At 38.7% G+C, this 131,561-nt stretch overlaps 1 protein-coding gene across 2 annotated transcripts; it reads right to left on the bottom strand.

The window, feature by feature from the left end:
* Positions 1–25,182: 25,182 nt before the first annotated feature.
* On the bottom strand, positions 25,183–127,190 carry SLC24A2 (solute carrier family 24 member 2; the record flags this gene model as incomplete). Of its 2 annotated transcripts, XM_079548437.1 has the most annotated exons (10): positions 25,183–25,432; positions 27,509–27,675; positions 28,088–28,177; positions 34,844–34,972; positions 46,897–46,985; positions 49,092–49,187; positions 54,210–54,260; positions 70,225–70,333; positions 71,400–71,438; positions 126,255–127,190. In XM_079548437.1, 10 exons carry the CDS (start codon positions 127,188–127,190, stop codon positions 25,183–25,185), a joined length of 1,956 nt encoding a protein of 651 aa, XP_079404563.1. The 2 variants fall into 2 exon arrangements, with proteins under 2 accessions (XP_079404563.1, XP_079404564.1); XM_079548438.1 differs by lacking the exon at positions 54,210–54,260.
* Between the last annotated feature and the right edge of the window lie 4,371 nt (positions 127,191–131,561).

The following is a 131,561-nucleotide window of genomic DNA, read 5'->3' as shown; positions in this document are numbered from 1 at the left end:
ACCACTTGCTTGTAGATTTGTTGGGCAGAAACATGGTTTTGGGCACATATTTTTGTATGAAACTTCTTTGTAACTGTACACACAGCAATGTTTGTTACTCGTTGAAAGCCAGCTACTTTTTCCATTTTTTCTTCTCTCCTTGATTCTGAAATGCTCAGTTTTAACCAATTCTCAGGTATTAACCTTGTGATTAGATCCTTATACTGATAGACTTACTGGCTGGAACCCAGCTAAGGTTGCTGTTTTCAGATAAAGCCCTACCTTGAGTTAGATTTCTTCAATATTGCTTACTAAATTATAATAATAAGATATTTTCAATATTGCTTGGGGAATTAGTGATTGCAAATATATGTACTGTTCAGAATGACTGGAGACTTACTGCTTAATATTTTGTTTGAAAGAAAACTGTGACGTGAGGGCTCTAACCATCCTGCAGACAGCTGCTGTCTTCTGCCCTAGAGTCTGACTGCTTATAAAGAAATGATTTTATAATTTAAAAAATGTAGGGCAATCAGCTATTGCAGAGGTGAATAAATGCAGGTATAGTTCAGAATAATCTCAACTTTATTTATTAACTAACCTCTAACCCTCATACTTTTCATAAGAGATGCTGTGAACAAATATTACTATCCATTGTACGAAACTACACTGTAGATTGGGGGTGTTCCAGGTATGAGGGCACTCCAGCATTTTCAGATGTAGTTATTGCACTTTACCTTAAATTATTATTAACTTCTATTCCAACAAAAGCCACATTTATTTCAAAAATGAAAAGAAATGCATATTTTGCATATTCACAGCTTTACAGATTATACTTTGAACTAAGGCTCCAGTTTAGGATAACATCAGTACAGAAAGAAGTATGTAATTGGCACACCAAGTGGTTTGTACACTGCACGTATCAAAAAGATGACTAGAAGTGTGCACAAATAGGCCTGTTATCCTGGAGTATGACATGATGGTTTTAAAATCTTGGAATGCTTCCTTCCTTTGCTGGCAGGAAGTTATTGGGTTTCTAGACTTCTCTTTCAATTAGCATTTTAGTTTAGCTAGTGGAACACAATAGTGTGTTGAACATAATGTGGATTCTTTATAGATAGCTGTTGGTATGTGAGGTGCATCATTCTCTGAGTTAAACTGTAAGAATATTTAAGAAAGGATGTTTAGATCTGTCATGGCGAACACTTGCCAAGTTCACAATCATTCAGTAAATAGTGTGTAAGGAATTGCTCTGTTTTGCATCTCATTTGAAGTCTGTATACTGAGTATTTGTGGAAAGCATGTAACACTTGGAACATTAAATTGCCTTCAGAATAAATACTGTTTGCCTTTTCATGCTTCATGTTTGTGGAGAGAAGTACAGCTGCCAGTATAATGCTTTGAAGAAGAACAGTCTGTGATGAGGTTAATTTATCTCAGAAAGGTGAGAGCAGTTTTGAATCTTAGAGGAAGAGAGACACTGCATTAAGTACAAAACCTCCTGCTGTTTTTGTTTTTTGTTTTTTTTTACAATTAAGTAGAACAAATACTTGATTCACTTGCAAGCATGTGAATAATGCAGACATGTAGCAAGAAACACCTGAAAACAAGTGGCCTCTATTTCCACAAATCCAGAAAACTGGTTCTGAGTGAGTATGTCTGGGAGAACGAAGAGCATGTCTTCTATATTCATTATCTTAGATTGTGTTTCCACCTTAGGGAAATAATTGCTATAAATAGCTTTCTACCTACACCGCTCCTTGTTTGGTTTTATGACTGTTTCTCTCACTCCACAGAAAATAATAGAATCTTAGAGCGGCTTAGGTTGGAAGAGACCTTAAAGATTGTCTAGTTACAATCCCCCTCCCTTACTTGAAACATTTCTGGATTCCCATAAGCCAGTGTTGGACTTGAAACCATTAAGTAAGTAGAAAATATATCTATAATTCAAGATACTGTTTATTCAGAGTTAGTATTTCTAGTTGGCAAGATGTCACAAACAGATGGATTGTTCTGTCACTCAGCATGCTTTGTCTGAAGATTACTGACTTTGTTTCCTCTGGAAAGAAGGGGAACGTGATTGTAATTGTAATACTGCATTTCTCTGATAAATTCAGAGATCCTTGCTCATTTTAACCAAATATGACAGAAACAAGAGCCTTAGAGATAATTTCCTACACACTGTAAAAAATTCTCGAGTTGCCATGCCTAAGAGACAAGCTGCCACATGAAACTTTTTATTAAAAACCAGAAACCTACTGAGGGAGGAAACTAAAGAGATGCTCAAGTTCTTGATGGGCTCTAATTAATTGCAGCTCATACCAGCCACAGCATCTGAAACCAGTTGCACATGGACCAATGCTGTAGGAAGAAATTGTGTAGGCTAGTGTTCCAGGGATGACAGAATTACTACTTCATAACATGTGGAAACTTGCTGTTTTCTCCAAACTTAAAATGCATCATTGAGCATCTTCAGCACCTTTCCCAAAAAGGAGCAGTTGAAAGTCTCAGATCACCATGCACCCTTTTGGCTGTCAATTAAACACAGTGCCACCTGAGAAAGATGGAAATCTGGATGAGTTGACTTCTGTGCCAGCAGACTCAGGAATGATAAAAAAAAGTGTTTGCAAACTCCCAGCATATAGCAAAGAGCTAAGTAGAAGTTTGTCAGGAGCAAATTGTGTCTTCATAATTTAGTTTTCTTCAGCAAGGGGAATATCTGCAGTCCTTGTGGCTATGGAAGAGATGGTATTGTGTTAGGTTTCTGAGACTGATGAGATTTCTTGCACTGCTTGACAGGACATTATTATAAAAGTGCTAGAAAACCTGAGTTTAATAAAAATTCTATGAATGAGTGTGAAATTGCTTGGATCGCTGCTTCTGGGCTGTTCTCAGTGGTCTATTACCAAACTAGAAAAAGGTGTCAAGTGGAGTTCAGCAGGATCTCCTAGGTCAACTTTCATTTAGTTGTTCAGTACTATGCCCAGGGAAGGTATCAATAAAGTAAAGTCGGGGAAGGTCCACATATATCTTGAAAAACAGATCTAAAGTCCAAAGGCAGCTTGCTGTATCGTAGAAAATAGAACAAAATTGAGTGACAGCAAAGTATTATATAGCATCTATTTTTGTTTATATACAGGTGCTGGACAAAAAAAATTTGTTGCAAACGTATCCCTAGATGAGGGTTTTAACTAATTTCCCTGAGAGAGAAATATCAGCTGTAAATAAGAGCATCTGTGCTCTCCATAGAGACTGGACTCTGTAATTTGTCAGTGCCTCTGCTCATTTCCCGTAAGCACAGCCATTGCTAGAGACCTCAGTATGCCTGAACTCTCTTTTGCAGGAGAATTCTCCTTTATAGTCCATATAAATCATGATGGAAATCAGTTAGCAATAATGCTAATTGAGCTGACCACGGAGGGATAAAGGTGGAACCCAGAGGAAACTCTGTTGCTGTGTATCCCATAGAGCACATATTTAATCACCTTCCTCACCCAAGTTCTGTCTGGCCCACTTTCTGAATACTGCTTCTGTTGTCTCCAGCGTCCAGCAAGTTGCTTAGAAAGGCACGGTCCTGATGGGAATTGTTAGTTTAAGTAAAGCAAAGACCTACAGAGAGGGAACCCAGACTTTGTTTTTCTCGAAACACACAAAAAATATTGCACCTGCTTGTCCATGCAAATCTTGCAAACAAACCGTGTCTTTTAAGGGTGAAGTTGCTATTTGTCAAATGTGCAAATGACATATAATGTATTTCTCTTAATAAGTTCAAGAAGACACTGACAGACATAGCATCGGACCCTATAGTATCTGGATGCAATCTGAACTTTAGCATTAACAAGCAGTTTGTCCCTGAGCACTTTTTTTTCTAAGCTGCCAGGACTTGCTCATGTTGAGAAGCTTTTGTCTACTTCAGGAGACATGACAGAGGCCTTCATTCAGTATTCTATTTCAGGGCTCTTGAATGTTTCCTGGCACCTGGATCATGGTTTAGTTTGGAAAATGTGCCCCACATGCTGTGTGTAATGGCTTCTTATTGACTGTAGAATCGCAGAGCCACGGGACATTCTGAGTGGGAAGGGACCTGTAAGGATGATGGAGTCCAGCTCCTGGCTCTGCAGCATGACTCACTGGACTGCCGACGTAGAAGCTAGATTGTATCTGTCATGGTATCACATAGGTTATTTGGTTCAATCTCTGACATACCAGCATTTGTCTTTCTGAAGCACTCCTTGTCAGCTTCTAAAGTGTCAAAATCCTGACTCCTTTTTTAAATGTATAACCTACTTCTCTGGATTGTTTTTAGAATTCTAAAACAAGCCTTGAAATCTGCAGTTTGTTTTACATAACTTAGTAACTAGTCATATATCTTCTTTGTATGATAAAATTCTTTGCATTCTTTAGTTGTTGTGTCTACTTCTGCCATGGTCAGAAATCGTGTTGAGAAATAATCCCAATTACCTTTGGAAAGTTTCCAAAGGAGTTGCTCCACCTCTTATCCGTAGCACCTTACAAAACACTGAGATACTGTGGCTCTGTCTGTCTTTCAGTTATCCTAAATACCTTTGGTTTTGCCAGGATTCTTACCTCAATGCCAAAGTAAGCATAGTGCCTTTAATTTTGTTGGATCGATTCTGTTAATTCAGTTAGTTATGTGGTTTTTTTTTCTTGTGTGACACAGATTACATGAAACATACTCTTGCAGTTACAAAGTGATCAGCTTAATACATGCTACAGAAGAAGAAAAATACCTGCAGCTTATAATAGCAAAAATATATATATAAATCTGATAAGTTGTATTAGTTCTCATGTTCAATATAACCTTTGTATCAGCAGGAAGGCTGGAGAATTCAGAGAACTTAGTGAGCCTGGAAGTTCTTTTTGAATGACTTTTATGGGATTGTATTGAATGTAAAACATTTGGATAAAGAAAAAACTGCAATACAGACAGAGCATGGCAAACTGTTGATAAAAGAATGTAATCAGTAGATATTCAAGGACAGAATGAAAAAAAATGTGTAAAGAAAAGATAGGCATTTCATGTAAAAAGATGAAAGTCGTTCTAAAACATCTGTAGTGAGACAGTGCTTTCTGAACAATGTAAGACCAGCTGAACTTTATGCAGCAAACTTAATGACTGCTTTGGAAAGAAGTTCAGGACTGGAGGAATGCTATCTCTGTGCTAAAACTGTGTTTTAGTATTTCAGTAACTGTTAACAAAACTATCTTGATTTGAGTAAGGCAGTTGGATAGGGTGATATGAGGTGAAGTAATTAAATATGAATTTTAAGGCTGTATCTCCTGGCATCAAGCTGGCTTTCGTGACATTGTCCTATCATCTCCATCTCATTTCTCTGGCACAACACAGTGTCTGATTGGCCTCATCACCGCTGAACTGAAAAAAAAATAAAAATCCTGTATATGTGGTTCAGCCCTTTTCTCCTTCTATTCTACCCCAAGCTGTTATTTCATATAATCTCCTATGTCATTTTCTGCTAAATGTGCCTTGTGATCCTAGATCTCCATTATTTCTGGCATGGATATGGAATGAGGTCATCTCCACTCAGTTTGTTTGAGTTGTGCAGCTGTGTGGAGAAAACAAATGTGCTAATCTGAAGGGTGGGAGGAGACAGTGTGAGGAGGAGAAACCCAGAGCTGCAGGGAGCCAGTCTCGGTGCTCCCGTGTTCTGGGTCATAGACAGTCTTATTCCACAGGAGAGCCTTTGCAGGCAGTCTCCACATTGCCTGGTAGCTTTTCTGTCAGTGAGCTCTCAGAGGTCTCCAGGACGTGCCTGGGTGAGAAGAAACAGTGTAAAGGATATGTATTGTTTTTGCTCAGAAGTAATATCGATTATTGACATTAATGGCTGCTTGAAAAAAATCACTTAAAAGCTGGAATGCAAAGCAAGTACTTTGCTAGAAGTCTTCAGGAAAAAAAGAGAGGGCTCTGGAGGAAGGGACTGTCAGCTCATGAAAGATGTTTCACTGACAGTGTGAAACTGCTAAGTGGCTTATGAAAGAGTGGAAAGGAGGCTGTGAATAGTAGCCTTACTGGTAGGCAAGAGGGAACAAGTCATAAGCAGACAGCTGGCTTGGGACAGACTGTGAGGGCAAAAAAGCTCAGAGGAAAAATGGGAATTGTGAGAGGACTGCAGAGAATGGAACATGACCTACTTTGTAGTAGAAACCATCCAGCACTGCAATGCGATTTTCCACATAAGCATGTTGGATAAGCATGCCTACTACAGGGATGTGATCTGCTTAACTGACAGTGCAGAGAGCAGCGATCACAGGGTCCTGAACAAACAGATAACAGGATTTGTGTTGTACCATCCCAGCCTGCACAGTGTTCCACAGAGGAGTGGTGTGGTCCTACTGACCACAGTGTCTGGGCAATCTTTACTATTTGCTCTGTGATTTCCTTTGCTAAGAGGAGAGGAGTTGACCAAAATAATTTTTTTAAGTAGTCATAGAAAAATAGAGCTAGAAAGGTTCTTCAGAAGGTATCTAAGTCTCTACCAACTGAAAAGCAGCCTGGAAGATACTTTTCTAGCCTGTTCTTCAGAACTTCAAGGGCTCCAACTGTCCACAATTGGTTCACATCAGCAGAAGGGAGCACTGGACAAAGAGGCTGCATTTGTTTCACTATCAGCATATTTGTACTGCACGTTTAGATTCCACAGGGAAAGGCCTCTCTGCTGGTCCTGCTCATGCACTCCTGGCTGTACCAGAACTTTGAAAGTACAGAAACACCCTGATTACTGGACCAGCCAATTTGCCACCTCTGTAATTATAGTAAAATACATAAGTCAGGCGAAGTCTGGGAAGATTCCAATTTAGTCCCAAGCTCTCTATCTTTTTTCCTGGAATTCTTGAAGCTGCAGTCTTATAAAGAACTGTTGAACTGGAAGTAGAGTACCACCCTTGTGAGGCAAAAAAAAAAAAAAAAAAAGTCCTGCCTCTGCTGGCATGATAGAGAGTTCCAGTGCCTTGAAAGCAAATGATCAATGGGATTGGTCTGCCACATTCATCTGTGTGTTTGTGGGAATCCTTTCAGCTGCTGTTGTATGCCTATCCCACACCTCCAGGGTCTTGCTGATTAATTACCACCTGATGAGGCTCTGGCTCACTACTATATGTCTTTAGGGAAATCTCCATGAAATTCAGTGATGCTGTTTTGTGTATCAGAAATCAGTGGGTCAGATATGAAGACAAGGCAGACAGCCTCCAGGTGTATGACTGTGAATTTTTCATTCATTTTGAAAGAACAAAATAGTTTTGTTGCTCCTTTAACCTGTAGGAAAGTGAGACTTCTAGTGCTGGATCACACACAAACATGGCTGGAATGTTTCAGACTCTCAGTCCCTCATACCAGAGCACTCTGAATGTTTTTGTTCATTACACTGAATCAAGGGCTACACCCTTGAGCTAGAAGGCATCAGTGATGTTTCTGTGGTTACAAATACCACTATCTATGCACAGAATTAGGGCAGATCATCAAGGATTTTGAGCGACCTTCCCTTCAGTTATTCAGAAGGACAAGGCTCTTGTCTCCTGGCTTCAGAACTGCAGCACGGTGTCAACTTCCAGAGACTACAAGCTTCTCATGAAGCTGCAGGGATGTGACCTTGTCAAAATGAGGCTTGCGTATCACAGGTTCATAGATTATAATTACAGAAGCCTGTACCCAGTTTCCACCACAGGGTGTCTTCACTCAGCTGAGATCATGGGCAGCAGAGGGGAAGAGCAGCACATCTCCACAGGCACAAGTGAGAGAAACAGAGTTAATGACACAGAACAATGCCTCAGAGCACGGAGTGTGAGGCACCCAGCGATGGGGTGGCTGCATCTGCCATCTGTCAAACAAATGCGCGCTTTTGACTTCATGCTCTGTGTTCCTTTCATGTCATTTCCTAAATTGTGATGGACAGCACTGTGTGTTTTCGCAGAGGGAAAGGGATGATTAGTCTGGGAAGAGAAAAAGCTTACTATGCGTTTTGCCAATACCAGTTTTTGCTTGTCTGCACAAAGAAAGAAATGCTGTGCAGAGCAAAGCATACAGAAAAGGGAAGAAAAAAGAGAGTTTGATAACTGATGTTGTTGAGAGTGTTTATGGTGATTTGCAGAGATCATGGCACCCAACAGCCTAGTCCTCTGGCCTCGTTTTTCTGTGCTTTTTCCTCTAATCTGCTGCTACCCTGATGTGTGGTTTTCTGGTTTGATATTTCTTTGAATTATTTCAATTTTCCAAACTCTTTTTCTCTCTGCAGCAAATAAAACTGCCATGTCCTGGCTTTCGAGACAGTGCCTATGCCAGCAGTTAGTGAGACTTTAATTCTTTGCCTGTGCAACAACTGTCAGTGACTGCAGCAACAAAAAATATTACGGAGCAGGTCCAAGGAGTGATCTGCCTCTGCCTAAAGGAGCTGGACTTGTCTATAAAACCAGAGAGGTGTAGTAAGCCTTACAAGTTCAAAATACAGATGAGTGGATGAGACATTGCTTTCTAAATACTCCTCAGTATCTGAGTAAGAAGAGACATGTGTTAGCTGATAAAGAAAGTGAAACATATTTGTATCATGTAATGTAGGTAGTTCCATTTTTCTCATGTCACAGGGATGTCTTTTTTTTTTTTTTTCACGAAGCTGGGAGGCTGGGAGGAGTGGCTGATACATGGAATGGCTGTGCTGCCATTGAACAGACCGATGATGTTTAACAAGAGCAAGTGTAGAATCCTGCACCTGGGAAGGAATTACCACATGCATCAGTACAGGTTAAGGACTGACCTACTGGAAAAGAGCTCTACGGAGAAGGACTTGGGGTCCAGGTTGGCCATGAGTCAGCCGTGTTCCTTTGTGGCCAAGAAGGCCAAAGATATCATGGAGTCCATTACAAAGTGTGAGGTCTGTGGGTCCAGAGCGATGATCTTCCCTTTCTCCTCTGCCCTAGTGAGGGCACATCTGCAATACTGTGTTCAGTTCTGGGCTCCTCATTTCAAAAAGGACAGGGAACTACTAGAGGGAGTCTAGTGGAGGGCAACAAAGGTGATTAAAGGCCTGGACCATCTCCTGTATGATGAAAGGCTGAGAGACCTGGGTCTGTTCAGCCTGGGGAAGAGAAGGCTGAGAGGGGGTATCATCACTGTTTATAAATAAAGTGCAGGAATCAGGTTGATAGAGAGAGGCTCTTCTCAGTGGTGAACAGCAGTAGAACAGGGAGCAACAGGCAGAAAATATAACACAGGAGGATCCATATGAATGTGAGGAGGATCTTTACTGTCAGAGTGACGGAGCACTGGAACAGGCTGCCCAGGGAGTTTGTGAAGTCTCCTCCTCTGGAGATGTTCAAGACCTGCCTGGACATCTACCTGTGCGACCTGCTGTAGGGAACCTGATTTAGCAGAGGGTTAGACTCAGTGATCTCTAGATGTCCCTTCCAACCCCCGCAGTTCTGTGAGTCTGTAATTCTGTGAAAGCAGGCTGTGGAGCTGTAATGATTTCCGTTCCTGAGTAAATAAATGGCAGACGACCAGAGGACAGTTAATGCTGTCCATTATTGTGTCTTTGCCTTTATTTTAGAACAACTGTAAATTTACCCACACTAGATTTACTATCAACCCCGTGACTGTCATCTGGATGCCACTGTTCTTTAAATAGTAAGATAGATGGGAAAAGGTGCAATGTCTGACAGACTTTTTAATTCTGTCCAAACCATCCAAATATCCTGTCATTTGAGTCTCTGTTGTTTTCACATGAAACTTATCAGCATCAAATAGGATTTGCAGAAAGAATTTCTTCTTCTTATACCTCCATCAGGCAAGTGTTTTAAGTGAAGCAATCGACAAAAATCATTTTTCTTTCATGGTCAGGTTGGTACGGAATGCAAATGACTCAGCTGGCAGTATTAGTTCCTGAAAACCACAGATCTAACAATACAATTATCATTACAAGACATTGGTGGCAATGTCCTGGTTTGGATGTGTAAGAAAGATCTTACTGGGCCTGCTTCTAGATAAAGAATGGTAGACTGCTAAGATATGGTTTGTGAGGTCAGCTGGATCCAGCAATAATTTCCAGAGTACCACTTTGTTTTTTTAGAGGTTGTTGTGATTTCTAATGGTTGGGGATGTATGGTTTTAACCATTACTAGTGTTCTCTTCTTCATCACTCAGAGGTACTGCATCAGATATACAATTAGAGGAGTCATGGGAAAGAACCTGGCAATTCTCTTAAGATCTGCAGAGGAAAGCTGGGAAGTAGAAAGTCTGTTAATTGGGGCTAAATTTGGTGTGTTTCTACTGTTGTCAAAACAGTTTTGTTGGGAAGGATTTATGTAAGTCCAGATTTATGATGCGAACTCATGAGGACATTACTGTGTGATTGCTAGGGGGAACACTTCTTGCAAGGATCATCCTGTTCTGAATCAGCATTGGGGTGAGAGCTCAAGCTGCGATAAGCATCTTTTGAGACTAATCCTTTTGTCACTAGAAATCTGTAAGAAAACCAAGAATAATGACAGATAACCACACATTTCCGTGGAATCAGTGGAGAGAGAGAGAGCTCATCTGTTTTGTCCCTCAAAATGTGCTTCGCTGTGCTTTAGTCAGAAAATTGAGAATTAATCCAAGAGGCAGCCAGCCAAGTAAGGAAAGCAAATAAAACCCTGGGAACTGATGAAGTCAGGTGTCTTGCAGTTCTGTCTCTTGCACACCAAACGGAAGACTTGGTGTTGTTAAGGTACTTGTCAGGTCTCTGATTCTCTCTTGCATGGTTTCTTTGTGTCTAACTATGCAGAAAGTGATTCACTTTGTTTTAAGCAGAAGCATGTGATGCTAACTCAGATGACTGTTCTCATGAAGCTCATGGTACATGAATTATCTTCAAGACCTTCGCCTTTCTCTCTAATCTTAGTGAAAACAACCAATGAGTCAAATGTAAAATTGTGTGGAGGGGCACAGGCATCCCACCTTTCCTTATGAAATCATATGAGTATTTTTGAAGAAATGGAGAAGACTGAGAGATCTGTGTAATATGTTTGCTATTGATCCGGTATTGCTTTGATTGCATCAGAATTCATACTTTCAGAATATTTCCTCATTACACCTTGCAAGACAGAAATAATTTGTCTAAGCTGAACAGTTGGCTTTTTTTTTTTTTTTCCCTGCAACCCTATAATGAATTTGAACTCCATGTACTATCTTCCCAGCCTCTTGCTTCATTAAGCACTGCACAAATTTTACTCGTGTGTGCTCTTAATCTTTTGTGTTCACTAATAGATAGACTCGATACCGTTTCTGAAATTAGCAGCTCAACAACACCTGACTTCTTTAAGGTGCAGCATGGCTCCTTTAGAGTCACTCATGGTAAATTACTACATCTCCCACTGTGAAGCTGACGGAGATTTTGCTGACCAGACCTGTAGAGACTGGGCTGTGGGAAAGTCTAGCTGGATTTACTCAGGCTGCACTGTAACATTAAAGAGAATGCAAGCTTCAGAAGGAGTAATGCACAGTATTAAAAGGGGGGATAAAGAATTACAGTGATGAAGAAACAAAATGAGATGCTGTGTTACGCAGATGTTCCTATCTCTGTTATATTTCCTACCTGCTTTTACGTTCTCCCCCTCACCTCTTATCTCTGTAACCACAGGGTGATCATCCCTCATGTGGCAGAGCTGTGTTGTCTGCAGCTTTGACTCTAAGGATTTAGAGAGCCTGATCACTGAGTTCTCCTTTCTGAACATTTTGCCACTGTTCTTCATACAGAGGCACTGAAGGTAAAGTGAATAGATGCTTCTTCAGAGTTACTGAAGGAAAATTTATTTCACTAAGATTCCCAGTATTGCCCTTGGCACAGAAAGCATCCTACATTTGGGGAACACATCATACTTTCCCATCTTCAAGTTCTGATCATCCCTTACTGAGAAGAGGCTTCCTTCAGACACAGTCTCATAAAAAGAAGCAGTTATGCAAATACACAACATATTTTTTTAATAAGCATATTGGGGACAAGAGATAACCATTTGTCATGAGTTCTCACCAGCTGCTGTGAAAAGAAAGCTGAAATGCATAATAGAGTATGTGGTATCTGATTAAAGAGAGCTTGTAGAAGGAATGCTATATTCAAGAGATACCACTTATCTCAAATGCTGTCACTTAGCATATATTGCATTGAAAAATCAGCGCTGCTTTTGAGCAGCATTTTATTTTTAAAGTGTAAAAGCTATTACAGCCTAATAACGCACACAGGAAATACATGCTCTGCTACATTTCCACCCTACATTAGCTACAGTGCCTCACTTAACAGAGTTTGAGGGCTGAAAGATGTTATTGGAGCCAGTCAGTGCAAAGATTTCATCTCCCGTATGTGTAGGTATCTCTTCTTGCTGTAGCTCAGAGGAAGGTGCCGCCTTATGCCAGAGGAGACTCTTGCACTAAAGCAAGTGCTTACTAGCTTACAAAGATGAGCTTTTTGCAGGAGTTTGAGTACAACAAAAAAGTAATCAAGCATTTCACTGGCTGGAGCATAAATGCAGAAGAGGAGCTGTAACCTCAAGAACTCAGTACTCACAGGCTAAAAAAAAATAGCATAACAAAAGCAAGACAGTTACACCAGGAAAATATTTAGATCTTCAGCAGTCTGATGGATTTAATACACACTAAGCAACATACAGAAAATGGAGATAGAGTTGTGTACCTGTAAATTAAAAGGACACTACTATCTGAAGTTTACTCCCAGTTAAGGACATTAAATACAATAAATCACAAAAATATTTTAATACCTGATTCTGATTAAAAAAAAAAAACAACAATAAATATATTTTTCACTGTTGAAAATACTTTGAATAGCTGAGATTCTTAGGCATTGGTTATGTTTGCAAATTTGATACCATGAAACAGATGGCATTTATCATATACCACTGAAAACACCTCTCCATCAGTGTGCAGAGTACCTTCCTAGCAAATAAATTCACACACCCAGGTGGTGGCTCCTACTTGCATAAGATTTCAGTTCAAAATCACTCACTTGATTTTTCCTAATTCTATTTATTCAGGCTTTTCAGGACACAAATAAAGGCAGAAATTCTTGAGGCAAATTCTGCCCACTGTAAATGAAAATTCAGGGAAAAAAAAAAAGTGGAGATGTGGCTAGAAAAATAACTTGTCCTAAGTTAACTTGGATTTTCTGGTTGCTAGTTCATTCAAACTACCTGCATTTTAACTGTCATTAAGAAGGATGCTAACTTATGGAAAGAGATTCACTAAGGACTCTGCCATTTGTATTTCCCTCTAAGTTCCAAATGATGATGTATTTCCCTGTCCTTTCTTCTGAAAGACTGCAAAGCCTTTTTCACTCTGCTGCTGACTCATTGGCTGTCATCAGGGAAAAGGCTATGTGGCCTGCATGCACCTCCAGGTGCAACTGACCTGGACAAACCACTGCTTGCATCCTGCTGGTCAGTTGTGCATTGCATTGAGAGTTCATGCATCTGCTGATGATGGGCAGATGAACGTTTTCACTCAGGGCCTGCCTTCTTCTGAGGGCACTTCCACCAGCTATTTCTGAGGAAACAATGGAATGCAATTGTGTGTAGAATGAAAACAACTGCAGTCTTCCCAGGTATGTTGTGGGGCTGAGGAAATTCAGCCTACATGGCTCCAGTTGAGAAGCCACTTTCTGTGTGGCTAACGAAGACAAGCAGATTCATCATGGTCATGGTTTTATGATTTTTGGTTATCTGTATTCCACATCACAACATCATATAGTTTACTGGGAGTTGAAGTGTTAGTGCTCCAATTCTGGGTACCTGTTTGGAAGAGAAGAAGAACTACATTCCCCAGGGGGCTTTGTGGTCAGAGATGAGACCCTGGCAAGGTCACCTGATGCTCTCTTTGTCAGGCTCTCCTCCATGCTGCTCAACCTGTGCATCTCACCTTAGCTTTATGGTGAGGCCTATCCATCTTTCGGACACTCTCTCTCATTATATTTGATTTATTAGCTTCAATTACAATTATATTGTATTATAGTGTGTTATCTTGCATTCCGATACTGTATTTAGTAAATTAGTTTGTTTCTCCTCAGATCGTTGCCTCAGATTGTTTTAATTATTTTGGGGTCCCCTGTTTCCCTTTTCTGGTGGCGTGAATTTGTGAAGTCCCTCCGCCCTGCTAGTCACAGAACAGGGCTGAACCAGACCATAAACCATTGACCATCACTTAAGCCAACCCCCTTTGTCCTGCCTGAGAAAGATATGCTTTCCACAGTGGCAATTTGGAGAAAGCTGGAATTTTGTGTAGGGACTTGCTCTTTGTTGGCAGAGGTAGTCAGTGCTCTCTACTAGTTCCCCGTTGCTGCCCTTATTGTGTGACATTCAGCCCAGAGGATGATGCTTTGGTTGCAAGGTTGCCAGCAGGGATTTTGGCTGGTGAGTAGAACAGCCGCCATAATGCTAAGGTAAGTATAAATTTGGAACAAGAACACATTGACTCCCTGCTTACTCTATGTGCCTTGGCTATACATTGCTCTCTCCTGCATTAGGGGTTTTATTGTTGTCTCCTTGACAGCATGGATGATTGCCTGCAAGTGTCCTCAAACACACCTGCTGCTGGACACTTTGGTATTGATGCAATTCCAAAAAAATGAGGTCTTTGGCAGCCATGTGTTGCCATTTATTAATCCAGATGAGACTGCTTGTGTGCACTGAGGACATGACCTTGTGCTGCAATCCACCTGCCTCTTATGGCACTTCCTAGTAGCAAGGCTGCTCTGGGAGATGAGTGTGCCAAGCTCTTCCTGATGCTGTTTGTGGTAGAACTGATGGCTGCTAGATATCTTTTTTGACCATTGCCACAGCCCTCTTCTCATTAGTCCTGCATCTTGAATTTTGTGTCTACAGCTGCTTCAGCCAATCTACAACAGATACCAGGGCACATTATGCCAATATATTTTTTTTCCTATTTCCCTTCTGTAAGCCAGGACTGATGAGTTCACCAAGGCAGGTTAAATAATGAGTGCATGTAAATTAGTATCACCTTCCTCCTGGTACCCAGACTTTGGCACAAACCCACTGTGAAATGGATGAGGACATGAATAGAGTAATACTAATGTAAATTTCTCCCTTTTCCTTCCATGACACCAGGTGATGATTACAGAGCTAACCCTCGTCTCTGTACTTTCACTTGCTTACTTGTACCAAGGACAGCTAAAAGTAGCATGAATCATGCTGTCAGGTGGGCAAATTGGCCTTGTCTGAAGGACAGCAGTGCCTGGAGTGCACCTGGAGTGTTGTGTTGGCATCAATCCCCTACTCTGCTCTTTCCTACAGAAAGCAAGGCTACACTTCTCCTTGGGGTCCAATAGATTACATAAACACAGGTGGCCTGAGATACTAATTAAACTGGAAAAGTTTGAAACTCTGAGGTTTAAATAAAACAAATCTTCAAGCTGAGAATCAGAGTTGCACTAAAGCTGTTTCACTCCCATTTGTCCAGGGCTGTGGGTTTAGCTCTTGGTGAGAGTCCTTCCCACTACCTGAATCTTAAAACAAGACCTCATGCTCTGGGCATTGCCTGCCTTTAATCAAGAAGTACCCTTTTATGACAGCCTTTATTTCAAGGTCTGGGCGGTGTGGGGAGTGGAGATGGCAGAGGTGTGGAGAGGCCTAGAGCAGTAGAACAGTAGAAATGGGGCTGAAGACAGGGAAGATTTGGCCTCACTGTCTTGCCTTTACCAGGACAACAACCTAACAGGTTTTTTCTTATTTTCTCCAATGAGAGTTTACTGATGCTTCTGATAGAGCCAGAAACACTGAACCATTCAGCATGTTACCCTGGATGAATACAAGTTTTCCAATACCAAAACTAACTCTTCTGAAGAATCTTGCATGTCGTGAGGTCCTTAAACTCATCAGAGTTAGTTCTGGCTGGCAACATCTCCTCACTGTAAAGGATCATGCTGCAGTCCCTGAGACAAGAAAATGCCTCAGAAGCCAAATTAGCGAGAGTTGGTCATTGCCATGGGAGCCCAAATCTATCCTTGCAATATGGCATAGTATCAAGGCAAGTAAATGGGAAGTGATGACACGCGTAGGTATAGATGTTCATAGGGAGCTAGAAAATTCTTGAGCAATTTTCCTTTTCTCTCAACCTAGTTAGTAACCGAGAGTATGAGATAAGCATGTGAGGTCTGTGTTTTTTGCTGTCACCAAACTGATAACTGTTCTGTCATTTTACAGTACAATTAGACCAGTCTGCAGGGAGACAGGAAGGAAAGCTGTCTAACAAGAGTAATTCTAGAAATGAATTATAACTGATAACTTTCTTATCAGTTTTCCTTGTACTTCCCCTCCCTGCCCACCCGTCCTGTTCTCTGCTCTGTTCCTGAACTAAATGTTCAGAGCTTGGCCTGCTGTCCCTGGCAATACACCTCAAACTGCAAGACAGGCCTCCTCCAAGGCTCAGACCCAGCTCTGCTGCAGGGACTCACCCATTAGTGAGGAACAAGCGTGTCCCATTTTTGTACATCTAATGCAGCTGTCTGGGGAAAGCTGTAGTGGAAGGCTTGTGTTTGCACACACTTACACACATCATTGCCTGTAGACTGGTGAAACATGGCTTCAGGTACTCCAGAGATCTGGAGGTAACTCTGGCTCATTCAAAGATTCTTCCCAGTCTGTCACTGAAATGCCTAACTTGGTGCCATGTAGCATTTGTATTTGAGGCTTCAGAGAGAATTGCTGTAGGTTTAAGGCCTAAGCACTGGCACCTCAAGGCCCCCAAAAAACCCTTGTCCACAAAAAGTGAATGTCATACAAAACAATGATAATGAAATTTGCATAAACAGGAGATGACAGAATGATTCGAACATCCTGTAGAGTGATAATCTGTATCTGTGTGTCCTCTACAAGTGCTTGGCACAAATATTTATTTCTCTGAAAGAGGCGCTGACAGAATTCCCTTTCAAACAGAAGCTCTGAAGCCTTCCCAGAGAAGGGATCAAATACTCAGTTTTAACATCACAGCACTTTTCTCCCTGTCGGTGACCCCTCCAAACAAAAGTCCTTATCAATGAAACAGCAATAGTGAGTGAGCAGAGGTTTGTTTTTACCAGGCAGTGTGGATGAGGCAGTGAAGTACTTGCCTGCAGCAGAGGAAACATAAGGCAAGGAAACTTTCCATCGTTCTCCTGGAGAGGACTGAGGAGGTGATTAAACACATTTTTCTTCCTCCTTACACCATCAAGGCCTGCTGTGGTATGGAGGATTTCAAATCTGCTGCCTCCTTTAAGGAGTAGTGACAGCTGAGGCAGGAATCAGATGCTGGCACGGTTTGAGCATACCACAGCTTTGTTTTCTTGTAGGATGTGTTTCACTTTCTTGTTTTTGTTTTTGTTTTTTTTTTTCCCCATTTGGCAGGCATGAATATCTCAGGACACCGTTCTCAATGCATACTCTACTTGTAAACTTCTTGTGCTTTTCCAATCAGGATTTTTAAACTTTTGGTTAAAGATGAATTAAAAACCTCTATGAGCCCTGGAACTTTCAGGACAGTAAGTAATAAGGTCTCTTTGATCAAATAAAATTGCAGAGTGCCCTGCATAGCTTGTGGTGTCCTCTTTGCTGGAAAGTCAGCTTGATTATGGGAAATTATTAACATTACTGATTTTCTTTTGTTGTTATCTATTGAAGGATATTGTGTTTAAAAGCATCATTCATCCAGCCACAAACTAAAAAAAAAAAAAAAGCCAAATATCCTAGTTTGCAAGCATGTAAGACTGAGCAGCAAACAACAAGGTGTAAAACTAAAGAGCTGCTTTTAAAAGAACCTGCGAGGAAACGTCAGTGAAGAAATGTAGGGAAACTCAGCCCCAGTGCGGCTACAGGACAACAGACAACCTTCAGGAAGTTGTTGTCTGGTAGATTCATACTGGATTGTTAGTGAAAAATTCTCATTTAACTAGATTTTAAGCTCACTCAAACACAAATGTCCTTCTTGCTCCGTGTACGCACAGCAGGTAGGACAGTGACACGGCCAGACGCAACTGAGTGAGGCTTTAACACTTACAATTAATAGTAGCCACGCAGATCCTCATTCAGCAAGCAGTTAAAAAACTATTTTCACAGCCATGCTGGGTCCAAGAAAATTAAGACAGAAAATACTGAGCAAAGTGACAGGCTGTCAAATGTTTTTATATTATTATTTATTGTTGTTATTGTTATTCACACTTAAACAACTTAATTACTTAAAGTGATTTAGATGAAAAGCTGTATCAATATCATAAGTTTCACATATTTATGTGGAAAAAGTGTACACAACACAGTGAAACATTCTGTAGATGCAGTGAAGTAGGACCGTTGATAAAAGGGATTATTTCCGAGAGCCTATGTACAAATAAATATAACTTTCATACTATGTACAAACTTATAATCACGGAGAATACAATGATTCAGAAATAAGCGAATTTCATATAGTGAGTAATGATCCATACACATAAACATAAGAGAAAAACTGGAATTTTCTGGGGCTTGCTTGGACCAGCTTCCATGGTAGTATTTTTTTTTATGTTTGAAACGAGTAAGATGGGGGATATCAGGTTTTTATCACAATAAGGTGAAAATGAGAGATGGAAAAGTATGAAAACTACAAATTGAAACAATCAAGCTAAAAAATCTGTATTACAAAAATAGCATTTGATTGTCAGTTATAGCATGCTACGGTTACTTTCACATGACAACACAGAGGCCTGATCTTGCCACCTCTAATGACAGAAATAATTCCCACTCACGGGAATCAATTCCCCAGAGTCAGGACTGCAAAATTAGGACTGCGTAACAGAGATCTTGGTAATGGAAATGAACACAAATCCAAACAAATTCTTTTTGACACTACCTGATTTTGACAGGGGATTAAAAGAAGTGTTTGATTGGTGTTGGATAGCCTGACCATAAAATACTTACCTTTTTTTTTCTTCTAGAAAAGATGTGACAGGAATTACCTGGATTATATGCACTTTCTAAATTATGGGGGTCTTCCTTTACAGTGGTCTTGGTGAGACAATGTGTTGGAGTAACAGGAGGAATTAATTGCGTCCTTGGGCCTGACTCTGCGAGCATTGTATTCCTTCTTCTGGGGTGAACACGCATGGCAGGACTGAGCTCCTGCTGCAAAGGCAGTGTGCAGCATTTTGTACAGTCTCACAGGGAATCTCAAGAGTATGAGCAAACTCCCTCTGACTTACTCACAGCTCCACTAAGGCAAAACCAGATCCTGCTTTACTGTACATTTGTTTGATGGTATTTTATATCATACCTTAAACAAAGATGCAAAATGGATTCTTCACTTTAAAATTCATTATCCCCTTATTTAGAAACCCAAAGCTAGTCTTCTGGGCTCTTATGGCTTCTCTTTGCGTTAAGACAACTATGTGACATAAAATAAAAGTTAAAAAAATGTAGTAAAGTGCAAGATCTTTAAAAACGCATACAAATTTCACCGTTTAGGTTGGTTTTGTGTTTGATGAGGGGTGAATTTGCAATTAATCTACATGAATGTAAAGTTCACTTACCATTTTCTACTCACATCATTTCTTAGTCTTTGGCCACTTACGGCTCATTTGGGAATGAGTGCCCAGCTGCGCATCTCTTCTACACATGCTATAAATGGTTACATGGCTTCTAGGCTGGGGCTGACTCATATCTGGCTGACCAGGAACAAGGGCTCAGGTGATTACATGGCTTCTGGAGAAGAGATGGCTTATGTCCAGCCAGGCTGGCTCAACAGCAAGGAGAAAGCGTGAGCTGCCCGCACAAATCCAGGTGATGCCTGGATGAAATGAAAACCCACATCCACAAGCAACAGACAAGAGCCTGTGACCTGTCCCTGACAATTAGCAACACACAGCGGGTCCACATTACTCGTCTGGACTATGGGACTGTGATCCATATATGACTTCTTTATCCGATGGTGCAATAACTTCAGACTGGAAGTTAATCTACCCAGCCCAAAAAGAAATGACTAATATCTCAATAATGATATTCTCATGAATAGCAAGAGATTCAAGAAGAAGTAATCTTGGCATCACCCAGGAGTGAAGCCCGTATCTGCTGGACTCTGCTCCACACATCTCAGTGCAAACTATCACATTCGGAAACGTGGAAATCGCCTTCTGCTGATGTATCTTCTGCTACAATTTGATGCAAGAAGTGCATCAAACTTTTCAGGAAAACAAGAATAACCTGCTCAAAGGAACTAACCATGCCTCTTTCTCAGTTAGTTGTGTCATTGTTATTTAGAAGAGGTATATAATGGTTTCCAAGAACAAAGGGAACGCCTTTTTTTTCTCCTTTAATACAGCTCCCAGGACAAATCAGTGTGTTGTAGGATGCATTTATGAAATGCAGGATCCTAGGATAAAAACCTGTCTGCAACTGGCAGAAATCGTCTGGATTTCAATGGGCTGCTTGTTGGCCAAGGGATTATTTCTTTGTTATAGGTTAAATAAACCCCTTTGATACAGACTCATATTTGATTCAGAACATAAATTATATGGATCCTAAGATGCTATCTTAAGGAATTACTACTGAGAGGAGAATCATTAAAAAAAAATGTATTTCTGCTCTTTCCCAAAATATGTAAAGAAATGAAAGACAACCAGAGAAATAATCCCTTAAAAAACGCCCAAAAGGTACAAAGATTTCTAAGCATCTATTTCTTATAGTACTTGGATTAACCACACATTTAATCTACCTCTTTATGGACCTTCATATCCACACACAATGGTACCATGAGTGACAATTATCATAAACTACTTCAGAGTAGCATAAATGGAAATCACACGGCAGGTTCATTGCCAGTACAAACATCAAATGACAGTTAGATAAGTTTCTTTGTCACTCACTGTGCTTCATGTTTCATGAGGATTACTCAGACACCAGCATCTACTGAATAAATAGGCATAGGCATACAGGCACAGAGAGCCTGTCTGCATTACACAAAAGCACTACCTATCAGTAAAACTGACAACTAAAAAATGCCCAGGCATTTGCTGAAAGACTTTTCCATGCCTATATGTAGCTCTGAAGACATCATCTTCAGATAACATTTCTTACCACACTTCTATAGTATCTACCCTAATGGTTCTAGAACAGTATCTTCTGCCAATGGAAGCTGGCTTTTTTTTTTGCTTTTTTTTTTTTTCTTGTTCTTTTTCTGCAGGTGTATGTAAAACAGAACATTCTCACAGGACTTTAATGGTATTTTGCATTCTCTTCTTTAATTCCAATGAAGTCAGTGCTAAAAATGCACACAACAGGTTATAATCGGATTCGTGACCTTACTTGAATGTTACTGGAAATCCCTTCCAAAAATAATGTCCAACACCAACTGTGCGCAGGTGTAGTGATGGCATGGAGAATTGGCTACTCAACCTGAAGCCTTATTGGGTATGCTTACCTTACTGTGCTGCCAATGTGGGGCTGGCCAGAAAACACTAAGAAATAACAAGATTTTTATTTTAATGCCCAAATTTTGATATTGATAATACTTTTATGCCTCAAAAGATTTTCAACATTGGCTGAATAAGCTCAGGCATATGAGTGCATGATCATCAGACTTCCATGTGTAGTAATGCAATGCAGGATTCAGGCAGTCTGAGGAACCAGTTCTCTAATAAAGTCTTTCAGACCTTTTCCTGATTGAAAACAGCAATTTGATTTCTAGGTGTACAACGCTGAGAAATGTTCACACATCCAAGAGTGAAATGGTTATGGACAGTGGGAAACACCTTCTGTTGGGAAAACAGTGATGCCTGAGAGAAAAGGGTGAAGTTAAACTATCTGCTCTCACTATGAAACAGGGGTGTCCTAGCAACTGGCATGCTCTGGGCATACAGTGACTGCTACAGCAGCTCTCAGCTTCTTGTTCAGCTCCTCACTTCCATAGCTTACAAATTCCTCCTGTATGGGAAGAGGGGTCTCCATTCTCCCTCTGTTTACCCTACCAGAACAGCTACTGCTTTATAACCAAAGAGCACACAGTTATCCTGCAAGTTTGTTCCAGCAATTACACAAGTGTCTTTCAGAGCCAGACATTCATGGAAGCATTGCAGACCTGAAATCCCCTCTATCCCTGGAGGTGAGCTGCCACGGCAGCAGTTATCCTGCTGCTTGAATAACGACCAGCCCAGCAGATGCAAGGCAGTGGGAGCTGTGAGCTGTCTCCTTCCCAAGGGGAAGAAAATTACTTCCCATACCTTCCAAGATAAAAGTGTTGATAGGGGCAAGCAGACAAAGACAGCGTCCTCCAGGAAAGAAATAGGTCAGTCATTTTAACAGTGTATGAATGCCATTATAGAACAGCAGCCTTAGCCACACACAGTTATACCTCCAGTCTGTAATCATGCCATCTTTGGAATTATATGCTCGCAGTGCACAGGGCTTTCAACCCTTACTCCTTACTCCCTGCCTGCCCTCAGTGGGGCAGCACTTCGCTGTTGCTGCCTGAGCTTTGCAGAGCACATCAGTGTGCTCTTACAGCTCCCAGTAGGGGTTTTTCCTTTTCATTCCATGGATTACACTGCGATGCCCATTTATGTGCAGGAGAAAAAAACAAACAAACAAAAAACCACAACAGAGTAATACACTGAACATAGATCAGACTCTTGGTATTTCTTTGTTTCTTGCTTTAAAATGTAAACCACTGAGTCTGAGTATTCTGTATATTGTAAGTGGCCACATACACTGCACAGACCCATCTCAATCCTGCACACCCTCTCGTAGGTCATACTGCCTTACTCTGCTCACCTGGTAAAGAATCACTTGCGTCACACAAAAGGCTGCCTTGAGCACTGTCATCAGAAACAGAAAGCATTTTGTGGTTCTCCTGGGGCAGGCTACACTGCAGAGTCAGCTTTGCTTCTTGGGACACTGGCTCCATTTGAGCTCAGAATTTGGGTCACAGATTTGCTTTTGCAGAACTGCTGCTCTTTTCAGCAGAGGACACTGTAAGTATGTCTGCACCAATCTTCCCCTTGCGTACACACATACACAGAAACAAATGTTAAGAGGTCCGTAGCACTACGGTTAATATAGGTGAGGATTCTGGAGCAACAAAGGATTTTAAATATAGTTCTTTGCTCCCAATGAGAGAAAAGCTTGCACCAAAGTGCACTAAGAAGCAAGAGATGTTGCAAGTGTATGCTAAAGATCCAATGCTGCTTCTGAATGCAATTCTTTAACTAGGACATAGTATCTTAGAATAAGACATGAGGAACAGACATTGTAATTCCTACTTTTCTTGCTTTTGCTCAATAGTATTTCACTTTTTTTTTCATAATAGCTCACAATATTAATATTTCAATAGTTTTTAATGTGTATTTCTTACTGTTTTCTCTACCATTGTGTTCTCTCAAGTCCTTACTCTTGGACTTACTCAAGCCATCTACTGTTATGTACAAACACATGTAATAGGAATACAGTAACAACAAGGGGATGAGTGAAAAGCAAACAGCAAGGAACACAGGCAGGAAAGCATGATGACAGCATCAGAAAAACAGACGAGACAAAATGTGCTGAGCCTTCTGTTACACAGCTGCGAGCATTACAATGTCATTGTGAGCACAATACGAATACAGAACAATGCTGAAACAGGTCACAGATATATACTGAAATTTCATGAACTCTAACTGCAAAGGAAGCCTTGAAGAAGCAAACACTGATTATCTGAAATAATTTCTTAACACCTGTTCCAGTTCTCCCATTTTTTAATCATCCAGGAAACATGAACACTGCATAGCTTTCTCTCTCCCTATTGTTATTATGATTATATATTTTGTTCTAGCTTTGGGAATTCTCCTCTCCTCTCAGGATTTCAGTAAAAGAATGTTGCATTTTCACTCCTTCCCAGGCTTCTTTGGACATTCACACTTTCAGCAATAATGAAGAATTTTCATGTAGGTTTCCTGCAGTTCCACTACATTTAAACTATTTTTTCATACCTAGTATAAGGATTTTATGAGCAAAATGAACTGCCTCAGCTCTGTACAGCAGCTGAGTATTTCTTCCAACAATGACTATCTGTAGCTGTGAAGGTCTTTACACTGCAAGTAATGGAAAAAGATAGCTTGTAAAGCATATATCCACCTCAGCAAGTAGGCTGCCATTTTATAACTATATTTTCTGTAGGAAATACTACGCATAAGCAAATTAGCCTTTTACTTCTGGCATCAAAAGGCAAACTCATCATGGTAACAGCATCTGAAAGCCATTGGTACTGTTGGTAGTATTGCTGCATTAGAAAAAAATGCTGTGTTCACACATCAGTTGTATCATCTCTTTGCATGCTGCACTGGTATCAGAGAAAACAGCAAATCCCCAGACAGAAATCCCCGGACAGGCCTTGCCTGTGAATAGAGTGAAAATCTGCATCAGTCACATATTGGCCAGCAAACACAGTCCCTTCAGTGCTAGCACTGGGGTTTCAGCAGTCTGAAGAGCTTTGCAAGATGTAATAAATCATCGCTGACATCCTGCTGATGGCCGTTGTAGTCCTGTGATGCAGAGGATCAAACCACTGGTAACTCCCTGGCTCTGCTGAAATCACAACATGTTAGTCCACTTCAATGAAGAGACATGCAAGATCTTCCCTTCCTGCAACTCATGCACTCAGCAAACGCTTTCCACTCAGCAGCATCAGGAGATCAACAGATAAATCCCATACCATGGTGTGTGGGAGGTGGTGCCTCCCCAAAGTCAGAATTAGCATTCCCCTTTAGAAGATTATAGCTTAAAGAAATGAGCACTCCGTATATCTGTGCGTTCTATGACAGAGAGAAAGAAGTCTGTGGACGTGTACCATACGCATTAGAGAAAGAGTAGCTTTCACCCTCTCAGTGCATGTGCAGCATCCCCAGTGCTGAGTGGCGAGGTTGCTCTGCAGCCAGCGAAGAACACCTCGGCACAGCTCCATGTGCGAGCGCACTGCTTTGCAGCAATCAGTCTTTACTCCAAGTTCCTCTCTTTCTATCATTTTCTTTCTTTCTCTCTTTTAAAACTGAAGGGTAGGAGGCTTACAGTTTTTTCCATTACGGCTTTTTTTTTTTTTTTTTTTTTTTTTTTGCTTTTTTTTTTTTTTTCCCATTTCATTTTGATATATATATACTGAATAAATAAACATCTATAGCTTTGTTTCTCAAGAATCAGCACTTTCCACTAGATGGAGACAGGACACTGGATCACTTTGTCCTCCAGGAGGACGCTGACAATCAGGAACACGAAATAAAGCCCAAACATGAGAAAGCCCAGGAACTTGTTCATCCTCCACTTGCAGAAAGCGATGGAGAGGATGACAAACAGCAGCATGATGAAGAGGAGGACGATCGCACAGAACAGACCATTGCTGCTGACAGTCACCGGAGAAAAGTTGTTAATCACAGCATACAGGAGCCATGGGAGAGGAAGGCTGTAAAAAGGAAAAAAAAAATAATATGAAAAAAAATAGAGAAATTGGAAAAACAGCAGAGATCTAGAAAAGGGAAAGTTTCTGGAGGTACTTCAAAATTCAACCAGAAGCTTCATAAAATGAGGCATGAAATTTTCTAATGTGTGCATATATCTGATTTAACAACATGCTTGTGGTAGCACGGGATTCAGGCTCTCCACTCTCCTTCCACTATGACACTGGTGGATGGTATTTCCCCTAGCTGACAGAAATCATTGAACATGTGCCTGTGAGTAGGGAGACTCTTTTGTTTGCTTAGGACTTCGCACCATCTACACAAGAACGTACTTCCAGTGCCTTTTCAAGAGCCCACCAGCAAAAGGGTGACTCACCTGATGTGTCCTTCCCATAAAGAACCAGCACTCCACAAAGCATTACCCAAAAAATTCATCCCTTCAAAGTCATGAAGTCATTTACTATAAAACCTGCACAAAAATGTGAACTTCTACTGAACCTTAGCTTAATTTCTATTTCTGTGTTTACTGTCATTACATTTCTCATCTTTGATGCCACAGAATGAGGCAACATCCCTCAGGAAGATGTCAAGCTGAAATAAATATTTAAGCCCCCGATCAGAGCTTAGCAGGCTTAGGATGCATGAAGAGAGCTGTCAGAAGCTCACAACATTCAAGCTTTGAATAAGCAGCTCAAGAGATAATAATTCACTACAGCCTCAATGCTAACTAAACCAAACTGCAGCTACACTGTGCCATTTCATTTGTTCAGGGGCTAAGTCTACCAGACTGTGCTAGAGGACAACAACATTTCTGCTGCTAGGGAGACGAAAATATATATCACAGAAATAAAGTACCGCCAAAGAGAAAAGTTCTGCCATGCACCCTACACACTCTAGATTGAAAGACTCCGTAATGCATAAGGTTTTCAAAAGTCTTGCAGGTCTGTTGCTAAAATATTCAAACCCTTCCTAAAAATTTCAAACCCCTCCTGCTTCTGGATTAAGAGAAAAAAAAGATGGCCCATTTTTTTATGCAGCGTCCAAAGGTACTGCATTAGCTAAGAAATAGAGTAAAAAAGCTGTTTCCTTAAACTTTGGGATCTCATTTAGTACCAGCGCAGCTGCTGGTACATTTTTAGCAGCTCACACTTGTACTGTTCTTCTGACTGGACTCTAATTACAAAGAGGCCTGCTCTTGTGCAAAAAACAGCCAAAGGTAGAAAAACAGAGCATGGACATGATTCTCAATGCCTCTACCTATGCTGAAGATGGGAAGGAATAAAGACAGTTCTGTTTTTACATCTCATGCACAATTTTGAAATACTGAGGCACAAATTATAACATGGGATAGACCAGGACTAGCTTGATTTCAGTGGATCAAACAGGACCTTGAATCCCAACTGCATGCCTTACATCCCTTCCCTAGGGCTTCTGTGAAACAGCAAACAGAGCATTTCCACAGAATTCTACATTGCTTCACATTGTTAGACCTATACAAAAACACCTGTGCGTTAAAGAGAAATTTTGCAATTGCTTATAACTTGGAATTTGTCAGATATATTAAAAAAATCACAAAAATAAAATAACAATAAAAAATAAAGAACAACAGCTCATGAAAGCTACACAAGACACTGATGTCTACTTGTTTTTAACAATGCACTGAATACTGTAAAGGCAATGAATTATTTGTTGATCAGTGGTTATAAAGAAAGCCCTAGTAAAGTTCAATGCATAATAGCTCAAGAGAATGACCTGACAAAAGCATAAACATATTCAAAAATTTCTTCTTGGAACAAAGCCTTTGAATTACTTCAAGTGCAATTTACCTGCCTAGGAGGTTCTGCAATGAATAAAAGAGTAAATCAGGCAACAAGTCTGTAGCAAGCCCATCATTCAAATGTCTATAGACTTCTGAACACATAAAATTGTAACATCCATTGCTTATTGTCATCACTTTCTTTTTCAAACTTTTTCAAATCAAAAGCAGAAAACTGTTGTTCGCAACGCCTTCACAAATCTAAGGCAACAATGCTAAGAACAAAAAAGTTTTTAAAACACAGCTTTCTTGCTATAGGACTTACCCCACTGTGATGTCAAAGATGTTGCTTCCAACAGAACTGGATACAGCCATGTCCCCCAGACCTTTGCGTGCTACAATAACACTGGTAATAAGGTCAGGAATGGATGTGCCAGCAGCTAAAATAGTCAAGCCCATGATTTCTTCACTAATACCAATGGTTTCTCCAACCTAAAAAGGTTTGAGCAAAAACAGAAAAAAAAACACACATAAGTTGCAGTCCTGTGGTGGAGACATGTTTTCTGCTATAAAGCTGCTTAGTAAGGAATATTATCCTGGAGTTTCCTGATTGTCTTGGAGAATACAATCAGGATTGGAGAATTACTGTTTTCACAGAAAATCAGTAGGCATTGACAAGTAGCTGCTGATGTTACCAGAGTGATCAAATCCTGTGGTCAGGACAATCACAGCTCTCTCAACTATTTTCCATTTACTGAGTACTGTTTTACTTCATCCACTGTTGCAGCTCCTGAACAGAGGATTTCTCAGCATGAGAGACACAATGGACTCTGATTCTGAATGGTTTCTCAGAGCGCAGAACACAATGCAGAACCTGTATTTTGCACAAGCATCACCCTCTTACCTGATGTGCCCACCAGACCATCAAGTAAGAAAAAAATGCAATCCAACTGATTGAACCAAAAAACGTGATAGGAAAAAATTTTCTTGACCTCTGCAAAAGAAACAAAGACAAACAGTGAACACCTATGTTGAAGGCTGTTTTGCTGAATTCTTATTTATTCTCTAAGTGACCTCTTACTTCTTCTGATCACCTGTTCTATCTTTTCTGATCAGCATCATATCATCAAGATGAAAGTTAAGAGTGTTAAGAAACGATTTTCCTCACTGCTGTGTGTTTACCCGTGCCTCATTCTTGTACTGGCTTCTGCTATAAAGTAGTCTATGACAAGATTCATCTCTGAACAACAGCTTTCATAACAAATGGCAGGTCTTCTGTTGTCTATTTCTATCATGTGCTGTTACACTACAACTTGCCAGTGTTGAGCTGAATGGAGATTTAGAATCTAAATTTATTAGTAACTTCACGCCTATTGGGAAAGAATGTTTTCAAGCGTACAAGTACGCATACATTTCATTCACATATTAACAGCTTTCTGCAACATCACTCGCAGTCACTGTAACAAATGTTATCATATGGTAGTTAGAAAAACACATATCCAAAATTTATTGGGATATTAACACTTCTTGGGAAAACAGCCCATTTTTTCAATTAGAACAGAAAATACATTAAGAATACATTTGCAGCGCTTAGCTTTGTGGAGAAGTTTGTTGTAAAACATTATAAAACGCTCCCCCTGAGGTCCCTCATTGAATTCCAAGATCTGTATCACACCAGAGAAACCTTATTTTCATTTTCTGTGTTTCCTTTGCTAATATCAAGCCTTGAATAAATAGTATAATTGCAGCCAACTAATAGGCTATATTCAGATTAATGATTTATTTAGGTTTTTGTTCTTTCCAGTCTTTTGCATCATTCATTTCCCACTGGCTTGCTAGATTCATGTAATGAAAAGTGATAACTACTATAAGAAGTAAACGTGACTGTAGTTAAGCATATCATCGTATAAATCAAATTACTGTTTAAAATGAAATCTACACCGTGAATAAATGCTACCAATCTTGAAAGAAACCAACTCTTTATGGACATTCACCAGCTGAAGAAAGATCTTTACTGCAGAAGACCTCTGACGTGCTGTTAGCAGAGTGCTACAGATTTACATCAATAACTAGGGACTGCCAGACAAGGCCAATTATACCAACCTGACCACCTGTATAAGCTGCTTTTAGACCTATGCAACCTCCTCCCATTTTGCTCTCATTCCACTTCCTGCTGTGCATATGGGCCTTTATGGAAGCGCACCTTGCCTGCAGCTCTCTGCACTGCGAGATGTTCCCCTGTAGCACCACCAGGCCCTGATGCGCCCTATGGGCTCTTCCTGGCTGTTCTGGGAACAGACAGGGCTGAAAAATTCTCCATCAACACAACTTCTGCAGGGAAAATGTGCTGTGAATCTCTGGCAGCTCAACTCTCTCAAACTGTGACAAAGCAAGGGATGCAATACACACCCACTGACAAAGGACAAGTAAGACATCTAGATCAGCTTTACAGCAGGTGCTCTTATGGGCTGTACTGTAGAGAACACTTCCTCACTCTCTGTAGTACTTCTCATAAAGCTAAGTGTCCTCCTTAAAAGTGGGCTGCAAACACTGATTGGCACATCCAAAACAATCCTGTAATTGAATATTCACAGCAACATTAATGATGAAAATTTAACAATGCTTCCCAGAAACATGCAGAAATACATAAACAAGAAACTGAACTTCAGCTAGAGTAAGAAAATCATTCCAGCAAACTGTTCTAAACTGTTTAAATACAGGGATAAATAACCACAACAGCACCTGAAAACTTATTTTTAATACATATTTCCCTATTGTCACAAGCACCTTTTCTAATCCAAATAGCTTTGGTTGACCTGCTTCTTAACTCTTTATGGAGCAAACAGAGTGACTTTTTTGAAACAGAATTCTGAACTTCTATTAATTTAGAAAATCTGGAAATGAACTAAATTCCAATGTTTAAACTGACTCAGAAATCATATGCCCTTTTGATTCTAAAAATCAAATTTTTAAATGCACTGGGAGACTAAGAACCTTGGTCTGAGAAGGAGCACATATTTAAAGGAAAAAGAGGATGGCTGAAAAGCAGCAATCTGACACTAGAAAAAGAAGAATCAAGTCCAGAAGGGATAAATAAATCTAAACAGCATTTTCATTTTTTAAATTTAAAGGCTAGTAGATCTTTTTTCAGCACTGCTAGCAGTTAAGTCTTTCAACTTGCAACATTTTTTTATCTTCCATGTAAAAATGGGAATTTTTTTGCAGTATATGTGGTGAATGAGTAGGCAACCTTCTTGCAGCTGGTCACAAAATCTAGACAAGAGAACATCATAGCAGGGGAAATTCAGTGATCAATATACAGCACTCCAGAAATAAGCACACACACTGGCTTATGCAAATCCAATACAGCAATAGCTGTACTGGCCGGTAATAGCTACTGGCCTAATGAGAGTATGAGATTATATATACCAAGCTCTTGCAAAATAACTGGGCATTGCAAGAATCACATGTCTGCATAACGTGGAAAACTGGTTGCCTAAAGATTATCAGCCACTAACTTTGCAGCCTGTGTATTCCCAGTCTCAATCTTCCCCCAGTAAAATTAACTGATGGGCAGATGTTCAAGATTATGAGCATTTTGATAGACTTAGCAGTTTCATTACCTACTTTAAGAAGATGGATGTTTGAACTCAAAAGGGACAAAATTTGAAACCTGTGCATCCTTTAAGTAATGAAAACAAGGATGGATGCCATAAATGCTACTACATGATTTGCATACAGAGGAAGTTTTTAAAAAGAAGAAATAAGAGTGCAACCTTCCTTTTTTTTTTTTTTTTTTTTTTTAAATGATAGATTTTTCTTCCAGAGTAAAGTAACAACCAAGCTTGTTTTGTAACTACTGACAGTGTTCTTTTGAGATATATCTCTTTGTAGCTCCCTACCTCTTTACAGTATACAGGGCTGCTAATTCCAAGTATTTTCCTAAAAGAATTAGTCAGAGAAAACAGAGAGGAACACTATTATCCACTTTTTTCTGGTAGCATTGTGATGGTTGCCTTACAAAGAGAGAGAATCCTGTTTATTACCAATTGGTTTTGTTGTGGTCATGGTAACAGACAAAGGAGAAGAGCCATGGTTGATTCAGTTTATATGCTATTTTCTTTTAACAAAAGAGAAAGAACTTCATAGCTTTGCTGTAAATTGGTTGGTTTGGTACTTTTCCTGTCTATTAGTAACCTAAAGGACATTTTTCTTGTTATACTTCTGTATTGAATTCATGTTAGTCTCTGAAAAACAGGTCCTGAGAACAAGTGGAATGATGAAAGAATGATAAAAAGTGAAGATTCTTCATCTAAGAGTTTGATCCTAAAAGACAGTGAGTCCTTAGTAATTTGCAAAGTATCTGTCTTCATTTTAGACTACATTATTACTGATATCTTTACTTTAACCTGAATGAACTATGTGTTTACCTCACGCATAAATTTATCCATATTCAAGCTTTGATTTTCCTTCCATACTTGACAGTGCTTAAATCTGATTACTCAGAACCTGTTCCTGTAACTGGATCTGTAAAGGAACATCTTGTCCTTGTCCCTTTGGTAACAGTACATCTCTGTGTGGCAACGAGAGTTCATGTAAATTCTTGGCTGGTGATGGGAATTTGCAGAGATGAACCATATGGGTCAAGTGACAAGAGAACTGGACTACTGATAGCCTGTAACAGAATCATAGAATCACAGAATGGCTTGGGTTGGAAGGGACCTCAAGGATCCCACAGGCAGGGCCATTCTAACCTCCAGATCTGGCACTAGATAAGGTTGCTCAGGGTCCCATCGAACCTGGCCTTGAACATCTCCAGGGACGGAGCACCCGCTCACAGAATCACAGAATCACAGAATGGCCAGGGTTGGAAGGGACCTCGAGGATCATGAATCTCCAACCCCTCTGCCACATGGGGGGCAGACTGCTGGGCAGATTGTTCCAGCACCTCACCACTCACTCTGTGAAGAACTTTCCTCCTGGCAGTCCCCCTGAAAGTTGATTTCCCTCCCATTTATAATCCTCTTTTAAATACTGAAAGGCTGCAATAAGGTTTCCTCATATCCTTCTCCAGGCTGAACAAGCCAAACTCCCTCATCTTGTTTTCATAAAGGAGGTGCTTCCAGACCTCTGATCATCTTCATGGCTCTCCTCTGGACCCTCTCCAACATCTCCACATCTTTCTTGTATTGGGAGCCCCAGATCTGGACACAGATCTGTGGGTCCAGATGGGGCCTCATGAGGGCAGAGCAGAGAGGGACAATCACCTCCCTGCCCCTGCTGGACACCCCACTTCTGATACAGCCCAGGATACCATTGGTTTTCTGAACTGCAAGAGCACACTGCTGGCTCATGAAGGGGTAGCTAACTCAGTATGAATATAACAGATGAGATGCTGTTCAATATCCACCACTGGACCAGTGGGTCACCTTGGTCACGTCATCATCCTTTCAATGTTTTGATAGCCCTAACTGTACAGGCACTACACATACATTTAAGCAGGTCAGTTGAGGAGTTAGTTGAACTATTACATAATCCACTCTAGGTATATATATAAATCTGCACATCTGCATGACAGAGCATAACAGGGCAGTGAGGATTTTGCAGACTTCATAACAGGAGTTCTTGGTAAATGAAACAATTTTTCTACAGATTCTGGATCTTAAGGAGAGAAGTACAGCTTGATCTCATACTAGTAAATGCAATCAACCCTTCTTCACCAAGTGGAGATAAAATATATCTTAACAAAGAAACTCTACGAGGAAAGAACTCACTTTTGAAAAGTGGACACCCACAGAGGATGTGCAAGGCTTCATATGGTCTCTCAAAGCAGTGTTTAGCAGACTAGTGCTCATTTTGTACAACCACATGCTAATTTGAGCATTCTGATGTAGAATTTGGATTTCTGACTAAAATAACCACACTTGCAAATTGAGCCCATGACAGTAGACCTACCTACAAAATCTATTTAAATATTGTTTTAGTGTTTTAACTTTGCCCCACAGGTTTCATGAAAACTTGTTTTCTGATGCACATGCTGAGCTGTGAAATTGTGTTTCCTTTTTGTTAGGAAGGGAGGAGAGGGGATGGCACACAGGCATCTGTGAGAATATTTTAGAGACAAACACTCTAATGAAGCATCCTTGTAAAGTTAGACAGCTGGGCACAGAGAGTTTATGCAACCATCTGGTTAATTCTTTGACAGTAATGTTCAAAGAATGCAGCTTTTTACTGAAGTAGCCTGCTATCTCTTTTGCTATTGCAACACGTAATTACAATCCACATTTGTCTTGCTTCTGTATAGAAGCCTGCACTTTTCATTGAATTAATTTTTAAAATGTTGTTGCTCATTGACATAGCTGGCATATAAACTGTACTTAATTTTTATGTTACAGGAGGTTATTTTAGTTGCGGAATGTCTGCTCTGCTGTGAGCAGTACGAGTGTAAATACTCACACATTACACACAAGTTGCACAAAAGTTCAGAAGATATTTGCTTTCCAAAACTATTGTTGTAACAACCATCCTGATTTGTACTGTATAGAATAATAAATATGTCTACGTGTTCAAAGGGAAGAAACAAAATTCAAATAAAAGGTGGACATAAGGAAAGAAAGAAACAATCTAGAAATTCATGTAGTATGTTTTTCTGTGTTACCAAACAAAAATACTTTGCCAGAGTTATTTGAAAACTTGAAGAAAATGGAAAATGTCGCTTTGTATCCTTTGAGAAACCTTTATCTAAAAACAAATCAGACGTCCTCTTTTAGCTTTTTTTCTTGTACTGAATTGAAGTATTCGAGTGTGTGGGATGGGAAATATGATAAGGAAGAAAAAAGAATTCAGGGTGTTGATTTATAACCTTTTATGCTGTGTATCGTTCTCTTGCAGCGCTTTCAAATCTATTTTTGATCCAGAAAGGAAGGGAGATTAAATCACTACAAAAAGACTTTTCCATCTATTTTTTTTCCTTTTCTTCTACTTGCTATGAGTCTTGGTATTATATGGATAGGAGAATGTAAGAGTGGTAACACTTGTCAACTCGTAATTTTAAGTCTATTTCTATTAGGAAGCAGTCTCACATGACTTTAAGTCAGGTTGGGGATAAAACTAGTAAGTGTTTTAAACATGGAAAGACTTTGGATCTTGTTCTAGATCGAAAATTAAAAGATGAGTAGAACACAGAGGTCTAGCATACATTTAGGAGAAATGCATATTTTGATATGAGAACTACAGAACTAAAATCTTTCCAGTCTCACTCTTTAGGACACTGAAGATAGACAGAATTCCTCAGTACTGATGTAATCTTCAGCAGAGATCTAGAAATGCAAATGTGAAGGCCCTGACGAAATTTTCAGAGCTTTCATTCTTTTTCATAAAATATCAATGATAAGAATAGCAATTTTTATGGAGCTATTACCAACCAGTTGCCCATAAGCACTAATACGTAGATCTGAAGATTAATGATGTTGCCTCCTCAAAGAAATGTATAATAAACCATCATTTTTATTAAAAACAAACAAACAAACAAACAAACAAACAAACAAAAAAGTCCTCACTTTCTTTCTGGAGTCCAGTTTCTTTCTGGAGACATTCACGCATTCAGCTTGAGAACCCCCAGCTATGCAGTACGCCCCAACTTGTAACAGCAGGTACTCACAGGATTTCTGACATCCGGGAGGGAAACCCACAGAGGGAAAACAATAGGCAGTACAAGAAGGTAGGTGAGCTGCTTGCGTGGGGTGTCAGGCCAGGCCAGGCTGAGCGGCTGGTCCTCGTCCTCTTCATTCTGTACAAAAAAATGCAGGGCGCAGAATATGTAAATAGCTAAATGAGGCTAAGGACTGCTTAAAGAGAGTCCATAGGATTGCACAGTATTTCAGTAAGAACCCATGGGAGCTGAAAACATCAAATCAGCACTACTCTTAACAACATCAGGTAGGACATAGTAGTTTTAGCCAGACTATATGGTACCCTCCAGAATAGGCTGCCCAAGGATGTCAAATTGTGGCTCAGCTGAAAATGATGCTGGTCCCTTGGGATCCATGCAGTACTGTTGCACCTTCTCCCTGAAAGGGAATTTTACTCCTCCTGTGCCTCTGAAACACCTGTGTGATCCCACAGGATTCCCCTGGGATGTGGGCTTGTCTAACCAAGGATTAAAACTGGTTTGCACAGTCCCAAGCCTGGCCACATAGATTGATATATACATTAATATATGTGTAGTGGTATACAATCACAGATATACAAATAAATGCAAAGATATATGCATTATAAGCATGCAAATTAACTATATATATGTGCATATATATATATGCATATATACTGCTTTTCAAGCTCCTATGAGCTCTTTCCCTAGTGTGCCTCTGCCAACAAAATAGAGTCCTTTAGACTGCCACAGAAAGAAAGCAAAGAAAGAATGATTGAGCCTTTTGGGTTTATGAAGAAAAATAATCTTTCAGCTTTTATCACAGGTAGACAAAATCTCCAGAATTGCACATGGATCTGTATTATTCCACAGAACAAGGCAGGAGGAAAAAAAATGGCCTAAACAGTTCTTTCAGACAGGTGCGCAGGTCCTGCTTAGACTGTGGAAACATTTTCTAAGAGTGTTCCATGACAACTAAAGAAGTCCGAAAAAGAGTAGCTTGAGGAATGAGCAAGAAGTTAAGAGATGTGCACGCCTACAAGACTATAATCTTACTGGAGTCACAGAGCCATAATGGCTGGCTTCCATGGCTGGAGTGTTGTAAAGTATTCAACAACTAACTGCTGAATACTCTTCAGCTCCTCAATCGTTTTTTCATAGAGCAGTATGACTCTGTGACAGACCTGACACCAACAGACTGAGGTAAGCTCCTGTTTTTCTCTTGACACATCAACAGACTGCAGCTACTTTGTAGATTATGTACTGATATCAACAGAAGACTGTTTTGTTAACACCTACATTTTGTGAAACTTGATTTATGTGATTGTAAGACAACAGTAAAGTGACTAGGTCATAATTGCTATTGTCATCAAAAGATTAGAAAAAAACATGCAGACAAAATGTATGACAGTCCACATGGCACTAAAATGGCTCCTGAGCAGCTTAAGAGGCTAGCCTTTGCCTCCAGCTTTTAGCTTTTTACCAAAACCAGCAGATGACTTTTACCTCACAGCCATAACTCACTGAATTCCGACCTCTGGAGGACTCTGTTAGTGCAAGAGTTTATGGGTTTACTACTCCATAAATTAAGCCATTCTTTTTCCATCCTGGTACAAGCTGCTGAGATGGGAAAATCAAACTGAGCTAGATGCTCAGCATTAAATTTGATGACTGAAGTAAAATTTCGGCTTAAAAGGACCAACAAAGTGTTGCCTAGGTAACCTTTTCTGAGTGGCATGTATATAATGCAGTGAGCCGACTCAGCAGGAATAAAGCTCCATAACCAATTGCTTTGTAAAAGAGTACTGAATGACAAAATACTTTCTGCATCGTTGTATTTATAAATTAGCCGTGATTAACAAGTATATTTAATCATAACAGTATCTTTACATTAGTTGGAGTTTGCACACAAGTCTGCACAATGTTCATGCAATGGTACTTGAGCACTTGTCCCACACAACGCTAATACAAACGACAGTCACAAAGCAGCACAAAGAATTATGTCTGGAGGTCTGTCAGATGTGTCCTAGGAGACCTTGCTCCACCTGTTTAAGACCTTTCACTTCCAGGCTGTACTCTTCCATCTTCCCAACACAACTCAAAATCTAAGTCCAAATTCAAACTCAGAGTGGAGGAGGGCAAAAACATTTTCCCTGTTACTGTAACTGCAAGACACGTTACTGGTGTTAGAGACTGCATCTCCACTTCCTATTCCATAAAGCAGAGTCAACAATTCACAGATTCATAGAATCACAGAATTGATCAAGTTGGAAAAGACCTTAAAGATTATCAAGTCCAACCACAGCCTAACCATACTACCCTAACTCTAACAATCCTTTGCTAAATCACACAACCCTCCACTAAATTTGGTTTTCAAATGCTGACCTTCCAAGAATCAGTGGAATTATGTCAAACACAGGTGAAAATACAGCTTGTATGGACTTCAAAACAATGCTGAGCCATCCACTGAAGCTGAAGAAATGTAAGAGAAATAATTTTCACAGCTACAAAGCTGTGCAAATGTGGATGTCTCTGGACTATGCAGCAGTGATACAGAATGACTTAGAATGGATTTATGGTAGAGATTGCTTGCACTATCTGTGGATTCAGTCTATTGATAATATACATGAATATACTGAATAGGCATAGACACAGTTTGTAGGAACTAATACTGAAACCACATTTTTATCACTTTTAGATGATATGAGAAAAACTCAACACTTAGAATATTATGTACAATTCCCTTCTTCGATGGTAAGAAGACAAACATAATGATAATATGATATGTATGGTGGAATCCAGCTATCTACATAATGGATATGCTGTCATTTTGGATGCCTTCTAGCATTCCACTTTACCTCCAGATGCTCAGTCAGAAGCTTAGAATATTCTGCTAGTTTACAACGTACCTGACACTGCTTTGCAAGAATCTCTATTTCTCCTTATCCCTTATCCTTATCCCGAAGTTACGGATCCGGCTTGCCGACTTCCCTTACCTACAATGGTCCAACATGCCAGAGGCTGTTCACCTTGGAGACCTGCTGCGGATATGGATTCTCCAGGCCAGCTCAGGTGGTGTTAGCCATTTCTATGTAGGCAAATAAACCCTACCCTAAAACTCACTCCTTTGGTATTAATACTGCAGCTAAATAGGTTTAAAGATACTGCAGTGACTATATGGGAAAATTGCATTAGTTGACCTTATGAACTCTGAAATTATTCAACTGGGTAGACAAAGTTTGAAATGTAACTGCTGTCACAAAAAAACACAGATCATATTATAGTGAACTAAAACCTGAAGTACAATGAACAATCACAGTTCTCCCACTTTTCCAAGTTCATTCTGGTATCTGTAAGGATGGTCTGGAATATGCAAACAAACATGCAGTTTTACCCTTACATTTAAATATATGAATTTATTTGCATTACAAATCACAAGAATTCTAAGTGTTCTAGGTAGTCATTAAACATATTAATTCTTGCAGAAACAACTGGCAATAGTTTCAGTTTCTCTTCATCAGTATGATCACCTGAAACCCTTTCTCCAAGCTACACTTAATGGTTGATCTCTGGTAGACAGTATGTGCTGTGGAGGAAACAGAAGATAAAGTAATGCAACATTTCTGTTTTTTTGATGATATAGTAACAGCAACTGGACTAGGAGGACAGAAATCGCCAAGAGCCCATCGTGGTCAGCACCTTGCTTCTGGCAATAGCCAAACATGGGCACTCAAAGAAGAAGTACTGGATTGTGTGGTATATCTTCATCTGCCACAAATTAAAAGCCTAGCCAAAAACTGCATCTGATCTTCATTTACAATAGTTACTGGTGCGCTTCCATGAAATTCTCATTAGCTGTCATAATTCTTTCCAGCCTCTGTTTACTGTATCCTAGTTTTTTCCTGCTGAACTTGGGACTTCGTCACGTACACAATTCTGTGCTTAATATTATATGCATACTCATGCCTAGATGGGATGGATAGGGTACCCTAGTAAGACTTAATCAGTAATTACCAAATTAATTATCTAATGGGCAAACACTCCCCTTGCATATCCTACTATGTTTAGTGGAGCACATCTGTAAATAACCAAAAAATAAAGTTCTGATTCCCTGTTTTGAAGAAATGAAGCAAGAAGTGTGATTCTGTTAAATGTTATCTTTCAGTACCTGTAACAAACATTCTTTTAACATTTCCTTCTAAATGAACACACACATATTCATAATCTTATTCTTGCTGCTTCAGTTTTAATTCTAACTCATAATAAACAGTGAAAAAGGCACCAAATCTCCTGAGCTTCCATCTTTCACACTTTCTTCAACCAACAATATAATCTAAAACTTGTTTGTAATCCCACAGATGAAATCTTATAGGTTCACTCGGGACTGATCTAATGACTTCTGCCAATCCCCCCCAAAATCTTTCCAAAGATAGGAAGATACAACGTTTCACTTTAAACAAGCAACACAAACATACGGAGACCTTTCACCAATAGCTATTTTGTTTGTAAACAACAGCTTGTAAGCAACCTCCAACTACTGAAGTCACAGTGTAAGGCACTGCTTCCTGCAAACATCAGAAAGTTGCTTTCTTGGATGCTCACACTCAAAATTAATCATCTTACTAAAAATAGTTGCTTATCTGGAACAACACCAAACTGCATTTTTATACATATTTTTAACTGGTTGTAGTAAAACATGGAAAACGAGTAAAACGAACCACCTCAAACTTATCTGAGATCCTAAATCTGCTGCTGTTTATCAGTTAGCCCATATCTTACAAAAGATAGAGCATTTGAATTACAGACACGATATTCTGGGGGTTAGTTTGTTAAACCAACTCAGCTGAAGAGCTTAGCCATGAATTCTCCTGGTTGTACATTTACTGCACATTTTGATATCTGATATCATTAAAACAAATAGCATCAGGAATGCAGCAGAAAGGAGACAAAGATTTCAACTTCCTTGGGCAAGTATAGGTGCAGTACCACCCAAACAAATGCAATTTATGTATTTGCCTGATAGCGATGTACTGTTGAACTACACTTTCTCTTGAGAGTGAGGAGTTCTGTACAATCAAACTCCTTACAGTTAGCAAATCAATAAACAATTATGTAGTCTCAAAATGTCTCAGGTGCAGTACTGACTTTCAGTACTAAAGCTGATTTTTTTTTGTTGTTGTTGTTTGGAATAGAAATTCTCATATTCATTTATTTCACCAGAAAGGCAGAGGATAAAGGTTACTGGAGCCCTACTGTGAATTCTGCAACAGCCTCATGTCTCTGCTTCAAGCTTGCAGCGTTTTATTTGGATTGTGCATTTTCTATTACATCTTGTTTGGAAAAACATATGAAGGAAAGTAAGATTCTAAGGTGGTGTGGTCGCATGCAATTTCTAATGAGTAGGTAAGTCAAAAAACAATGGCTTTCATTTCACATTCTAGAGGAAAATTCAAGAAGAGAGTAAAATATGCTTTTAAAATATGCTCAGCTTTTAAAATATGTTTAGAATATATGGACTGACATCCTAGTGCAGTCAATTTTTATTAATCATTTCTGCACCGTGAACTGATGGAAAATAACCACACTTCAAGAGAAGCCTGTGGGAATGAACAAGGCACAAGTAGGTATTTGCTCCAGATTCTGTTATTGCAGCCTTTGCCCTCTCAGGCTCTGGTCCAGATAGCTTAAAGCACAATTCCCAGAGCTTATATGCAGTCTTCTATGCCCAGGTAACTACTGAAACTCTTTGGGAAAATGGAAAAGAAATAGACTATAATAGTCAAAAGCCAGCCCACCAGCTGAAGTAACAGCTATAATGCTATGGAGACACAGTTGAAGAATAAGCTTTTGTGCCGCTCCATTTTCCACTGCCCTAATTTTCAGATAAGTCAAAATGGCATATAGCAGAAGAAAAAAAAAAAAGTGGAATATGCAACTACGTAAGCTTAGGAAATTAAAGAACAATCCATTTTGATGGCAGTATAATGCAATGTTACAAAGAGTTTTATTGGCAAACAAGATGCTGGCATTTATTTTAGTCTGAATGCAGAAAAGAATTTCTGCACTAGAAAAACATATTTTTAATGATGATAAAAATGCCAGGCATGCTGGAATATATCACTGTCTTCCAACAAATGCTGCTCTCATCTTCTTTACCATCTCTCAGCTAAAAGGAAACGCTTAATATAGCCCAAGAACGATAGCCTATGACAGAGAAGGCAACGCCACTTGGATTCAAATCATCTTAATTTGATGAGGTGTCCATGGTAGGGGAGAGTTGCCTCCTTCAGGGACTTTGTCCTGAAATACACCACACTGTGCTGCTGCTCTTTGATGGGGAAAGCAAAATACACCTTACCATCCAGTTTCTCAGGTAAGTGTCATGGTTGGCATGTAAACATTTTCCAGTGGAGTTACCATGGAAACGGGTAAAAGTGTGCATAAATGTATGTGTGTGTGCATGTGTGTGTATGCACGTGGGTGGGATGAAGAGGTGTTATCTCCAGCCAGGGAGCTATTTTTAGGAAAGCCACTGGCTAAAACAACTATGATTGAGCACACTTAATCAGATGCTTGTTAAGAAGGTGGCAGTGGGTGGAGGGGAGGCAATTGGACTTCTCATTAGGATCACTTCTCTGAAGGACACCCCATAAAACATTTAACGAGACACTGCCAGTGTCCTTTTAGTCTTCTTTCATTTCATCACACACACTCAGTACTGCTCTATGAAGTTTCATATAACAGAGTTTTCTCCTTTGTGGCAACTGATAAAGGTTAAAAGGAGGAGTGCAGCAAGTAGAAAAAAATCCCCAAGGAAGATGGAATATCCAGCAGGAGGAAAGGCAATTTCTGGCAGCAAATGAAGCAAGAATGTATTGCAGATTTTACGATGGAAGGAGGTATTGTTCCCTGATGGGCTGGGAAAGAGTCCACAAACTTCTGTCCCTCCTGCCCCCTGGCGTGATCCTGGTTTTATCAAAGTATAGGAGATCGGCTGTTGCTTTCAATGGGAGTGATATTTCATGAGTATTGTTGTCTGGACAAATGATTGAATTCCTGCGGACATTTTCTGAAAAGCCATTCTAAATTCCTGAAAGATGCTGCAAAATAGAGTTCTCCTTGTTGAGCAAAAGCTTATGCTAGCAAGACCAGAAACGAATTTCCTGGAATCAGTGGATTTGGGCTGTGTTTGTTTGCAAGAGAGAAAAAGGATGATGACCATAACAGAACTTGACAGTAGGGGATAAATTATTAGAACCCTATATAAACCTTTTAGATCCCTCAGTACAAACATGTTTTAGGAATACTCAATGACATACTGTGTGGAAACACCCATAGCCTAGCCCACAGTTTTCAGGACAGTATTTTTTCCCCAGACACATATTTGCAGACATATTTTGCAGACTTCTAGAAGGACAGCATATCTAATCTCTTTAGTTCTAAATGAACATCTCTGGAACATGGAGTTACTAATGTTTTCAGTGATTCAGAAGTCTGTCTAAACAAACAAACAATTATGAACCATGTATTTGGGTATACACAAATGGCAGACTGCAGAGAAGTAAATCTTATATTGCATTTCCAAATTCTGAAACCACAGAATTTCTTTTGCTTCAAAAAATTCATGCCATCAGAATTAATTGTACTACCAAACCAGAAGAAAATGACATTCTCAGGGTAAAATGATGAATGTTTGTACAAAAAGATCAAAATTCAAGAGTATTTGTTGGTCAAGACTGAGCTGTAATAAGCTAGTTCTTGAGGAAGACAGAAAATAAACTATTGTCAGGGTCTAGCTGGCACACTATCCCATGTCTTCAGTATTATTTCCCTGATAAAAGGTGCTTTTAGCATTAATACCATTGTCTTTGAAGATATGCCACTTCCTAGGGTTACGCAGCGTCTGCATAAAGTTTGGAAAAGGTAGAAAAAAGTCCCAGCAGTGTAATGACCCATTTCCCCTCCTTTAATTCTAATCTTCATCAAATAACAAGGTCTTTTGAATGCTGCTTTGTGTGATTCCGTTGTTGTCTATAACTCTATAACCAGTACTAATCCTTTTAGACTCTATGAGGTCAATATACTAAATAGAAAGAAAGGGAAGAGTACCGAGTTTGTACTTCTCTTTTTTTTTTTTTCCTACCTGCTTTCTGAAGTGATGAACACCTATAAAAGCAGCCAGAGGATGAAATGTATGAGGAACATTCAGACTTCACATTTCACCAAGCTTTGGTTGAATGTTCTTCCTCTACAGGAAGCACACTTCCTTTAGATGTCAGTGGAAGTAGATGAGGATCTTGTTTTTCTTTGCTTTGTGTCTCCTGACCTTTACTCTTTGTATTGTCTTTTTGTTTTTCTTTTTCTTTTCTCTCTCCCTTTCTGTTCTTAAACTGCTTGCTTAAGATCCGCTGCATTTTATTAACTTCAAGTATCTCAATGATTCATAAGTGGTTCATAAGTTTGTTTAGACAGACTTCTGAATCACTGAAAACATTAGTAACGCCATGTTCCAGAGTTGTTCATTTAGAAATAAAGAAATTAGATATACTGTTCATCAAGAAAAAGCAAGTGTTAGCTTCAGGGTGAAGCCACATTCCTGGTGTACCAGGAAACTGTGCACAAAAACCTAGGCAATGAATTGAGGAAAGCTCCCTGTACAGGAGGGATTAGCCAGGAAGCCTCTCAGTGAAGCAGGGACCTAAGTATCACAGAGATCAATATTTGTTTGTTACACACATAGCATGAATGAGTAGACTATTTTTATTACAACTTTTTCAGAATTCCATTGCATATACTCAAATTACAAAATAAGTTCCAACATATCAGTTAGAGAAGCAGACTGAGATAGAAGCAACTGTCAGGTTATCACTAGAAAAGGACAAAATTAGAAAGGCCACTTGGGAGGGATCCAGCATGAGCCATCTCAGAATGTTATTAGGAGACTGCTATTTTCTTCTGCAATAGCAGATACTTTAAATCCTTTCTTTCAGATTGATGGAGCTAAAAATGCAGAATCACTCATTCATCAGTTACAAGCTTCACCACTTGCTCCATCTTGTCATTTTAACAGTGATAAACAATGTATCCCACCTCTGATACAGCACAGTACATTTTCAGAGCAACCTAATACTTACTTGCTGAAATTAACAAAAAAATTCAAAAGCCTCCCTCATCAAAATTTTAAAATATCTAAACAGAGATGGGAGGAAAAGGAAGAAAGCATTGCTGAGTAATGTACTCCTACAATAATTTTCCCTCCTTATCCTGAAGTTGTTTGAGATTGAAAACTTTATCTTGAAGGACAAGGCTGCCTGACCTTGCTGATTTCTGAACAAGCTCAGGAACCACTTCATTACAATGCCAAATGATAGCATAAGGACACTGCTGTGAAATATGATTGCTTAAGATCACTCTTCCTTCTTTGTTTTCACTGAGCGGTTTCAGTACAAAAAAATGTGGCAGAGCAAGATCAATTTCCTTGTTAAGCTACTGAGCACTCTTAGAGTCTATCAGAGTTACCGTACATCGCACAGACTATTTTTCCAAACAGGTTACACCAGGCTATGCTATCCTTTACTGGCCTTTGTGAACAGAAGTTGGAAAACCACACTGCTTTAGATTTTATTATGTATTTTGCTGAAGTTAAATGACCTAGTTTACCCAAAAATGATGAGTATTAATGAGCAATATAAGTGGACTGCTGAGATTCTTTATGCCACAGATTTTACCCAACTCTTTTACTTATGAGTAATGTTCTATTAGGATAATACGGATCTTTTAAGCGGTATGTCAGTCTGTACAGCTTATATCAACAAAAATGTAATTTAATGTTCTACTAAGTTCTCCTATCTATGGCAGACTCATTATCATTACTCAATTACTCAGGAAATAAAAAACCATCCATCTCTATGGACAGATCCTGGTTCTCCATTTCTATTCTCAAAGACCAAAATTATCTTCAAACAGTAAAGAATTAAAAAGCCTTCTCGCCTGATGCAGTGCACCAACCCCTCTTGTTGACCATAACCATCATGTCATTACTCCACCTCTAGCTTTGTAAAGAAAACACTTTTCCCAAAGACTCATTCTTTTTTTTCAGTCTTGCAGACAGAGGCACAAAGGTGGACACCATGGATGTGGATAACATAATCCAGATATATTTATGTTCCAGTTAAATTATACCATTTGTAAAGGATAACAGTGTTTAGAAAGAAGCCAACAGAAATAAACAAACACTGTTATTTGGACATCATTTTTCTTTTTTTTTTTTTTTTCCCTATGGCTTGCAGAACCTTTCTAGGAAAGAATTTTATCCACAGTGATATTCTAGCCATGAACAAGGCAAAATGATCTCTAATTTGGACAAAAATTTTTGTCAAACATAAAGAAAGCGAAAACAGCTAAAATATTGAATCCTAAGCCTTGCACGATCCAAAACAAAACAGAGGCCTTGCATTTTTTGCAAGATTTTTCTGTTCGTAAATGCAAGACAGTTCACTTCATTCCCCTATATTCAGCACTCGTGAGGCCGCACCTCGAGTACTGTGTCCAGTTTTGGGCCCCTCACTGCAAGAAAGATATTGAGGCCCTGGAACGTGTTCAAAGGAGGGCAACAAAGCTGGTGAGGGGTCTGGAACACAGGCCATATGAGGAGAGGCTGAAGGAGCTGGGAATGTTCAGCCTGGAGAAGAGGAGGCTCAGGGCAGACCTCACTGCTCTCTATAACTTCCTGAAGGGAGGTTGTAGTGAGCTGGGGGTCGGCCTCTTCTCTCGTGTCATTAGTGATAGGACCAGAGGGAATGGCTTCAAGCTACGGCAGGGGAGATTCAGGCTGGACATTAGGAAGTATTACTTTTCAGAAAGGGTGGTCAGGCACTGGAATGGACTGCCCAGGGAGGTGGTGGAGTCACCGAGCCTGGGGGTGTTCAAGGAAAGGCTGGATGTTGTGCTGAGGGACATGGTTTAGTGGGAGCTATTGGGAATAGGTGAACGGTTGGACTGGATGATCTCTTAGGTCTTTTCCAACCTTGGTGATTCTATGATTCTATGATTCTATGATTAGTATTATGGGGAAGATCATACTATGGCATAAACCTCTTTTCAGCACCTTTAAAGCAACTTTCTTATGTCAGTACATATAAACAAAATCATTATACCAAATTCTATGTCACAGACTATTTTTAATAAGACTTTCTTTCTCTGTGTAGGTTTGGCTGGTTCAGCCTAAAAGCAGTGTTCAAGTTTAGCAAAATCAATTCACCACTTTTTTCTACTTGTTTGCCTACTTGGGTTGTAGGTCAGACTAGTGACATTTTAAAAAATTAAGTCATTATGAAAGACCATGGGAAGGCCTATTTTGTCAGTCAGCTACACCTGAAAATTACAGCTGACTTCAGAGAGAAACCAGCTCATTCATATAGCCATTTCAGTCACAGTGTGAGTTACACAGAATTGCAAAGTTACTTATAAATTTACATGCTAAAAGAATTCAATTTAAATGTTTCATTTCTTCCTACCTAGATTTTAACCATATACAAGAAGAGTCACAGAAACACTACGATACCATATTAAAACTTAATTTTGTATGCCTCAAGATAACAGAAGGCAGAGTGGAAAAGTTTGCACACTTGCATTCAGCTCCTAGTTTTCACCTACTTTTTAACTATCCTATGAAGCACAGTGTGACAAGCTCCCTTCGTAAGAGAACAGGTTCTGTGCAACATCATGATAATCAGACAAGCGATTTCCATTCGCTATGATGTGAACACGCTATCTGATGAGCACAAACAGATTTCCTAAAAGAATACATTTTAGACTACTATCTTATCTGACATGGAAGGGCACTGGGCACAAGAGATACGTGTACAAACAGACTTCAGTTCTTACATATAGCAAACCACAATGTAATATATTGTGTTCAGTAATAAATGAAGGTTGTATTTATTGTAGACTTCCTATTTGCAACTTTTTGCTCCTAAGAGGCATCTTTTCAGTGAAAAGCAGAATCAAGCATGCAATATATTTACTGATATAAAAACAAAAATCAGAATTAAAAAAGCACCAACCTCCTCATCAACATTATGGGCAATTCCATTCTGCACTGGTCCTGAATCGCTTGGTGGTGTTACTGCAACTTCCACTTTTGCACCTTTCTCTGTGGTATTATCCGTAAATAAGAGCAAGAAAACAACACAGTATTAAAAACCAAATTTATTAGTGAAACTGCAGTCACGTATTTAGTCTGTTGAAATCATCAAATACTGACGGTGGACAAACCTTAAAAAGAGAGAGATCAAAATCCTGGCTTTTGTTTGATCACATTTTGAATCAATTTCTTATAAGTAGCAAACTTGCGTTTGAAGAAGCCATCGTAGTGGGAACTGTGTTCTAGAAAAATGTACATTCTTTGCAATACTGCACGCTCCTTATGCTAAACTGAGCATAACATTTCAGGTAAACTACAATATATAATGTTCTACACATTGAAGAATGCAAGTGAGGGGCTGCTTTCAAGAAGAAATAACTTCTGTAACACACTAACCTCTGCAGTTTCGAAAGTTACTTCCAAACTGTAATAAAGTTCCTTCTTCTTCAAAAATACAGGATAAGAATGAATGGATGACCTTTAAAACAGAATCCTATTGCCCTTGTGCAAAACTGTAAAAGGGATTAAAGGAATAAAACTGGGCCTTCAGTTTCTGACAGAACATTTATTCAAATTTTTTCTGACTTAGTCTATCTTGGAATTCTCCAAACAGCTATCACCGCTTTTGGTATGTGCCAGATGAAAATGTCAATGGCCAAAAATCCCTTGGACAATTTGAAGTAATGGGGAATAGCAATAAGAAATGTCTTATACAAGTTCATCGTGCATTATGGTATGCTCTTATGAACGTAAGTAAATACAGCTGTCAAGTTACATTACTGCTACCCAGAGATTCCTCTAAATTAAAAATCCAAGATCACAGCCAAAGCTGAGTGCCAAGACTGTCTTTAATTATTTCAGTATTTCTTAACCCCACACCCAGCATTATGGTTTATCAACTGTGTCCCATTCAGTTGCTTGACTGAGGAAGTAAATTTTGTCTAAACATAGCACGAGGTCAGGAAAAGTATCATTTGAGAAAATGATTCAGCTTTTATCAGACACATTTGCATATGGTTTTCTAATGCAGAGAATATGCCATGGTAGACAAAGGATAATATGGATTTCCTTTTGGTATAGGAACTTTTGAAGTAAAAGACAAATTCTTGCCCTCAGTGAAAAGCCACTGTGAGCTAATTCCGTACAATTAATACAGATGGGCTTAAATGACTTTCAACAACTAGTAGATTCACAAATAAAATCTTAAATAGGAAGGTTGTTTCTCTTTGAGGCAGGGGGCGTACTACATAGAACACATATAATCCTAGAGCAGTGGTTCTTGTTCTACAGAGACTATACCCATCACTCTGTAACGTAGAAGCTACTTGTGTGAAATTTCTGACAGGTTTCACTTACTCTCTAGAAAACTTTTAGAGCTCCATAAAATGAGAACTGGTGAACACTGTTTCCTCTGGATAGGTAAAATATGCATGTATGGCTGGATTCAGTACATGGAACAACAGGGCAAAGCACCACTAAGAAACGAGCTGGTAATGCTATAAATCACCTGAGACTACCTCAGTTATCTGTTCGGATTGTGGGGATGGTGTTTATTTTGCAGAACTGATTAACAAAACTTTTCCTTTAACAACACTGCACTGGGGCTGAGCTAACTGTAACTGTGTTGCTGTCCTCCACTTGTGCAAGTGGTTCAGTAACGCAGACATGGAGAAACCACAGAGCTTAGTCATACTGGTCAATACTCTCTTTAGACCTATGGGTTGAACAAGCAGATTACAGGGAACAACAACAGCAGCAATCTGCCCCTTCATCAACCTTTCACAACTCAATAAACTCACTGAATTTTGACAGGTAAGTTTTGCATCTTTATTTCTGCCAGTTCCTCACTTGTCCAAAATCAGTACTGCATTTACCTCTTCAGTCCTCCTAGGAGGCTTTCTACCTGCAAATCAGACCTTCTCATCTTGCACTTAACTCCTTCTTCGGAGTACTATCTTCGGATTTCATTCTCTTTTCTATCGGGAATCAGAATATGTTTAGCAAGACAGTAAAAACGAAGCAATAGAGGAATTAACCTCTAAGGATTTACAAGCAAAATGAAACAGTGAAAAACAGTCTCAAGAACACACAACAGATCTGCATGGCTGCACTCACCATGATTAGCGGCTCCATTCTGTCTTTCACTGTCTTCTACCTGGCACTTCTTTTTGGCGATCTTATGCAGAATTGAGGCCCTCTCCTTGAATTTTCCTAAAAGAAAGCATTATTATTATTCAGATGCAGATATTTTGAGAGGCAAAGTTTGTTTGCCGTAGCTTAGGATCCAAAAATCTCTGCTAATAATCCATTTCCATCCCTCCCCAAAAGCAAACGCTATTAAACACTATCTGATGTTCTTACTAACGCTTTTTTGTTTGTTTGTTGTTTTTTTTTCTTCCCGTTTTGCGAACTCTGCAAGAAGTAGAACAAAAAATGGAATCCAACGTTTCTTCTGAAGCAGTCAGTAAAGTTCCACCTAAAAAACTACTGGTGTAGGATCTGAGGCTAAAGAGAAGATGAATACAGATGAATATGGATATTACGAACAAATACACACAGTTTCAGGTCTCAGCTAGTAGCACAGTAACACAGAATTTATGATGAACCCATACACCACATTATTGTGGGTGTGGTCAATCTTGTCACTTTGCACTCAGTATGCCCCCATAAATTCTACTGACACTTCAGATAGGAATGATGAAATCTTCAGAACAAATTATTTCCATGCCAGGTTCTCAAAGGAACACTTCCATCTCACCATGTTGTCTCCCATGAGGTTAACTATACAGCTGCCTTCAGGGCAACTCATTTCCTCCTAAGAGAAAGTCCCAAGTCCTATTGCTCTTCATTGATCAGTGTTTCCAAATGATACATTCATACTAGGCAATGTCAAAGTAGGCAAATTTAAGCAAAACAAATTCACTCCTTCCTCCACTTTAGTTGATCTGTCTATGTAAGAGCTCTTTGGATAGCTTATCATAGCACATGTGTTGTAGACAGATGCTGTATGCCCTTCTCTATTGCATCCTCATTGGTTTTGCTTTATAGGACTTCTTTTCTCTTTTTTAAAGTATAAGTTGTTGACTAAAGTATATAGCATTATTAGATAGAGGTCTTGCAGTTTTTAGCTATTCATCTCCAGTTTAAAATTCCACTGAAAATAGTTGAAACACTGAAAATCAACACTAAAAGTTGAAACACTAAAATCAACAAAAAACACTGAAATAAAAAAGACAGCAGGCTTAAGGTCAAAATATATTTCAGTGGAATCACATAATTGATTAGCAATGCAAAATACTACTGGTCATGGATGAACACAGGTAGCTGGATAACAGAAACAGATCACTGTTTCCAGGTTAAAATAAAAGACATACAAGAAACAAGACATACAAGAAACAATCGTTGGTTAAGAAAGAAATCCTCTCTTCCCTTCTCACAAATCAAAGATTATCAGAAACTACACCACCACAAGAAATAGGTTCAAATGCATGTATTAAAGCCTTTATATGTGCAGAAACTTATGCACAGTACATAGGGACTAGCAGTTACCATTCACTTGGAAGTGGAACTCTCACATCAACAACAAATCACTTGGAAAGAATTAAAACATCACCAAGTCCTAACAAGCAGTATTATCCTTCCAGCAGCCCCTATCTTTTCATTAGCATATCATGCTCAGTGTAGGTAACTAAACAGTGGGAGGAAATGATTAAAAGACATAAAATCAAGTACCGAAAGCTCCTGAACTGAAGCTTCATTGCTGTAAAAAAAGTACCACCAGTCTGTCTGAAGACAGAGCAAAGTAAAAGAACACAGGCCTATGACTCTCCTTTCCATTTGCCTTCCCTTTTTGTCTGTAAGTTTCAAACAAACCAAATCAGACCTTGTTCAGCAAAGGGGAAGGACAGACCCACATGGACAAAGAACCACCCCAGGAAATTTCAGAAAGCCCCACAAATTTTGACTTAGGCACAGATCTTGCATGTCTTTTTTCTCTCAACTCCTGGTGTCATTAAAATAACCCACAGGAATTCAATGCTATCATTATTGTTCTAGGAGAAGCTAGAAGTGTGTATTTCCTATACACTGTAGGTTTTTACACCCAAGCATAGTTTTCACAGCAACTGGTTTCACGAGTGTTTAGATTGATGAAAATATTTGACAGCACAGACCTGAAATAGGATATTTGTTCCAGAAAATACTTATTTAATCTAGATTTGCTGAACTCTGACAAATGTTGCAGTTCATTTTAGTTTAGAAAGAATAGCTCTGAAAGAACAAGAGATCAAGGCCAGATGATTAGCAAAGAAGGTAGCTTAAAACTAAATTCATTATATTTGAATATATGCAAAGAAATCAGTATTGTGTAATACATACACCTTGATCTGCATGAGTAACTCCAGCTGGCCTCAGAACGAAGAGATTTTCTTGCTGATCATGAATATATTAAAAAAATGCAATCCTTGGACTACAATCTAAATTACAGACTACAGATTCCTTGCTGCTGATTTTACAGAAAAGTAATTTATCTTCAGAAATTCACTTGTCTAAAAATTTAAGACTTTACAATTTGTCTACTTTTCAGTCTCAGATCAAACACAATCTACTACATCTATGCACAACCAGCACCACAGCTAAGCTTTCATGTATCAGAAGACATCAAATCTGTGGCTGCTGAGCAGTCAGAACTGTGCATTCCAGTCCTGCTGGTGCCCGGTTGTGGAACACATCTGAGGGGTGGCAATTGATCAGTTGTGGAAATTCATCTCATGTGATTTCAGCTTGAACTGCAAATTGCTGCAGAAGTGCCACCTGAAAATAAATGTAGTTTTGTCAAGTCCTAGGCTGTTGGTTGAGGTTACTTGACAGCACAGGACTACTGCAAGGGTTTTTTCCCATCCGGTATGGTCTATCACTTCTTTAAGTTGGGCAATTGATTAATCAGCAATTAATATAAATTTCTGACCAAACAGAAGCAAATAAAATGGAGATCAGTTTCAAAAACATGGAGCCCAGAGGCCCTCTGGCTGTATCTGCTACTGCCACCTGTCACTTTTGCCTACAAAAATAGATGTGCCTGTGCTTCTCCACCAGAGGACAAAAAATCTGCTGCCTCTCTCCACTCAGGGCTTGGAGGTCCCGGGGTAAGGTTGTATGACATTAGAAAAAACTAGAAATCTGCAACTGGTTTTACATGTTTCTGTGGCTAACTTATTGCAGAAGATGTATAAAAACCTAATTCAAGGAGAAAAAAAAAGAAAATAAAGCGTGAAAGGGATGATGAAAATAAGTGTGATGTGGAGTGTGTAGGGATTATACTTCTGAATATTCAAATAGAGAACTGAAAATATAACGCACGTTGATCTAATTGCAGCTTCTAAGGTATTCTGTTCATTATTGCTTTATGAAAGACATGAAAATGATGGTGACAGTTGTGTTTAAGCTAAATTGTATCATAGGCTCTTGTCAGTGTTAATACTTCTTCAGACAAAGAGCTTCCTTCCTTCTTTTTGTTACTGGAAGATTTTTGCTACTGGATTTTAGCTACTGCTACAGCATGCTCTTTGATTGTTTATTCATGAGGAGGGCTTTCTGAGGTGACATTGAATATTAATAGCATTACTTCAGTGTAGGCACAGTAATAATAAGTACATATATTATACATAGCATACTTGCAAGGATATTTTCCCACAAGTAGCTATATTTAACTAACATAATAGGATTTATAAAAAACTGAAGACAACTTATGCAGAAATTGCTTTTGAAATGGCAGGTTTAATACTACGGAATAAAATATTAGAACTTTAACATATCCAACTCTGAGGCTAGAACAAGAAATGACATTCACAGCTTGACTGGAGATGAGACATACTGCAAAAGCTTTATTTCTGGTAGCCCTATCTTAATTGCTTCTGCTGACTACTCATTTCAGGCACTTTAGGATCCTTCAGAAGTGTTCTTACACAACACAGAGACTGATGTTTGCCAGGTAAAATCTCCTGTCAATAATTATCTCTTATATTGGAACCAACCCTGTGAATCAGACAGTGAATCTGTGCAATTAAGGGTGGTGCTACTGGGCTGCCCTACAAGTTGATGGTCATGCCTGCTCCAGAAGAAACCAGCATCTGTCAATGATAGAAGGAACCATCTTTCGTAGATGGCCCCAGAATAATATGGACTTATTTGAGCAGCAGCAGTACACACAGAAAATGAGAAGCAGTCAAAAGTTACCAATCGCGACCAAGAGTAAGCCTGTAATGAAGGTTTTCTACAGACCTTTTTAATATCAAGATCAACCTAAACTATAATCTAAACTTGAATATGACTGTGTTTATAAATACAGAGAAAATAAGCTCTTCAACTTTTATGTTCAGCATTAAAAATAAGTAGGGATAGTTAGTTAACCTTTCAACAGATCTCAACCTTATTTCTCTCCTCAGATAGGCCACTAACTACTTATCTGAGCATTCACAACATCTGCCAAGCATCCTAGTCAAAGAGTTGGACAACAGCCTCGATCTTATAGAACTCAGGACTCAGGCCTGGAAAATTCTGAATTACAGAAATGCTGATGAATTCGGGCTGAAAATGTGGGAGAAACTAAGGAACTGCACTCCTGAATAAATATAGTAAACTGTAATGCTTTTTATTAGCCGAAGAACTCCCCAAGATTTCAGTGAGCCCTGATTTAGACCCTAATTACTTCCTTCCTGTATTGTTAGAATGAGGATTTTAAGTTGAATACCTTCTGCATTGCAATTAAGCATGCAATTAATTTTCCACGAATACTCATGCCTAGTTTTTAGAATTCATTCATTACTTTTGAGTAATACATAAAACTGAAGTCAGTACATAATTTTTCTCAAGCCGAGAGGTTTAGCCAAGTGATTTCAATATCCATAAACAATATTCCTGAATGCACTGTAAAATATTACAAAATGAGCTTTTATAATTCATACTATACTGCAATATGTAACTTATCAGTGTGGTTTTGCATGTACATTCTTTTTTAGCTGTATTTCCTTATCTGAAAGTAGCAAAACTGAAAAGTTGAAAATAAAAACCTGAAAAAAAGAACCAAAGCTTATTGCACTGTCAATGAGGTCATGCAAAAAGGAATCATTCAAAAATGGAGAAACTGAAAACAGAACAAAGAAAAATGAAATAAAAAGTAAACACAGAAAAGCCTTCGAAAGAAGCTGATACAAACAATTCTAAAGTATTTCTTACCTTCTTCAGTCATTGTGTCATAATATTTTAGGTTTCCATATGATCCAAGCTCTACAACATCACAGTAAAAGACACAAAGATAAGGAACCAGCAGACAGTCAAGAAATGTACATGTTTTTGCATGTGCTTCTTATCAACAGTGATTAATGAGAAAAGTTCTGCAGGACAGTGACACATAGATTACAGAAATGGAAGTGCCTTTCCACCCCCCTGAAATTTCACTTTTAGGTGAATGAAATGAAATTTCCATTTTAGAAGAGCAACTTGTGAGAGCATGTTAGAAGAAGCGCAGAAATCTACAATTCAACCTTGTCAAGGTGATTACCAACTTGTCCCTATATTATTATTGTCCCTACATATTATATTATTGTCCCTATACTATATTATTGTCCCTATATATTACCAAGGTGTCCCTATATTTGGGAGTACTAATAATTCTTGACAGGACTAGATCAGCAGGATCTTTGAAAACTAAACTATTTAACAGGTCTCAGGCCATACACACAAATACTTACATGTCCAAAACATACAAAAAACACAATGTCAGAAATTGTGTGTAATACCATCTCACACACACTGTTCTGACTTGATGGCTTGTTACAAAGGGGTTGCTTAACTTGACCACTCTTGTCATTCATGAAGTCAGAAAAGATGTATTTACTCACTTTACTGGGGGTTATGAGACCTAAATTCATTAAACCATTAGCTCTTAATTAAATCTTAAATTCATTAAACCATTAAATCTTAATAGAATGAATTATTATACACTCTCAGGGCAGAGCAAAAGCAATGCAGAGAGCTCTAGATCTTTAGGGCTGTGTTTATTTTTCTGTGTGATACAGTCTTTTTTTTTTTTTTAATTACAGATTTTGCTTTACACCTCATTTCTGAGTGAAAATGTCATTTTTTTCTTTAAGTTTTGCATACATATAAATTCAACAGTTAGTACTGGTGTCAACTTTCTGCAAAAAGGACAGGAATAATAAGCACAAGGAAGAATTTTTAAGCAATCTGTTGAGGAATTTATGGATGATTTCGGTTGCTAATTTCATGAAAAATTTTACAATTTAGATTCTGAACATCCAACCTTTTGATAGAGTGTAATCATACAAAATGGATATTAAACAGCTCAATAGTGAAGTTTTCTTTGGAAACACTCCCTCTTCATGTTTATGAAACTGCTTAAGAAATTAACTACAAAATGCTGGCCATTTATTTTGCTTTTAGCTGATGCACCTCACGATCTCTCAGTATTTTTCCACATAAGTGAATTCACTGGAGGTCTGGCCATTACTTCTTAACTGTAAAATAACGTGACGATGCATAAGGCTGATACTCTGAAAGACCCTAATTTTTAATCTATTCTTGGATACCTAAATTTTCCAAAAAAACATTTAACTCAGTGCAAAGACAAAAGCTGTGTAACTGGCTAATACAGTGCTACATTTTTAAATGAACTGTGATTTATTGTAAGGATTGCTTCATGGACATACTTTAATAAAACCAATTACAAATATTGGCACACTCCTGCTTGTACAATGCTGTCTGTTATCTGCACATAAGTATGACCACTGAATTTACTTTAAGTCTTTGTTAAGGGAAAAAAAATGTCATTAAATAAATAATTTAATATACTGTTTTATAGTAGTATACAATACATACATTGCTTTGTAACACTGTTCTTATTCTTGAAACATATTCTTTGTAACTACAATTACATAAAAGAATCGATTCTCCAATTGTCTTGATTTTAGCCCTAAAGATTTGAGTTCTTTACCCTGGGAGAGCTCCCAATATCTTCAATATGGACTTTCCTGCACAGAGCATTTGGGACCACGTGTGCTGTTTAATTGAGGTTCCGTGTCCACGGACTGCAGCACTTCTGTTTAAACTTATTTTCATTGATCTTTGCCCTGTCATGTCTGTGATCAGGCTTGCTAAGACCTTGGGTAAGTTGTCTGCTGGGGAAGAATGAGAGTGGAAGACAGATGCCAATAGGAGCCTAAGAGTAATCAGAGAAATGGGAGTACATGCAGGAGACAACACTGCCAGAGAGAGAGTGCAGAAACTCATGGAGAAATGAAAAGTAAGAATGCAGATGACGAAGGACAAAGTTGAGAAGAAAGTTGTACCATGGTAACAAACTGAAGAACAAACAGAAAGATAATGCGAGGCCTCTGATTTCATGGCTGAAGCAGAAGAGGTTTCAGACAATGGTGACAATAACAGTGATTTGTGCTACACTTTCAGAAGGAATAAAAGCAGCAGCAGAAGGGCAGGGCACCTGACACACTTGCAATCTGGTTTAGATCAGTCTGATTCCCATCTGAATTGAGAAAAACAAGGCAAATAAGAAAGTAAAACAGAGACTCTGACGTTACAAAATCAAAGAAAAGGAATAGAGAGTACATGATGCTGACAATAATTATGTTCCAGGCAATACTCAACACAACAAGGATTAAACTAGGCTAATTCTTGCAGTTATGAAAATTATTTCCAGGAAAAATCTAATCTTGCTGGTGAGATTATGCTCTTTAGAGCTTTTTAGTCCTGTGTGCAGAAAAGAACATTTTATATGATCAACGGTCCACTGACTGTTAGTAATGTGACACAGTAATGATGCTGCAAACTAGCTGCATATTTGCATGAATTATTTTCTGGATTTCAAGATTGCTTGAAATCCACAAAGTCAGTGCTGCTTAACAACACCAGACATCTGCCTTTACAAGTCAGCCTCTAACGTATCAGCTACTGCTATAAAGCAAATTTTGCTGCTGTAATAAGATTCTGTTCAGTATGGCTGTAAGTAAGCTCAAACTCAATTGAAGTACTTAAAAAATACTGGAATTGGGAAAGTTTTCTGCTTTTAAAGTAAACTTATTTTAAATGATCCTGAAAATCTGAAATGCCAGGATAAAAAGTGCTTGAAAAGATATAAAATAAATCCAACATTACTACAATTGGAGAAGTCCAGCTTCATGAACATGCTATGTGGTTCCCATAGGGAGAGCACAGCAGAAAGACTGGCTGCCAGCCAGTACAAGCATTCCCGCTGGCTGCATAAAACAAAAAGGATGCAGGGATGCAGATTAACAACTGATTCTCAACATTGACAGAATCAATGAATTAATTCATTCCTTTCTGCATATTTTTACACTGGGAGAAAACAGGGGGCTTCTAGTAATCCTGTTTGACATTCCTGTGTCAATGCTTACTATGACAACACTTACCTTATTACCTATTGTTCCCTATTGCATATAGTACAACTACTACTAAGTGGTTCTACTGTAGTTGCCACACAGTACCAAAGTAAACAGAAGAATATTGTTACTCAGTGGTAGCACACTGATTGCAATTCCAAACAATATACCTAATTATTTTCAATGCTCATAAGTACCATCTGTGGTGAAATACTTATTTCTGCTACTGTAGTGCAGTGCTGCGGGCTCCCATGGAAGGAAAACCAGTGTTCCAGATCTCTTTGATCTCCTGCCACAAAAATTTCAGATATTGCAGGTGTCCCTAGTTATATCTGAAATTAGCCCCGCCTAGAGATTCTAAGAATACTCAGAGAACACACAGCTACTCTAAAGATAGCAACCTATAAGTGTGTACCTCTTCATGAAAAATATGAATTCAGATTCTCAGAACAAAGTAATGCATTGTGAGTTTCTTAACCAAGCATAAGACTTGCACTTCCCATAAAAATACACATTTGCAAAAGATTCATTTCACACATCTTCAAGGTAATTACAATGATTCAAAATTGACATTTCTTTTATTCTAAGCAGAAGTGCTAAGGGGAAAGCACTGATGATAATCCCCTCAATGTTTAGAGCAGTTTCACTGTTGTATCTCAAAACATAAAGGCATCAAGGCTTAATACTTAATCGACATCAGTGGCAACTTTGTCTGACAGGGAACTGTTAGGCTTCAGGAACAAACACATGAAAAGCACAGATCTTTTTAGTTGTTTCAAACACAAACTCATAAATTCAATAGGCTGAATACAAAAGATAGTGTGAGAAGTGAAATGAGAGAGTAAGGGCTCAAAGCTGATGACATCAAGAACGAGCTTGTGGCCAAGAACTGCAACTTAAAAACAGGCAAATGATTATCTAAAATATTGTAAACACAAAGCCTAACCAAGTATTGGAGGCAGAAGTACATTTTTGTGCAAGAGTTGCACATCTGCCTCTGAAGATGAGCCAGCAAGTTCACGAGAGCCCACCTGAGGATGTAACAAGGACTTCACTTTGGTCATCCACCCTCACCCTCATTCTTCTGTGTTCTACTGTGTACAAGTGGGCATATGGAAAAGGGAAATTGCATATGAACTCAATATGCCACTAGTTGGACCAGGCCAGATTTTCATCCTATGTACTCAAAATATACTCATTAGGATAAATGGGTGATGTCTGCACCAAAAAAAAAAAAACGAAAAGAAAAAACCATCAATATTTACTCATCTCTTTCACTGAGACAAATCTCATGTGGGATTGCCTTCTCTTTCTGAGTGGGACAGAATGAGTAAGAAAGAAAACCACAGAACCAGCGTCCCAGCAAGAGAGACGACAGAGGATTCACAACTAGTGACTACTGCTCCCTGCACTCTCAGCACTGAAGGTTCTGAATACTACAGACTGACGGGCTTCATGGACTATAAGCAGATGGTTTTTGTTTAATTTCAATGTTTAGAAGCAATTTTAAGGTTGTCTTTTTTGCCTGCTTTACTGTTCTTTATGAAGTCTTCAACATTTAACATGATGATTTTTTCCTTAGTTACATTCTGGATGGCTTTTTGTGAACAGCCATCTTAGAAATTTCCTTTTGGAAGGATAGTTAAGCCTTTCTTAAACCCTTTAAACCTCTCTAATAAGACTTCTGATTTGTGCCTACTGTTGCCACGTTTTACAGCATCTTCTTTTATTACATACTTTTTTTCAAAGAAAGCTGAGGAGTTAGGCCAGAGGGCTAAGAGAAATTCATGTTATTATATCAAGAAGGAAGTTGTCTTTTCCTGACCTTTTCTATTGCTTTTCTTAGCTGTCATGGACCTGAAAATTCAATCTAAGAAATTCAATTAGATAACCAGAGCCAGCTCTAAACATAAAAAGGCCACTTCTGAAGTTTTGCTAAATACATTGCAATGGCTATGCAATCTAAATTTAAATCAATATTTCATTTTTTTCATCAGTGATATTGGACTAGGAACAAAGGAGTCCTGATACTAGAAGCATGTAAAGTATCTAGCCGAGATTAATGTTACATGTTTATAAAGACAATTTAAGGTAAAATACAACAATCCACCAATTACATGGTATCACACACTGCGATTTTTGAAAAGGAAGATTTCCTTTAAAAAAAACTAATTTAACTGAATCTCAATTTTAATTTGACTCCAGTCTTCTATGTACTACATAAACCTCTTAGCTTCCTTACTGGCTACTTTATCTTCTATATAGGATAGACTGGAACTGCTTTAGGTGTTAGCATGTACTGCCACTAGAGAAAGCAGATGTTATAAATGGTTAAAAAAAATTTCCTACTGCCTCCAGATAATCTAAACTATGCCATTTATAATTCAGTGCTATAGCCTACATTTTCACTTGTAGACTTTCAAGCTGGAAGTTCTTGCAAAAAGAGGGCATGCCGTTGAGATGGTGTAATGTTAAATATAAATGGATCTCTTCTGGATCTGAGTAATACAGTAAATAATAATAATTGCACACATTTTAGAATTATATCTAATAGTTGTTTTATTAACACTCCTAAGCAAATAAATATTCTAAATGAAGATGATAAGGCAAAATCTTATGTTGATACCTCTAGTTGATATTTGGTTTCTTGAGTAGTAGACATCATACTGCGTAATAACAAAATAATGTAACACTGTCTCTAGCCTCTATAAAGAAATGTGATCAACCTTCATCTTGTCTTCTGATTACAAGTTTCTATTCCTGTTTTTTCTCCTTACGTGTCCTTACCTTGTTTTTTACTGTAGGTGATTTTGTCCTGAAAATAATCTTGTTAAGAGATGTCTGGTTTTATTACAATTAGTTTACTGCAATTGTATGTAATTGCAATGAGTAGAAGCATAAATAAAAATGTATACAATCTTATCAGTAGAGCTCTGGGCAGCTCAGAAGCATGGCCAAAAGCAAAATCTGTCTGTTACTTTTCTCCTAGTGCACCATTTAAAATGAAGGCTGAAATCCCAGAGCTCTTAACACACCACACTATCCAGCAGATCTTACGGTGCCAGAAGGAAGTTTGTCAGAGGACCAAAGGAGTTTTAACTGACAGAAGTTAAAATGAGAAAATATTTTTGAAGAGGTGATCAGTGGCTTCTAATTAACATTTAAAAGTAACAGAAAGTTATTTCAATGACTATTGTGTGTCAGAACGTGCTTCTGATACTTTTAGGTGAGGTTTTGTTTTTTTTTTTAATTTAAGAAAGGCATCAAGTGGCTTGTTCCTGATGGCTTTGTTTCCTTTCCAATCTTCTTTCATTCATGTGTTGCCTTTGTGGCATCTGCCAACAAACTCAATGAAGACAGGTGCCATACCTTCTGGAGAACATAGTAATGATCTAAGGACAACCAGTACACTGACAGAGTTGTCCCTGCCTGGGCCAAATATAATTGCCCAATATTTCCTTTGAAAGAAGTTTCTAATATAATATTGACTCAAATGCACTTCTCAAATGCAGCCATGAAGACTTGCTCATGAAGACTAATAATATTGGAAGTTTTGCCACTGATTCTAAAGGTGAGAGGGTTTTACCTCTTGTCTTTGAGACGTGGCATTGTGGTGTGCTGGACACATTTGACTCCAGCTGCAATGAATTGCTCTTCTGGTTTTCACGTTTTCAGATGAGGAGAATAATGCATGGGCAGTGTACACTCACAGTCTCGTTAAAAAATCCAGATTTTTTGTTGTTGTTGTTGTTGAGGATGTAGTAATCTACCATAAGCTAACTGAAGTAAAGGAAAACTTCCACCTTCCCACTAAAGAGAAATTCCCTTTTAACTACTATTACACCCTGATCTATATAGGCTTATAAATGAATACAAATTCATGTTCTTTGTTGTTAATATTTTTAACAAGAAAATTCAGATTCAGGAAGAAACTTAAAATGAAGCTAATGCTATTAAGCATGGAATTGCATAGACAGGACAGCTGTATCCTGCCCTGGGATAATGCTTGCACTTAAATATTCATGCCTTCTTTTCACGCTCTGTAGGGACTCCCATGAAGAATATGCTTTCTGAAGAACAGAGCCTCACTGGAAAACACCATGGGATGTGAGACAAGAATTTCGTTTGCAGCAAGCAGCTTGAGTGGGTTCTAGTTAAAAGAATAAAACATGACATATAGAAATAAGTTGTTGAGAAACCTAGCATTTACCACAAAACAAGGGATATATTTCAAATAAAAAATAAATTATAAGAAGGCACCAGAAAACTTCCATTATTCAGACTTTGCTACCTACACGGAAGAATATGGATTTTAAATGTGACCTATGCTTCTTATGTCAGAAATTCAGGACATTTAATACCTTTACCAGTGTGGGAATGGTAGATTAATAAAAGTAGGGAAAAGAGAGCTATCAGAAAGGAAAGACATTTTCAAGTCTTCACAAGTAAAATCTTGTGATTTCCTAGGGGAAACAGCTACTTCTCTCTCAACATTCTGACAAGGGATTAACAAGGCTATCTAATATACCATATATAGCACCTTTGTTTATTCACATAGACCTGCCCTTAGCTATCCATAATTCATGATTTCAGCTTTACCTATGTGGTTACTTGCACTGGCAGTATGGGCAGTTTTACCTACAGCTTTTGATATCAGTTTGATGATGGAAATATCTGTAAAAATACTAATCTCGTCTACATTTACCATGTAACCTCATCATGTACCTAAATTTCTATGGTCTCTGTCATAGCTGAAAAGTAAAGAAAAAGGAAAGAAGGCCTCACTAGGGAGAGATGTTTCTCATCACTAATGGCTGTACCAAGAACCATACCACTGAAAACCAAGCTAGCAATGTGCTAGCAACAAAGACCAATATTATGCTGGGCTGCATTTGTTTGAGAACCACAGAAGGACGAGGGAAGGACCTTTCCCCTCTACTCAGCACTGGTGTGGTGCATCTGTGCATAGGGTCCCAAGCTGGGTTCCCCAATGCAGAAGGGTGACTAGAGTGAGTCCACTACTTGTCTGCAGAGATGATGAAGTACTTTGATGCTTAGCCTGGAGGTGGCAAGGCTCAGAGATCTTATCCATAAACCTAAGTACCAGGTGGGAGGGAAAGAAGGGAGCAGGAGAGTCTTCTTGGAAGAACCCACTGACAGAGAAAGAGCGAACTGGCACAAAATAAACATGAGAAAATTCCATTTGAACACAAGATTTGGTGGTGGTCAAACACTGCAATATGTAACCCAGAATGTATGTGGGGAATCCATCTGTGCAGACAGTCCTTTACAGGACTCAGTCCTGGGCAATCCTATCTAAGCAGAATAGTGGTGAATTAAAGAACTTTCCTCCAATCAAAATGAAATCTAAAAAAAGATTTTTTGAAAGATATCTGCACAAAGGGCATTGGTATCTGCCTGTGTAAGATATTAAACTCTACTCCAAAGGTGAGCCTCACTGCCCTATACATTGTTTTCCTTTTTTCAAATCAGACTGAGGTTCCACAAGATGAGATAAACTCAACTCTAACTAAGTGCTATCAATTTGTGTGTGAGCCTGGCTGAGAGCCCCCATCTTCTTTGGCAGAAATCCCTTGCAAACACTTCACTCTTCAGCAGAAGGGAAAGCCAGAAAGCTCATGTTTTTCTGCTCAGAAGGCTGTTTTTCTATGGCATGCTATAGGAAGCAAGAACTTTTCCAAGCTGGGTGAGAACAAGTGTGCAGGAAGGATATTGAGCTCCTTTTGAAGCCCACAGCTATGACTAAAGGACACTCAAGAACGATGAAGGATCTGAACTAGAGAATCATACATAGTAATTTCTGTTAATTTTGCCCATATTTGCACTTTTTTTGAATGTTATCTAAAATGCTGTTGAGGTTAGAAGCCACAAAAAAATAATTCTTTCATCTTTGCCATAGTGCTGAGAAATGCACTGCAATCCTGCAACATTTACATGCTAAAACTGAGGAGACTGGAAGTACTCAGGTAACTTCAAAAAGTTGAGAACAGCCCACAAGCAGGTGGAAAATGTGCTGCCTGGCCTTTTTTCTTCTGAAGACATAACAAATAAACAGCTTTAGCTATTAAAGTGACATACCCAGTTGGGTACCAAGAACAATGGAAGAACTACAGCACAAGGTTTTTGCAAAAGGAGACAAATCTGGAATTCTACTGGGTGATAGTCAAGTGAAAAGCTACCCAACCTTTGACAACCTGTGACATTTTCCATCATGTCTCAGAAAAGAACACAGATAACAGCAGCAAATTAAGCAAAGTAGCTTAAGGTGAAAGGAAAAGCTGAGAAATTATTAAGACCACTATTTAGGAACACAACAGGATATAGAGCGTAATTAGTAATAATTCACTACTGCATAAAAAATTCTGATAATTGTTTTCTTTATTTTCCTGAGAAGCATGAATTCAGGTTGCTGCTTTTCCTTTGTCAGAGCAGAAAGTGACAGTAGACTGTTTTTCTGCATTCACTGACGGAATTGACAGAAATGTCAGATTTATGTAACAGAAGGTTACTTCCCTCACCAGAAACTTGCATCATATTTATGTTTAAAAAAGCAAAGCATATAAGACAAACAAGAACTTTTCTGCAGAAGTACATCCTGTAGTTTTTCATTTTGGAATTATGTCCAAAGAAAGGAATAGGAGAGAATTGCCAAAGTTATGTATGGGGACTGTTATCTATGTCAAAGTTATCTATGACTGGGGACTGAGCTATGGCAGAGATTTATATCACACTCATTTTCATACAGAGAATGTAATTTGCATATGAGTTATATCCTTGTCACACAATAGCAAGGGAGTCAGTATCTAGCTAAATCCTCCCTTGCCAAGGAAGACATTTTGTTGGTCTGTGGCAGCCTATCAGAAGACTGAAAAGTGGCATGGTAAGCTTGTCACTTGCTAACTCAGTGCAAGAAAAGCAACACAGCCTCAGGCTGCAGCTGCTTTCTGAATCCCCACTTCACCATCTGTACCCTCCCTTTTTAACAGACCACCTATAGCAGCTTCCAAGGTCCTGAAGGTATAGGTCTTTAAAGCAACAGCAATAAGAACCAGTGGTTCCACAAATGCAGAGAGATCCCAGTCTTCCCTCTAACCTTTCTGTGTTGAGCAAGTTGTGTAAGATACAGACTGTAGGGAAATGTAGGGAGATAGTAGGCTTTCTATTCATAGTAGAATAACATGGTAGACACTTCACAGAAAAATCACAGAATTATAGAATGGTTTGGGTTGGAAGGGCCCATAAAAACCCTCAGTCTCAACCCCACTGCTGTGGGCAGAGCTGCCACCCATCAGATCAGGCTACCCACGGCACCATCCAACCTGGTCTTGAATGTCTTCGTGAATGAGACACACACAGCTTCTCTGGGCAGCCTTTGCCAATGCCTCACTACTCTCTGAATAAAAGATTCACTCCTAATATCAAACTTAAATCTCTCCTCTTTTAATTTAATCCACAAGAATCCCAAAGTTCTCTGTAGGGCTACTCTCAATGAGTTCTTCCCCAAAACTGCACACAAGTCCATGATTTTCCCAACACAAGTGCAGCACCTTGCACTTGGCCTTCTTGAACCTCATTCGGTTCATGTGGGCCCAAATCTCAAGTTTGTCAAGGCTCCTTTGGATGGCATCCTTTCCTTTTGTCATATTAAATGCACTGCTTAGCTTGGTATCATCCTTCTGACTGTGCACTCAATCTCCTATCTAAGTCATTGATAAATATGTTGAAGAGCACTGGTCCCAAGACTAATCCCTTGGGGCACTGCTCTGCACCTTGACATAGAGCCACTGACCATAAAATACTTTCCAGGATTTTCCTCCATGCAAAACTAAAGCTGTCTCCCAATTAAAAAAAAAAAAAAAAAAAAAGTTGTTAGTAAATCCTACCCGTACATAACCCAAGAAACCAATCATAACCCATCTCAATACCAAGGCTCAGACAGAAGTACCTCCACAAATGATAAAGGAATGTTTGTGGTTTATGTTTCAGTTGCTTGGATTTTGGATTGGGTTTTGATCAGCACAGCTGATCTGATGATGCAGTCCTTATTCAAATGAGTAATGCTGTTATGAACAGTCCAGGTTGCTACTGGGTGAATAAACGACTGCCAGAGCAGCACTTAAGCAGAAACAAATTTGGCACAGGATTTCCTGGGGATTATTGACTGGCTGGGAGTAGATGATAGCCTGATGCAAAGGCAATCATTAATCTTAATCTCCAGGAAATGATCTCTACCAAGGTCATTATACCTTTAACAAGACAAAAGCAAACAGAAATGAATGTCATATGGATATTTATATTTGTAATGAACAATGAGGTTTAAAGCTCATATATAGCTAATGAATAACCTACACATGCAGCTGTTAAAGAAGCTGATCTCTTATCTTCTTAGAAGCTTTAAACTGAGACCAAGGAGAAGCCTCTCTTGTCTTAGGTTGTTATATCTGCAGCATGTCTGCACATCTGCCTGAATGCAATGTTCCAAACATCCAGTGACTCCCACTGATCTCAGATCTTATTCATCTGTTAGAGGTGGGCTGAATAATTTGCAACTCTCTGCTCTCCAAGTTTTAATATCGTCTTCAACAAGACATGCACAAGTCATGGTAAAAGCACACTTGATGGAAACAGGGTGAAAAACAAGTCCACAAGTGTAGAATTTTATATCCTGATCACTGTTCATCTGTATCTTATAGAAAGTAAAAACTTCTTAAACTCATTTATCTATCTTTTAATATTCTCCAGCTTACAATCATTTTCCAGAGGCTCTCTGTTAAAGCAGAATTTGGTTGTGAATATACAAATGAATTACTCAGAAGTAAAGAGCATGAATTGGTTTTCTATATTACATCACATGATAATGTAAAAATAACACTGTGTAGGCCAAGCTGACCTTAAATAATCATGTCATCTGTTTATACATCCTATAACACGCTACCACTAAGAGGGCTTAGATGGTACTTCTGCTCTGTCAGCCTTACCAAGCCCATAGAAGCCAAAATGACAAAGCGTTTTCTCCTTGTAGTTATTAAAGAGAAAGTAACAATTAATTTTATTAATGACTGAAAGGAAAGCTGGATATTCCAGCAGCATGGTGACAAGAAGTTTTAGCTCTGATGGCAACATTAGACCTAGAAGTTGTGAAGGGTGAAACATGTTGGTGACAGACTTCACAAAAGCTTTTCTGGAGACTAAATATCTGGTTTGTTTGGCTGGACCTGCTGAAGTGCTGCCAGTGTCCACTTGGAAAGTGCTTCTATTAAAGGAAATAGCAGGACAGAAAGAATGCAATTACTGAGGAAGCCATCCTAATGGAAAAGAGTGAAAGGAAGCAGGTGCAGATGAGAGAAAATAGTATGAGGAAAATAAGGGAGAAAAGAAAGGAAGCAAATGGTAGCAAAATGGAGAAAGAGAAAGCAAGGAAGAAGAAGGGAGTAATAATGAATGACAGAAGAAATGAGACAGGAAGGATGATAGGAGAATGCCCAAATGCTGTGATTGCTGGTGTGCTCACATATGTGCTTTGATTTAGAACTTTCATACTTTCTTCCTCTGAGAATGGCATTTCAAAACATTTTCATATACTTCTCTTTGCTTCAGATCCAAAAACAGGTATTTCATCCACCAATTTAGTCAAGCCCTTATACAGTGGTCTCCCTCAGTTCATTCATCATGCAGTCAGTACGGACATTTGGGACTGCCCAGACTCAGGAACAGAACCTTTCACTTGATCTTGTTGAATGTCATGAAGTTTGCATAGGCCCACCTACGAAGCCTGTCAAGGCCCCTCTGTATCACATCCCTTCCTTCTATTGTATCAATAGCACCAGACAGCTTGGTGTCAACTGCAAGCTTGCTGAGTGTGTACTAAATCCCTCTGTCTACATCAGTAATGAAAATATTAGAGAGCATCAGGCCCAAGATGGACCCTTGAAGACATCACTTGTCACCTGCACATTGAATCATTGACAGCAACTCTTCAGACACAGCCAATTCCTTACCCACTGAATAGTCCATCCATCAAATTCAAAGTCTCTCCTATTCGGAGATAAGAATGCTGTGTGGAACCATATTAAAAGCTTTGGATGAGTCAAAGTAGATAACATCAGTTACTCTTTACTTGACCACAAATACTGTCACTCTGCTGTAGAATACCAGCCAGTTGGTCAGGCATGATTTTCTCTTCATGAAGACCTATTGGCTGTCCATAATCATTCCCTGACTTCTATCACCTTGACACAGTTTCTTGGAGGATCTCCGCCATGATCTTAATGAGCGTAGAGGTGAGCTGAAACCTGACTGCGTGTCTTCCAAACCACCTGCAAAACTAAACATTTTGAAAGCCAGGCCTCCCCACAAAAGAAGTGGTGCCTCAGAAAGCGTTAATGAACATAAGTCTGGCAGAATACAACAGTTAATATATCTGGACATATAGGTAAAAAAACCAAAACCAAAGCTGCAAATGCAAAAGTGTTTACTGAATTGCACACTGGGCTTTCATTAATTCAAATTTAATTTTGTGTATTGGGTGAATATTTGAAAGTTTAGTTCCTTTGATGTCAATACCACATCCAATGTCTGCACCGCATTTTCCATGCTTCCATACTTCTTGGACATTTTCTGATAATTGTACATAACAACACCATATTTACTGCAAATGTTTTTATTATTTTGTTTTATTTTGTAAATTCAAACTCATATGTCAGTTTTAGTGAAAGATACAGGTTTCATATCAGTGCCTAGTACTCATATAAGGACCACCAACTTTACATTCTGATTTTAAGAACGTCAGCTCTAAGACAAATTTCAGAGTTTGGACACACGTTAAAAAAAAAAAAAAAGCTATTGTGAGCAAGCAAACCACGACTACATTTTTTCTGTAAGTCAAATTTATCCTTTGCAGTCATTTCTATCAATCCATATTGATCTCAAAAGTTTTACTGACACAATGAGTAGTTGCACAGAGTTACGTGATATACTTAATTACAGTAATTGGTTTTCAAAAAACTCAGGACAGATTTCATGTTTTGAAAACCTTTTTTCCTGTGCTGTCCCAAACAGGGAAGACTGTACACTGCGTGGTACAGTGCTGCTAGAGGGGAAAAGCACTGGAATAAAATCTGAATGCTGAACAACCTATGTTTAGGGGAACAACCTTAAACAGTGGAGAAATACATATTAGGTGAGAACCGATTTTAATTGTGGAACCTTTGTTAAGCCCAAATTGAACTCCAGTAAGCATTTCCAGTTTTCAGCCTAGGTCCTCAATCTGTCTCTGCTAAAAGGTTCTTCCCAGCCCACTTCTGTTCTATCTTTTGGAAATGATTTGATGATTTCTGTTCATCGTTTCTGTCACCACTTAGCGCTACTTAACATATCTGGCATATCTTCAACCCAGAAGCATTGCTTTCAGGGAAAAGAGGAGAGAGAGGGACTGTCAGAATTTTTTTTCTTTTGCATGTTCTGAGTGGATGTCTGCTCTCCTAGCAGAAGACAAAGCTCGACTAACAGATGGGTAAAGAAGAGATTTGAAAGGAAAGTTTGCAGCAGTAAGAAAACCAACTCACCTGCTACAGTGATGGAAATAAAGGAAGCTAAATGTTTATCTACAATAAATTACATAGTCCTTTTTCAGCATTTATGAGAACAGAGCATAGTCTGTTGATGGCTCCGCTCTAACACGCAACAGGCTTTGGCAGCAAACAGCACAAACCAAAGCAAAAACATTTTCTTGTGGCAATGGATCATAATCAGAGTGAAAATAATGGTGTAGAGAATGCACGAGCTAAAATTGCCCTTGTATTGACAATATGAACATCAACTTCATCTGTTGGAGAGGGAAATGGAAAAGTATATTTGCCTTGTCCCGACATGAAAAGCAGCTTAAAAAGCTGTATGTAATGTTGAAATGAGAAACATAAATGGAACCTAAATGAAAGAAAATGCTGTATGTACTTCATGATTGGCAGCATTCGGAATTTATAACTGTCAGTAACATGCCTATTTAGTACCTCATACAATTTTTGCAATTGCTATTTCTCAAGACAGTTGTTACTCCAGCAAGAAGTGTTATAGACACATATACACATATACATCTAATGTACGTCTGGCCTTGAATTTGTTTGGAAGTCTACCGAAAGTGCAGATTCAAATCACCCCAAAACTGCAAAGCAATTATAGTTTTCCTGACACCTTCTGATACCAAAGCAATCATGGTTTCCCTGCTAGCTTCTCACAGATCAAAAATTACACCAAACTTGGACAAACCAAGCAAATTGATAACATGCATATTACATTGAGGGATGTTTGGCTCATTTTCTTTAATTTCACTGTTAATCTACCCAAAGTCAGACCAGTAGAGACTCATCCCTTTCTATAATTCCAGGACATATTACTCATTGGTTTGGCCTTTTTCTCTTTTTTATTATTTTTATTTAATTTTAACCTGATATAATAAGATCAAGACTGGGAAAAAAACAAAAGCAAACAAAAAACTCTACAGAAGTACAAGATGATTGAAGTTTTGTGACTTTCAAGTTGCTGCTGAAAACAGAGGTGTAAGAAAGCAGTAATCATGATAGGTATCAATCAAGAGATCAGTTTTAGTTACCACTGCAATGAACAAATTTCCTAAGTTGCAAGTTTTGGTGGAAGTAAGCCTATCTTGCCATTCGAATACAAAACAGAAAATTTACACACATTCAGAAAATATGGGTGAAAAGCAAAAAAAAAAAAAAAAAAAAAAAAAGTGGAAAATAGCTTAACAAGGAGAAAAAAAAGAAAATTAATAGGCATACCTTCTGCAAGTGGGTCAAGTGTGTGAATCATGAGCTGGAAGATGCTGTTCCTCATCAGACTGTTGTGGAGAGATGCAGAGCTTCCTCCCCGCTGGAGCCGTGGCTTGGTCTAAGTTGAGAAATAAGGGACAGAAGTTATGTTTTGTTTGAAGTTATGTTTCATATAGAAGTTGGCCTGAAACACTACGAATTAATCTCACATCTTGCCATATAGTGAAACATTTTCCAACATTATGTGCAGCATATTATATTAGACCACACACTCTATTAAACATTGTCATATATATAGCCAATTTATCCGGAGGAGACAGTTCATCAAATAAATTGTTAATCTCACAAGGCTTAGGAAAAGAGAGGTGAAGAAGAATCCTTCCCTGTGAAAATTCTTCAAACATTAAGAAAATCATCGCCTTACAATGTCATCCACAGGAATTAATAATTTACTTCTCTGCAGAACCTTGTGGTCAAGTCTCAAAAGTAAATTTTAATTTTAAATGCCTCTAGTGCATTGCAAATACACAGTCTTGATACCATTTTTTTGAGAGTAACATCCTGAAGTTCAGTCAAAAGTATGCCTCACTTTGGTTCAGTTCAGTAAATAATGATTACATAAACAGATTGTTAGAGTGGTAAGGCAGTGAATGCACCACACAGCCTATATTCAAGCATCTTTTGCATAATTTTAAGGAACTTATAAACATATAGGTTCTTTTCCCCAAGGTTCTTTTCCCCAGGCCATTGTCTTATACCAAAAATGATGCATTTAGCATACCATGTTGACTAAGACTGCTTTGTGGAGAGCAGTCTTCTCGTTCAGATAAAGACAATAATCAGAACCAATGGACTGCTGGATTAGAAAGTCCGGGAAACCAATTACAGGAAGAAAAAAACTCAAACTTAACTAAAATAAGGCATTGTTTGTTTTGTAATAAAAGCAGAATATGTGCATTAATCTTTGGTATCCTACAAATTCTAAATGCAAAATGATAGAAAATGAACACGGGAATTCAGTCTTATCACAGGAAATTAAATATTTAAATTTTACATTTGCATAGGAGGGGAGAAAGAAAGCCCAATGATACACACAAATGCTGATGTGTGCCAAAATAAAGAAATGTTTGCCTTACCACTCTCTTGAGAAATAAATGCTCATGCAACTACTAATTGCTGCCTACCGTCAGTGTTTGGTCATCCTTATCGCCAGAAGTAGGTGACTGCATGAATGGGAGAAAGAACAGAAAGAAGTGTCAGATGGAGCATGCATAAAGTGGAAAGGCAGTACAACAGCACAGGTGTCTGATTATCTGCACTCTGTTGTGGTAGGTTTTTTTGAATTAAAGCATCCTAACTGCCAGGTAAATCACAGTCAATTCACAGTGCAGCGCTGCAGGAGTCTTTCATTCTTGCCAGCTGCTTGTTTAGGAGCTGCCACAGTTTCAAGGCTGGCACACAGCAGCTGTGCTGCCAATGATGGTGTTCATTTCATACAAAATACACAGGGAGGCAAACTCCCAGTGTACCAACCGCTATGAGAGAGTGAGGAATAAAAAACTAAATGTGGTAAGACACTTGAAGCTGACCAAGGAACTGTTCAATAAAACCTAGAGAAGGAATAGCATTACATTGGTGTTTTGCAGGAAGGGATTGCACGAGGAAGTGAAGGCTTGATCTCTAACTCCCTGCAAATGGCCATTTATGCTAAGCTGGCAGCAACAGTTAAGGGGAGACAAGATAGCAAACAGTGCTCTACCATGAAGGCAAAGGAGACAGTGGCTGATTTTAAAGGCAGCGAATGCTGCTAGGTAAATGCTGTATCCCGGTGATGATTTGTGATTCCTACATCTCATCCCTCAGATAATAGTAGCAAAACACAGACATACTTGTATTAAAAACATGTAGATCTGATTTGCAGGCCTGAGTTTTGGTTGCACCTTTAATGAAATTAACACTTGCATTTAATGGGGACCCAGAACTTTTTTCACCAAGTTAACTTTCAGCAATGTACTGTGATAAAGCAATGAATTAAGGAACTCCAGTTGTTAAGTACTAACTAAAAAAGGACATAATGCCAAATCCAGCTGTCTCACAATCATCCCTATCTGATCATAGTTCCTTCCCCAGAAGCTGACATGTAAGTCATTTCCTCCATACCAAGATTCATGGTTGGTGCATCACAGAGAAAATAAATTATGTTGCAACAGTTCTGCATTACACTTCCCTGTGCAGTGAAACTCTCTTTTTGACACATATACATTTTAACTGGCAGAACATGCCTTCTGAGTTAGTGAATTAACCCTGAAGGTTGGTGGAAGACAAGCAATTATGTGCAAACACTGAAAACAGAACAGGTCTCTTCTGCTCCATAACGAGGGAAAGAATAACTGAACCCTTTGTGTCAAAAACATTTCACCAGCTGTCAATATTAACTTGTACACAATGAACCACAGAAAAGGGATCTCTGTTCTGATAAAGGAACTATCTGTCACCTCTGAAATTAGATTGCCTTTCTCTGAGAAATAGTGAGAAAAAAAAGATATGTCTTATGCATCTACTGATGACAATCATCAGGGAAAAAACTTTTAATGGAGTGGAAAGAAAAGGAAAGAAGAAGTGCAAAATCTGTGCTCTAAAATGTCAACAAAAGAATTAAGGCACGATTTTTTGACATAATGCATATATGTATTTTGACAAATACACGTACTCCTTCAGAAATAAATTGATATGTGTTGCTTGGTTAAACTTTGAGGGACCTCTATGGGAGGAAAACATATTCTTGCAGTGAAATTAACAAAAGCAAAAATATTTGGACACAGGAAATTTTGGAGATGACAGTGGAGGCGCTGGCACAGCCCAGAGAAGCTGTGGGTGCCCCATACCCAGAGACACTAAAAGTCAGGTTGTATGGGGTCCTGGGCAGCCTGAGATGGTGGGGTTCAGCCCTGCCCATGGCAGGGGGATGGTACTGGGTAGTCTTTAAGGTGCCTTCCAATCCAAGCCATTCTGTAATTCTACAGAGTTTGTTTCTTAATTGTACTAGTGAAAGATACAATATTATGTATTATCATGCATTTCAGGTTATGCCTGAAAAGGGCTGAAGAGTGCCACTTTCTTTAAGGCCAACAGACACTGAGAATGGTCTCAAAAATCTTACAGATTTTTGATAGAATATAGATAGATAGATAGATAGATAGATAGATAGATAGATAGATAGATAGATAGATAGAATAGACTAAGCTTGAGATGAAGGCACTCCTGAAGAAAAGCAGTGAATTTACAAGGAACAACAGTCACTTACTTGAAATGGAACTGGCTGAAGCTGCATAAGTGTATAAAATCTAAATGCTAATTTGTAACACATAATTTAATTTGTATAAGACAATTATGTTATAAAGAGAAAGAATAACAAATTACTTTTTGCCTATCTGTTAAGGAAATAAACTAAAAATGAAAAATATATCTGAAACAATTTAATTCGCTCTCACAGTACATAGCGGGTTACAATACCGTGAAACAAATCTTTTAAATTGTTTTTTTCCACATGATTAGTAATGTAATTGTATTTGAGCTTAACTTGCCAGTCAAGTTACACCCTGGAAGAAATGTTCAAGACTAAAATAAAAACAGCTTTAAGGCAGAAATTTCTCCACATTTTTAAAAATGAAATGTAAATAATGCTTGAAATTTCAGTAGCACTAACTGCTTGTCATGTTTGGATTATCTCCTGGATTAGTGAAAACAACTTAAAATAGTGTTAACTATTTCATTAAGCGGTGAAAAATTAATTCGTGGTGTGTTTACATGAATTTTTGATGACATTCTTTCTCTACTAGGAGGAAGCAAATGAAATTGTTTTCACATTGATAACAGTGAATTTTGCATTTACAAAATCAGTGCTATGTAATTTGGATATCAGACACCGCATGACTAATTATTTTAAAGCATCATTTTTCTTTTGCAGAAATATGTATCAGACATTTTATTCAACTTTCTCATTTAAGGTCACACTGAAAAAGCTGGTCCAAGGTTGAATTTCTTAACCTTTTATTTTCTTATTCCGAAAGTGAAAAATATATGTTTTTAATATACTGGATCATATCTCTTTAAAGACACATCTTCAGTGGAGGTAAGTTTGCTCTTAAATCTTGGCTTAGTATAAGGAAGCAATGGAAATTGAATGTCATCTGTCCATTATGTGTTTTCCTGATCAGATTAGTAGCAGAAAAATTCTGCAAAAAAATTTCTGCAAAATTGTCCATTTATTATAGCTATGTAAAATGAAAACAATTTATTTTAGCATGGCTTTTTTTGGAGAAGTATTTGAGGCACAACTCTGTGCCATGCTTGTATGAGAATTATAGAAAGATTAACCATGAGACAGTTTAGTATTTTCTTAGAGAATTTATCAAAACATTTGTGGGTTCTCCTATACGCCATAGCAGCACATAAGATTTTGCCCATCCTCCTATCTAAGACATCACTGATTCCTCATTCCACCTGTGCTAACAGGCTTAAAACATTTTATCTCAGAAAGAACACACACACAAAGAAACCTGCTAAGAAAAAATGATCTTTGGTTTCTTTTCACATACCTCTTTTTTCTCACTGATATAGGCCTATTAGAGATTAATCTGGCATCTTCTTTGCCAATGTCTTTATCTTCTGACCTCTAAACAGTTAAACATATTGCTCAAAAGTGCTACGAATATATTTAATGCACTACAACATTCAACAGTATTTGATATGACAATGCTCAGTACAGACACCATATGTGATCACTGTTCAAATAACTGTTGAATAACTGTTGGAATGACTATACATCATCACACAACGGTGATATCAAAGAAATTGGTTCAAATTTAATTAATAATAGGTTATATTTCTGCAGAAATATAGGATAACATCCTTCCCACAGTTAGAGAGAATGTAGCTCTAATTGAGATCCCATCTCAGCATTGAAGTCCATGTAATTCTTCACAGTCCTCTTAACAGCTACAAGCATAAGGAAGACATTTTTGCTTTTCTTCTAACAAGGTCATTTCTTTTCCATGAGTTGTATGATGATCTCCAATTTATGAAAGAAAGAGCTCTTGTTACACTTAAACAAGGTACTTCTCCCTGAAAATTTTCAGGGCCAATGTTTTAAAAAATGGTAAAGAACATCTATATCTCTTGTAAGACAAATGCAACTCTAGAAATATTACCTAAGGGTAAAGAGGATGATTATATTACAGGATCTATCAGACGGTTCTGTCTGATCTTGGAAAGTGTTTAATGTTTGGCAATGGTCTGGGAATTCATGTTATTGAAAAACAGGTCCCTAATTCATGCAAGAGATGATGCTTTATTATGTGGCAAGTGTCCTCCCACTTTCCTTTAAAATAAAGGGCTACTGAACACTCTTGCTAATAAAAAATGGCTAGTGACTTCTAACTATATTAGACTGCATGACTGGGTATTGCAAAATCTGAGAAATGACTACTTGCAGCTTTAGAGGTTCCTGCACTCCTTAAATAGTCGCCATTTCACAGGTCCAATAGTCTGAGACAGTTAGCAAACCCTGCTCCTACTATGGGAAAGCATGCATTTGACTTCAGCTCCACCAGCATCAGAAAACAGTGTCAAACAACAGCAGGTAAACATAAACAGATTTCAGTACCCAACTACGGTGTGGGTTGACATCTCTTTCCTGTTTGTTAAATATTTTCTCACAATAATAATTAAAAAAGCTATTTCTATTTATTTATCTATTAATTTTAATCAGCTTTTATGGGAATAGTGAAAGTCCATGACGCTCAGTGGCTGCCAAACACAATATAGTTTCTCTTATTACTGTAGAATATGGGTTCAAATAGAGTTTGGTAAAATGACTCAACCATGTACTACAGTGAAGGACATGTGCTAATCTCTCTTACATCTGTTTTCAAAAGCAGTATCTGAACTCCGTGATTTTGTACATATCAGTGAGGCACTGCTTGACAGTCCTAAAAAAAAATCACAGGTAGTAGCTTTCTTTGTGTGAACAGGGCTCTCTAATCTTTGCAAGACACTTTTAAGGTTTATGGATGTCTCTAGTTTTATTTGCTAGGCTGAACTGCGAAGAAATTAAATGCATTTCAAAGGTAGACACTGAAGTCAATCTAGTTGACTTAACAGGGCCTGGATCCTTTTTAAATATCTGTATCTGCAGAGTGCTATCAATGTACCTGAAACAGAGACGTTATACATTTACTGGTAAATATGTTAAGATAGGTTAATGCATTAGGTAGAATCCAAGGAAATAAACTCAGATAGATTAAACCTAATGAGCTTTTTGAAGGAAAACAAAATAACGAAGAAAGTTATAATTTTATCAAGTTGTCTTACTAAGTAAATCTTTGAGTTTTATTCAATTAGAATCTCTTAGTTCTCCTTCCTATGTAAAACCCAACATAATTTGATGTTATAACCTTTGTCTTGGAACAGAGTGCCCAGAGAGGTAGTGGATTCTCTCTCCTTGGAGAAATTCAAGGTCAGGTTGGGCAGTACTCTGAGCAACCTGACTGAGCTGTAGGTGTCCATCCCTGTTCATTGCAGGGGAGTTGGAATAGATGGCTATTAAGGGTCCCCTTCAACTCAAACGAGTCTATGATTCTATGGTTCTACTCAATAGGTAGGATTTATTTGGTTAGCAGGAAACTGAAAACTGCAACTACCAGTAGTCTAAGTAACCTTAAACCAAAATTCTTCTAGACATCCATAGAAATAAACAGACACCATGATTCGTGGAAGCTCTGTAAGGCATTGCAATGGTGCCAGTACAGCTTACTCACTAAAGGTGATACATCTCCTTACCCCGCTCTTTTTCTCTCTTATGTAGAAAGGTTGTGAGTGACTAAAAGTGCATATTTCCATATTTAATTACGGTAAACTGACGACGGAGATTTTAGCTTACATAGTACTGCTTAGTAGATCATTACCTGAATGCAGCCTGTGACTCAAACTGTATAAATAACCTCAGATCTTATTTAAACAAAGTACACTGTAGAAAAAAATTTTTCACTATGCCTGACTTCCTCCTTTTACCATTTTATTTCCAAAACCAAAAGAATTGCATATTGTTGAGTAAGATAAGTATGATTCACAAGAATCATATCAAAAATTAAATTGAGGTTGTAAGCTTGCTGTTTTCCTTTTAATTAAAATGAAACATTTATTAACTTATGCTTGAACTTTAACAGAAATTGAGCTGGAGCATCAAACTGAAATACCTGGACACTTTTACTAAATAGTTGTCTTTATTCAGTTGCCTTTTTTTATGCCATTCTTTCTGTTCATACAATTGCATAATGTGCCTGCATATAGTGAATTCTCATACATGTTCAGAAGAGTTGCTCCTTAGCTAATTCACCACAAATGATGGTTTAAGCAACCAGCTGTAAAATTACATATTAGTGCTAGGCCAGGTGATTTTAATCCAGATTTTTATGTATAGTATTATGTGAAGAAACATATGCTCTTATATGCATATACATATATGACTCTTATGGTCAGCCAGCAGGATCAATCACATGTTATGTGCCAGAAAGTCAGAGTCTGCCCTATGTCTCTTACCTTCTCTGAACTTACTTAAAAGCAGGTACCTCTGGCTTAGGATGGCAATGTAATAGCTCAAGATTAAAGTCTTGATGAGTTTTTAATCATCTTAGTGTCAGAAGTAATCATGCAGGTTTAAGTTGTCCTCTTATCCTCATTTCAAGATTTGGCAATGAAGTCACCTTTTCCTATTTATTTTTTTTTTAATTATATAAATTACTACGATAGTTCTGCAACTTCAGGAGAGACAAAATAATCTTTTGGAAAAAGAAACAAAACTAACATAAGGTACCCACAGCTGCCACTGGGCACTCATGCATGCAAAACATTTGTTCACAAGTGACAGTTTAAGTAAATGAACATGGCTTTATATAGCAAGCTTTAAAATACCTGAACTTAAAATTCTTAATATGCTAGGATTTCATTAATAATATTATATGGAAGCATTAGTGAATGTTCTGAGATTAAATTCACAAAACTCATAGAACGTCGGAATCCACAGAATAAACTGCAGGTTTTGGCCAAGGAGATGGGAGGGTTTTCAGCCAATCTCCAACCATGCTATAAAAGCTACCGACTGCTTTTCATTCCTTACAATTCAATCAAACCTGCATGGCTTAGCAAGAAGATAGCAGAAAAACATTTCCTAAGGCTCCTGATTACCCAAATATACAAAGGATATGCTACAGACTGTGGGTGTTTTAGAGTTTGCTCTAAAAATAGACACAATAATTCTCAGAAAGGAAAGTGTCTGACAGACTTCAGTGCATGTTGCTGCTATGATGATTTGCAGCAACCAAACAAATCTCACTGCTGTGAGTGGGCAATGCAGAGGGCTCACCACAAGGATGGCAGGGCTGCAACTTCACTGCCTCTCCTACTGACACCCTGGAGACCCTGCAGGAATGAGAACCCAGCCTGTGGAAGGAAAATGCTGAGTCAGTACATCCTCAGCTTCCCTGGTCGTGCCCCCTTCCTGCCAGCTTTGCTCACTTCTCTGTTTTATTTCACAGCCACCATGACCCCTCAGGGGACTCTTCGTCACTAGGATCTCGGCCGAATTCATTATCAGCTGGCAGGAGTGCAAGCCATATGCAGCTTTCAGAGCGGTGACTGCAGAAGGAATGTACCCAAATGTGAGATGGGCAAATAAAATGATGAGGGATACTGAGTAAGCCAGCTGAGCTGTTTGCTGTACTGCTAGGAAGGGACAGAGAGCAGAAGGCAAAGCGCTGGCACTTCAGAAGAAAAAAAGGAAAAGTTTGTGCTGTTTTCTTTGGGACTGCCTGTTCCATGAAACATTATTGACATTTTTCAAGTATCATACAGCACACATTTTAAAAAAGAGAGAGCATAGAAGAAGAAAAGCAGCTGGGAAGATCCTTAAGATATCAACATTTCAAATGAAAGGGCTTCCAAAAGTAAAATTCTCATTTAGTAGGAGCACATCACCAGTTCTGATCTGCAGGACCCTGGATATCAGTCTTACATGAGACTAACGGGCAAAATCCAACAGATGGTTTTGCTTCTGCTCCTCCATTTCCCCATCTGTAAATTAGAGACAGCAACAATGTCGGTAAGGATCTTGTTCTGATGAAAAGGTCTGACTGCTTTAGGGGCAGCTTGCTAGGAAGGATGCCCTCTCTTCATCGGTTTGCTGTGCTTTTTATCCCTGCCTTCAGGTTTTGCATCTTCTGCCGAGCACAATATGTTCCATGTAATATGCCACAAAGCATCACTTTTCTGACAGCAGCATCTACAATAGATGTACGTAAAACATCAAAATGTACCTCTTCAAATGCTATATTACCTAACAAGCACCTTTTATTTTTGCACTGTTTGGTTCGAAAGTTTGGAGATTACAGGCTTAAGGTTCTATACAACAATCGATGCAATCAAAGCACATAAAATATTTGTACTTTTTATGTCCAATAGGATGATTCTTCAACATTGTAAGAGGAAAGCAGATGAAATAAAGTTTATTTAATTCACTCGCTAGTTGAAGTTTATTACACTTTCTCAGTTTTAAAATAGGAAACTAGGTGTTAAATTTGAGACATAATGAAAAATTGCAGACAGTAAAACTTTAATTTTGCATCTTTGACTCAGCAGTATTTCAGGCTCCCTGTCTTTAATTGATATTGAATGCATTCTGCCTCCAAATCTGTCCTTCAGAAAATCATTTTCATGTACTTTCACCACTGTCTACTAAGTATTTTCTATCACATGAAACATGCTAATGCCATCCAAGGATTTCTCTTGTACTTGGGGAAGGTCTAAGAAACGGTAAGGAGAAAGATTTTGATAGGAAATAGAAATTTTACCCAATAGTTTGAAGGTAAGACATCACCACTGCACCATTGGCAAGTCTGATAAAACTGTGGACAGAAATGCAAATCTAAAATTCCTAATGTGACCTACAGCTAAAAATTCACACAAGTTCATGTTTTCTTCACACTAAATAAAGAAAAATGGAAGACATCAACTTCTGTCTTATCAGGATTCCTTCTACCTTCTAACTACGTTTTCTAAAGTGCTTCTGCTTTGCACAAGCTAACTTACTTACAACTTCTTTGGAAGTGAAACTGAGGCAGAAAATAACTGAATACACTGTTTCTAAATTCAGGGCTACAATGTCAAAAAAAAAAAAACATTTTGTCTGGCAGCGTTTTGCACACCTCAGTTGGGAATTTGTGTGTAGAGTGATGCAGCAAAGGACAAAAAGCAAATCTGTTTGTGCTCATCTTCCCTCATCAATCTGCTACACCACACTGCCTGTTACACTATTGATTTGTCTCTGCAGCTATGAAGCAGATACCTGCAGGCAACCCACCTTCACAAAACCAAGGAGCAGAGGCTCTGTTGGTCTCCTCTGTTAACTAAAACTTTTGGTTCTCCCAAACCAAAATTTCTAAAATTTAAGGTAGCCCTGCAGCTCTGAGCACAGCTCCTGTTGTGAATTTAGGAATACCATAAGTCTTTAGAGGAGTTAGGGAAGACTGAATCACGGCAAGGAACAGCAGGAGAGCACAGGTATAAGAAGGCTCCTGAGGAGGTTTGTGGTGAAGCAGTGAGGGTGATACCCATGCAGGTAGCAGATCCAGTTCAGGCTGAGACTTGTCTTCGACTTTTCTTTCCCACTTTCAGAATCAAGACAAAAGCATTTCTTTACCTCTAAGCTGCAAGGTGAGCTTCATTGCAAATCATGCAATTTCTCAGAGACACTTGTTTGGACACTATCCAAACTTACAGTCTACAAGGTGTTCCAATTAGAGAAGCTCCAGACAACCTATCCATCTTTTATGTAATCCAATCCTATCACTCACAGTCTTAGAATCTGTTTTCTCTAGGCACTGCAGGAATCTGTGTGCTTTCTCCCAGCTGTAAGCCTCCTTTTAGTCAGCAGTTGCTCCACAAACACTCAGTCTCTGATTTTTTTCTCTCTTTTTTTTTTTAACTTTCCAGAACCTGTCCTTTGTCATCTCCTGGATTTTTTGCTGCCTGTTGTCATCCTGTCTCTTCAGGAAGTGCAACACTCAGCACGCATGGAAACCTGGACCACCATACACACCTTTCCTCCTGGGGCTGGAAAACCCTTTTATCTGAGAGAGACATTCCTATTGTTTCAGCTATCTGCCTGCAGAATAAGAACAAACATGTTTATCCGAATTTAACAATGAGAAGGTTGTTACACTCCACCAATTTCCATCCTGTCTAAGTCTGCACAGGCTGTTTTCAGAATAAGAAATGGAAGGATTAAAGAAACCTTTAACACAAAAAAAGCCCTTGCACTAAGTGCAGTCACCACAGAGAAGAAGAACTGGACTTGTGAAATTTTGTGGGAGTGAATTACATTAAAATAAAAATGAATGCTTTTGTTTCCTCCATAGAAGTATGCAAACTATTTACCAATTATTTTAATACCTACTTCCAGATCCTGTGACTAGGTTTCAGGTTGGCATGTATTTGGCTTTAATGACATCCCAATGTAAATCTCTGTTTCCAAGTAATGCTGTCCCAATATACAATAATCTTGTTTGTTCCAAGATTAAAGGATACATCTCTAATACAATCAAATTAACCATATAATGGAAACTGTAAGATAAGTAGTAAGAAATCATTATATTCTATGTAGCTGTAATCAGTCTGAAAGTAGTCCATAAAATGATTTTTGATTTTAAAGGAAATTCCACTGCCATGGATTTACACGTTTTCTCTTTCTACATGACTGCAATCATTCTGCCAGCATGTAAAAATTCCAATAAACAATGAACCCATGCCCAAGAGAACAAATTCATTTGAACTTTGGGAGGGAGGGAGGGAGGGAGGGAGGCAGGAAGGAAGGAAGGAAGGAAGGAAGGAAGGAAGGAAGGAAGGAAGGAAGGAAGGAAGGAAGGAAGGAAGGAAGGAAGGAAGGAAGGAAGGAAGGAAGGAAGGAAGGAAGGAAGGAAGGAAGGAAGGAAGGAAGGAGGGAAGGAAGGAGGGAAGGAAGGAGGGAAGGAAGGAGGGAAGGAAGGAGGGAAGGAGGGAAGGAAGGAAGGAAGGAGGGAAGGAAGGAGGGAAGGAAGGAAGGAAGGAAGGAAGGAAGGAAGGAAGGAAGGAAGGAAGGAAGGAAGGAAGGAAGGAAGGAAGGAAGGAAGGAAGGAAGGAAGGAAGGAAGGAAGGAAGGAAGGAAGGAAGGAAGGAAGGAAGGAAGGAAGGAAGGAAGGAAGGAAGGAAGGAAGGAAGGAAGGAAGGAAGGAAGGAAGGAAGGAAGGAAGGAAGGAAGGAAGGAAGGAAGGAAGGAAGGAAGGAAGGAAGGAAGGAAGGAGGGAAGGAAGGAGGGAAGGAAGGAGGGAAGGAAGGAGGGAAGGAAGGAGGGAAGGAAGGAGGGAAGGAAGGAGGGAAGGAAGGAAGGAAGGAAGGAAGGAAGGAAGGAAGGAAGGAAGGAAGGAAGGAAGGAAGGAAGGAAGGAAGGAAGGAAGGAAGGAAGGAAGGAAGGAAGGAAGGAAGGAAGGAAGGAAGGAAGGAAGGAAGGAAGGAAGGAAGGAAGGAAGGAAGGAAGGAAGGAAGGAAGGAAGGAAGGAAGGAAGGAAGGAAGGAAGGAAGGAAGGAAGGAAGGAAGGAAGGAAGGAAGGAAGGAAGGAAGGAAGGAAGGAAGGAAGGAAGGAAGGAAGGAAGGAAGGAAGGAAAGAAGGAAGGAAGGAAGGAAGGAAGTTAAATCAAGATCTTAAAACAAATGAAAACGTAACAAAGGGAGCATTGGTATGGAAAATGTCAAACAAATCTGTCTCCAAGTCTGATTTCACACACCATGGGGTTAGATTAAAATAAAGGAAATAAGAAGAGGATACAGTTGAGACTGCAGTAGAAGAGGTGATATTTATTCCATAGCACTTTTAAGTGAGGTGTCAGTCAGAACTAGTTACACATAAAGCAAAATACACTGAAAAATGTGCTCTACTAGATAGATGAACACTTTCTACCCTCAGGGGCCTAGCAACAGATCATGCTGCATTTGCATCTGGAAGAATGCTAAAGCACTAGCTATCGTATGCTACTAAATAAAAACTCTCTGGATGTTACTGACTGCTGATTAAACTGTTGTTTTATTTACATTCATCTTTACAAGGTGCTCCTATTTCACATCTTCTCCCAGACCTTCGCAAGGTCTTTGTCAGTCACACGGGCTGGCTCTCTCCACCCTGCTGGTTGTTAAGAATTTGCTGGCTCATCCTGGAGCCTGAGCCAGCAGGTAACAGATGGAAAAACTTTGAGACCTTGACATAATTTAAAGTCACATATCCCATCTGTGCAGTACTGCAACAACCAGAGCTGAGAAAACAGAAGACTCTAGATCTAGCTGCTTTCTCTGATGAGCCAGATCAGACTAACATGTGGGTCAGAAGTCAACCACATTATCAAGTTCAACTGCTAGAATATTTTTGGAAAAATTAACTTCTAGAGTTGGTATTTATGATAGCCAACTCTGACAGAAATAACACACACAAAAAATGAATACACAATGAAAATGGCTTTCATAGTGGTATGGTGGCCTATGGTGAGCTGTTTCTCTGATTTTCCCAGCAAAGTAATGTCCAGCCATTTCATCACCCACACACAATGCCAGGCAGGCACACTGGGGCTCAGCCACCCTCTGCACTCCTGGCCTCTGCCGCTGCCATCAAAGGCAAATAGAGACAGTGTTATAAACCAGTCCCTGAGTTCATTACTGGAAGGCAAAGAAGGAACTGTAACACAATGCTAACCCTTCATGTCTCACTTCAGGCTGAAAGCTTGTTCGGGTTGGTGACAAACATGAGCTGCTTCAATCTGCTGAATTAATAGTGCCATCTGTGAAACAAGGACTGTAGAATCAATCTGGGTGACAGCAGATTTCAGTGCATTAACAAAATTTACAGCCATGTCGTCAATGCCTAGCATCCTCCTGGGCACAGCCACAGAAAAGCAACATACAGATTTGTGTGGATTTGTCAGAGGTATTGCAAAGCCTTTGGAAAAAATGCTCTCCAGGTTCTACATGTCTGTAGGAGAATCCCGTATATCAATTTTCAAAAGGAATAAGGTTACATAACATGACTGTCCAAGTCTTATTTACAATTATGTTAATATGTAAAAGGATCATCCTCTAGTTTAGACCACTGAGAATGACCCGAAATGTTGGATGAGAACAAGTCAAGAGTCAAAAGAAAACTAAAATAATACAAAAGTGCTCCACAGGAAGCACAGAATGTACACATTTCTGCAAGCAGAGGGAAAACAAGTGTCCTATCCACAGAGGCAGATGTGCGTTTTTTATATATCCTGCTATTAAATAAGGACATGCTCTGCTGACAGCCAGAAAATTCTATCTTAAAAAGTTTTTACTTTCTGCTCAAGAATAAATGGACACAGCTGTACATTGAATTCTAATCATTATTTTTGGGGGGAAGTCAACAAACTTTTACGTTATAGCTATTTGAAACATGGGATGGAAATCTTCCAGAAAAATGTTGACATGTTGGCTTAATCTTTCCAACCATGACTAAGCAGGGTGAATTAATCCTGGCATTTACAACTACTTTTTTTTTGTCTGAAAATGCTAGTGATGGTGAAATAATTGTGGAGCAAGCTAACTATGCCTTCCTCAACTATGAAAAAATAGCCAAGAAATGGATCATCATAGCTCTCCATTAAGAAAGTGCTGTGAAAAAGCTAATGAACAGAAATACATTGCACCCTCTGTATCTAAACACAGCACAATAAATCAATAGCACAAACAGCCACAAGTAGTAATGTCCAAACAAAAAAAGCCCACTCACTTGCACTGCAAGAGGAAACCTGCCATTCTGCCAAAATTAGCTGGGTTATATACAGGGTTGTAAAAGATCCTGATGTGGCAATTTGGATTCCACTTACATACAATTTATTTAGACAGAAATATTTATTTATTATTAACACTACCCTATGATTTTACTATAATAATACACTGCTTGCTACTGAATTGAAATAGAATATTTTAAAGCCTTTGCAACATCTTTTTATTATCAATTTTCATTTAATTCATCCTACTGGAAATTGCTGTACAGCTTTGTTTAATTATTCCAGGCATTTTATTTCCCATAATCTTAACATCCAAACAGAAAGGAGGAATTAGCCTTGTCTCTGCTTTATTTTATGCCATCTAGAAACTCAAAGCCCATAGTGATATGTGTGTGCCCACCTTCTATAGAAAAATATATTCACTTTTTCTTAAATCATATGTTATCTTCTTATACATGATCACAGAATCATAGAATCCCAAGAATTGGGATGGACCTTTAAGGGTCATCTACTTGAGCTTCCGTGAAATGAACAGGGCATACACAGCTACATCAGGTTGCCCAGGGCCTGATCCAGCCTCAGCTTGAAAGTCTCCAGGTACGGGACATCAACCACATCTCTAGGCAAGCTGTTCCAGTGCTTCACAATATCATTATACAGCATATTCTTTTACATCATATCTAATGTGTTTTGTATTGTCTCTTGGAAGAAAATTCTCCCCTAATCATCTGTCTTCCTGCTAGTATCAGCAACAATTTTCAGGACTGTTTTTTTAAAAAAAGAAACCAAAACAACAAAGGCAGTCGGTATCAGACCAACTTTATAGCTGCTGCTTCTTACATTCCTCTCAGTGAAAGCTTTAAGAAGCAGGTGACTCACTTTTGTGAGGAATTCTGAACAACAACAGAGAACTTTTCCTACGCCTTTAAAAAATCTTTTCTAGCTAATTACAGTTTCAGGACCTTAAGCAGAAATGATCCTACTCCACCTATTTAATGATAGAGGTTTCAAAGTCCTCTGCAGAAAAGATTCAATGCAGCCTGCTTTCAGTCTCGTCTTCAACATTCTCAAAAAAAGGACTGTTTGATTTTCTATTCTTTTTTTTTTTCTTCTCAGTATTTTCTGATTAGAATTTCTCTTTTGGTTTGGTGTGGTTGTTTACTTTCTTTTGATAATGTCTACTAGCATATTCACTTTTTGTCTTGAGTTTTTCTCCAGAACTGCCTATAAGGGCTATAAGCATTGTAAGGGACTTAAGGACTAAAAGTTACATACTTGCAATGTGAGAAACAATCCTTGCAATGGTGAGAAACATCTGACAGAATTTTTAATATTAAATGGAAAATTCAATGCAAATTTCACATATTCACAGAGATCAACTGAAGTATTAAAAAGAAAAAAACAACATGCCCCGATAGTAATTAATTCATTTACTGCAGATTAAACAGATTCATTTTTGATTAAATGTCATGGAGAGATGCAATTATGATTCTTGCCTGTTCAATCCAAATGTACACATTTGTTCTACTCAAGCGAGAAAAGTTTGCAGCAATATTCAGTAATATTCCCTCCACTGGACTACACAACTGAGGGCAAGAAACATCAGGAGGAAAAGTCTGTGGAAATATCCAAATGACAGCTATTTGTCAGTGTTAAAACAAATAAACAAACAAAAAACACAACAAAGCTTTTCAACTGGAGAGTTCTAGACCTAAGGAATCATCAAGTTGTGTATTTTTTTCGTAACTCTTCATTACATCTTTTCAAATAACTCCACAGATGGTTGGTTTCAGGGAACAGCTATAGTAGTTCTAATCAGAAATGCAGATAAAAGGCGAATCTCCCATCAGCATTAATTTTCAACAATGGATGAGGAGGTATAAAGATACATAATGATCAGCTCAAGGAGCTCAGCTCCTCAGGTCAAGGAGACTTAGTCTAACATGGTAAAGGTCATCACCAAGGGGCAAAACGAAGAGCCAGGATAGAAGACATTGTGTTACCCAAAGACATCCAGAAATTCAGAGGAGAGAGGCAGACCAGTTTGATCTCTGGGAAAGCCATAGCAAACTACTAAGAGGTTGCCTAGTCATGGATTCATGACCACTCTTGAGGGACTGTTTTTATCATTTCCAATTTAGCTGAACAGCCCAACACCTGACAACGAACTCCTGAGCTGTACCTGCTCTAAGTGCAAGGACTACTTTTTATCTTCAATGCTATCCATGATCAAGGATTTTAAATATAGAGATTTGATTAACATCTAGCACAAACAATCCATCTGCATTTTGATTAGCTACAGCATGAATGCAGTAGGACAAATATCCTTGGGAAGAGACTGAATGGAGTGGGACATGATAGTTTTATAGAGTATTTGGCTCCCCTTGCGAATTTCTTGCACTCTCCAGTTCTCTGTAGTGTTTTTGCAAGTCCGAGATGGTGATCATGCAGATCCTTAATGTTTAACAGCATAAAATCAGGCAATTCATTGAGGGTCTCATGGAAGTAAGAGTTTTTGGGACTGAGCTCATGATTTCTAAAAGCAAATACATTGGGATTTTGTAAGCTCAAAAAGGCTTGTGAAACTAATAATCCTTAAAGCTTATTAAGCTATTAAGGTAACCAAATAAAGCATCTGCATTTTGATCTGTCTCCAGTTCAAATACTCAGCACGCAGCTTTCTTGGTGATACAAAGAAGGAAGAAGAAATCACTCTCCATAAGGCAATTTTCTGTATTTCAGTTTCAGTTAGGAAAGGGTATAAATCCCATGCCCTTCTTCCACTTTTTCAAGATCTTTTATCAGTGCTATGCTTTCAGTGTCTTAAAAGTCTTCTACATCTTCTACGTTGAAATGATTTCTCATTACTTAAGAAAAATGATAAAATGCATAGGTTCCTACAACCTACATATATTTTTACTTATTTGCAAAGCCATACATGCAGCAAAATCTATCAGGGCAGGGCTTACTTCTTAGGTTGTCACATTATTCCCAAGGTCAGCACAGTTTCATTTATTACTTGTTATTATTGGATAATGTTTAATATTGGGTAGGTGATCTCCACAAGCACTTGTTCTTTTTTCAATTTTATCACTTTTACTTGGAATCTGCTGCTCTGATAGTAACAAGTAAGTTTGTGATCTAAAAAATCTTGAAATAACTGTAATGAAATGTGAGCAAAAAATTAATAGATCACAGAGTCACAGAATGGTTGAGGTAGAAAGGAACCTCTGGGTCCATCTGCTCCAATCCCATTGCTCAAGCAGGACACCCAGGCCACTCAGGCCCAGGTGCAAGCAGCTTTTGGAGATCTCCATGGAAGAGACTCCATAGTCTCACTGGGCAGCATGTATCAGTGCTCTGTCACCTGCACAGCACAGAAGTGTTTCCTGGTGCTCAGACAGCATCTCCTGCGTTTGGTCACTGTGCACCACTAGGAATAGCATGGATCTATCCTCTCTGCACCCTCCTTTCAGGTATTTATTCCTGATCAGATCTCTCATGAGACTGCTCCAAGCTGAGCAGCCCCAGCTCTCCCAGACTTGCCTCAGAAAAGAGGTGCTCCAGTACCTTGAGAATCTTTCCAGACCTTCATTTGTAATGCAAGGCCCAAAACTGGACAGAACACGCCAGGTGTAGCTGCACCAATGCTGAGTAGAGGGTAGGGATCACCTCTCTTAACCTTCTGCTCATACTTGGCCTAATGTATCCAAGAATACTGTTAGCCTTCTTAGGCAGCAAGGGCACACTGCTGATTTGCGGCCAACACAGTGTCCACCAGGATTCCCAGGTGCTTTTCTGCAAGGCTGCTTTCCAGCTGAGTGGCCTCCAGCACATACTGGTGCTTGGGATTGTTTCTCCCCAGGTGTAGGCCTTTGCACTTCCAATTCATTGATGAGGCAACAGCATTTGCCACTTCATCTAATGCCAGCTGGAGAAATACACTTAGTGTTTACCACATCCAAAAATGTACTACTTCAGAGCTGCAGAGACGTTACCTTCATGTCTTCCTGGTAAATGTGGTTTAGCTGAAGCCAATCAATCACAACATAATGTATGATTTCTCCCTTAACTGCAAAGATAGACATGGCACTGCAACAGTAAAGTCAACCTGAAAAGAGGGTATCTTCTGCCTGAGGCCAATACAAGGACACAGCTCATCTACACTAATGCTAATTTTATTATTTTTCAACTTTTTTTTTTTCTACATGCCTGGTGATATTTAATTACCACGCATATCAAATGAATATATGTGTAAGGACATCTTGTATTGTAAGACTGAAAAGTTTATTTGGAGGATGAATTGAGAGGACAGAGAAATATTGCCTTCACCATGTTGACTATTTCTACTCTCTCAGTATAGTGCTCATCATGACAGTAACTGGATACTGTTAAAAATGACCAAGTGTGGCAAGTTTTTATTTCTAAGAATATATAAGTATTTGTTAGGGGTATATTTAGGGGCTTTCCACATTTTTTTCCCACTTTATTCAGACGTACATCTTCCAAATTCAATCCCAATAACACAAAATTACTAATAAGATTTTTACAGTGTAAGCTAAAAAAATGTACCCTTATCCCAACACCAAACCCTAGCTTTGTTCATTTAGATGGCTTGCTGAAGGAAAGATTATAACATGAAATGTAAGTAATTTCATTTACTCTAAGCTTCATACTAATAAGTATAACTGTGCAATTACTTTACAAAGGGTTTTTCAAAAAGTAAAAGTAGACTGAAAACCACTAGGCCTGCTATGTAAGTGTTTAAAACAAACTTCAACTGACTTTAATGCCTGTAATTCTCTCTGTCCATCAAAGAAAATCAGTTTACCATTGAAATATCTCTGGCTGAGAGGCAGCTACAATTCACTGCAAAACCACACAGTAATTTTAGACAGGGAGAGGCCAAGTAAAAACTTGGGAAAACTGGGTGATAGGGGCTATGTGGTCTGTATTAAATATTTACTTAACAATGTATTATTTTTCTTCATTTATTTTAGTAGTGTTGCTGCATACCTGCTGTATTGGACAGGTCAAGTATATCCTGTCATACTTATCTCACAGCACTCTTCATCCAGAATCTTTTTCTGAGTAATATCTAAAAGCAGCTCCTTCTTCAGATATTTTATTATTAGATGACTTTTTGTTTAAATCCCAGACAGACTAAGCCATATCTCAGTGACAGACCAACACTTCCCCACTGTGATTAGAGAAGTTTCTTTCTTTCCTTGCTCTGCACTGCTTCCTCACAGCTGTACCATCCCAACATATGTCCAAAGGCAGGGGTTACATCTCTCCTGGGGAATTTTTATTCTTACATCTTATCCTGGGGAATCTCTGAGAAATTATTTTCTCCTATTCCATGTGTTATTATCACAAAACGATTATACAAGACAGCAGGTTAGACTATGTATTAAAAATTTGGTTAGGCTCTTGTACTGCAGACGACTAGAAATCACTGAAGCGAGCACAAGCGCAGTGCACTGGGTAACTAGCACTGAAAAGGAATAGCAGCAAAAAGACTGTCCCTCCAGTCCTGGGAAGGATACAGAGAAACACTGATGAAATTTTACTTCCATCTCTTCAGAATTTGCAATATCAGACAAGTCAGTCAATAAATTCTAAATCATTTTGCATAAATATTTTTGCTTCAAGCAGTACAAAATTAGTTGCAGACATAAGTTGTATTAAATGGAAAATTGTGAGGCTACCCAAATCACCCTTATGAGAAGTGTTTTACAGTCAGCTTAGAGCAGCTGTGCTATCACTGTGCAAACGGAAAAGATAAGCAGGATCTGATATTTGATCAGACTAATTTTTGACATCTCATTCTTCTCTATGAGCATCTGAAATACAGCTGTGACAACTTTCCCCGGGAGAAGAGAGCGAACAAGACCTTGATAGTGTTTCCACTACAAGAACAAGCATTTGATTCATCCCTGGACACTTCCTGCTTGCACCACAGTACCTTTCTGGGTATGCTGTCAATTTTCTCTTAAAAGCCTCAAAATCTTCCTTTAGTGGAAGACCATCTGTTACAGACTCACAGATCTAGATCTCTACCATGACGGAATATAGGTAGCCTAATCCTAGCTCAACTGTAAGAAAGGTCCCCTCAATAAATCTACATATTTGTTTCATGTTTTTCAGGTTTATTTAGATGTCTGAAAATTGGACACTCAGATGAATTCCACCTCAGAAATATGGCTCCAGATTTCCTATGTGATTGTTAGGAATACAGTTTGCCTCAGTACTCCATATCCTACTAAAATTTTCTTTAGCAAGGGTTTACTTACTTGCCAGTGTATATATTTTGTTCAAAACTATTTCTAAGTGAAGGCTCAGTTCCAGATTTATAATACAGGGGGGTCAAAGCAAAGCCTTACGGAGACTGCAAGGTGCACAGCAAGAAGCAGTTCCTACCAGTTCATACATTTGCAAGCAGCAGTTCCTACCAGTTCATACATCTGCTCATACAAACAGTTCTACAGGACGAAATCTTTGACATTCTTAGTGTCCATTTTCTTTCAGCCAGTTAGGTGATCTGAGTGATGAGCTAAAGGGAGGAGCTAAAGATTACACAAGACCAAAGAAGGAAGATAAATTCCTGAGTCCACTTTTCCTTTTTCCTGATATAAAAGGGAACTATATGCTTTATAATAACGCTGAATTTTTGGTTTAAACACCAATATAGACCACACTTCTCCTCTCGACTTTGATCATCGAAGAGGTTGTCAGAGACTTCATTTATAAAGTTAAGGATAGGAAATAATCTTGCAAGCTCTGAAATCTCCTGTCTTTAGATTGGAAGTAGACACTTAATGTGGAATTTGCAGTCTAATTAATTCTTTAAAAAAAAATTATAAAAGATTAAAAGTACAATTATATTGTTATGTGTACTAACGCTTACATTTCTATATAATGATTTAATCAGAAGAAGCTGATCTAACTCCTTCTTTATTTTCCAATAAGGCAAGTTAAATATTGTTTTGAAGATTCCAGTCCCTTCAAGGATAACAGAGACTTAAAGCAGGAGAATCTTGTCTTTATTGAGAGCTTTATTATTTATCAAGACAGATAAGTTTTGGATGACCCTGGCAGCCCCAGCAGAGATTGAGAAAGAAAGAGTGCAGATGCTTGCAAGCAATTCTTATGAAATATCCAGCAAAAGCCAGTAAAATATTAAGGTTGAGGAAATAATGCTAATGTGGCTTGAAGCTAAGAACAAATCCACTTTCTGCAGATTCTGCTTTTTTGTTTCTGCCTATGTTTGCTCTGCTCTAGTTGCTGAAAACTGCAGGGTCTATTCTGAAATTGAAAATCTGAATTGTATCTTTTATCCCACTAAAATGTGTGTGCTTAAGAATCTTCATGAAGCAGGTCCTTAGTCCTGTGCATTTTGATTAGCCACACAAAATACAAAAGAGTAAGAGCAACATGCCAGGACTTAAATTTACATTTTCTATGATCTTCTCCCTTCCAAGAAAGTACATTTACAACAAGCCTCTCAGTTTTAAAATCCTACAAATAAGCACTATTTCCTCCAACCAAAAAGTTTGGACTTTCGAGGTTAAGATATACTCCTGGTTTCCTCTTTGATGTATTGCATCTCTGTTCATTTCTCCATCTGCAAAAGTAAGATAATGATGCAGACTTTCTGTAAAGTTCTTTGACAGTCACACATGGGAAATTCAAAGAATGAACTAAATATATGGCTCAATCATGCAATACCTTCAGTATTCCCTTGTCAACTGATATTTCTATTTCCATCTGTTTCTAGTTAAACCCCATGCATTTTGGGCAGTATTTTTGGTCAGTGATGAAAACAAACACTTGAAGAGCTACTTTTTCTAGCAGATGCTCAGAATGCTTTTTATTGTAGAAATGCACATATGAATTCAAACGTAGGATTCAAAGTACATCTTAGTCTGACCCTAATGCCCAAATAATAGAAATATCCATCTACCAATTGCAGCAGGTGCCCACACCTAGAGTTGATATTGCTCTGTAACCTTTTGAGAGTCCTGTGGAAAAGCACAAGCCTGCCTTTGGCTGCGTACTTGCGAGTGCTGTCTCAGCCATCTTGTAATGAAACAAAAATTAATTCCAAATTAAATCTTGCCAATAAAGTATAACAATGAGTCCTGAATTTTAATAGCTTAGGAGGACTGATTAGCGTTTTATAAGTTTGTATATTCAGATTTAGCATAAGTCTCAAATCAATTCCTTTAAAATTCTTGATCTTAGTTGCTTATGCTATTAATAGTTATCAGTGAAATTACACCAGAGTAAATATCCTGGCTTAGCTCATCTACCACAATTACTGGAACTGTGTAGCATCCTCTGATTTCCTCTGATTGCTCTTATTTAAGGTACCTTGAGTCACTGCAATAATAGCATAATCAACACAAAAGCAGTTTTGTGTGGACCCATCTTTTTTCAAAGGATGAGGTTTGCAGTAGGAATGTGAATGCTGCATTAACCTTGGCACAGATGGCATAAATTAGCTGTAAATTTATGGGCCAACCATTAAAAGAGCAGGTTCTACTGATTTCAGTCAAAGATCAGCTCTGCTATTCCTTAAGTTAAATACTTCCCCTAGGTCTGATATTGTTCAGATCTTTTTATGATTATTAAACATTTAAAATGCATGTACATTGCCAAAGACACTTTTTGCTCTGCAGAAAATGGGTATACTGACAGATGTATATGTAGTGCATCTTCTGATTGTGGTGCTCAGATTGACTTATTCATACAAGGAGGCTCAAAAATACGGTTCCAGAAAAAAGTGAAACCTGAATGTAGGCATGCCTCAATTTTTTTTTTATTCCTATCAAATCAACAGGGAAGGATTCATTCAAAAAAGTCATTTTCTGGTCATTTTTGTGTAGCCTACTCACCCACTGTTTTTTTCTCCTTGTTTTCAGTCCCACTTGGTGGAATTTTAATTGATGCAATGGTTTCCATATTCAAATGAGAAATAATGGGGACTGAGGGTCATTGATTTTTTTTTTTTTAATTGTTTTGTTTCTGTATATATTGTCTGCTTTCTCCTCAACTAGTATAGAGCTGGGTGGTTTCCAGCCTTTTCACCTATCTCCTACCATCTGGTGATTTGCTGAATGTAATAAAAAACACTGAGGCTTAAATACTACAGTTAGCAATAGCAGTCATTTAACTGAGGAGCTCTTTGTACAAACGAGGCACTGGAAATCAGCCCATGTCCTTCTCTGCATGTGTCATAGTATAGGTCTTACTGTGCAGATAAGGCAGCCAGCCTGACAACACTGACTGCAGTCTGTTCTCATTTGATGAAAACAGTGCAGATGTTCCCCACTGGACATGAAAAGGTCAAAGAAAGAATTTCAACTTTGAAAAGGCATACTCAAGTATTCATATTTTTTACTTTATTTATTTTGTGACATAAAGAAAAAGGGAATGAATGAGTTAACAGATGGATTAAGGTTTTGTTTTGTTTCTTTTTTCCTTCTCATTTTTAAAGTTCCTGAAGTATTTCACAGGATCTAATTTACAACCTCATATAAAATGCCTGTGAATTAATATATAAGAAATATACATTACCAACAGCAGAAGACAATGAAAAAAATATGCCATTCTTTGCAAGTCATCTGCCTTTATTCACTTACTGGGACAGAAATCTGTAAATCAGAGCATATTGTCCCTTTTTCACTTCCTAAGCATTTTTACTTCCTTCCCTTCAGTACTGATCAAGATAAACATGATGGCTGTTCAAATCTGTGAACTCAATATTGTTTTGCTAATACGTGATTCAAATTTAAGAAGATAGTAGAATTCTTTACCATGATTTCTGGTGAGTTTCTGATCAGTGGATGAATTTCCTTGCTTTTACCATCTTATTCTTAAAACAAGGACATCCATCAATCCTCAGAGGTTGCCTTTCCTACAGTAACAGTGAATATCACCAAAACTACATTGTTCTGTACATAATATAGCATGCGTATTTTGAATGCTTATCTGCAACTTTGACTGTATACAGGAGGGCATTTTATAAAGACATTCTATTACCTCCATGACATTGGAATTTCACAAAACCTAGAGAATCAAATTTCAGTAAGCAACAGTTTTCCACAACTTCTTCTGGCAGCAAAGAGCTTAGCAAAGAGCTTATCAGTAAGAAATGCTGGAAAAAGTGAAAGGTCATATTCTGTCACAGGAGGAGGATGAATCATCTACATGTTTTCATTATGGAAAAGCTAAATGCCAGGATATAAAAAGTTTTTCCAATAGAGATTGGCACCTGTTTGAAAAGGTACTGAAGAAAGCTCACCTGCAAGATGAACAGCTCTAGTCCTATGTCAGAAGGAAATACGGGTTCTGACTATCACACTGCAGGGAAGGACACACAGATAAAGAGGAGACAAGAGGAGACTGTAAGCCTGATTCCTCTGTATGTGAATCCTTGCAGCCCAGAAGGCCAACAGTATTTTGGGCTGCATCAAAAAAAGGGTGTACAGCAGGTCCCACCTGGAGTTCTGTGTCAAGGCCTGGAGCACCCAGCACAAGAAAGATGTGGAACTGATGGAGCAGTCCAGAGAAGGACCATTAAGGTGATCAAAGGGCTGGAACACCTCTGTTATGAAGAAAGGCTGAGGGGAGTGGGCTTGTCTCGCCTGGAGAAGAGAAATGTCTGGAGAGACCTCATTGTGGAGTACTTGAAAAAAGCTCATAAACAGGAAGGGAACTGACTTTTTACACGGTATAGTAGTGATATTACAAAGGAGAACGGTTTAAAACTAAAAAAGGGAAAATTTAGAATAGAGGTTAGGAGGAAATTCTTTACTCGGAAGGCACTGAGGCACTGTCACAGGCTGCCCAGAGAAGCCGCGGTGCCCCATCCCTGAAGGTGTTCAAGGCCAGGTTGGATAGGACTGGGCAGCCTGAGCTGGTTGGCGTCACCCTCGCCCATGGCAGGGGGATGGGACTGGGTGGTCTTTAGGGTGCCTTCCAATCTAAGCCATTATATGATTCTATACAGAAAAGAAACGGCAAGAGATGCATATTCAAAATGTATGGGTGGAATACACACAGAACAAACTGATACAAGCTGTTCTCAGAAACGATTAGACTAGAAATGGAAAAGGTTTCCATATGTGGAAATGCTGGAATTCTGAGAACTGAGCACTTCAGTCTGCCTTCTTCTTGGATCTTGAAAAGTGTGTATGAAAGATGACAGAATGTCATTATCTCCGATTATAAACAAGACACAATAGCCCAGCCCAGCGCAACATTGTCATATTTTGCTCTGAGTATTTGCAGCATATCCAGATGAAAATCTAGAATAAGATTTTAATTTTAGTGGGATTCTTAGAAGAGATTCATCCATTCAGTGATTATGTAAAAGGAAACAAATTCTCCTTTATTATAAAATGGAAGTTCAAAACAGTCCCAAGAAAACACTTCATAATGAAGGAGAATTTGTCTTTATTTACTCAGTCACTTTATTTTAATAAGCAATATGTACTTTTTTTTTTTTTCTGACTTGGCTTCCAGTCAGCATAATTCAGTAGTGATTCAGCACTTCAGCAGTTGCTGATAAACTTCTACAGAGTCATGGCAGGACAAGTTCTCAGCTCTGTTCCCCCCTTAGAATGTGGGAGTGTATTCATCACAGAAATTAAATATCTGGGCCGAATGGTTCCCCCATAAAGGAACTCCGAGCAGAAAGGATGCTCTGAAGTTTTTTATAGTCATCTACAAGTGTCATGCTGGATCACAATAAATGAAGAAATTTTTGTACTTCAGCAATATATGTATGCCACCCTGTGAAATCTGTTTATTTTCAGTATTGAATAGCAAGCAGATTCATACTGTTTTGTTCTTTCTGTACACTAAATCCAAATTTCAAAACAAGCACTTCCGCCTGATATAGGCTTTGACCACAGTCAGAACCATTACAAGTGAACTAGAGTAGCACATGGAGTGACAATCACAGAGAATTAAAGTTATACTCCATTTTATAACTACACAAAAATCTTGTTCATTCTTCTAGTTCCTAGATTAGATATTTTGTCCATAAACCACTGATGACAAAAGCAATTTTGTAGGACTCATCAGGGAACTATTTTTAAATCACCAATTACCTTTGGAACCCTCCCATCCTAGCAATTGCGAAAGGCTATCTTTATTGTGCTATGATTGCACTTAAAATTGAGGACAATATACATATTCCAAGATACAAAAGCATTAATTCCCTTGGAAATCACATGGCCAATAAAGTCCAAGATGTAAATGTAATACTATATTTAATTTATCAGAAACTATAACCGTTAAAGTATTTAGCCATATTAATAAAATATTAAAGACTCGCATGAGAAATTAAAGGAGAAATCTGCTTTACTATAAAATGATAGTTTGATGGCATAGTACTGAATTATCGTATTCATATAATAAACTTACTCCATACTCTTCACAAAATAAGCTGATGTGGCAGAACTAAAAGTTACATGACAGGAAACAAGAACAAATGTTGCTCTAAGGCTTGCTTTTAATGCCAAGTTATTCAATTTGTATTTCCTAACAGAATTCACTTTGTGTAATACCGAACTGGATGCAAAATGAATATGCTGATGTAGAATAATATCTTCAAATGCAAATTAAAACTAAAACATTTGATTAAAATAACAGGAGAGGACGCTGCCTTGAATATGCATTTGTATGAGGACATTTTTCTAATAGTCTCTGGAGTTGGATGTAGCACTCCTGTCCCACTCCTCTCCCACAGATTAACACGTGCACGCACATGAGTGCAAACACACGCATACCACGTCCACATGTGCACACACAGCTGTCATAGAATCACAGAATCATAGAATCACAAGGTTGGAAAGGATCTACAAGATCATCTAGTCCAACTCCCATCACCAATCCTCCCATCACCAATGCTACCACAAGCACTAAACCATACCTTGTAGCTCCTCATCCAGACGCCTCTTGAACACTGCCAGGGACGGCGACTCCACCACCTCCCTGGGCAGCCATTCCAGTGCCTGACCACTCCCTGAGAGAAAAAGTTCTTCCTCATGTCTAACCTAAACCTCCTCTGGCACAACTTGTGGCTATTTCCTCAGGTCCTGTTTGTTGCCTGGGAGAACTGGCCAAACCCCTCCTCACCACAGCCTCCCTTCAGGAAGTCGTAGAGTGCAATGAGGTCTCCCCTGAGCCTCCTCTTCTCCAGACTGAACAATCCCAGCTCCCTCAGCTGCTCCTCATAAAGACTTGTGCTCCAGACCCCTCACCAGTTTCGTTGCCCTTCTCTGGACACACTCCAGGACCTCAATGTCTTTCTTGTAGTGAGGAGCCCAAAACTGAACACAAGGTGCGGCCTCACTATTGCTGAGTAGAGGGGGGATGATCACCTCCCTGCTCCTGCTGGCCACACTATTTCTAATGCAGGCCAGGATGCCGTTGGCCCTCTTGGCCACCTGGGCACATTGTTGGCTCATGTTCAGCCGAGCATCAACCAACACCCCCAGGTCCCTTTCCTCTTCACAGTCATCCAGCCACTCAGCCTCAATCCTATAACATACATGGGGTTATTGTGCAGGAGCCAGCACTTGGCCTTGTGGAACTTCATCCCATTCACCTCAGTTCAGAGATCCAGCTCATCCAGATCCCTCAGAAGGGCTTCCCTAACCTCCTAAGAGGCACCACCTCCTAACTTGGTGTCATCTGCAAACTTCCTGAGGTTGCACTCAATCCCCCTCATCTAAGTCATCAAAAATGATATTAAACAAGATGGGCCCCAGTACCAATCCCCGGGGGACAGTGAAGTGATGTTTAAACCTTTGAAAGTTAAAGCAGATGCAGTTTTGTGAAGAATTGAGTATGTAATAATAAATCACAGAAGAGAATATTCTCTTCACCATTGGCCAAATTATCTTTTCTCCTGTTTTCCCCATTCCTCTTCTGCAGAAGCTGTTCTCTTAGGTCTCATCTCTCAGAGAAAAAAATTAGGGGTGAAGTTTTACCAGGAAAACCTTTAAGATTAAAACTTCATTTTATTTATTTATTTTTACTCACCTTCCTCTCTTTCTTTCAGAAGGGAGGAAGAGTTCAGCCTCTGCAGCTTAGTGATTATGTGATGCAAGGCTCCACTCTGTAGTGCTGTCTGTCTCTTTTCTTCCAGTTTTTGTGTCTGTTTTTCAAATGAAGGGGGCTACTTGCTAGAGAAATATCTTTTTGTGGATGCTGGAATCCAGTCATTTGTTCATCATATTCCAATGGAGTCATTCCAATATATTATTAATTCTTTTTTATCCTTTGTCTGAAAATTACATTAAGCAAGAATAGGAACTTAATCTCTCAGAATTTGCAGTCTTGGGAGAGAAGCATAGTGAATTTACTTTTTACATTATTTCTGCCTTGAAATCCTGATTTCACATTTTTTGAGTTTAGATACAACTACATTCCAGTATTGTACAATGGCAGCTTTCTGATCATGTTTGCCCTGCTGCTTTCCATGGACCCGCCATGGAAGCAGGCAAACAGCCATTCTGCTGACTCAATCCCATCTGTAACGACCTCCTAATATGGTTATTCTGCAGAAACCACAAGAACGTTTCATCACTGGAACAAATTGTTCATTAGCGTTACTTCACAAAAGGGATATAACATGCACTAATGAAATCTCTTGCATACTGATGAATCTGAATGTAGGAAAGCATGAACTGAGTTAAAATATGATCATTTTGAAGATCTAACTGCACAGACTCGGCTTAATCACATAGGAAATCATCTCCTCTTCTACAGCACCAGGATTTTCCTGTAAAGCCCAAGGCTTCAAATAATCCTCAGCACGAATGCCTGAGTGCTAAAAAAGACATATAATGTGAGCAGAAAGTGAACAGATCCTTTTATGTGGATCTTCAAAAATTATTTCAGCTTGTTGGCAAAAACAAGAGAAAGCAAATCAGTGCATCAGGAGAGCTGCCAACAATGCACTCTGCAATGAATGGCAGCTCACTATGTCCACTGGGTGCTCGGTGGTCCCAAAGAGAGCTCCATCACAAGGGGATGCACCCTGTCAGGCAGTCCTGTCTTTCCCTGTGGAATGGTACTCTTCCTTTGACAAATGGCCCTGTGCAGCAGCTTGTTTTACTAGGAATACTCAGTAACTTAAAAATGAGGGAATAAATCATTTCAAAATGTACTCTGGTCACTTGATAATTGCAGCATAGTGTTAATTATTTATGGTAACATCTCAGAAAGCATTAACTGTATATAGGAGACATTATAAACAATAATGGCTTAGGAAGCCTGGCTACAGAAATCTTCTGTTAACTCTTTCCTGGGAAGAGGGGATACTCATCCAGTGTTTTGGGCAGATTTGCAATGTGTGGATTATTGCAGGTCTGCTGTATTCTCACTTTTAAATCACATTATCAATTTTAATTCTTTTTAAACTAATTCCTCTGGTAAACAATTAATTTAGAAAAAAAAAAAAAAGATCATAAATTCATTTTCAAAAATTAAATAGCTTACCCAGTATGAGCAGCTGACTCATTTAGAATCAATTTTCTGTTATGACATAAAAAAGCTTCATTAAGAATGCAGTTAAAAAAGAAGTCAAACCCTAATCAGCTGTATTGTTGCAGCATGTTGTCTAGTATAATAGACTGTAATCTTATTAAAAGAAGAATATTTTATGGAAAGCGTTTCAATAGCAGGACTAAATTCATTACTGGAAAAAAATCTACCAGACACAATAGAAGTAAATTGGAAGATCGTATGAAGTATTCTCTGTGACTTATGGCAAAGTGTTTTACCTCAAATAAACTGTTTGATCTAACATCTAGAATATTCTGTAGATAAAAAATATGTACAGGCAAAATATCATTAGATAACTGAAAACTTTTCATTTGCAGAGTTCAGGAAAGACAGGTGGTACTTAAAAGACCCAGGAAGTAAAATAAAAATCATAAAAATATATACATGTTAAAAATAAATGCAATACAAGCCCAGCTTTTTCCTGCCATATAGTAAATTCTGCTCAAACTTGTCCATGAATTACTCATAAATACATTTATTGCTAATTCTTTTCATAATTTGAGAAATTTCAGTTAAAAGAGTACTCCACTAGTGATACAAGAGCTTTTGGAGTTAAGTATGTCAGCCTGCTCTTTTCTTAGTACAGGAATATTAATCTTACCTATCCTGTGCTGAATTGCTAGCAGCTGTGTGGCAAAAAATACCATTGTGAACTATTTGAGGCATGATTCAACCAATTTATTGCATTTAATGAGGAATTTAAAAAAAAAAAAAAAAAAATGGTTCATTTGGCTCCTCTTCTGCCTGTTTATTAGCTACAGAAAGTCCCATCACAAAACTGACTTCTGTTTTTACATCTTCCCTGCAGTCGCATAGTTGTTAGCAAGACAGCATTTGCATAGCAAGACAGCTGTATTCTAACATACACTGAGCAAAAACATAGCAGAGACTACAGGTACTTGGGGAGAGCTCCAACAAAGGCCATAGAATGCATGTTAGATACCTGAACCTGGAGCAAATTCTAAACAAGGCCCATAGCTTCCCATTCAGTGCATCAGTGTCTCTAAAAGGTGTCCTGCTCATTCCAGGATCTCAAGAGTTTGAGCCTACAGGCTGATGGTCCCGATGCTCTCCTGGCAGCCAAGTGAAACAACTTTGATCTGTCTGTCTGGACTGAAATTAAATCCCCAATTTTCTTGTTGAGGACACAGAATTGTAAAGGTGTTATAGAATGATTCAGGCTGAGAAGAGGTCTAGGGAGGCCTCTAGACCAAGACATGCTTGGTCACGGTCATGAGCCTATGGTACTCCGGCAATGTTGCTGGATCTTGAAAATTTCTGAGGTGCTTTATTTTGTGAGTTCTCCTGTGTTGTGTGTGTTGTCTAACTGATAAGACACTCCTTTAAGGACATGCTTCAGGTCCTATGTCACAGGGTGGCTAATTTTCTGCATTGTATCTATGCATATGCACTAACAGCTCTGTCATGAACACTACCAAGACAGCAGCTACAAATTTGTGCAGAACCACAGTTCAGTAACACTGCTACTAGCTATTTCCAAGATTAACAAACACTTTAAAAATTGCCAAATTCTAGACTTAGGCACCTAAGCTCCACTCAGTGAAATGCAGCCATTTCTACCTAATTAACTCTCTTCACAACAGACTCTACTATTCAAACATTCATGCTTGTCTAGAGCTACATACTAAATACGACCAGAAAGATCAACTTATAAAGGAATCATCATGTTCTTGTTGATTTACAACTCAGAGTATCTGATGGCTAAAACCACTGTGGGATCCAAGTGAGATACTAATAATTTCAACTGTAATGGAGCAATGTAATAATTTAGAACTTCACTGTTTCTACTGAGAAGCTTGATAGCAATTCAATAGTTGATTGACTTTGTAAAAAAATCATCCTTGCCAAACACAGGCTTTCATCTAAAACAAAAGAACTCTTCCTCTTGGGGCAACAATTCCATTCCAAGTTATAATGATACAATGCCATCATTGCGAGCATTAAGACACCTGGAAACGTGGCTTCAAGTTGTGTAACCAAGCCCCACTCAGCTAAATGGGTGTAACACAGTTTATGTAACAGCACTGCTGAATGTTAAGTCTGTGTGAGATCACAGTCACTGCTTCAAGTGGAAGAAAAGATAATACTAAACCAAGTATTGATGTTTCCCTCTGATGGCTGAAAGAAGTGGTGTTTCTACAGGAAATTCTTTGAAAGGCATCATAGTCCTGAATTACCAAGACTAAGTGATCTGCTCAGAACTGAGCACTTCATGAAATGTGATTTTCTCTCCCTTCACAGTGCTGAACTGTTTTCTAAACAAGCAGGTACCTGATAGATATGTAGATACTTGCTGGTTAATATAACAACACAGCTCTAAATTTCCAGCTTGCATGCATACACTGCAAGCAATGATGAGGCTTTCTAAAATTTTAATGCAACAGAAGAAGCATTATCAATGGTGGCTAGCATCCTTATTTATCCACTACGCATCAAGTTTCTTAATTTCTTCAATGGAATAAGATAATATTACATCTGAGAACTCATTAAAATATTGGTGGTTGGGCTGAATCCCCAGCCTGTGAGCAAAGGCACTGTGGAAGAACTACCCTCCATTCAGTAAAATTTTAAAGATAAGCATCTTCGAATCAGGAATAGGTTTATTCCATTTTTTCCTTACTTCAAAGGATTCATAGAATACAACAACATCCAGCGCTATTCTTGAGTTCAGAGGTTCCAGTTCCCTTGTATAGCCTTCTTTCTCAAAAAACACTCAGCCTTCGTGATGTGCTTTACAGAACAACTTCTATGAAAACTAACCTTCTAAATTCCCACACAATAACTGGCATTCTGAGAAATCTTTTAATAAGCAATGGAAGTCAAGCTTCATTTAATATCTTGTTTATGACAGAATATGACTCTGGGGAAGTTCATGCGCTCCCACCCTGGCTGTTTATACACTCTTGATTTCAGGATTCAAATACATTCTCTTTGGAATTTTAAAAAAAATTTTTTTATCTTTTCTATTAACCTTGAAAAATAAAGTTGGACTTGCTCCTTTTACACTTTCCTTCACACTGAGCCTTAGCTATCATATACAAGTCTTAGTAGCTTACAGTAAGAACAAGAAAAGATTAAAGTTTAGGAGGGACTGTGAGTGATAGGGTCATACATGAAAGGTTTTGCAGTATTGCTTTGAATTTCTCTGTTTTCTTATCACCTCTCAGTATGCAGCATGAAACACCTCTCTCTGCCTTCAGGACAGAAGGATTACCTGCCACTTGAAGAATCATCAGATAGTCAGTGGAGTTTGTAAGAGCCTTCTTCACAGATTCTTTGAATGCTTTCATGAAAGAAGAAATAAACTCCTAAAACAGCAATATTTAGTTCTTGTCAAGAATGCATTTCTCCTAAGTATTTTCAATCAGATGTTATTTAGACATTGCTCACTGAAGAAGCTCATTGAAGAAGCATTCTTCTACAGCAGAAATGACTCCAACAACCCAACGCTACCTATCAGTGTGAAGCAACCTGCCTTTGAGTGTACAATCCAGCAAAGCAGAAAGGATTGGACTTAGAAACATCAAGTAGGCTTAGTTGCAAAGTGCCCTTTCTCCACAGTCTGTAATATAACAGTAGAAAAGCTCTCTGTGTTTCCCTGCTGTTGTTGAATAAGAACCCCACAACATCCTAACTAGTCCCACTATACTTTAAGCAGAGTGCCTAGTAATTGCTCTTCAGTGCGGACTTCCACACAGATCAATCTCCTGACAAGAAAAAATGAAATCTCAGCACATTTAAATTAGCAACTACTTTAAAACTTCCCCTTTTACAGATTACAGAAAGCAAACAATACTTCTCTGCCCCAGCAGCTCCTGCAGATCCTTAACACAACTACAGCACATTGCACGTTGTTGCGACAGACATGAGCTAACTACAGCTTTCTCTGCCCCCTGTGCTATTTCCTAAAGGTGAGAGAGCATGCTGTGACTGCTAAGGAAGTTTTAGTGTTGCTGTATCTTAAGAAGATTTATCATAAATACTTCCATGTTTAGCACATGGGCATAAAACAGGAAGTAGAAAAAGCAACAAGTAGAAAAAGAAATAAGTAAACTGCAGTGTGTCCATTCTAGTCAAGCCCACAGTAGACGCTGCCTGTTTCTGCCTATTTCTATGCAACCCACTGAAAACTGTAATCAACTCTTCTGTTTGGCAATAGCAATTCACCTTGTTTAACTCTTTGGCAAACTATTCCTATTTTTTTTTAAGGATTTAGAATGTTTTTCTATCAGTTCATTGTAGATAGAAAACTGCAGTACTACATTGTCCACCAACTCTTTTCTACTTCCTCTCCTTCCTCTTTTGATCATTTACAGTACATTTGGCAGTCACTCATTACAGTTTAGTTGTTCTAATCTCTTCTGCTCCTGATGTGGTGGTGTGCTTTCTGTTGGAGAATGGAGGAAGTAGCAACTGAAGTGCTTGTTAGTCTGAAAGTTGGATACTGACGATATTCACCAGTTCCTTAGAATAGTGGGAATTCAGCCTGTTCTAAGGCTTCATAGAATCATAGAATCATAGAACGGCTTTGGTTGAAAAGGACCACAATGATCACACAGTTTCGACCCCCCTGCTATGTGCAGGGTCACCAATCACCAGACCAGGCTGCCCAGAACCACATCCAGCCTGGCCCTGAATGCCTCCATTGATGGGGCATCCACAGCCTCCTTGGGCAACCTGTTCCAGTGTGTCACCACCCTCTGTGTAAAAACTTCCTTGTAATATCTAATCTAAATCTTGCCTGTCTCAGTTTAAGACCATTCCCCCTTGTCCTATCACTATCCACCCATGTAAACATGGTTTCCCCTCCTGTATATACGCTCCCTTCAAGTACTGGAAGGCCACTATAAGGTCTCCCTGGAGCCTTCTCTTTTCCAAGCTAAACAACGTTCATAGCAATATCTTCCTTACTTGCCATACAGGGTAGAAAATTACATTTTACCTTTCCAAACTATTTGCTAGCTAAAGGCTTACAGACATAGGTCAGTCTCATATTAGTAAATTTGATAATTCTTCTGAGGACTATTTGTACTGCCACATGCAATGAGTCTCAATGGAACAGTGAACAAACTAAAAAATGTGGGTTGCTGCACAGGGAATTAGTGGAGTCACCATTCCTGGAGGTATATATATCTAGAGATGTAGATAAGGTATGAACAGAAAAAGTTTAAGTGATGGAGTCAAGAGGCTGTGTTGGTTGTTGGACCTGACAATAATCAAGAAGATATTTACCAAACTCAATGGTTCTATGACTCTAAAAGCTCTTCATGTTTGTAAACTAAGTCATACATGGCCTAATAATTGAAAGGAAAGCATTTGATGCTGAGGCTGCTGATTACTTTGCATTAGCCAATTCCTGGTGAATTTGTTCTGAAATTAGCAGAAATTGATTAAGAGCTCATTCTTTACAGGAACTAAAGCTTTTCAAAGACCTCCAATCATTTCACATAGAGGGGCTGCATTTGCCCACATGCAGCAATTTGCCTCTGATCTAATTCTACAGTTTTTTCCTGCACATAATAGGGAAAAAAAGCATTTCCAGGGTGCAAAGCAGAATTTTTGATCTTAGACATCCACAGTAAATTTACCCATTTCTCTCCTTGGACTATAGAATCTAATGACAATACTCATAGTGTAGGGATCTTAATTCAGAAAAATCTCACATCATTCTAAGTGCAAGCATGCTGATGTGACTTTTCAAGAATTTATTGACTTTGTTGTGCCTGAACAGAAGCTCAGCAGAGATTGGTGTGTTTCTGTTTAAGAATCCAGAGCAGGAAGAACAATTGGTAGAAGTAATTCCTGGAATCTTAACATATCACTCTTCCATCTGTTTTCTTCTACAGCTGACCAAGTAACATGCACCAAAAGAAATCAGAGATTAAAGGATTTCTATAATGTATGCAACCTCTCCAGAACTGGGCATTAGTGCTGCTTAAGAACACCTTGCTTACTGCTATCTTGGACAAAATATTTTCTGGCAGCTCTGCATTACTGACAGTCTCTCCAGCAAGAGGAAGACACAAGCTCTCTTGAGGAGTCTGATCTGTTTCATGAAAAAGTGATATATTTTAAGTATCTTCAACAAACTTCATCTACTTTGTGGCCCATTAAGGAAAGCACCCTATTCCACACTCACTCTAATTTTATGTGTACCAGAAGGAGATTTTGTTCCCCTCTGGTTTATAATATGCTGTTCATGGAAATCAGTAAATTAGTTCTTCTATCTACTCTCCATATGGCCTTTTTATGTGTTTTCTCTTAAGTATTATAAATAGGCAGCTGGGACTCCAGAAGTCCAACGTTAAAGCATCTCTACGTGTAATTCTCTTAAACCTAGTGCTGTAAAAAGTAAGCTTTTTCTTTGTGAACAGTTATTTAAGCTGAAATGCGTAAGAAATTTAATCTGCAAATTCCAAAACATTCTTCTGAGACAAGAACATTGATAACATGTAATATACAGAAAAAAGTACTCATTAGGATCATAGAATGGCTTGGTTGGAAGGGACCTTAGAGACCATCCAGTTCCAACCTCCTGCCATGGGCAGGGCTTCTCTCCAGTAGCTCAGGCTGCCCAGCCTAGCTTTGAACACCTCCAGGGATGGAACACCCACAGGTGCTCTGAGCAGCCTGTGCCAGTGCCTCACTGCCCTCTGAGTAAACAATTTCATTCTAACATTTAAGCCAAATATTCTCTCTTTTAGTTTAAAGCCATTCATCCTTGTCCTATCGCTATCTGCCCTTGTAAAGAGTTGGTCTTCCTCTGTCTATAAACTCCCCTTAAGTACTAAAAAGAAGAAAGAAGGAAAAGAAGAAAGGCAGAAGAGCAGTTAAAAACTGTACTCTGAGATAACCAACATGAAATTTGCCATCTTGCCTGAGGAACTCTTTGTGTGACTCTGCTTAATTTTATTTTGTGCTTCCTTTTCATTTGATGAGTGAAAAAAATGTGGCAGTTTTTTAACAAGCCCTACTAAACAGGCACAGGACAGTTGGGTTCTCAGCCCACAGAAAATTCATAATATGATAAAGTCACCAATAGTGACTTAATATAATGAGTATTATCAGTCTCAGGAAAGAGGCTTAATTCCTGAATTCATTAACAGGAAAAAAAAAAAAAAGAAAGAAAAAAAAAGCAGCAGCAAAAGCAGCAGCAAGTGCATAGATTGAAATACAACACATTTCTCCTAAGCTTTTTTATTTTTTTTTAATGCGAGGATGGTCAGACAGTGGAACAGTATGGAGTCCTGCCCTTTGGAGATATTCAAATCCTGCCAGGCATGATCCTGCTCATCCTGTGTTATATGACTCCGACTGAGGCAGACACTCAAGAGGAGCCATAGCTTGACTGTAGATGCACAGCTTCATTTGGGGTATTTTAATTAAACCTCTTTATTTAAATAAGATTCATTATGTTGTTCGGGCTCAGAGGGACAATATACATGAAGACCCTGAAGATACAAATGAAAACTAAAACCTGAAGCTACAACAGTCTTGTCTGTCAAGCTCCCAGGATGTAGCTGACACACTTGACTTCCAGAATTTAAACTCTTAAAGTTCAAAACAATATTTTATAGCTTTATGCCTGCACTATATGTTTTTAGTATCGCTGGAAACCAAAATAATAACACGATTAGAGTCTACTTCTTAAAATTAGCAATTTATTCTTTTATGTGTGTTTGTATCTGAAAATTTTTTAACTTACTGAGGATCATCCCACTTACATCTGGGCCTTTGCATTGACTTATTCATTGTACATGATGTACAAGATAACTTAACTGGTCTCTGCTGGCATTTATTACCTTCTCGCCCAAAGTCTGATTAACTATTAATCTACACAGTCCGGTGAAGTAATCACATTTCCTTTTTTCAAGTGGATATAACTACAGAAAATGTAGTAAGAAATGCAATACCATATTCTGCCATAACTACAGTGCATGGCAAAACATCCATACTTCCCTTTCTCCATCTTTAAAAACGAGAAGGTGGAAAAAATGGGAAATTTATCTGGAGAAAAGGAGAAAATGTTTAAGATCTTTATTTATCCTATCTGCTGTTGATGAAGATATATTAGCGGGTTTCTCATCTGTCCTTTGAGTAGGCACAACCAGGACACCAAGACAGACTTCCAAATTCTTCTTGTGCAAGGCTAGGAACCTGGATTTGCATTTCATTGTTCTTTTCAGCAGAGATTCTGAACAGGACCTTTAACCCAACTAGTTAAGGATTAAGCAAGTGACTGTGTGCTATGGCTTGTAGTAGTGTGGAAAATCTGCTGCTCCCAAAGAGATCAAGCCCTGCCACAAGTGCCATGACAAGACAGCTCTCATCAACAGAAGCAAGGCCAGACTGCTAAAGCATGTGTCAGCACACTGATTGGATATAGTGTTTTAATAATATCTAATTTCACTGTGGAATGGTGTGGGTAGTGCTATTCTAGTTAAAGTGAGAAGCTGTATATGCCTAACATGATATGTAAAAACTGCTCTATTTTTCTCCAACGTATCATCAGGGAACCAAATACCCTTCAGCTTATTTTACATTGGCTCTGGAAGAGCATATCCACTGCCGTCACAAATGGATTTAAACCATATTATTTCTTAACAGATCTAAACTTTGAGGGAACTTGCATCTAAAAAAAAAAAAAGATAAAATAGGTTTTTCATATTTCTAAGCAAAATGTCTTTTGAATCACATATTTTTACTCCATGTTCTGAAAGAAGGTCACCAGATGGCACTATTACACATTGTCTTTCTGATTTCAGTCTCTTAATACACACAAAAAAAGTTTTTAATCGTGGGAGAACTGGAAGTATTGTAACTGACATAGCATTATATTTATTTGGAGGCAAGCATGATAAGTAATATCTTTTGTAGTCTCCCTAACCCTATTAAATTCTTCTAGAGTAGCCATCCTCTAAAAACCTCTTTCATAGATTCAAATACATGTTAAAAATAAAGACAAGGGACTCTTGTGTTTTTAGCTCTCTCTGCTCTAGAACTGGCATGTACCTGTAATTAAAAAATCACAGCAGGAGCGTACACAGATTTGACTAATTAGTGATCCAGTGCTAAATCCACAAATTTGTGATAAAATAGTCACAATTAATTCCATAAACTGTTAGAAGAGTAATTTATAGCTGTAATTTAGACTTCCTAAACCTTTAAGCTTGCAGTGTTTTGGTTTCTTTTGTTGTTTTTTTGTTTTGTTTTGTTTTGTTTTGTTTCTCTGTTCAAATATAATATCCCTGTGAACTATATTTTATACACCAGCACACTCAGAAATGGTGACTGGTAAGGAAAATAAAGCCATGAAATTTTAAGAATGTGGCAGGAATAGTTAATGGCCACAGAAAGTCCCCAGATGATTGGAACTGCCTCCAGCGAATCACAGACCTGCTTCTGAGTCACCATTGGCATTTACATGATATTGCAGCACTATTATAAGCATACTTTATCACAAACATATCATCAGCACACACACTGTGCAGGAGATGCTAGCAACCTTTTTAAAGAAAAAGACTGGAAAACACCAGAAAGATGCCTGTTTCTGTGGATAAGAAAGCCTAAGTACTGTATCTAATCTCACTTTCTGATCTCAGTTAAACATTTTGGCCGTAACTACAGTTTGGAGACTTCGTGCTGCTCTGGATATAGAATGCCAATGTGGCACTAAGCAGAGCCATGAGAGCAACACTGTCAGCACACAGTGCAGTCATATTTTTTCCTATATTTCTTAACATTGTTATGCATTTCACAAGCAACAAAATCACACATTGGACATACATCTCTGTCTGTACTAGTGCCATATTTTAGATGTACACTGAATAAACAGAATTTCTCTAAAAAAAGAAGTGCTACTTTTTATTGAAGACATAGATATTTTCTGCATGTCTGTCTGTTCACTGAGCAATTCGCATCAACACAGAGGTTTAAACTCACTCCATAGCTTTTCAAAGTTAAGTAAGGTTCTTGTATCAAGAGCACGGACCACTATCCTACAGCAGTATTTTTGTTTTCAGGTCTAGAATAAAACATGTTCCCAGCAGAATTCCATCTGCTAGCTTGTTGATATGGGGCAGTACAAGTAATCACCAAGACACAGGATGTCATCAAAAGCAATAAAGTTCTGCTTCTATTTTCACCATGCTCAGAACAAAGCAATATCTTAATGATGACCATTTTCTGCATGGAGAATGCTGTGACTAAAGTTGTTTTAGCACTCTCAACCTATCTCAACACTCATCAACAATGATGATACACAACTATTGCAAATAAAACCAGCCCCATACAGTTGGTCAGCTCTATGCAACATGCAGTCCTTGGCTAATGACTGCAGCTGACAGAATAGATTCCTTCTTGCTCTTGGTGTCAGATAGTGATTTTCTGTGTGGTCTTTCAGAGGCTGCCAGAAAGTTTCTTGGATCCCACCATGAGAAACAGTGACACAATAGTTTCAACTACCGACAAGTGAACTACATCAGAACTAAAATGTTAAGATGTTAGGAAACAGTTTAGTTATGACTCCTAGTACACAGTCTGCTAGTTCGACTTATTCTGTGTTTGCTGCCAGGGATTTGCTAACCAAACTGCAGCCAGTGACAACCCTCAAAGAGGTGGAGAGCACTGAGGCTCAGGCAGTTCTTGTTCCTCTGCACACCAACACTCTCTCTACTCAGGGAGACTATTTGCATCTCGGATGAGTGCCCAGCAGTAAATTTCATGGCAAATGAATAGAGGTATGTATGGTAAATTTGTAGTCATGCATAAAGATAACTATACGGAAAAGAATGAGATATACTGTCAAATCCTTTATGCAAAGGGAAGAATTTTGACTTCTAAAAATACCTGTTCACTCATTACCTACTTCTTACCCTTACGCCTTACTCCTATACCCTTACACTGATATATGATGGCACTGCAATCACCACTTTAACAAGTCCATGCATTAAGTGGGCAGCAGGGAGATGGAGGTGATTGTCCTCCTTTACTTAGCACTTGTGAGGCCCCATCTGGAGTCCTGCATCCACACCTGGGGCCCCCAGTACAGGAAGGACGTGGGGTTCTTGGAGCAGGTCCAGAGGAGGGCCACTAATATTGTCAGAGGACTGGAGCACCTCTCCTATGAGAAAAGGTTGAGAGAATTGGGATTGTTTGGCTTTGAGAAGAGAAGCTTCAGGGAGACCTCATTGTGGCCTTCCAGTACTTGGAGGGAGTGTATGAACAGGAGGGGGAACAGCTGTTTACATGGGCGGAAAGTGAGAGGAAAAGAGGGAATACTTTTAAACTCAGAGAGACAAGATTTAGGTTAGACATTAGGAGGAAGTTTTTCACACAGAGGGTGGTGATGTATTGGAACAGGCTGCCAAAGGAGGCTGTGGATGCCCCATCCCTTCAAGGCCAGGCTGGATATGGCTCTGGGCAGCCTGGTCTGGTGATTCGAGACCCTGCACATAGCAGGGGGGTAGAAATTAGATAATCATTATGGTCCCTTTCAATCCAGGACATTCTATGATCCTATGAAAAAGCTGGTGTTCAAGACACTACGTTAACACAGAGATAATGCACTGATATCATAACAGTGATGATTTTAATGGTTATTACACCCAAGGACATTCAGGTGATTATTCCAGAAACAAAGACGACAGGCCTAAAATTCTACAAATCTGTTAGGTTAGTAAATCTGAGCCATAGTGAATAAAACAACCTTCTCACGCTCAACCAGCAAGTCTGAAATCATAATGAATGCAGTGCTGCTTCCCTTTGTTAAAGGACTATTCGCATTTGTGTTTCTTTATGGGACTCTAATCCCTCACTATATTGTAACATTTGAAAACAACAATTAGCAATTAATTGTGAAAAACAAATTTCCAAAAGCAATGAAAAGCAGACGGAGCAAGAACAATGTAATCAAAATTTTCATAATTAGCACTCTTTTTCCCTTTGGAGGCAGGAGTTGCAGAATCCTGCTAACAAGGAGTTCCTTGTCACTTTAGGAGCCGTGTACAATTTAATTCATTCATTGTAAATGTTCAGTCATCCGTGTTAAAGACTAATGCAAAGCAACAAAAGTGAATTCAACCAATATTGCAGTACTCCAAAAGCTAGCATTATATCACATATTATCGAGAAGACGATCCAGAAAAAACTGGTATGAATCATACATGTTAACAGTCTCTGTGGCTGCAGTGCCAGTGACTTTTCTATAAATAACAGTAAGACTCACTTAATAGCTTATGCGCCACGTGCACCATACAGGGACCACATGTGACACCTACATAGAAGCCATTGTCTAAGGGAGAAAATGAAACAGTCACAGAATTAACTAACACCTGTTCAAGCATCTTTTTTGCTTAGTGGCAGAGAAAAACAGTATTTCTGCGTAACTCCTATCTTAAAGGTGACCCTGTTCAAAATGATATCGTGCTGTCACCCTCATCAGAAACAGGTGCAAATTCAGGTGTTAAAAAAGGGGACAGTGTGTTATGTATTCAGGCTCTTGCTATAAAATCAGAGGAGATGGCTTTTCAGACTTTACTGACTTACTGCTGTATGCAATGTTGCAGATTCATTTACTTAATCTCAGGTCAACAAAGGACTAATCCTAGTAATTAAGATCCAAGTCACACTTGTCAAATGCCCAGTTCTCTGCCCTGATGACAGAAGTAACCTGAGAAGTCTGTATTTGTAAGAATAAGCAGGATGAATCTGAGACCAATAGTTGGACCCCACCAGTGTCTACTCCCTTGAAATTCTTACTGGCAGTTTTGAATGCAGATCAGTAAATCTAAAAATTAATCTGCATTTTTGTTTTTTTACGTACTATTTCTCCATAGTTTAGAGAACCATTCCCTTCCAGCATCCAATTCACAAAAAATGAGCTCTATGCATTACAATGGCAGAACAGAAAGTTTCCATTCATTTCAAAAAGTAATTAACTGATTTGTTGCATACCCAGTCTTCTCACTGAACAAATAACTCCTAAAAATGATGTTTTTTAGAAACAGTGGTTTCTAAACCTGAGATGTTTGAGAAGAGTCTGCAAGTAGGCATATCTGAGCTGCTGTGAAGACTTCAGATGCAGAGCCTTGCAAGCCCCAAATTTGTCAGACACTCTGCATTCAGATACTTATGTAAAGCTAAGCTTTCTCTAATAATATGGATTTATTAAGAAATCAAAGCACTTAAGCATTTGCAAGTATAGTTAGGAGATTTCATTTTATTTTTAGACCTACCAGTAGATAGGCATTCTCATAAAAGCACTATTCAAAAATGTAGATATTTGAGGCTAAATATGAATAGCAATTAACTCACGATTATCTAGAGATACAGTTCAAAATAAATTTTTCTTTAGTATTTTATACCTTTAGCATCATCATAGCAACTTATAAATGTAAGGCAGAAAGACTACAAGAAGTCTATCCTTTGTACTGTATCCAGAATTATAAAATTATTTTTCATGTCATTATTCTAGAAAGCAATTTAAATGTATAACTTCTTCTGACACCATAATGAAACAGTATACAGAAAGCATGCATATTCACTTTAAATTGATGCAGAATTGAAACATAAGGATTTTTCCAAATTTTTAGGAAACAATGGTTACTCAGAACAGTATTTTTGTACCTCAGAATGTATCTTCATCTTTCAGAATACCATTCCTGACTACTAATAAACATATGCTTTAAAAATTGGCTTTTTTGGGTTGTGTTTCTGCCCCACTTCAAAATAGATGAAGGAGAAATGAGATGAAGAAAACAGCTCCAGATCTTAAGGTACTGCCATTTAACAATTAGACTATCATGGCCCAACAGCAATGTAATAATTGCTTTGAAATCTATCAATAATCCAATAATTCCCATGTGATGGGACACATCAGACTTGCGAACACTGAATGCCCTTTTTCAGTCTAAGTCCCAGGGCACAGAAAGCTGATACAGCTTGTTTTGCTTGCTCTGAGCCCAAAAGATATTATTTGTTAGGGGTGATTTAATATTGAAGAAAGCAGCTCAGCGGCTTGAAATTATGCAGTGGCACACAGGGATCAGAGAAGCCGTAGGACCGTAATTCCTCACATCCTGACTTTTGGGCTTAATTTTACATCCATAAAAATCAACAGCAAAACTCGCCATTGACTTCAAAAGTATTTTGTATTCAGCATGGCCCTTTCCTTTCCAGAAAGGAACAACCCTCCATATCTAGTAACCATAAAGATCCATATTTACATGTTTGTTCCAGAGCAATTTCACTTTTTGCCTTAATATTTATTTTAACATTTTTGAGGGGAGACTGCAATGTTAACAGTGAGGATTCTCAAGTAAGCAATCAATTATCTTTAAAATGTTGGAAAAAAAGGCTGCGACTAATTTTATCAACTCTTCAAAAATGGTGCACCATAAAAGAAGAGCCTTATGTATTGTTACCTGGTTTGTTTGCTAGCTCGCACCCCTACCCTAAATCGTACATGTTCCACCTCACCTCAAGACCATTTTGTAGTCAATACACTGACCACTGTTTTTATTGTACCCTGTAATCCAATCTAGCATGCAGAGTTCCTACAGCTCGCTGCAAAATGTTCTACAAGGCTTGAATGCTACAGGTTTCTAAGATTAAATGAAAGAGAGATCCACATCTCCACCCTTAAAGCCAAAAGAAAAACATGAGTTTGCAATTCATGCCCCTCACCGAGTCCCTTGCTTTTACTGTGAGATAGGAGCCTGTGTTTGTTTATGCATATCTGCATGTGAGGTTAAAAATTTCTCATGGCCTTTACTGTGAAGAAAGAGGTTCCATGATTTTGGAGACTAAGTAATATAATTAGGAAAATATTTACGAATATATTTGCAGTGTATAAATTAATATATTGATGAATAATTACTGAATGAGCCTGTCTACTTTTCAGTTACTTTGTTTAAAAAGATTTATGCCTTCTGGCTATAGTTTACAGTACTGTTTCTTGCTTACATACTGAAATTTTACTTACAGGAATTAAGTTGGAACTGTTACAGGAATTAACAGGAGCTGTTGGCATTTCTTTTGGAGAAGAAATTTCTTTTGGTGACCTTTTCTCTACGTGAAATGTAAGGAAACAATAGTGTCCTGGGCCATTCCCATGCTAGAATCAAGTCCTGATTACCTCACTGGAAAGCGAGAATCCATCCCTCTCCACTGAAACTAGCCTCCTGTTTTTATCCCTATAGATGCACATGATAATATAAATTACTAACATTATATAAGGTATAATAAAATAAGTTAAATGTTCAGTATGCCACAAGGCACTAGCACAGGCTGTCCAGAGGAGCTATGGCTGCCCACCCCTGGAGGTGTACAAAGCCAGCTTACATGGGGCCCTGGGCAGCCTGAGCTGGTGGGTGGCAGAGGACTGGAACTGGATGGAAATTTAAGGTCTCTTCCAACTCAAACCACTCTGTATTTCTGTATCTTCAGCCTTAGGCAGGAATGACTTGCTGCTTGGAAGGAGTCCAAATTTAAGAAGTAAGACATATTTCTCTGGACAGCTAATCTGGGGAAGAAAAACGAGAAATGTCTTCCTCAGAAATTTTTAATATCTGAGTTAAGTAGTATGGAAATGGGATATCAGGCAGAGAACTAGCGAAATGATGTAAGAAGGATGCAAAACACCATCCTATAAATCTGCACTGTTTATCACTGACCTTTAATATGGTCTACATGGCATTTCTCAGAGAAATCATTACGTGATTTGGAAATCAGAGGAAAGAAACGAACTGTGCCTGTTTGAAAGTTGCATATGTGTCAAAAGTTCATCCTGAACGGGAGTACTTAATATCATGGTAATCAATACAGAGAGGAAATAACTTCTTTCCAATCCATACTTTTCAGAGTACTTTCATAATTATTTACATCATTGTGGTATTCAAACATCCAGCCAAGGAGAAGCCTTTCAACAGGACAAGTGTCTAACTTAAAATAAAAGTGTAACAGATGAATAAAACAAGTGTTATGAATAAAGCAGCACCAAAGGAATACTGAACTAGTAATATAAAATCATACAAACATTAGGTTCTGTATAGCACGCTTTCAAATTGCGTGCTCAGGTGACTGGTTTAGAAATAGCAACAATGATATGGAATATTTCTAACTTTTTTTCTCTACCCATAGAAAAAGCAGATTCTAGAGTTTTGGTCTTTTAACCAAGCAATAGCTTGGTGATTGTGCTGGAATCAGCCTTGTAGAAAGAAACAAGATATGGTAATTTGATAGAAGCTTGCACCACAAATTAATTAAACAATAAAATTAATACTCTATTAATCCCAAAAGAGGCGCTTATCTTCTATCCTTACAAACCCCCCAGACTTCATCCTCCTCCCTCAGGAAAAAGCCTGTGTACGTGGACATCAAACCATGCCCTGCAGGTCACAAAGCACAGGCTGTGACAGCGGACACACCTCCCATTAGTACTCCATATCTGCTGGAGCAGTTTTACTGCAATGTGAGAGGGTGAAAAGTTAACGCTGGCTGGTTACGCAATAAATGCCACTGGTAATACCACTGACTTTGGACTAGACTCCCAGCAGTAAGTAGTTAAGAGGTGATAAAGCAGGATTAATCACTGAGCAAAATTTATGATTCTCAGCAGAGGATGCAGTATGACTTCCCTGCAATTTTCATTTTTCCTTGAAAAAGAAATTATTTTGCAGCAATCTGTCCTTCCTTTCTGTAGCACATTGTAGGGGAGTTAATGCCATTATGCATACACCTCTAAGCCTATTCTCACACACTTCCCCTAAAACAAGTCATGCAAGGTCATTGCTATTTATGGCTATTCATGTAAATGAATACACCTCCACTGGTGCTGAGAATAATGAAATAGTAATGAAATACTGAAAAAAAAAAAAAATAAATACAAACAAACAAACAGTAACTACTCTTTAGGCTGACCTGATAAAATTGCCTCTACCAGTGAAATTGCCCAAAATGATGCACTGCTCACAGAGGCAGAAGAGTAGTTAGTCAAGTAAAACCACTTTGGATGCAGCGTGAGCTCTGAACCTTCACTTGCTGTTGAAATGAATACATGATCATACATTAAAACTCTCATTGCCCTCCCAGGTTGTGGAGCTCAACTATACTTCCAGTCAGACAATGACTGGTTTTCCAAGATTGCATTTTTTCATTTCTTCTTTTTGGATAGGAAAACACATAAATCAGCAAAAAAAAAAAAAAAAAACATCAGTGAAGGCAAACAATAACTGTTTCCTCAAAATAATGGAAGCTATGTACAAAGTGACAAAATATGTGATGACGTACTGTGATTTCTTTTTTCTGTGAAAGGTAATCATTTTTTTGCCAAAAGTATCCCATAATGCTGCTCTAACTTAGGACTTTCAATTTGTCAGTGACTGTGACAATGGAAGAGTTTAATGCACAAGTTCCCACAAACAGAAGGTTAACCCAAAATGTCTATTCTCCCAAAAATGAAAACAGAACACGAAACCCACAGTTTTGACTTAGGTCCCAATATACAAAAGATGCTGCCTTTAATTAGATGCAAATTTGACTGAAATTTGCTAAGATCTATTTCTAGGTCATATAGAATAATAAATTATTTCTTTAAATTGTCCCCTGGACAGGTATATGGAATAAATAGTCAGCAACTCAGTGACAGTTTTGATGATGGGAAAAAGACTGCCAGAATGCTAATTATATAGAAAGGGTAAGCATATATCAGTGTACATAAAATTATGTACATGATGAATCATACCCTTCTTCCCAGGCACTTTGAATGGCATTTATCTTTTTCCACCATCAGCTACAGAGGAGAGAAGCCGTGATTTCATGCAGAAGTTTAAGCACCCGGTGTGATGGAGGACTGATTATCATCTCAGCACTTTGATAAATTCCACAGCAGTTGAAACGTTTTGTGTCTTTGCAAGGACAATACAGAGTCAAAGCATTCTGTAAGGAGAGTTCTCAGGAAAGTACGCTCGACTTTGTACTGATAAAGGGAAAATTTTGAAGAGAAGAATTTAATGAGAGGTTTTAGATTGATATCACAAACACATACACCCTTCCTCTTTTAGACCTACTCTTACTTTGTGACACAGAACAGCTGATCCATGCTTAATCACTTCATGACAACTACCTGATTTTTCTCTGTCATATCATTTTAGGTTCTAAAAACCCACCAGTTCTAAGAATGAGTTAGAATCTCAAACTTGTGTCCTTTGCACTTTTATTTCTGCATGGCTTAATGAATCCAGATGTTAACTTAAGCTGTATGTAAATAAGAACTGCCTCAAATACAATGGAATGTGACTAATCTGGGCTAAGGCTAAGGAAATTCACTCTTTACTCTGCAGAATTACTAACACCACACTACTGAATAGCTTGTAGTTTAACTGTAGATGACCATGGAGAAATTAAGAAGTCTTATTCATTACATTATACAAAACACAGTATTCATTCAGCTCATATGATCTTTTCAACTGTAAGCTTTCAAACTTTGCTTCTGTATTTCTCTACCTTCTTGACTAAAATTAAATTTTTAACTTCTGAAAGCATCACCAGAAGTCTTTTTAAAATATTTCATATTTTGTGTTTTGAAAAAGTACACAATTGATTACTATTTACCAGAAAACACTCACTTGTTTTATGTGTGCTGCTTGTAGTTAAAGGTTAAAAGTTTAGGAAATGTCCAGCTCCCCCATTGCCTTACATCATCTTCAATAAAATATTCAAGTATCCAGCCTGAAGTAACAAAGAACAGGAACCCAGACTGTTCAATTTTGGTTGAAGCTGTCAAAAGCTTTCTGTTTTTTTCACCTCTAATTTTTATAATCATAAAACCTGACTTTCAACAAGCACCAGACAAAGAGCGCACATATCTGATCCTTGCACTTTTCTGCTTTCACATCATCTTTGTTTTACAGCTTTCTTCAATACAAACATATTTTGTATTATAGAGTAACAAAGTTAGTTAATCTTCATTATTTCGTAATAAAAGCAAAATGCTTTAGTTCTTAGAAAAAAACTCAGAAAGAGAAGGGACTCAAAAAGGTGCTGTTCCCATATCTTTAAAGTTAAGAGTGAAATATTAACTCATGATAAAACAAACAAACAAAAAAAAAAAAAAAAATCAACAACAAAATCCCAGAACATCACAAGAACAGAAGCACTTCCTCGAACTTCATTTTTTGGCATCTGGTCCTGGCCACGTACTGCTGGCTAGCGGGGAGTATTACCACTGAGAAAGACTAAGGCCACTGTAAAGTCACTTGTGTTCAGAAACTTATTTGTTGCCAGCAGCCTCAGTCTTGCTAACAATCTCTGCTCTTGGGACACCTTCCACCACATACATTTTAGAAAAGACAGGTACCTACATCCTCTCTGAAAACATGGTACTTAATACTGCTTTTTCATGGAATCAGAAGGTTGGAAAAGACCTTCAACTTCATCAAATCTAAATATCAACCTGACCTACCAAGTCCCATCACAAAACCACGCCACTCAGAGACACATCCAAATATCTCTAGGGATGATCAGGGATGGAAACTTCACCATGTCGCTGCCCAGCTCGTTTCAGAGTTTGTATCTGAGGAGGTTCAGACTGAATATTAGGAACAGATTCTTCACTGAGACTGTAGTTGGGTACTGGAATAGGCTTCCCAAAGGCAGTGATCACAGTACAGAGCCTGCTGAAGATGAAGAAGTGTTCGAGCAACACTCTCAGAAATATGGTTTCATTTTGAGGTGGTCCTGTATGGAGCCAGGAGCTGGACTCAATGATCCTATGCACTCCTTTCAACTCAGGATATTCAGTGATTTGATGATTTCAGATCTCCCTGAGCACAACTTGAGACCATTTCCTTGTGTCTTAGCAGCTGCTACCTGAGAAGGGAGACTGATGACCACCTCACTGCAACCTTTTTAAGTAGTTGTAAAAACCAGTAAGATCTCCCTCCACTCAGCCTCCTCCAGATTAAACAGCCCCAGTTCCTTTGACTGCACCTCATAAATGCCTGATTTACTTGCCCTTCACCAGCTTTGTTGCTCTTCTCTGCACACACTCAAGCAATTCAACATCCTTCTTGTTGCCAGTGGCCAAAGACTGAAAAAACATCTGAGGTGTGGTCTCACATGTACAACAGGAAGACCATTTCTCTAGTCCTGCTGGCCATACCATTTCCATTGCAGGACAGGATACCATCAACCTTCTTGGCCACCTGGGCACACTGATTAAAATAGTGCCAGAAAAACAGGAAAATGAGCTGTGCCTTGTCAACCATGATACAGTGAATGGAGCACATTAACTGAGTAGTGAATGCAAGAGATTTGAACGTAACTGAATTCAATTTATGGGTTCTCACAACCAAAGTTTGAATAACCTCTAAGAAACACTAGATTTGTAGCTTGAAATTTTAGCCTGATATGTAAATTTGGAGAATCAATTTGGGAAACATAAGTAGAGGAACACAAGTTACATAGCAAAGAAGTACCATAGTGCTCTATCTGGGTCTGGTATTTCTGAGCAAGCCTGGAAGCAAAACTCCAATCTCAGAAGATGATCTCTACTGAAAAAAAGAGGCTCCTTCAGACTGCAAGTATCCTCAAGAAGGCAGAAATCCTGAGGATTAGTATTCTGATATGACGGTTGAAATTTTATATACAAACTCCTGAAGTTCTGGCATCCTCTTGAAGATCTGGACAAAAGCAACCAAGACTGAGATGGCAAAAGGAAAAGCATTTATAAATTTTTCTGAGTTTAAGATTGAAAATTCTTGTCTCTTTGTTCCTCTTTTTAGGACAGCAGATTTAGACGCATCTGGAGTTCTTTCTAAAACGCTCTATGGTGAAAGCTTGCCAACACAGCTGCTTTTATGCAGCCTCTAAGAAGTACAGTTTGACTTCTTTTTAATTACACATGCTTTTTTTTAATTTATTTTAAACTACATTGATACTTTCTCCCCTTACTATTAAAAGTGGCAAGGTTTTGTTCTTTCCAGTATGATAAAAAAAATTGTTGTTCAATCAATCATAGTGGATCACCATAATTTAAAAGCATTTAACCTGTTCTGCATTTCCACACTGTCATTTTCTGCTCTTCACCAGGACACATACATACAAAACCAAGAGATTCAAGTGGTGAAAATCACCACAGTCATTGCTTCGTCTTCAGTAAGTTATTGAGAGGTGTTAAGATAAACCGAAAATAGCACCAGTTTCACTGTACTAAAGGTTGCATATAAGGTATATCAAGTTCTGAGAATGCCAGTAATAACACTAAATTGCTTCAACTGCTGAATGCTCAAAGCAAGTTAACTAACAGCTACTACTAGCAAACTAACATTCAGTTACCACAGAACAAACTTCACAGTTTTTAAGATGTAGCACTCAACTACACTTCTGTCAGAATAAAACAGGTAAAAACTCTGACAATGTTCCATGTACATAAAACAATTCAACTTTCTTTCATGCATGTGAGATGCAGATGCTCATAACCCTATATTCATGTACGTGCTTGCAGTAGATCAGTAGATCAACCGAGAAATACCTGTAGAATAAAACTCCCATCTGCCTATGAAACATCACTTTAAGACGTAGTTTGCTGCTGGTAAGGGAAGAAAGGGTATTCTACAGATAGATTAACAACTAACGGAGTCTGAGAATTCAAAAAGAAGTCCCAAAAAAAACAACAACATCAACAAAACTGACCTCTTCAGGTGTTCACATCAACTACAATGAACTTGGATCTTTTGCAGACTCCAGATTTTCCTGCACACATGCAGGCATTAATACAGCCAACAAGTAGAGAATTGCCTAAAAATAGCTCTAGCAGCCTTTCCTCTAGAATGCAAACACTGCCGTTAAATACAACATGGCAACACTTGGGATCAGTGTGGATTTTGAAATACCACATGCAAGCTATTCAGGTTTCTTTAAACAACAAAAATAGCAATAAAAAATAATGTCAAACTTTGTCTTGCTGGTAAAAATATCTCATTTTCCAAATGTAAATGTTAAAAAAAAAAAAAAAAAAACAAACAAACAAAAAAAAAACCTGTAATGGCTTTTATATACCATAGATTGCTTATTTAAGTGGTACACTCAGTGAAACAGATGTCATTGCACAATATCTCTGTTCCACCCACATTCTGTTCTCCTAGTTGCCAAACAGAACTGTTTTGAGTTATTTACTGAGTGATCAGATTGAAGTATTTCTGCAAGGATCTCCACGCTACATGAAAGAAAAAAAAACAAACAACAGTACTTAAAAAACCAAAATGGAACTGCACATGATGTTCTATTGTGACTTAATTTGGTCAACATGCCTTTGCTAGTAGAGACTACCAAGGCAGACCAAAACCTTTAACAAAGGGTCAAAAAAATCTTACCTTTACAACTTGATTTTTTTTTCTTTCTTCCTGACCCTTACACTGTTTCAACTTTGTGTTTTTAGACAACTTCACTCAACCAAGGAAAATACAGAATTATCACTAAATCTTCTGTCTCAGTTTAACCCAGAATTATTTTTTCTTGAGTAGAATATCTACATGCAACCCTAAATCCATGCCATAATATTACTTAGGTTGGAAGGGACTTTTGGAGGTGTTCTGGCAGTGGGATTGTAACTTCAATTATTGGGCCAATTCACCCCACAGCACTCAGTGAAGCTTTTCAGCAATACACCACACGTGCCATTCTCCACTGTAGAACATAGCTATCTGATTTTTGTTCTGTTCTTTCATGGTGTCTTGTTTTTGAACCTTTCCTCCTTCCTTCTCCCAACCTTGTCACAGTGATCTTTGGCTGATTACAGACTGCAGTTAGGCTTCCTCAGTGAGATGGGAAAGGAGACTAACCTTGCCAGCTGAACGCTGCACAGAAAGACCAAAACAACACTAAATCAAAAACAAAACAAAACAAATTAAAACATACCTACTCTGTTCTCATCAGTGTCAAACTGTCACCAGAAATCGAGTTATAAGATTTCTCTAAACCTGTAATCTTTTAAGAACCCAAACTGCATTTGGTTAAAAGTCAGTGAAGGAAAATAGAGAACAAAATAAAATCCATATATTCTGCATTCACATTCACAGTGAACTGATATACAGGGCGAAAGAACTTTAGGGAAAGTTGCTAAGCTTGAATACTTGCAGAATTCGGGGGGGAAAAAAGAAACAAACAATGAACAAACAACAAACAAATGAAAATAAACCCACAAGCACTTCAATTCTCAAACATAAGAAAGAGGCATCTAAAACATGTCTAGAGATATGCGTGCATTCTGCAGCAGAGTGAATACATATCTAGCCAGTGATGGCTAAGCAGAAAAACCTTATCTATGACCTTTTCTCATAGTAAGTACTGTCCTTGTTAAAAATGTGAAACTTTCTTCAACCTCTCAAGAAAAGTGGCACTAAAATTACTAATGTTAACATCAAAATACATTTTAGTATTCCAAAGGTTTCTCTTCTCATCAAATTTTCACTCGTCAGTACTTGTTTGCTATTAAGCCACCTAACCCTTCAACTTTCCAGCTTTATGTTGCCTTATTTAGAACTCTGGACTTTGCTGAGCTGCTTTCAGATTACAACATAAAGTCTTAAGGATAAATAAAGCAAGCACGTTTCTTAGCAGACCACTTGCCACTTTAGCAACAGCAGAATCAATAATGGATAAGGAGGACTATAGTTCTCAAATTTTTCATTCCCATCTAATTTCTCTGCATCTGTAATATGAATACGCTTCGAGAAAAAGCGGTGGGTACATCAAACCATGAGAGTGCTTCAGGAGTGAATGAACTTGACTTTTTTTTGAACATCAGTGTGCTTAAAGCATTTATTCAGTGCCCAACGTGGATCTATTTTTCCATCCAGTTGAAAATAACTGAGCACTTACCATGTTATTCTAGCAACCCTGTAGCAGAGAGTCCAATGCAATCGATTCGCATACTGACTAGAGTTTCAGGCCAAGTATGTATTCACGTGTCCTGCAAAGCTAGTTTCTGAACAGATGATAGTGCTCTAGTTGTTGATAGCTTTTTGATATCCATAGTCCCTTCCTATTATTGCTCACATCTAACACTGACTGTGGAAGTATTTACAACACACTGTGAAAGAACACATTTATCTGGAACCAAACGAATGCACTAAAAGAAGCACTTCATTCATTAGTGCAAATTGTTGGTGTTCACTCTTCATTTTCTTTTAAAAACCCCAAATTATGCATTCTGAGAAAGATAAAGACAAGCATGCTGATTTTCAAAAAAATTTGAACAAAGAGGAAAGTATGAAATTACAAGAAAGTGTACATGCTAAATTTGGTAAGAAAAAATAAATATTTATTTCTTTGTTTATTTAAGAGAGAAAGTCATGTCTTTATTTTGATCAAGTTTTCTGTGGTTTCAGTTCCTAAAACTAAAAACACCTGTTTGTACTGCTCAGATATCAATACTGTTCTTCAAAGTTCGGCATACAGAATCATCAGTACTCTGTCAGCCACAGGCAGGTAGCCTCTCTCATTATAGGAGCCCAGTCTCTCTGTCATTCTGTTATCTGCTTGTACACTGTTATGGGGTTGTGTCTCTTCTAAAGTACTAATATGCCATTGTGAAATGAAAGAAATGAGTGAGGTGTTCCCTGACACTGAATAATTACTGGATAATAAAACCTTATCTGATGAGTAATTCTATTGTCAAATAAAACTAGACAGTTTGATTTCATTATCAAGTATTCAGTTAAGATAGTGTCTACATACATAAGTACGTACGGGTTCCACTTCAAGAGTCCTTTAAATGCAGTCTGCTTTAAGAAAAGATCTTTTTAAGAGATTATGACAATTTCTGAACATTCGCTGATCACAGACTTTTTTTTTTTCTTTTTTTCTTTTTTTCTTTTTTTTTTTCTATATGGCAAATTCTGAAGACAACCCTGCGTAGTTGAAATACTGTGAAAGGAAAACCACCCAACTAAACAGAGTACCTCTGGGTTTTGCCATTACGATCACTGCTTTTCCAGATAATTTTTTTTCATAGAATGTCACTAATTAGAATAGGATGTTGGCATACCATATGAACGCCAGTAAATGAAAAACATCTCCAGAAAACATCTGTAAAAATGACATTATGTATTGCTTTGAGTGCAATTGCTTTTTTTGAAGAAGGAAGTGCATTAACAGCCTTTAAAAAGCCAAATCTTGTCATGAGATTCCCCACAGCTATTGTTACTGCTGAACCGAAAGGCTTAGGGAAAACAAAAACTATTATATCTCAGACCTCATCAATGTTGCAAAATGCTGAACAAAGGTTTATGTCATTCCAATGGCATTTTGTCCTGCTCTCTGTGCAATTTGGATCATTCTGGAGCTAAAAGCTATTGATTTACTAGAAAGCAGCTTCATGTTTTGTATTTTCAATCCTATTGGTCTGATTAAACAAAAAGACCTTTCAGCGAAACACAGAACTTTTTATATTACTAACTGGACTGTACTCAAGTCTGTTACAATAAAGAAGGAGTCGGCACTGATAGCAGCAGTATTACACTTATGCTCATTAAAAATCAACAAACCTTTCCTTCAGCGTCTCCTGTTGTAGCCTTCTCAACCTTGTTCCTGTTTAAAATTTTTTTCACCCATTCTTCCACTTGAACATTGAACTTCATGAAAGTCACATAGCAAAAGTATGCTGTCAGGAGCGTTAAGCTTTCCCACCACATGATTAAGTTATCCAGAAAAAAGATGATTAGCAAGATCAAGTCAACGATGTAAAAGGACACATCTCGAAAGAGTGGCCACCAAGTAAGATTCAAGATTTCTCTAGAAAATAAAGCACACATTCCAATCACGAACAGGATATTAAACACAGCAGATCCCACTATTGTCCCAATGCCGACATTGCTGTGGGATATGAACACTCCTATTAAAGAAGTGAAGAGTTCTGGGGCCGAGCCACCAGCTGCCATGAAGGTTGCCCCTGCCACATCATCGGATATGCTCAGCTTTTCAGTGATGACAGTCAAGGAAGGAACAAAGAACTCATCACAGACTATGGCTAAGGCTATGAACATGTAAATCATTCCAATAACATGCAGTATCACTGCACCCTTTCTTCGTTCTTCGAGAGAGAAAAGGTCCTCTGGGTACTCTCCCTTGGAATGCTCTTCTGTTGCATTGTCATGTTCAGCTTCATGTTTCATAGACGTAGGTGAATCTGGAGTGCCACCTTCATTCTGTTCCATGAAATCCAACAGAGTTCTTTGGTGACCATGCACCAGCTTTTGGCTATCTAGGCTGCTATCCAACACCTTGCTATGTGTTTCCATCTTGAAAAAGGCACTAATTGAAAGAGAGAAAGTACTAATGGCCACTACACTGACAAGAAGCCCTATTATCCTTATCAGTCTCAGTTTTTTCCTAACATTCTGATGCCGTTTGCAACCAAACAGTGGTTCCTTCAAACACCACTCTTCCAAGACACTACCAACAGTATTTTTGCAAAGAGCCATTGTGAGTCCTGTGTGAGATGCTGAGGGAGTCAGATGGATTGTTCCTTCATAATTTTCTTCTGCTTAGAAGGTAAAGGAGCTTTAAGGGTTCTTCCATCAAGTTCTTTTATTCTTCATAGGAAGTATTTTCTTCATTCGTACTAAAAGGGGCAAATAGGTATTATTAACATTTGTAAAAGAATACATGAATAAAAGCTTTTATAAACTTGGCTAAATTTAGAATTTAAAGCAGAATATTACTGACTGCAACACAGTACCCTGCCTCTTACCCTCAGGCACAGCAACAGTGTGTCTGCTTCAGCATTAACCCTGCGGATAAAAGTCTATCAGTACTCAAATCACTTTATGCCACGGCTCAGCATTAGGACTCAGCTGATGACAAAAAATCCTTGCAGAAAGGAAGAACTGTTCCCAGATGCACAACAAATGAAGAAGCTACTATTTTAATTGCTACACCAAAGGTTATCATCTTCTGTAATTACTTTCTTCCACAATCACGTAATGCCCAATTCCCAAACGCAGAGGCAGTAATGTATGAAAAAAGCAATCAAAGTGTAACAAGCATCTCATCAGGCTTCTATGCAGCTGAGGTAGTATTAATTGAAATTTTACACACACGTAGAGCAAGTCATTATAATGCGTAGGTAACACACTGAGCTGCTGGAGTAGGATCGAAATGAAGATCTGAGATACACACACCTTCTTTTACTCCTCTGCAAAATCAGCTCAAGTTTGCACAGAGAATTCAATTTGTTCTGATCAGATCTAGGACATTAGTTTAAGCTAGACAGCACAAGAGTTTCATTCACCTTTGATTTTATCTCACACATTCAGCTATAAAAGTAGGAAGCCAAACACTTTTTGGCATTTATTTTTTCAAAGCACCCAACTTACAGACTGTGTTAAAGAAAACAATTTAAGTTCATGCCTTAAACTTAAAGGCGATGATGAAACTTTGAGAATATGAGAAAGACTATTCATATCAGTGCAGAGTGGTGGAAGGACAATACTTTCAATACAGGAAAGAAAAAATTAAGTAATTATTATATAACAGGGACTGTGATTACCTAATTCAAAGACGACAACATAAAAATTAATTACATACATGTTATGCATAGCAAGCCACATTTTCTACAGCACGAAATATAAAATTGACTATCAATAACTTCCGATTACGATGTGAAACCAATGCGTTACACCACGTACTCAAGGCGCTTGCAGTAAAAGCTGAATTTTGAAGACTATATGAAATGCCGATTTTGTACTCTCAAAGAGAGAATTACAACTACATAAAAGTTCCTAAGTCACGTGCAACATTTCCTCATTTTACAAACGGCACCCGCGCTAAGATGTCATACAAACACGCTCCATCCCCAAAATACAGCACCACAGTGGAGATTTTCTATTTTCCACCTGAGAGTTGCACTCACCAGCCTGCCACACAAACACCACACAGGAAAGGCGGCAGAACGACAACATCGCTTCGTGCAACACACGTGCCACACGGGCCGATCCCCCGACCCAGCTCCCCCCTGTCCAGCCTGTCCCCGGCACCCCGCCAGCCGCTGCCCGCGCCCCGCGGAGATGCCGCACCGCCGCTCCGAACTCAGCCCAAGTTCGCCCCTCCCCGCACCGCTCCGCACCGCACAAACTTTTCTCCTCTCCTTCCGGCGAGCCGGCCCAGACACGCTGCTCGTGCCGCAGCCGCCGAGGCACTGACCTGCCCGTCCGCGCGCGGCTGCCGGGGGCACGAGGCGCCCCGCAGCAGCCGGGTACCACCCACATGGGCGGGCGGCCCCGCCCGGGTAAGGCAGCCGCGCTCCGCCGCAGCCCAAGCCCCGCCCGCCCGAGCCCGGCGTCGCTCACTCGTGGTGCGCTGCTCGGCTCCGACGCCCGCAGGGGCTCGGGCACCCGCGGCCGCCGCTACTGCCCCTTGCCGCGCTGACTGCGGCGGGCGGCGGCTGCGGGTCCGCACCGCACCGCCCCGCACAGGCGGGGCAGGAGGCGGCCCGCTCCCGCCCAGGGCTGCCGGGGGCGTCTGAGAGCCCCGTCGCCCCCCTGACGGGTACGGGAGTGCGGGTAGCGGTAAGGGAGCGGCGGCAGGGGCTGCGCGTTTCCTTACGCCTCGGGTTGCCGGTTAACGGAGTTAAGTAATATTTGCTGCCTCCATAGGCAGTGATGAGCTTCGAGGAGAGGGGTAATTTTAAAAAGGAAATGTCTTCTCATCAGCGTGTCCTTTGTTCCAAATGTCTTCTGAAGGGAAATCAGGAAACGAAAGAAAAGAACATCGCGTTTTTGTTCTGACTTTAAGGAAGGAGACGTGCCCACCGATAGTTATTAATCATCAGTAATTTACTTAGAAACACACGTGTCTTTAAACTGCTCTTCAGAACTGGCACAGAAACCAATGAGCTGTGCTCCCTAGAAAACAGGGGAAGTTCAGATCCAGACCTTTCCCTTCCTTCATCTTTCAATACAGGTATATCCTCGGTAAACTCTGGTTTGTTAAGCAATAAATTCAAGATTCAAATACAGTGGAACTGCTGCAGTGCCTCAGCATCGCTACCTTCATGTGCTAAGTGCTGCAGATCCACTAGGGCATAGAGGTGCTGCTCTGCTGAAATACCACTTGTGGTCCTACTTGATGTCTTTGTTACAGAAAGCCACGAAGCGATCTGTGGGTACAGTGAGGTAACCTAATGTGGGTAGGCCAGCCCCACAGGAAGCTGTTCACTGAATGAGCAGAGCTGGGAAATACTTCCATGTGGACGTATCTGACAAGTGCAGAGATCAGGTGAGAGCATGCAGAAGCAGTCTGGGGGTGGGCAGTACAGTCTTGAAGTTGAGATCTAGGAAATGCTTGGTTGCAAGCTCACTAACATTATTCTGTTTTCAGTGATGCCCTTTTCAAGTTCTGAAGAAGTCTACTGCAAGCAGCAAGCAGATAGTACTCTTGGCCACTTTGGGCTACAGAATAACTTTGATTTTTTCAGCCTCTACTGCCTTCATTTCTGAGCTGTGATTTCACCAGTTGGTAAACAACATAACTATTTGTGGGGAATACAAAGATGTGTTTTGATTAAGTAGGTGGAGGGGGGAGCAATGACTGACATTTGAAGTATCCTCACAGGTATTCTTGGGATATTGTATGAAAGATATTGGTTGTCCAAAAAAGTCTGAAGCATGTCATCTGTTTTCATCTCCATACCTGCAGTTTTCAATGCCTGGGTCTTTTAGATAACTTCAGCAATGATGGGAAACTGAAAAATTCTAGAGAGCTGTGAGATGGTGAAAACTTGTTCACAGAAAGCGAATAGGTATCCAAGGGACAACATGGACTTGCAAGAGATACAAAACAAAACAAGGTATTTCCAGAATTTCAAAAGTTTCAAGCAATGGCAATGTCTTTTAAGTTGCCTTAGAAGACAGTTGTTGGCACAGGTGGTTTAGTTGCATTTCACACTGGAAGGTTCTCATTTTAGAGGCTGACAGGTAATGGAGGATGCCTATTGATTACCCACATCATTGCATCATCCTGCACCTGAAATATACAAAAACATGTGGAAACTGCTTTGACCATCCACTTAGGGACATGACATACACAATAATCCATTAAAATGCATTTATTTTATTAATAAAAACCTGCATTTTATGTATGTATGTATATTTTATGTATATATATGGTCGGTGTCTATATATGCAGAACACAGATGGAATGCATCAACTGTGCTCCTACTCAGCCATGCCAAGGCTAGAGGTAAGTGTGCTTATGTGAGTTCTTGTGGTTGGTGCATTGTGGCTTGCAGTTTATGAAAAAAAAGAAAAGGCCTTGAAAAAAGATGTCCAGATGTTCTTGCAGCTTTGTAGATGGCAAAAGACAGGTTAGGATATGTGTGTAGTGCCCCAGTATCCATCAGCTTCTGAAATATTAGTGAAAGCAGCTGAGTCTTGTGAATGACCACAGTGAGAGAAGAACTGCTGTAATAACATTATTTATATTATAATGAAAAGACTTGAATTGCAGTATCCATACGTTTTTCTGTAGTTGTGGCAGTTGTGTTCCCAGTAGCAAACATTTATTGCAGTCCAAGGAAAATAAAAGCCATAACAAAAATGATGTAGTACCTAGATAGGTATCTCTTCATTAACATGACCTGTTCTTGCCTACATTTTGCATAATAAAGATGACAGAAACAAAAAAGCGCTGTTCAATTAGTGTTAGGAACATAACTAACAATAAAATAGATTCTATATTATGCTCTCAAAATTAAATGTCAGGGCATATCCTGGCTAAATGCAGTATAATTGGGTTAGCTGAATGAACCTATCTTTGGGCTACATCTGGCTTTATGTTTCTCTTAAGTGAGAAAA

Source organism: Tetrao urogallus (genome assembly GCF_951394365.1).
Source record: "Tetrao urogallus genome assembly, chromosome: Z".
Taxonomy (NCBI): Eukaryota; Metazoa; Chordata; class Aves; order Galliformes; family Phasianidae; genus Tetrao; species Tetrao urogallus.
This window is presented reverse-complemented; position numbering and strand designations above follow the sequence as displayed.